This window comes from Oryctolagus cuniculus, chromosome 5 (assembly GCF_964237555.1).
Source record: "Oryctolagus cuniculus chromosome 5, mOryCun1.1, whole genome shotgun sequence".
Lineage (NCBI taxonomy): Eukaryota > Metazoa > Chordata > Mammalia > Lagomorpha > Leporidae > Oryctolagus > Oryctolagus cuniculus.
This window is the reverse complement of record NC_091436.1, coordinates 135,878,970-136,003,014: the sequence shown is the minus strand read 5'-3', so window position 1 is coordinate 136,003,014 and position 124,045 is coordinate 135,878,970. Positions and strand designations below refer to the sequence as shown.

Genomic DNA, 124,045 nt, shown 5'->3' with positions numbered 1-124,045 from the left:
CTGCCCACCCCACTGCCCCGGGGGCTGACGCATGGGGGCTGGGCCACCCTTGCCTCTGCCTTCTTGGCTAATGGGAGACCCTGAAGAATTTAGCTCAATTTAAAAAAAAAAAAAAAAAAAAAACTCAACATTGTCTATCCAAATTCTAACCAAATATCTGAAGGCCATTTGTCAAAGATGATGAGATCAATGACTTTCAGCCTGCAGGGGATCTGACAAATCACTTGGGTCTGTGGTTTCAAACTTGGCTACTCACGAGTGTCTCTCGGAAGGGTCCCTGCTGACCCGATCAGTGAACCTCTCCAGGGCGGAGCCAGTAACCCATGTTTTCAGCAGGCTGGGGCCGTGCTGGGGCATTCCTGGGAAGCCTCAGCCTACTCTCGGGTGGGAACTGCTCCAACACCCTTTCTCCCACGAATAAAGGATTCCTACCCTGGGTGAAGCAGAGCCCGGCTTCTGGCTGCGAATTAACCAAATTACAGCTGTTCACAGATTTGGGTGGCTCTGTCTATGGGGAGCCCTCACCTTTTTTCTTTTGAAAGATTTATTTATTTATTTATTTGAGAAGTAGAGTTACAGAGAGAGAGGGATATATATGTATTCATACACACACACACACACACACACACACACACACATATATATATATATAGAGAGAGAGAGAGAGAGAGAGAGAGAGAAACTTCCATCTGCTGATTCACTCCCCAAACGGCCAGAGCTGGGCCGATCCAAAGCCAGGAGCCAGGAGCCTCCTCCAGGCCTCTGGGTCTTCCACGTGGGTGCAGGGGTCCAAGCACTAGGGCCATCTTCCACTGCTTTCCCAGGCCATAACAGAGAGCTGGATTGGAAAAGGAGCAGCCGGGACTTGAACCAGCGCCCACATGGGATGCTGCCTCTGCAGGCAGAGACAGCCTCCTACACCACAGTGCTGGCCCCGAGAGCCCTCACTTTGGCTACTCTGTTTCCGAGCCCCAGTGTCTAGAATGATACCTAGTGCACAGTAGGTGCCCAGTAGACATTTGTGCAGGAATGAACCTTCTCCTCACTGCCCAGGTCCTGCCCTGCTCAGGTGCCTCACCATCTTGTCTCTTCCCAAGCAGGGCGGGAGCTGAAGCCATGTTTGAGTTCCCAAACTATACAGTACTTGGAATTATGTTGTTTATGGCTATAGTGTTGGTAAAGCATGAACATGTAGGAAATAAAAGAATAATACAGTGAAATAAGAGAAACAATTGGATATTGAGTGGTTTTTGTTTCAAAATATAGGGAGCATTTAAAAAATGTTTTGTTATTAACTTAAAACATAATCACAGCCGGCACCGCTGCTCAATAGGCTAACCCTCCGCCTGCAGCACCAGCACACCAAGTTCTAGTCCCGGTTGGGGCGCCGGATTCTGTCCCGGTTGCCCCTCTTCCAGGCCAGCTCTCTGCTGTGGCCAGGGAGTGCAGTAGAGGATGGCCCAAGTGCTTGGGCCCTGCACCCCATGGGAGACCAGGAGAAGCACCTGGCTCCTGCCTTCGGATCAGCGCAGTGCACCGACTGCAGCACGCCGGCCGCGGCAGCCATTGGAGGGTGAACCAACGGCAAAGGAAGACCTTTCTCTCTGTCTCTATCTCTCTCTTTCACTGTCCACTCTGCCTGTCCAAAAAAAAAAAAAATTTTTTTTCAAAGGACCTGTCATTCTGATACATTGTCTTTGAAGCTTATCAAGACTTGTTTTATCACTTGGGATGTACTCAATTTCTATAAATATTTCACAGTGCTCTAATTATTTGGACAAAGAATTTTTTTAAGATTTATTTATTTATGTGAAAGGCAAAATTACATATACATACAGAGAGAGAGAGAGAGACATCTTCCATCTGCTGGTTCACTCCTCAAATGGCCACAATAGCTAGACCTGTGCCTATTGGAAGCCAGGAGCCAAGAGACTCTTCCAGGTCTACCATGAGGGCACAGGGAACCAAGGACCTGAGCCATCTTCCACTGCTTTTCCAGGTGCATTAGCAGGGAGCTGGATCTGAAGTGGAGCAGCCAGGACTCAAGTCAGTTCCCATATGAGATGCCAGCACTGTGGACAGTGGCCTAAAGCACTAAGCCACAGCACCGGCCCAAAGCACTAAGCCACAGCACCGGCCCCTGCATGACAAATTTTATGCATGTGCATGTTCATTGGACCACAGGTGTTGAATTTGCCACTCTCGTTTATTATATATCTTTCCTTATTTGGGGACTGACCTATAACTAACTAAAAGTAGTATATTTAAATCTCTTTAGGTTTTTCAATACATTTCTATTTCCCTTTTGCATTTCAGTTAATTTGTTTATTTGAGAGGCAGACAGATGGAGAAAGGGAGCTCACATCTCCTGCTTCACTCCCCAAGCATCCTCAGTGACCAGGACTGGGGCTGGGGGAAGCCAAGAACTGGAAGCTCAATCCAGCTCTCCATGTGGGTGACAGGAATCTGGATCCGACTGCTTGAGCCATCACCACTGCCTCCCCAGGTCTCAGCAGCAGGAAGCTCAAGTCAGACGCTGGAGCTGGAACTCAAACCCAGGTACTGCTACATGTGATGGGGATCTCAACCAGCATCTCAACCAGCAGGATAAATGCCCGCCTCCTGTTTTACTTTGGTTTTTTGATCAATTTTTGTCTACTACATATGTAAGTTATTAAGAGCTTCCTGTTTGGAATTATTATCTTGGTGAATTTAGCCTTTTCCCAAATCCTTCTGACTATCTTCCTGGGTTTTTTTTTTAAGATTTTATTTTATTTTATTTTATTTTATTTTGAAAGGCAGAGTTACAGAGAGAGAGAGAGAGAGAGAGCGAGATCTTCCATCTGCTGGTTCGCTCCCCAGATGGCCACAACCACCGGATCTGGGCCCATCTGAAGCCAGAGCCAGGAGCTTCTTCCGGGTCTCCCACGCAGCTGCAGGCCCATCCTCCTGGCCCATCCTGGCCCATCCTCCGCTGCCTTCCCAGGTGTATTAGCAGGGAGCTGGATTGGAAGTGGAACAGCCAGGATGTGAACCAGCACCCATGTGGGATGCCGGTGCTGCAGGCGGCGGCTTTCCCTGCGACCCCACAGCGTCAGCGCCTACCTTTCCGTCCTAAAGTCAGTTTTGTCTGACAACGATATCCACAGCATCTCTTTGGGTTGGTATTTGTTTGGCATATCTTTTTCTATCCTTTTGTTTTCACTCTTTCTGTACACTTAGGCTGTAGATGTAGGTCTTGGAAATAAATGTCACAAGCGTGCTTCTGCAGCAAACACTGAAGTCGCGGTGGTTTAACAAAATACAGTTCAAAGCAGGCCGGACACTGCACAGCTGTCCCCCAGGCGCTGCCTCGCAGGCCCAGGCTAGCTCCGTCTTGCATCCGCTGTTGACAAGAACTTTGCTTTGAGCTGTGCTGGTAGGAGAGTGAGCCTGGGGAAAGCACACCTGCTGGTACGGCTTCAGACCAGACAGGACATGTCAGCCCTGCTCACATTCCACTGGCAAGCAGTAAATGATGACCCCAGATAGCAGCACGGGGGCTGGAAAAATGTCGTTTAGCTGTGTGCTCAGGAAAACAGAAAGACGCGGTGAGCACAAGACAATGGCTTTTCTCCATTCCTGCTTTATTTATTATGACTATTGGTGTATTTGGACTTGTTTGTAATGACTTACTTATTTCAATATTTCTGCCTTTAAGTTTCATTTCCCAGCCTTCATCATTCGTTTTTAAGTGTTACCCGTGCCTTCCCTGTCTTCCCTCTCCCTGGGGAAGAGCTTCAGCTTACAGAAACACCCACGTTCTCTCTCCCTCACCCAAGCACTTGGTCAACCTTATTCTGAGATTTTTTTTAAGATTTATTTATTTATTTACTTGAGAGGTAGAATTACAGACAGTGAGAGAGAGAGAGAGAAAGGTCTTCCTTCCATTGGTTCACTCCCCAAATGGCTGCAATGGCCGTAGCTGTGCCAATCCGAAGCCAGGAGCCAGGTGCTTCCTTTGGGTCTCCTACACTGATGCAGGGGCCCAAGGACTTGGGCCAGCTTCCACTGCTTTCCCAGGCCACAGCAGAGAGCTGGACTGGAAGTGGAGCAGCCGGGACTCGAACCGGCACCCATATGGGGTGCCAGCCCTGCAGACGGCAGCTTTACCCACTACACCACCGCGCCGGCCCCTCTTGCCACGTTTTCAGTGTGACTACTAGAAAATCTGAAGCTGAGTGTGTAGCTCCTGCTGTGTTTCTCTCGGGCAGTGCTGTCCAGGTTGCTCTTGGTTGGCTTTTCACTGGACACTCACTCCTCTGAAGTTCTTCATTTTTCTTTTTTTTAAGTAATCTAAAAATATTTAATTCTGATATAATTTATTAACATATTTTTCATCTTTTAAATAGTAATTAATTTTTAACAGATTCAATATGATTTGTAAATACAAGAACATAATGATCGTCCCTGCCTCCCACCCTCCTTCTTTCTATCTTTCTTTTTTTAGATAATATATTCAGATAATATGCTTTAAATTTATATTATAGTAAAAAGCCTTAATACTTTACCAAATAAGAAGTTTAACGAGTAAAAAGCAAAAAGACCCTAGTTTAGCGAGGCTCTTCGGTTTAACCAGCCTGTTTGCTAGTGACTTATCGTCCTTTCCTGTTACTACCTGTAGACTCCACCAGAGGGCAGCCTTATCTTTGGATTATTTCAATTTTTAATTTATTTACTTATTTGAAGGCAGAGTGGGAGAGAGAGAGGGGGATCTTTCATCCACTGGGTCATTCTCCCAAATACCCCAGGGTGGACCTGGCCGAAGCCAGGAGCCAGGAACTCCATTTGGGTCTCCCACATGGGGATAGGACCCCAACTGCTTGGGCCATCTGCTGCTGCTTTCCCAGGCACATTAGCAGGGAGCTGGACTGGAAGTGGAGCAGCTGGGACTCCAACCGGCACTCATGGGATGCCAGCACCAAGGCAGCAACTTAACCCCCTGTGCCACAACGCCAGCCCCAATATTTTAATTCTAGACTTTATTTTTTAAAGGTTTATTTATTTATTTATTTGAAAGGCAGAATTACAGAAAGGCAGAGAGAGAGAGAGAAAGGTCTTCCATCTGCTGGTTTACTCCCCAAATGGCCACAATGGCTGGAGCTGGGCCAATATGAAGCCAGGAGCCAGGAGCTTCTTCTGGGTCTCCCACATGAGTTCAGGGGCCCAAGCACTTGGGCCATCTTCCACTGCTTTTCCAGGCCATAGCAGAGAGTTGGATGGGAAATGGAGCAGCTAGGACCCAAACCAGCACCCATATGGGATGCTGGCAATGCAGGCAGAGGCTTAGCCCTCTACACCACAGTGCTGGCCCCTAAGTACCTACTTTTAATCTTTGTTGCTTCAACATTGTGTTAGGCTTGGACCACAGTTATGGTTCTTGCCATGAAGGATATTTCAGCTTATCTTGGAAATCTGTATATAGACCTAAACATGATGTTTAGAAAATCCATTATATTAACTTACTATGTAAATGCTTACTGGTCTTCAACTCCTGGGGTGATGTTTTCCTTAGTGGTGAATTAAGTGGTTTCAAGTGCCCAATTCATTTAACATCAGAATGTTAAGTGGCCCCGGTGCCTTCCCGAGAATCTCTGGGAATTCCAGGGCAGAGCAGTGAGGCCAGTGTGTGCTCACCTGTGCCGGGTGGCTGATGTCATCTCTTGCTCCAGCCTCCGACTCTGGACGCGCTGTTGTGGTCATCAGGGCTCTTACTGGCCGGCCGTGAGCTTCAGGCTCTGCACGTCTGCTGTTTCCTGGGGCTGCTCCCTCCCTTAGAACTTCCTCTGCCTGCCTCTTGACCTCTGACCCCCTGAACCCCAACCTCCACCTCCCAGGAGGAAATCAAAATTTCTAAGCTTAAAGTACTGCTCCTTTCTATCTGTAGATAGTCTCCAATTTACACATTAAAACTCATATGTGGGAGGGGGAGAGTAATTATTTGAAAATTTATAAGACAGCTTCAATAAGTTGTGAGAAAATGTAATTAAAATGTTTAATTTGAGGCCGGCTCCGCGGCTCACTAGGCTAATCCTCCGCCTTGCGGCGCCGGCACACGGGGTTCTAGTCCCGGTTGGGGCGCCGGATTCTGTCCCGGCTGCCCCTCTTCCAGGCCAGCTCTCTGCTGTGGCCCGGGAGTGCAGTGGAGGATGGCCCAGGTGCTTGGGCCCTGCACCCCATGGGAGACCAGGAAAAGCACCTGGCTCCTGGCTCCTGCCATCGGATCAGCGCGGTGCGCCGGCCACAGTGGGCCAGCAGCGGCGGCCATTGGAGGGTGAACCAACGGCAAAGGAAGACCTTTCTCTCTGTCTCTCTCTCTCACTGTCCACTCTGCCTGTCAAAAAAAAATGTTTAATTTGGTGCAAAAATTTTTGAAACACAAATGCGGAGAGTCTTCAAAAGGTCCTGGAAATGCATATCATGAAAAAAAAAACAACTATGCACAGGTTTCACAATTTTCTGCATAAAATACATGTACCTTTGAATTCCATTTCCTGCTTCCCTACAATCATGGGGTGACTTTTGATCCAAGGCTGTCTGTCGACCACTTTTTTTTAAAGTGTGACCTTCAGGGCAGGTGCTGTGGCATAGTGGGCTAAGCCTCTGCCTACCGCATCGGCGTCCCATATGGGCACCAGTTCACGTCCCAGCTGCTCCATTTCTGATACAGCTCCCTACTATGGCTTGGGAAAGCAGCGGAAGATGGCCCAAGTCCTTGGGTCCCTGCACCTGCATGGGAGACCCGGAAGAAGCTCCTGGCTTCAGATCGGCCCAGTTACAGCCGTTGCGGCCATTTGGGGAAGTGAACCGGCAGATGGAAGACCTTTCTCTGTCTTCCCCTCTCTGTCTGTAACTACCTCTCAGAGTAAAGCGTGTGTGTTCCTTTCACTTCTCATCCCCGTAGCCACAATCGCTGTCGCCAGCCAGCGGGAGGGGTCAACAGCACCACGTGCTCAGCCCGCGCTCTGATGCTGGCCCTGCACCCAGCAGCCTTGTCTCTGTTCTGCTTTCCTCGCATCAAGCAGTGATGCGTCAAGACCCTGACCACTTTTCTATCTCCATTTCCGTACCTACACACATCCAAATACATCCTTGATAATGTCACGAAACTCAGGCCCCTCCTTCAAAGCAGCCAGGTGCTGCCTAGATGTCATTGATCCATAGCAATAGGAGGCGCGAGGTCTCTGCTACTATTTCCATCTTGTAGTCCTTGTAGTCTCTGGAAAGTCACTTCCAGTCCACGCTCTGACCACAAATCACTCACAAATTTCAATGCCTAAAAGTAGCCCTTGTGTCCCTTTATTCACTCCAACTGAAAGCGTAACCTGAGATTCTCACTCCTGCAAACCCTCCCAGATAACATTTATATCAGCTCTAGGGTAGGCATCTGTCCTTTGGACGCCAAGGGTAGGGGGCTTTAAAACAGTCAAGGACTGTCTCTGTCTCAGTAACTCTGCCTTTCAAACAGACACATAAATCTTTTTTTTTTTCAAGATTTATTTATATATTTGAAAGTCAGAGTTACACAGAGAGAGGAGAGGCAGAGAGAGAGAAAGAGGTCTTCCATCTGCTGATTTACTCCCCAATTGGCTGCAAAGGCTGGAGCTCCCAAAGCCGGGACCGTGGAGCTTCCTCTGGGTCTCCCATGTGGGTGCAGGGGCCCAAGGACTTGGGCCATCTTCTACTGCTTTCCCAGGCCATAGCAGAGAGCTGGATCAGAAGAGGAGCGGCCGGGACTCAAACCAGAGTCCATATGGGATGCCAGCACATCAGGCCAGAGTGTTAACCCACTGCGCCACAGCACTGGCCCCCAGATACTTAAATCTTAAAACAAACAAATAATAACAATTAAAAAAAACCACGAAGGGGCTCAGGTGGCACAGGTGAGTTGGGGTGGGAATTCTGAGGAATGCCTGATGCAGACAGGCAACCTCTGCCTGTCCTCAAGGGCTGTTCACAATCCTCCGCTTCCTCAGAGTGGGGGTAGCAGAGCCGGCAGGCAGGGAAGAGAGCAGAGGCTGATCCAGGAGGAGGCAGTGAAAGGTGAGCCCCTGAGCACTTGTGCCGTAGCCTTTCACGTCCTGTGCGAGTGTTTTTATCTCTGGAAAGTCACTTCCAGTCCAGGCTCTCACCACACATCACTCACAAATTTCAATGCCTGAAATCATTCAAAGTGGCAAGCGAGATGGCCACAAATTAACTTGCATTCTCTCTCTCTCTCTCTCTCTCTCTCTCTCGCTCTCTCTCTCTCTCTCTCCTCCCCCTTCCCATACCCCCATCGCAACTGACAAAGAATGGATACAGAAATGCATAACACTCCCCTCCCTCCCACCCCCTGCTACCTGGACATTTAGAGGAGGGTGGGGGTTATGAGGTTAGCTTTCTTTTAAAAAAATTTTTTTTATTATTTATTGGAAAGGCAGAGAGGCACAGAGAGAGCGAGAAAGTGTTCCAACCACTGCTTCATTCCTCAAATGGCTGCAACAGCCGGAGCTGTGCCAATCAGAAACCAGGAACCAGAAGCTTCTTCCAGGTCTCCCACATGGGTGCAGGGTCCCAAGGACTTGGGCCAGCTTCCACTGCTTTCCCAGGCCACAGCAGAGAGCTGGAGCAGAAGTGGAGCAGCCGGGACTTGAATTGGCGTCCATATGGGATGCTGGCACTGCAGGTGGTGGCTTTACCCACTATGCCACAAGTTTAGCTTTTAATTGGAGAGAGAAAAATGGCCAGCAGAACTCCCCAGAACAGAGTTTCTTTAAATCTCCTCCACGGGGGCAGGGGCAGGCATTTGACGCAGCAGCTGGGATGCTGCTAAAGATGCCCACATCCCATATCACGGTTGCTTGGGTTTCAGCCCTGACATCCGATTCCAGCTTCCTGCTACTGTGCACCCTGGGAGGCAGTGAGCGATGGTGCAAGTGGTTGAGTCACTGCTACCCACATGGGAGATCTGAACTGAGAGAGAGAGAGAGAGAGAGAGAGAGAGGAGGAGGAGGAGGGAGAGGGAGAGGGAGAGGCTTCATGCACTGAAATAGATCCTTTCTCCCTCTGCCCCAGTCTCCGCAGCCCGAAGCCCTTCCCCACCTGTCCCTTCAGAGCAGTACAGCATGACAGGTGGAGTCTCCAATCCACGGGCAGACTCAGCTGAAGGTGACAAGGAAAGTGTACAGGAAGAGGGGAACGTGCACCCCACAGGCCTTTGAATCTGCCACAGCCGCAGTGAAAACCGGTCCCCTCGGTCAGGCCCTCCTTGGGCCCTAAAGTCTGCCCCTGCTCCTGCCACTCAGCCTTCAGCCTTCCGCTCTCCACTCCTCACCCCTGCTCTGGAGGTCCCTGCGGGCCTGTGGCTTCCTTCCATGCGCTGGTCACCCCCAGATCCGCCTCCACTCGCTCTTGGCCTCACCTCCAGCTGGCAATTGGGAACACACACCTGTCTATCTCAACATCGCCCCAAACTCCTAGTTTTTGCTTTTGTTTGTTTTTAATCTTTTCACAGGAAAATCTTTCCCCGAAATTGATTATGGTTGAGGTAATCTCTGTTACCTGCTTTCAGTATCATATATTTCTTTTTTTTTTTTAAGATTTATTTTAATTATTTGAAAGACACAAGTTACAGAGAGAGGTAGAGATAGAGAGAGAGAGAGAGAGAGAGAGAGAGATCTTCCATCTTCTGGCTCATTCCCGAAATGGCCGAAATGGCTGGAGCTGATCTGATCTCAAGCCAGGAGCCAGGAGCTTCTTCTGAGTCTCCCACGTGGGTGCAAGGACTTGGACCATACTCTGCTGCTTTCCCAGGCCATAGCAAGGAGCTGGATAGGAAGTAGAGCAGCCGAGACAAGAACCAGCATCCATATGGGATGCCAGTGCTGCAGGCCGGGACTTTAACAAACTGCCAGGCCCCATATATTTATTTTTTTTAAGATCTATTTATTTACTTGAAAGAGTTACACAGAGAGAGAAGGAGAGGCAAAGAGCGAGAGAGAGAACAAGAGAGAGAGGTCTTCCATCCACTGGTTCACTCCCCAACTGGCCACAACAGCTGGAGCAGGGCTGATCCAAGGAGCTTCTTCTAGGTCTCCCATATGGATGCAGGGGGCCCAAGGACTTGGCCATCTTCTGCTGCTTTCCCAGGCCATAGCAGAGAGCTGGATCGGAAGTGGAGTGGCCAAGACTCCAACCAGCACTCATATGGGATGCCGGCACTGCAGGCCAGGACTTCAACAGGCTACGCCACAGCTCCGGCCCCGTGTATTTCTTATCTCCTATCATCTTCTTCTAACACAATCTTCAGTTGTATTAAATGCATTGAAGACGCCTCCAGATTACCCGCCACCGGATGAGTTTCCAGGCACTCGCGTGAGCAGGTGAGGTGGGGGCAGGCATCCCTCTGCTCACCGGAGCATCCGTGGACTGTGGGTAACGGGCTCCTCCTTCCCCTCAAGGCGGAATGCAGCTTTTCCCGTGGTCAGAACCAGTGTCTCCTCTCAGCCCTCTGAAAGCTTAGCCATAAATTCGTGGTATGCTCCGTACACCCCATAGCACAAGATAACACTGCGCTTGCACTGCAAGAAGTGCAATACAGATACACAGAAGATAACTGACAAATGTCGCAAATTTTCTCCCTTCAAACAGCTTTCTTCCTTTCTAGCAGTTTTGGTGGGGGCAAAACATAAAGCGATTACAATACGATGCCTGACGTCTCCACTTATAGTGTAATGTGTAATTACTTGGACTACATATTCCAGAGTCTCCAATAAATGAGTGTTTAGTTTTTGTCCTGTAAAAATTAAAGCAGCAATGACCAGGGACACATTATGACTTTTGTAGGCCATAGGCAACTTTATTTTCTCTCTATGAAAATAAAACTTAGAGCCCGCTGTGGTGTAGCAGGTTAAGTCACTGCTTCTGATGCTGGCAACCCATATGGGTGCTGGTTTGTGTCCCAGCTGCTCCACTTCCGATCCAGCTCCCTGCTGATGTGCCTGGGAAAGCAGTGGAAGATGTCTCAGGTGCTTGGGCCCCTGCTACCCACATGGGAGACCCAGGTGAAGCTCCTGGCTCCTGGCTTCATCCTGGCCTAGCCTGACCGTTGCGGCCACCTGGGAAGTGAACCAGTAAATGGAAGATTTCTCTCTATATAACTCTTTTTTTTAAATAGTTATTTTATTTACTTGAAAGACAGAGTTACAGAGAAAGGTAGATACAGAGAGAGAGGTCTTCCATCCACTGATTCACTCTCCAGATGGCCGCAATGGCTGTAGCTGCGCCCATCTGAGGCCAGGAGCCAGGAGCCAGGAGCTTCCTCCGGGTCTCCCATGTGGATGCAGGGGCTCAAAGACTTGGGTCATCTTCCATTGCTATCCCAGGCAATAGCAGAGAGCTGGATCAGAAGAGGAGCAGCCGGGACTAGAACCAGCATCCATATGGGATGCCGGCACTTCAGGCCAGGGCTTTAACCCACTGCGCCACAGCGCCAGCCCCTCTCTACCTCTTTCAAGTAAATAAATAAATTTTTTTAAAATTATATTTTGTGGGGTAAGCATTTGGCACAGTAGTTGAAATACTGTTTGGAGAGCCGGCACTGTGATGTAGCGGGTTAAAGCTCTGGCCTGCAATGCTGGCATCCTATATGGACGCATGTTTGAGTCTCGGTTGCTCCACTTCCCATCCAGCTCTCTGCTATGGCCTGGGAAAGCAGTGGAAGATAGCCCAAGTGCTTGGGCCCCTGCAGCCACATGGGAGATCCAGAAGGAACTTCCGGCTCCTGGCTTCAGATGGGCCCAGCTCCGACTATTGTGACCATTTGGGAAGTGAACCAGCGTATGGAAGATCTGTCTCTACCTCTGTCTGTAACTCTGCCTTTAAAATAAATAAAATAAATCTTAAAAAAAAAAAAAGTTACAGCCAGAGCAAGTCCTTAATAAAGAGAAAAATAAACCTGAGACAGGCTAACTGCTGGAGTGCACACAGGGCGAACCCGTGGCAGAGAGCAAGGACTTAGCTACTGCTGGGTTTATATAGCAGAAGCCAGCTGAGGGCCACGACGGGGAGGCCATGGCTGAGCTGGCTTGTGCGGGCTTTTTTTCTTTATTTTTTTCCTTTTCTTTTGGAGGTCTACAGTCTAGGGGAAGCTGAGCTGGGTGAGGGGGAAGCTGGGGTGAGCTGAGTTTAGGGTATTTGGAAAGGAGAGCAGGACATCTCCGTGGGGCAGGGGGCTGGGGTCCGCTTCTTCAGTCGCGTGGGCTGTGTTTGCGGAAGATGGCAGAGAAGGGCTGTTCCTCCGGGGGCAGAGGTCTCTTCCGTCGCTAAGCTGGGGTACCCTGACTCAGCGGGCTGGGGGAGAGGGGAGGGACGGTGCCTCAGGAATGCAGGGGACGTAGCTGATTGAGCAAGATGACAGGGAAGCACCCGAGGAGCAGGGCCTGGGGTCACCTCGGCAGGGAGCTGAAATCAGCCTAAAACTTTTGTCCTTGCTCCATCAGCTACCATGCTAGTCAGGAGGACCAAGTTCTGGTGTTCTGTTGCACAATAAATTGGAGTTAACAAGAATGTATTGTGTATTTCAAATATCTAGAAGAGGGGCCGGCACTGTGGAGTAGAAGTAAAGCCATTGCCTGCAGTGCTGGCATCCCATATGGGCACTGGTTCAAGTCCCGGCTGCTCCACTTCCAATTCAGCTCTCTGCTACGGCCTGAGAAAATAGTAAAAGATGGCTTAAGTGCCTGGGTCCCTGCATCTGTGTGGGAGACCTAGAAAAAGCTCCAAGCTCCTAGCTTTGGATTTATTTAAATAAATAAATCTCTTTTAAAAATATTTAGAAGAGGGGCCGGCGCTGTGGCACAGCAGGTTGATGCCCTGGCCTGAAGCTCCGGCATCCCATATGAGTGCCGGTTCTAGTCCTGGCTGCTCCTCTTCCAATCCAGCTCTCTGCTATGGCCTGGGAAAGCAGTAGAAGATGGCCCAAGTCCTTGGGCCCCTGCACCTGCATGGGAAATCCAGAAGAAGCTCCTGGCTCCTGGCTTCGGATTAGCACAGCTCCAGCCATTGCGGCCGTCTGGGGAGTAAACCATTGGACAGAAGACCTCTCTCTCTCTCTGCCTCTCCTCTCTCTGTGTAACTCTGACTTTCAAATAAATAAATAAATCTTTAAAAATTTTTAGAAGAGAGGATTTTTAATGTTCTCATCACAAATGATAAATGTTCAAGGTGATAGATATGCTAATGACTATAATTTCATCATTACAAAATGTGTACATTTATCAAGTATCATGTAGTACCCACAAATATATTTAATTGTGTCTATTTTTTTTGACAGGCAGAGTTAGACAGTGAGAGAGAGGGAGAGACAGAGAGAAAGGTCTTCCTTCCATTGGCTCATCCCCAAATGACTGCATGACCCCCGTCATACCCGATTCCCCGCTTCTGCACTTAGGTCCCAGAGAGAAGGTGGGCCTCCGGGCACATGCCCTGGTCTCCTGGGAGCAGCAGTTAGGGGTCAAGCAGTACCCTGAAGTGGCCACACCCAGCTGACTTGAGGGGGTCCCACATGCATCAAGCCTCCCAGAGATCCTGAGCAAGGAGGGCCTCTTCCTGAGGCCAGAGAAGCCCGACTCTGGAATGGGGCAAGAGGGAAGCACAGTCGTGCAGCTGTTTCCAACTACTCTTTGAGAGTATCCACAACCAGTGTCTATCACACGAGCTCTGCTGACCGTCTGACCCTCCCCAGGGCTTCCTTCGTCCTGAAATCCTTTACTTCCTTGGCTTAGATAATAAGACTCCTCTAACTTTTCTCCCTCTCTAATTTTTCTCTATTTTCTTTGAGTATTTCTTTTTTGATAACTGGTTGGCCATGCAGCTCTGCCTTGCTTTTTTTTTTTTTTAATATATTTCATTTATTGTGATGACTGAGTTTTTTGGTTTTGCACCTAAGGCACGTGCACCCCTCACCTCATCCTAGCCCTGGCCCTGTTTACCACATTCCCTGCTCCCATCTGGAGTTCTTTTTTCTGTTCATTTGTTCTGTTTTTCTCACTGTCTTCCCTTAGGGCATCCCATTGTCTCCCCTGCCTTCCACATAGGTACGTATGGATTCCTGCCAAAGTTATCTCTTGTGTAGGTCTTTCCACTTCCAACTGTGGTCTCACAGAGACTTCTGACTCAGCATGTCAGGAAAGAGTCCTTCAGGTTCCCGTGACCTATCTCTGCTCTTCTATTTACTACCTCAGTAAATGACGCCATCCTCATCCAGTCTATGGCCCCAAAGAGAAGACTTTATCCAGTCCTTGAACAATTCTGCAGATTTCAAACTCTGATGGAACTCCTGAATCTGTGTTCTCCCTTATTTACAGTCTGTTGTTGGTGTGATCTGTCTCTTATTATTTTTTAAAGATTTATTTATTTAAAAGGCAGAGTTACAGAGAGAGGTAGAGCCAGAGAGAGAGGTCTTCCATCTGCTGGTTCACTCCCCAGATGACCACAACAGCCAGAGATGAGCTGATCTGAAGCCAGGAGCTTCTTCCAGGCCTCCCATGTGAGTGTAGGGGCCCAAGGACTTGGGCCATCTTCTACTGCTTTCCCAGGCCATAGCAGAGAGCTGGACCAGAAGTGGAGTAGCCAGGCCTCGAACTGGTACCCATATGGTATGCTGGCACTGCAGGCCAGGGCTTTAACCCACTGCACAACAGAGCTAGCCCCTTATGATTTTTCAGCCTGTTTTTGTTGGTAGTAATCATTTTACATGTAAATCCGATCATCTCTGATCAAAATAGCCAGTTATAAAGTAGATTGCCTGCCACACTATCAAAGCCACTAGATTTGTTATCTTATAGAAGTAATTTTTTTTAAGTTTATTTTTATTTATTTATTTTTTTTTATTTTATTTTTTTATTTTTTATTTTTTATTTTTTGACAGGCAGAGTGGACAGTGAGAGAGAGAGACAGAGAGAAAGGTCTTCCTTTTGCCGTTGGTTCACCCTCCAATGGCCGCCGCGGCCGGCACGCTGCGGCCGGCGCACCGCGCTGATCCGATGGCAGGAGCCAGGAGCCAGGTGCTTTTCCTGGTCTCCCATGGGGTGCAGGGCCCAAGCACCTGGGCCATCCTCCACTGCACTCCCGGGCCACAGCAGAGAGCTGGCCTGGAAGAGGGGCAACCGGGACAGAATCCGGCGCCCCAACCGGGACTAGAACCCGGTGTGCCGGCGCCGCTAGGCGGAGGATTAGCCTAGTGAGCCGCGGCGCCGGCTAGAAGTAATTTTTTTTAAAGATTTATTTGAAAGGCAGAGTTACAGAGGCAGAGAGAGAGAGAGAGAGGTCTTCCACCCAATAGTTCACTCCTCAAATGGCCTCAACAGCAGGAGCTGAGTTGATCCGAAGGCAGGAATGGTAATGTTTTAAAATGCCTATCCTTGGGACTGGCGCTGTGGCACAGTGGGTAAAGTTGCTGCCTGCAGTGCCAGTTCCATCAAAGACTTTTAAAAATTAACAAATATTGGCCGGCGCCATAGCTCAATAGGCTAATCCTCCGCCTTGCAGCGCCGGCACACCGGGTTCTAGTCCCGGTTGGGGTGCCGGATTCTGTCCCGGTTGCCCCTCTTCCAGGCCAGCTCTCTGCTGTGGCCAGGGAGTGCAGTGGAGGATGGCCCAGGTGCTTGGGCCCTGCACCCCATGGGAGACCAGGAAAAGCACCTGGCTCCTGGCTCCTGCCATCGGATCAGCGCGGTGCGCCAGCCGCGGCGGCCATTGGAGGGTGAACCAACGGCAAAAAGGAAGACCTTTCTCTCTGTCTCTCTCTCTCTCTCACTGTCCACTCTGCCTGTCAAAAAAAAAAAAAAAAGTCAAAAAAATAAATAAAGAAATATTTTTTTAAAGAATTTGAGACACTTGATCACCCTAGTTTAAATTTGTATGCAATTATACATATGTTTAAGCAAAGGAAATTTAAAAAAAGAGAGATGGAATTTGTCCTACGAGATATTAACACATAGGGCAGTGTCATAGTAATCAAAACACTAGGATACTGGAGCGAGAAGAGACAAATCAGGCAATGGAACAAAGCAGAGCACAGACACAGGCCTATTGTGCAAACTCTCAGTTTAATAAACTCAACCACAAACCACAGCTCCTGAAGAAAAGGTGGGTGCCTGGCCCACTAAATGGATGGAGAAAAATAAGGCCAGATCTCCTTCAAACAAAAAGCTATATCCTAGATGAACTAAAGAACTAAATGTAAAACTATAGAAAGGTTTAAGAGTGTCTTTGAGATCTCAGTATTGGGAGATTTCTTTTAAAAAGTTGAAAACAGGGCTGGCGCTCCACTTGCAGTGCTGGCATCTTGTATGGACTCCAGTTCAAGTCCCAGCTGCTCCTTTTCCAATCCAGCTCTCTGCTAATGGCCTGGGAAAACAACAGAAGATGGTCCAAGTGCTTGGGCCTCTGAACCCACATGACAGACCCAGAAGAAGCTCCTGGCTCCTGGCTTTGGATCAGCCCTGCCCTGGCCATTCCAGCCATCTGGGGAGTGAACCAGTGGATGGAAGACCTCTCTCTGTCTTTCTCTCCCTTAGGCTATAAACTGTACCTCTCAAATAAATAAATAAATAAATTTTTTATTAAAAAAGTCTAATGTAAGATACAAGAATGGAAAGCATTTAATTCAGGTATCTCATAAAATATAGATAGTTAGGTATATAGCATAGACTATTATCAAAAATTTGAAAACAACAAATTGCACAAAATTGAATCTTTGATGTTATTTTGGATAATTAAAAATATGCATATTGAAAAATATTATATTAACATACAGGATATACACAAATATCAAATCCATTAGGATGGTCACCTAGGTAGTGGGGAAAGAGGTTAGGTATGGGAGTAAGGACTGGGGAGGGAGGGAGCTTGGAGATGCCAGCGACACAGAGACTGAGTCGTGTGATTGACTCAACTCTGTGCACCGGAGGTACAACATGGAGAATACAAAGAATGAACTAGAAGTGGTCATCACCATGGAAGGAGAACTACAAAAACAGATAAATACTTAAAGCATGCTAGGTTTGACAGCTAGAAGCCCATGCAGCCCCAGAAAGGACATTTTTGTGTGAGCTCTGCCACTGGTGAGTACAACTAGAGAGAGCAGAGTGTTAGGCACCAACACACGGTGCTGCGATTACATGGAGAGTATGAGCCAGCTGCACTACTCAACTCTGGGCTCCTGGAGACTTTGGACTTGATCTTTGGTATATATATATTTAAATGTATTAGTACATAGGGAACAGATTTCATAAATTTCATAGATACAATTCCAAGGATAAAATACCAGCCCCTCTTTGAATTGTTTTGTGCTAACACACTTTCAATTTACTTCATAATCATGGGCTCAATGCTTGTCTAAACAAAGAGCTCTACAAGTAAAAGGTAGAGAGACCACTGTTCTGTAGGGGTAGAGACAAGGGTTATAGAGAAGAATCAAAGCAAAAGATGTCAGTTTAGCTCAATATGCATTGAGGGTTTGGTTTTTGGTTTTTTTTCTTTTCTTTTTTTTTTTTTTTTTTTTTTTTTTTGTACTCTATATTTTAGCTACAACCAATCAGAGAAAACATGATATTTGTGTTTTGGGGTCTGGCTTATTTTAATGGTCTCCAGATGTATCCATTGTGTTGAAAGTAGAGTTCTATTCCTTTTCTGGCTGAGTAGTGTTCCAATCTTTTTCTCCTTAAAACACAATTGCAGGACAGTGGGGACGCAAACAGTGTCGGATCCAGACTTCCTGTGCCTGAGTGCCGGCTGCACTGCTTCCTCGCTGCTTGCCCGACCAAGTTGTTACATATCTCTGTGTACGTAAGAAAACAGAGGAATTTCTCTTGAAAAAATGGTGACATTGGAGCCTCCCTCATGCAGTATTTGTGAGGATAAACGTAGCTGGGAAGTGTAAATGTTTAGGAGAGCTCCTGAGTATATTAAGCACTCCTAAGTCATCGATATTGTTAAACACGTTGCCAAATACGCTTAGCAAACTGAATGCTGGCTCCTTTCTGCTTATCCTACCGACCCCCGTTCTTTCCTCTTTCACCACGACTATATCCTATGATCCTCACCTCCACAGTAACTCACAGGGGCCCGCGGGCCCGGGGATCAGGACTGGAACGCAGAGCCTTTGTGATGAGGACGATGCCAACCACGACGCCCGCCAGGCCCACCACCAGGCCCAGGGCACAGACCACAGTCTCTGTTGTCTCGGGCATCTGGATCGGCTCCTGGGCCTCTGGGGGAAGAATGCAGGGATGAGGTCAGAGGTGCGGTGAGGGGCTAGGCTGGCCTGGGCCGTGTGCGGGAGCTGAAGGTGACGGACCGTTTGATGGCACGTTAGCAGAAGCAGAGGACAGGCCCAGCGCGTGGGGAAAGCCGGTATGGAGGGGAAGGGTGCCGGGAGGAGCGGGCTTCGGGGAGAACAGGCAGAGGGGCTCTGTACCCCAGTGCGTGAGGAGCGGCGCGTCCAGGCCCCAGTGCTCCACCCTGCAGTCGTAGACGTCGGCGGCGGAGGGCACGAAGGCCAGGTAGTGGAACTTGCGGAATCTGAATTCGGTGCTGGCCAGAAAGACGGTCTCAGAGACCCCCTCGGTGACCGGCTGCCCGTTACGCAGCCACGTGACATTGAGCACCGGCGGGAAGAACTTGTCGATGTGGCAGATGAGTGTGTTGGGCTGGCCCAGCTCCACTGGCTCCTTGGGAAACACGATCACCTCCGGGGGCTCTGGGGGCAGACAGCACCTGCTGAGTCCCCAGTCCTGGGGTAGATGACAAAGGTTCCACCTGCTCATCTACCTCAAACCCTGGGTTGCCTGTGGGCTCCCAGATCAGAGCCCTGAGCCCCATTCTGCTGATCCCTCTCACCTGGCATTGCTGGTGTCATGGACACTCTGCGGGAGGATGGCCCAGCCACGGGCACCTGGGCCTCCTCTAACCTGTGTGTGGCTGGGGGCCCTCCCATGCCTTCCCAGTTGGGCTATAGCAGAATCAAAGAGAAGCAGTACCGTTGGGGGCCTGGGTGTGGTTGGAGTGCTGGATACAGGCATTCAAGTTTGACTTGGCTGCAGCAATATTGGCCAGGCCGCCCTGAGCCTCCACGGAAAACATGCGATCAAACTCCGGCAGGTACCAGATCGCCTGTTTCTTGTCCAGATCCACATGGAACACTTCATCCTCATCGAATTCGAACATACACTCCCCTGATGGTTCGTGCGTCTGTGCAAATATGACAAAAACTGACACATGCTCTGCTGCATAAAGAAAGATGAGGAAAATGTGACAAAGCGTAAGTGATAGAGGCCAGAGAACAAACATTTCTAAAAATAATAAAGCAGAAAGGGAGCAGGTATTTTGCCCAGCAGTAAGAGGTGCACATTCCACATCAGATTCCATTGAAACAAAAATCAAAACATAAATTCAAAAAGAAAGTTTGGAACCAATGCCAAAATAACTGCACGATACTTTTGAATTTAAAATGACTAAAATGAAAAATGTTATGAACAACACTATACACACTGCAGCTTCATCCTCATAAGCTAAGACAGAACTGAAAAGGGGGTGTTTTCTTCTCTTAATTTTTCTATTTTTTGTCCTTTTCTGTAATAAAAAAATAATCCCTACTCAGCCTCCAAGGACTCTAAAAACAATTTTATATCTGTGGTCCTAGAAGAATTGAGGTCTTACACGGAGAGAAAAATCCCACTTAATTCACCAATAGCCGTGACTTTAAGTAACTTACTTAATCTTTCTGCATTTCCTCATGCATTTGCAGCACAGGGTGAGCCTGAGGATTGCATGAGCAGCTATGCCAGGTCTTCAGAGTGTCGCCTGGTTCATCGGAGGCTCAGCAGATGTCACCTGCCTCTGTATGAGTCGTTGTGCCGACTTCCACAGGCTGGGGAGCAGCCCAACTTCCTGGCCGGGCTCTCTTCACGTGCCCCTCCCTCCTTTCCTTTCATAGCTGCTCTGCTTACAGATCTTTTTATTTGTTTGTTTGTTTGTTTGAAAGGCAGAATTACAGAGAGAGGTAGCAACGGAGAGATAGAGAGGTCTTCCATCTGCTGGTTCACTCCCCAAATTGGCCGCAACAGCCAGAGCTGAGCCGATCCAAAGCTGGGAGCCAGGAGGTTCCTCCAGGTCCCCTATGTGGGTGCAGGGGCCCAAGGACTTAGGCCATCTTCTACTGCTTTCCCAGGCCATAGCAGAGAGCTGGATCAGGAGTGGAGCAGCCGGGACTCGAACCGGCACCCATATGGGATGCCAACGCTGCAAGAGGCAGATATTACACACTACACATGGTGCCAACCTGGAGGAAGGATTTTGATTGACAGGAAAGAGATTAGACTCTTCAGAAACTGGTGAGTGATGTGGGCAGCAAGGGAGGTGGAAAACTTTCTTAGGCTGGCCATGTAATCATCTAATTGGCAAGTCACTTTCTAAGTTGTTTTTAATTGACAGACATAAAATTACATGTTTTATTGTGTATAACATGCTGTTGTTTTGAAATACATATACATAGTGGAATGCCCAAACAGGGCTAATTACCAATGCATTGCATCACATGCTTCTCTTTTTTGTGGTGAAGAACATTTAAGATCCATTCTCCTAGCAATTTTCAAAGCTACAATACACTGTTATCAGCTACAGTCACCATGCTATGCAATTGAACTCTTGAAATTACTCCTCCGCGCTGGTGCTGTGGCACAGGTTAATCCTCCACCTGTGGTGCCAGCATCCCATGTGAGTGCTAGTTCATGTCCTGGATGCTCCTCTTCCAATCCAGCTCTCTGCTATGGCCTGGGAAAGCAGTAAAAGACGGCCCAAGTCCTGGGGCCCCTGCACCCGCACGAAAGACCCAGAAGAAGCTCCTGGCTCCTGGCTTCGGATCAGCCCAGCTCTGGTCCTTGTGGCCATTTGGGGAGTGAACCAGCGGATGGAAGACCTCTCTCTGTGTCTCTCCCTCTCTGTGTCTGTGAGTCTACCTCTCAAATAAATAAATAAAATGTGTTTTTTTGATCACTCCTCCTAACTGAAATTTTATATTCTTTGACCGACATCTCCCCAATCCAAAGCAATCATGTGTATTCCTTTCATTTAAAAGGTGAGGAAGGCAGACAGACTAATCAGGAGAAGATCCTGAGTTCAGTTGAATGCACATTGTCTTTATAGTAAGTAGAAGTGATACACAGACAGTTGTATCTAATGTTGGTCTTAGGACAGAGGTTTGGGCCAGAGAGCTGAAAGTCAGGCATCGGTGGTAGGTGAAGGCTAGAAGAGATTTTCCAGGAAGAGTGCATAAAATAAGAGCAACAGAGGCCGGTGCTGTGGCATAGCGGGTAAAGCTGCCACCTGCAGTGCAGGCATCCCATATTTGGCCCCAGTTTGAATCCCGGTTACTTCACTTTCGATCCAGCTCCCTGCTAATGCACCTGGGAAAGCAGTAGAAGATGGCCCATGTTCTTGGGCCCCTGCACTGACGTGGGAGACTCAGAAGAAGCTCCTGGCTCCTGGGTTTGGTCTGGCCCAGCTCTAGCCATTGCGGTCATTTGGGGAGCAAACCAGAGGATGGAAGACCTCTTCCTGTCTCTTTGTAACCCTGCCTTTCAAATAAAATAAATAAATCTCTAAAAAGAAGAAGAACTGCAGAGATCTGAGGGTACAGCTCTGGGGAACATGATAATTAGGAGGCAATTTCAAAAGAGGACCGAGAGAAATAGAAGAAAAACCAGGACAGGGAAATCTAAAGGGAGATCTTTCACAAGTTTCAATAAGAAATCAGAAAGAGGTGCTGTGGCGTAGCGGGTAAAGTGGTCGCCTGCAGTCCCGACATCCCATATGGGTGCTGATTGGAGCCCTGGCTGCTCCTATTCCAATCCAGCTCTCTGCTGTGGCCTGGGAAAGCAGTAGAAGATGGCCCAAGTCCCTGGGCCCCTGCACCTGCATGGGAGACCGGGAAGAAGCTCCTGGCTCCTGGCTTCGGATCGGCACAGCTCCATCCATTGTGGCCATTTGGGGAGTGAACCATCGGATGGAAGACCTCTCTCTCTCAATCTCTTTCTCTCTCTCTCTGCCTGTCTGTAATTCTGCCTTTCAAATAAATAAATAAATTTTTTTTTAAAAAAAGAAAAGAAGTCAGAAAGAAGTGGATTAGAGTGTAAATATTATCATGAACTCCAGTCAGAGACACTGAAAAGTGCCCCCTGGGTTTGATCTTACATCAGTGTCATTACTGGTTAATACAAGAATATTCTCAGGAGTCCATTGGAGTTAAAAGTCAGAAGCTGGTGCCAGCACTGTGGCACAGTGGGTTAATGCCTGGCCTGAGGCACCAACATCCCACATGGGTACTAGTTGGAGTCCCAGCTGTTCCACTTCCAATCCAGCTCTCTGCTATGGCCTGGGAAAGCAGTGGAGGATGGCCCAAGTCCTTGGGCCCCTGCACCCATGTGGGAGACCTGGAGGAAGCTCCTGGCTCCTGGCTTCGGATCAGCGCAGCTCCGGCCATTGCGGCCAGTTGGGGAGTGAACCATCGGATGGAGGACTTCTCTCTCTCTCTGCCTCTCTTCTCTCTGTGTAACTCTGACTTTCAAATAAATAAATAAATCTTTAAAAAAAAAAAAAAAAGTCAGAAGCTTAGGTATGGGAGCAAATACCTAGAGACAGTGTCCTAGGGTAGAGTGCTGATTGAAAGATAAGTTGGTTTGTATATGTGGGTTCTCATTTGTGTTTTTAAAGATTCATTCATTTATTTAAAAGACAGAATAATAGAGAGAAAGGGAGTGGGAGAGGGAGAGGGAGAGGGAGAGAGAGAGAGAGAGATCTTTCATCCACCGATTCACTTTCTACATGATTACAGCAGGCAAGTCTGGGCCAGGCCCTAGCCAGGAACCAGGGACTCCATCTCGGTCTACCGTCTGGGAGGCAGGGGCCCGGGGACTTGGGCCATCTTCTGCTACCTGCCCAGGTGCTTTAGCAGGAAGCTAGATCAGAAATAGAGTAGCCAGGTTTCCAATTGACACTCTGATATGGGATGCCAGTGTTGCAAGCAGTAGCTTAACCAGTTACACCATAAACGCCAGCCCCACATTCATATTTTTAAGATAAAGAACATATTTGTATGTTAAGGGAGAAGGAACCAATGGGGAGAGAAACACTAACATGGTATTATTATAACCCAACATTGGAAATAACGCAAGTAACCATCAACAGGGTGGTAGTATTCTATTCCCTCTCTCTGCCCCTGTCTTAAGTCACATTCTGGGGCTGGGCTCTACCTTTAGCCCTTGAGATCATTACATTTGGGTGAGAAGATAAGCATGGGCTTGGTGCTCACTGGGGGCAGCAGCAGGGAGGAAGCTCACCCACCCTAACTTACAGCTCTTGCCTGGGTCCTTGTAGTTCCCCACTGTGCAGGCCCCTCATGCAGCCAGAGTCCCCTGGGCCCCTCAGGACCTGAATCACAAGGTTAACAGAAACATGAAACTCTGCTGTCCAGAGAGGAGGCATGTGAGCCATGCACAGAGACCTTGGAAGGTCCCAGGGACCTGGGAGAGGGGACGGAATACAGCAACACTCTCACTTTCTCTACTGGCTCCCGACACACAGCGTCTATCCACATGGCAGCCACACAAAGAAGGGGCTGGGAACCAGGAGAAAGCCGGGGCACCAGGTCTCTGCAGCATTCCAGGACTGGACTCGGCCATTGTGTGCAGAAGTCTGGGGACTGCAGAGTATCATCACCCACTGGATCTGGGCTTAAACCCTGGCTCTTTGACTCGGAGTTTAACTTTGTAAAGTGTACTAACATTTCCAATTTTCTTAAAATGTATTTTCAGTTATTTGAAGGGAGAGAGAGAGACGGATAGAAATCTTATCATCTACTGGTTCATTTCCCAAGTTCCCACAAGAGCCAGGGCTGGGCCAGGCCAAAGCCAGGAGCCAGAAACTCCATCCAGTTCTCCCACTTGGATAGCAGGGACCCAAGAACCTGCTTGAACCTGCTCCCTCCCAGAACATGGATTAGCAGGAATCTGGGTCAGAAGGGAAGCCAGGACTTAAATCCAAGCACTCTGATATGGAATGTGTGAGTCCTAGGTGGCATGTAAAGTGCTAGGCCGAACGCCCACCCCAGAAAGTTCATTAATCTTTTTGAGCCTCAGATTTTCTTCCATTTCTTGATTGAAGGTTTCTGTGAGATATAAATGAGGAAAGAAACCAGACAGCGGCCTGGTATTCTGTGGCTGCCATTAGAGAGGCAAAGGTGGCCGTCCCCAGGGGAATGGAGCAGAGAAGTTAAGGAGGCCAGCACACCAGAGAGTCTGCAAAGTCTCCAGTTCCTACAGGGCCAAGTCGTAGAAGCCCGCCCCACCTCTCACCCCAGCCCTTGCACCCCTCTCCACCAAGCACTCACCTGTGATGGCCTCAGCTCCTTGGAGATTGAGCAGGAAAGCCAGGGTGAGGGCCATAAGGATGCCAGCTTTGTTCTGGAACATTCTCCTCGCAGGGATCTACAGTTGACAACTGGGAGCCCAGGAGCAGCGAGGAGGAGCTGAGGCAGGCTGGGGGCTCTGTCATGGAAATTGGCTGGGTGTGACCAATCACTGCACTGACAGCGCTGACACGCTCTGTTGCAGGGTAAAGAGAATTCTGGAAAGGGCATACAGAGAGCAGTTTTCAGGGAGCAGCCTGGCCAGGGAACTCCAGTTCCTGGTTCATTTCAGAGTTAGAGACACAGAGAAGTGGCATCTTCCACGCGGAGGTCTCACGCAGTTGTGTGACAGGAATCTTCCTAAATTCCCCACCCCCACCCCATCCCAGACATTCGCATTATCTTTGATGTTTTTGTCCACCACCTTTTTCTAAGTGATTTTTTTAAATTGCTGATCAAATTTACAAAAATATTCTGCTGGTATTTTAGAACAAATGCACTCATAATATATATAATTCAGGCCCATTTACCTTAGATCTTCTTTTTTATTTTTAAATTTATTTAATTATTTGAAAGGCAGAGAGAGAGAGAGGCAGAGAGAGAGAGAGAGAGAGGTCTTCCATCGGTGGTTCACTCCCTAGGTGGCTGCAACGGCCGCAGCTGTGCTGATCCGAAGCCAGGAGCCAGGAGCTTCTTCCAGGTCTCCTATGTGGGTGCAGGGGCCCAAGGACTTGAGCCATCTTCTACTGCTTTCTCAGTCCATAAAAGAGAGCTGGATTGGAAGTGGAGCAGCCTGGACTCGAACTGGCACCCATACGGGATACCGGCACTGCAGGCAGTGGCTTTACCTGCTACGCCACAGTGCCGGCCCAAATCTTTTTTTTTTTTTAATTGTTATAGAAGCTTTATAGCTTAAATTTAGAGGTTTTAATAAGCTTGAACAAAGTTGGTCTTTTTTTTTTTTTTTTTTTTTTGACAGGCAGAGTGGACAGTGAGAGAGAGAGAGACAGAGAGAAAGGTCTTCCTTTGCCGTTGGTTCACCCTCCAATGGCCGCCGCGGCCGGCACGCTGCGGCCGGCGCACCGCGCTGATCCGATGGCAGGAGCCAGGAGCCAGGTGCTTTTCCTGGTCTCCCATGGGGTGCAGGGCCCAAGCACCTGGGCCATCCTCCACTGCACTCCCTGGCCACAGCAGAGAGCTGGCCTGGAAGAGGGGCAACCGGGACAGAATCCGGCGCCCCGACCAGGACTAGAACCCGGTGTGCCGGCACCGCTAGGCGGAGGATTAGCCTAGTGAGCCGCGGCGCCGGCTAAAGTTGGTCTTTAAATACTTCTCTACTCCTGTTTATCTTTCTTAGGGAAATTTGTAGGTAAATCTAATTATCCATATTTATTATTATTTGAGTTTTCCTGAATATTTTCTGAAGGATTTATTTATTTATGTGAGAGGCAGAGTGACAGAGAGAAAAAGAGATCTTCCATCTGCTGGTTCACTCCCAAATAACTGCAACAGCCGGGACTGGGCCAGGCCAAAGCCAGGAGCCTAGACTTCATCTGGGTCTCCATATGGTGGCAAGGGTCCAAGCACCTGGGCTATCCTCTACCACTTTCCCAGGCCATAACCAAGTGCTGGATCTGAAGTGGAGCAGCCGGGACTCGAACCAGTGCCCACATGTGATGCTGGCACAGCAGACAGCAGCTTAACCTATTATACCACAGCACTGGCCTTCATTCTTTTTTTTTTTAACCTTTTATTTAATTAATATAAATTTAATGAGTACATCTTTAGGAATTTAGTGATTTTCCTACCATACCCGCCTTCCTCCCAACTCCCTCCCCACCTCCTCCTCCCTCTCCTATTCCCAGTCCCTTCTCCATTAAGATTTGTTTTCAACTAACTTTATACACAGACCAACTCAATACTAAGTAACTATCTGCACACCTGCACACACAAAGTATAAAAACTGTTTGAGAGCAAGTTTTACAGTTAAATCTCATAGTACAACTCATTTAAAACAGGTCCTGCAGTGGAAGTTAGTGCACAGTGACTCCTGCTGTTAATTTAACAATTAACACTCTTACGTATGATGTCAGTGATCACCCAAGGCTCTTGACATGAGCTGCCAAGGCTATGGGAGCCTCTTGTGTCCATGGTCTCTGTCAGTATTTAGACAAGGCCATAAGCAAAGGGGAAATTCTCTCCTCCCTTCAGAGAAAAGTACATCCTTCTTTGGCCCTCATTCTTAATAGACTTCATTCTTAAGCCGGTGCCGCGGCTCACTAGACTAATCCTCCGCCTAGCAGCGCCGGCACATCGGGTTCTAGTCCCGGTCGGGGCGCCGGATTCTGTCCCGGTTGCCCCTCTTCCAGGCCAGCTCTCTGCTGTGGCCAGGGAGTGCAGTGGAGGACGGCCCAAGTACTTGGGCCCTGCACCCCATGGGAGACCAGGAGAAGTACCTGGCTCCTGCCATCAGATCAGCGTGGTGCGCCGGCCGCAGCGCGCTGGCCGCGGCGGCCATTGGAGGGTGAACCGACGGCAAAGGAAGACCTTTCTCTCTGTCTCTCTCTCTCACTGTCCACTCTGCCTGTCAAAAAAAAAAAAAAATAGACTTCATTCTTAATAGACTCCTTATGCTATGTAATTTTTGTCTCTTGCATTTTAGATGCTAGCATTTTGTTTATGTTTTAATATCTTTTTAAGGAAATAATGCCTGTTTGACATTTTCTTGATTGGAATCTGTTGTCCAACAGGACCACATTTACAAGCTTGTAAAATAGACAATAATGTGATTTGAAAGTTTGGAAGAGATATTCACTATAAATACACCAGAATCAGATGTTTTGAAGGAGGTAAGATCTTTAGTTGAATTTTTCATTTTCTTTTTCATTTACTGATCTATTTTTATTTTTTGTGGACTTTATTTATCAAGGCTATTTCAGAGTTCTTTGTCTCATTTGACCTTAAAAGCAATACTATATAGGGGGCAGCACTGTAGTGTAGCGGGTAAAGCCACCGCCTTCAGGGCCGGCATCCCATATTGACGTTGGTTCTGTGCTGATCCAAAGTCCGGGATGCTCCACTTCTGATCCAGCTCTCTGCCATGGCCTGGGAAAGCAGCAGGAGACGGCCTAAGTGCTTGGGACCCTGCACCTGTGTGGGAGACCTGAAAGAAGCTCCTGGCTCCTGGCTTTGGATAGGTGCTGCTGCAGCCGTTGTGACCAGCTGGGGAGTGAACTAGCAGATGGAAGACCTCTGTCTCTGTCTCTCTCTCTCTCTCTGTCTCTCTCTCTCTGTAACTCTGCCTTTAAAATAAATAAATCTTTTTTTTTTTTTTTTTTTTGACAGGCAGAGTTAAACAGTGAGAGAGAGAAAGAAAGGTCTTCCTTTGCCGTTGGTTCACCCGCCAAGTGGCCACTATGGCTGGTGCGTTGCGGCCGACGCGCCGCGCTGATCCAATGGCAGGAGCCAGGAGCCAGGTGCTTCTCCTGGTCTCCCATGCGGGTGCAGGGCCCAAGGACCTGGGCCATCCTCCACTGCACTCCCGGGCCACAGCAGAGAGCTGGCCTGGAAGAGGGGCAACCGGGACAGAATCCAGCGCCCCAGCCGGGACTAGAACTTGGGGTGCCAGCACCGCAGGTGGAGGATTAGCCTAGTGATCAAATAAATAAATCTTAAGAAGAGAGAAAACCTGCTCTACCCCGACCTTGTCCTGTGGGTGTGTGAGGGGCGGCCCGGGTGGATGTATGATAATCCCCGTAGATGGGCCAACTGTATATCTGTAATGGAGAGCGCCTTCGCAGCAAAGCAAACCGCGAGTAGCCCGGTCTTCATGGTTCATCTCTAGGCCCAAGGTCTGCCCAGCGAGTGATGACTCACGTCAAGCTCGGTGCCCATTGGTTCTTTTGTCGGAGTCTGACCAATCCCGGATCGTGGGGAGGGACTTTGGTCCACGGTCTCCAAGGGGCACTCCGCTGAGTCCCTCCTTCCTTGACGGCTGCTTTCCGCACCTTGCCATCCTTTTGCAGCTCCATGAGGCCCTGCAGGTCCCTGAGGACAGCGGCGCTGGCGGTGGTACTGACGGTGCTGCTCCACCCTGTGGCCCTGGGCAGGGCCACTCCAGGTGAGAGCGAGCGTCTACTGTGCAGGGTCTGACGCAGGGAACAGTTCCTAGACGTCTTTCCTTCTAAGGAACCAGACTCTGAGGCAGGCTGTGGGAGCCTCCTGCCATAGCCCAAGTCCTTCTCTCCCCATTAGGGAATTGGGCTCCCCCTCTTATTCCTGTCCAGCAGTGAGCGAGCAGCCTTAGGCTTAGAGCTGCCCAGGGGAAAGCTTGATTGAGACAACCCCTAGCCAGCGAGCCAGCGAGACCTGAGGCTGGAGATGGGGCTCCGAGGGACCACGCTCTGGACGCTGCGTGTTTCTGGCTCCTTTTTTTTTTTTTTTTTTAAGATTTATTTATTCGGGAGGCAGAGTTACAGAGGAGACCCTCTGGGCCCTTGCAGAAGCTGTCTGGGCACCTGGGTCTTTGTGACTTTCTCTTCTTTTTCATACTCCAAGTAAAATCACTAAGGTAAAGCAGAGGTGGGAACACAGTCAGCCCGTAGGCATCAGAAGTGTTTCAGTCATGGAGGTCTGATCCACACAGCATCTCCCTTTAAGATTTCCCAGTAGCCCCTAGGCTGCAATGGTCCCGCCCTCCTGTGAGATTGTTCAGAATTTTGCAATTACTAAGACAAGCCACCCTGAAAAGCAGCGGGGACCAACATGTGTTAAGTAGAGCCAGATGCAATGTGGTAGAGTTCATGGATGTTAACTTACTCTTGTCACAGCAGTTCTTCAACCGATGTTTTTCACATTTTACCTTTCTTGAATGGAGACTTACAAGGCTATTTTTTACCCAGAATCACATAGTAATATGTTGTAGTGTGGGGATTTGAGCCCATACCTGTAACACCTTTTTTTATATATATACCATCTTGCCTCCATTATATCTTCTGGCAACTTTTTGTCTGCAGATATAGGGGTACAGTTAGATAATAGAAATAATTTCTAATATTAGGATAACTCTGGTTGACAACAATAACATTTCTTTTTATTTATTTTTCACATGAAAGGCAGAGTTACAGAGAAGCAGAGGGAGAGAGAGAGAAAAAAAAAAAAGTCTTCCATCTGCCGGTTCACTCCACAGATGGCCGCAAAGGCCAGAGCTGCCCCAGTCCGAAGCCAGGAACCAGGAGCTTTTTCCGGGTCTCCCACACAGGTTCAGGGGCCCAAGGACTTGGGCCATCTTCTACTGCTTTCCCAGGCCATAGCAGAGAGCTGGATCAGAAGTGGAACAGCCGGGGCTAGAACTGGCACCCACATGGGATGCTGGCACTGCAGGCAGCGGCTTTACCCAATCTGCCACAGCGCCGGCCCTGACGACAATAACATTTCAAAATAGCGAGTAAGATTTTGAACACTCCCGACACCAAGAAATGATCAGTGTTTGAGGTGATGACTATGCAGTTACCCTGATCTGATGATCCATGTATTGAAATGTCACACTGTAGCCAAAAGTTATTACACACTGTTATTAAATATTGTTCGGAATGAGAGATGAATTTACTTAGATTGGTCACCCTGCACGCGCTGGGTCCTCTCAGCTTCGCCAGTACATGCCGGGCAAGCAGCAGAGGCGGTCGGCGCCTGCGTGTGAGGGAGGGGTGGGGGGCTGCACAGCCCCAGGAGCGCACGCACGGTCCACAACGTAGCGCTGTGGCCGTTGGTGCCCGGGGCTTCAATCCCTGCGCCGGAGCTGAGTTCGCCCGGTGCGTGGTCGCTAGGGTGCGGGCGCCGGGCTCAGCCGCGCCGCGCCGCGCCCCCCGCAGAGAACTACCTGTGGCAGAGACGATATGAATGCTACGCCTCCAACGGGACGCAGCGCTTGCTGGACAGATGCGCCTACAACAGGGAGGAGTTCGTGCGCTTCGACAGCGACATCGGGGAGTTCCGCGCCGTCAGCGAGCTCGGCCGGCAGGTCGCCGAGTCCTGGAACCTGGAATACCTGCAGCAGGCGCGGGCCGAGGTGGACAGGGTGTGCAGACACAACTACGAGTTGTTCCAGGGTCTCCCCGTGCTGCTCCAAGGTGAGGCTGCGGCCCTGGGTCGGGGCGGGAAGGCCCCTTCGCGGTTGCGACTGGGCGGGGATGGGAGCCGGTGCGTGAGAGCGACGGCGAGAACCTGACCGAGGCTGTGCGGGGAATGCAGGAGGACGGCGCTGGCAGAGAAGCCGCAGCAGGACGCGTCCCGCCCTGCAGCGTACTGGGGGCGGTGACGGGGGCCGGACGCCCGGACCGCTCTCGGGCGGGAGGCGAGGCTCGTAGGGAAGCGGCTTTCCAGGGAAGAGTCGGGCTTGGATGCTGGGGGCACCAGGGACAGGTGCGATGGAGGGTGTGGAGCGGCCGGGCACCTGGGCTACACGAGCTCACCTAGGACCCAGGTCGGGGGTGCAGTGGGACGAGCACAAAGGAGGGATCCCGTGGAACGAGGCCGACTTCTGTAGCTCCAGGGGGAGGCCTAGAGATAAGAGCAGTGAGGAAGAACTGGCAAGAGGCCCAGAGAAGCTGAGCGGAGAGGGCGACCTGAACAGCAGGGAAACAGGACACGTCGGGAGTGCGGACTGGGAAACCCTGGGAAGCTTGGGAGAGGCGGAGGGCCAAAGGTGGAAGCAGAAGCCACACTGGTAGGCTGGGAAGAGGGGGTGGGATAGGGCTGAGTGAAGTTCTTGGTGCAGGGGCCGTTTGGTTTGGCTTGGGTGCCCCCTTGCTGGTAGGGAGAATAGGAGCTGAACGTACTGTTCTTTCAGGGAGCCTGAGTGGGAAGGGAAGAGATGGGGGGGCGTGTGCAGAGCCCAGAGGACTTCAGAGCCTCTCCCCATCAGCTGATACAGTGGAGTCCGTGGTCAGGGACCATCAAGGAGGAGCTCAGGGCAGCCCTCAGCACAGGCAGGAGCAGGGCCCAGGCTCCTGCCTCAGGAGCTGGGGTTGATCTTGCAGGCCAGAGGGGCCGGAGCTAGCTCTGCTAAGAATCCCAGGAAGACAGTCCTGGAAGACAGGGATCCCAGAGTCGCTGCCCAGAGATGCACTCTCAGTAGGCGGTGCACACTGGAATGCATGCTTGCCAGCAGCTCCCAGTGATCACCATAGCAACAGCGAAATGTCACCGCACCAGAAGGGTCGTGGTTCTTTGGTCTGGTTTGGTAGCAAATGACAAGGTCAGTGCTGTGATTGCAGAAGGCGTGAAATGTGAAAGGAAAGGGGCTGGACTCAGAGCCATGGAATGAGACAGGGCTGTGATGGCCCAGGGAATAGTGACTAGGGCCTGAGTTACAGAGGAGAGGGAGAGGAGAGCTGTGGGGAGTCCAGTGTGACTCCTCAGCAGATGCCAGCTTGTCTTGTGGGCGCTCAACAAGGCTGCCTCAGAATGCACAGAAGTCCTCTGCCCTTGTGCAGCCTGTTTTGAGCTGGGCCAGAAATGAGACCTCTGCGTCCCCAGGCGGCGCCAGCATCCCTTGGCTGTCCAACGTGTACTGCAGGAAGGTTCCTTACCATGGCACCTCTGGGGTCTTAAACAGACATCCCCTGGTTTGCTTGAGGCCCGGGAGCCATAAGGGAGAGAATTTTAACCTGATTCACAATGGACACTGAGAACTGCTGATGGGAGGTGGATTTATAGAAGTTGTTGAAGGATAAGGTGTGTCCCTAAAAGCAAATCACGTCAAGTGGAAGAGGCTGGCAGTACGGACAAGTCTGGGCTCGAGAGCAAGTCACTAAGGGAGACATCGCTGAGAAAGAAGCCTTTACCACACTCGGTTCCATCTCCGCGCTCTTGTATTCTCTGGGAACGAGAGGGCCAAGTTATTAAGGAGCGCCGGTGTGGGAAATTCCTCCAAATAGGCTTTTCTCTAGAAACACGTGAATCCTTTCTGGCCTCCCTGCTACTACTGCTGGCAGAGATGCAACGAGTTACTGCAGCAGGTGTGGGGAGGCCCCGGAAGTGGGCAGCAGGAGGGGAACTTGCTCAGAGAGGAAGGCGCAGCACGCAGAGGGGCAGGGCGCACCTGATTAAACAACCCTGGAAGACATATTGGGAAATGGACTGAAATCCCTACCAATCCAGCAGGTTTGGGGTTATTACTGTACACATGAAAATTGTGGATTTTTGTAGATGGGTGAGGCCATAACATAGGTAGATTGTTTTACAAAGAAGTCATTGTCAACCTTGCTGTATGTAATTTGTAGGATATAAAACCATTAGCTTGATAGACCAGGAAAATGCTATTGTTTGTATCTATTAAGGTAAAAATATTATTTGAGTGAATTCTGCATCCTTTTTACATCAAGATGGCAGAGAAGAGAGTTTCACAGGTGCAGGAAAAACTCTTGGTCAAAAAAATCATTGATGGCTTAGAGTGAGAATTTCCTCTACATCTGCCACAAAGTGCTGCCCTTGTCTCGCCCCCTCTGGGTTTTAGGATGGAACTCAGCCCATGTGTAGCCCATCTGAAGATCTAGTTCTGCTCTTCCACTTACCCCTTATCCACCTGCCTGATTGTGACACATTGTAAACACCTAGAAGACACCTCCTAGTGAGAAGATCTAAGAAGTAACACTCCGGACTGGCATTCCTTTTCTGTCCCCCACTCCCAGCCCAGCCCCGAGTGAGCGTCTCCCCCTCCAAGAAGGGGCCCCTGCAGCACCACAGCTTGCTCGTCTGCCACGTGACAGATTTCTATCCAGGCCACGTTCAAGTCCGTTGGTTCCTGAATGGACGGGAGGAAACAGCCGGGGTCGTGTCCACCCACCCGATCCATAATGGAGACTGGACCTTCCAGATCCTGGTGATGCTGGAAATGACCCCCCACCAGGGAGACGTCTACACCTGCCACGTGGAGCACCCCAGCCTGGACAGTCCCATCACTGTGGAGTGGAGTGAGTGACTTTCCATGACATTCTTGAGAGTGGGAGCCCACCCATCTTGGGATTTGTGCGTGTGCACTCGGGCTGTATCCAGCCCCATGGCTGCTTCTGAGCTGGGGACGATGGAGACCTGCCTGTCCCTGGCCTTGGGGGATCCTGCGGATTCGGATTCTTCCCCTTTGTCAGAAAATCCCAGGAATCGGGCGTTTCCTGCATTGCCCTCACACATGGGAACTCTTCTCTGTCTTCAGCTTTTAGCCTGTTCTGCATTTGTCCCTTTGTTACAGTCACCAACCTAAGCTCCAGAACTTGGAGATCCTTTTAATTTTTTTCCAAAAAGTCTTTTCTTTTATTATTATTATTAGTAGTAGTAGTATTATAATAATAAAAGAAGAGAGAGAGAAACCGAGATCTCCCATTCACTGGCTCACTCCCCCCAAATGCCTGAAAATGCCCCCGGGCCAGGCTGAAAATCCAGGAGCCAGGAACTCAGTCATTGTCTCCCATGTGGGTGGCAGGGACCCAAGCAGCTAAGCCATCTCTCACCACTCAGGATGTGTTTTTTCTTTTTTAAGATATATTTTATTTATTTGAAAGACAGTTACAGAGAGAGGTAGAGACAGAGAGAGAGAGGTCTTCCATCCACTGTTTCACTCCCCAAATGGCCGCCAACAGCCAGAGCTGAGCTGATCTGAAGCCAGGAGCCAGGAGCTTCTTCCGGGTCTCCCACACAGGTTCAGGGGCCCAAGGACTTGGGCCATCTTCTACTGCTTTCCCAGAGACCATAGCAGAGAGCTGGATCAGAAGTGGAGCAGCCAGGACTCAAACCAGTGCCCGTATGGGATGCCGGCACCACAGGCCAGGGCTTTAACCCACTGCGCCACAGCACCAGCCCCTGTGCATTCTTAATCACTGCACCACATGCCCGCCCCTGGAGGTCCTTTCTAAATGTGCACCCTCCCCAAGGCATGTCCCTCAGTGTCCATCGGCAGGACCTGAGCAGAGTGCAGGCGAAACTGACCCTGGAATCTGCTCCTGCAGAGGCACAGTCTGATTCCGCCCGGAGCAAGATGCTCGCTGGCGTCGGGGGGTTAGTGCTGGGGCTCGTCTCGCTGGCAGTGGGCGTCTTCATGCACAGGAGGAGCAAGAAAGGTGAGCACATGTGCCAGGGGACTGAGACTCGCCTGTCCCCTGGCCTCCCCGCCCGTCTTCCATAAGTCACACCAGTGCTGGAGGCCACTGGGGTCAGGCTGCGGGGAGCAATGGCGGCCTGTGGGGGGGGGTCCCCAGGCTGGGGTCTGAGCGGAACCCGATCTCAGGGTCTGCCCTCACCCAGAGTCGTGCAGGGCTGCCGGTGATGACAGGCAGTGGGAAATGGGTGGGATGGTGTCTGCCGGAGGCGGCTCTGATGGCTGCATACCTTCCTTTCCCCCTTTCTTTTCAGCTCAGCAAGGATGTCGGTAATCAGGTAACATTCCTGCCTTGCTTTCCATGAGGGGCTGAACTTGCATCCCCTTGTTGAGAGACCAAAGCAAATATGGAGAGCGCTCTGTCCAGCACAGGTCAAACACGTCCGACCTCGGGCCTCAGGTGTCTGCGGGGAAGGAGCACAGAGGAAGTCGAGAGAAACTGGCTTTGTTAAAGATTTATTTATTTATGAGACACAGTGACAGGGAGAGAGAGACAGACAGACAGACAAAGAGAGAGAGATCTTCCATCCAAGTGGCTGCAGTGGCCAGGGCTGAGCCAGGCTGAAGCCAGGAGCTAGAACTCCATCCTGGCCTCCCATGTGGACGGCAGGGCCCTTCCACTGCCTTCACAGGTGCATTAGCAGGTAGCTGCATTGGAAGCAGAGCACAGCAGCCGAGCCTCAAATTGGCACTCTGGTATGGGATGCCAGTGTAGCAGGCGGTGGCTTAACCACAGCACCGGCCCCTAGGTAAACCGTCTTATCAGGCGAAGGCTCAGCCTCTCACTTTGCTCTCTTGGGACCTAGAGAAAGAACAGTCGGCACCCTGAGATAACCTTCTCTTTACCCCCACAGGACCCTGATCTGACCTGAAGACTGTTTTGGGACAAGCTTTGTGCTCTTTCACTCCCAGTGGCTGACCTTCGCCCTCGCCCTCCCCTCCCCTCTCCCTCCAATCTGGGTTATAAGATGCCCATTCACATGGCACTGATTCGATGTTTAAATTAGTAAAAGCATGTCTTACCATCACCATAAGAAATTAATGAGGATCAAGGCCAGGGCTGTGGTGTAGCACATAAAGCCTCTGCCTGCAGTGCCGGCATCCCTTATGGGCGCTGGTTTGAGCCCCAGCTGCTGCACTTGCAATCCAGCTCTCCGCTGTGGCCTCGGAAAGCAGTAGAAGATGGCCCAAGTCCTTGGGCCCCTGCACCCACATGGGATACCTGGAAGAAGCTCCTGGTTCCTGGTTTCAGATTGGCGCAGCTCCAGCCATTGCGGCCATCAGGAGAGTGAATCAACGGAGGGAAGATTTCTCTTGCTGTCTCTGCCTCTGCCTCTCCTCTCTCTGTGTAACTCTGACTTTCAAATAAATAAATAAATCTTTTAAAAAGGAAAGAAATTAAATGAGGATCAGAATTAAACATTACAAATGTAATCTAATAAACTTTGAGCATTTTCTTTGCCTTCATAAATTCTCCTTAACCAAATGTGGGTTAGCCTGTTGAGTGCTTCAAATAGAAGACGCAGGCTCCTCCTTCCAATCTGTATTCATCGCCCATCCAGACCACCCGTCCTAGGGATTCATATGGTGGGGAATGCAGCCTCTTGTTGAGACACTGAGGCAAATACAGGTAGCACTCTGTCAACCCAAACTTGGCCTGGGAAAGCAGAAGAAGATGGCCCAAGCAGAAGAAGATGACCCAAGTCCTTGGGCCCCTGCACCCACCTGGGAGACCTGGAAAAAGCTTCTGGCTCCTGGCTTTGGATCAGCACAGCTCCAGCTGTTGCAGCCATCTGGAGAGTAAACCAGCGGATAGAAGACCTCTCTCTCTCTGTCTCTACCTCTCTGTAATTGTCTTTCAAATAAATTAATGTTTTTTTTTAAAAAAAGATCAGTTTGATTAGAATCCAGCCATTCACAGATGGAAAGGGCTCGTGAGAATTCTACAAAGGGTTAAAATCAAGAGGAAGTCCTCAGACCCAGAGCATTAGCAGGGAGCTGGATCAGAAGTGCAGCAGCAGGGACTCAAACCCGCTCCCATATGGGATGCTGGTGCTGCAGGCAGTGTTGCTGCCCTGGAGAAGGATCACTGAGAAGTCAAGGGTAGGTGGCTCTCCTCCCTCCCCAGCTCCCCATCCATTCTTGTGCTGCGAGCCTCCGGGAACACTGAGGCCCAGCGATGAGGCGCTGGAGGTTGCAGGAAGTAGGAGCCAGGCGCAGTGCACGAAGCTGCTCTTCAGAGGGGCTGCAAGAACTTCCCAGAAGATCAGCAACATGGGCACACTTGTCCTGGCCGGTGCCTTGTGAACATCTAGCACAATCGGCTAGCCCCTCCTTCTTGAAATTTCTTCTTTCTTAAAAGATTTATTGGGGCTGGCACTGTGGCATAGCAGGTAAAGCCGCCAGCTGCACTACTGGTATCCCATATGGGCACCAGTTCTAGTCCCGGCTGCTCCACTTCCGATCCACCTCTCTGCTATGGCCTGGGAAAGCAGTAGAAGGTGGTCCAAGTCCTTGGGCCCCTATACCCATGTGGAAGACCCAGAGGAAGCTCCTGGCTCCTGGCTTCAGATCAGCACAGCCCTGGCCATTGCAGCCATCCGGGAAATGAACCAGCAGATGGAAGATTCTCTCTCTCTCTCTCTCTCTCTCTCTCTCTCTCTCTCTGCCTCTGCCTTTCAAATAAAGAAATAAATCTTTTAAAAAAGAGATTTATTTATTTAAAAGAGAGAGAGAGAAAGGGAGAGAGGACTTCTATCCACTGGTCCACTTCCTAAATGGCTAAAATAGCTAAGGCCAGGCCAAGCCAAAGCCAGGAGCCAGGAATTCCATCCAGGTCTCCCATTAGTGTGGCAAAGTCCCAAGGACTTGGGCCATCTTCTGCTGCCTTCCAGGGTGCATTAGCAGGGAGGTGGATCGGAAGCAGAGCAGCATGGGACTTGAATCAACGCTCTGAAACGGGATGCCAGCATCACAGACAACAGCTTAAGCTGCTGCGCCACAATGCCGGCCCCTCTCTAAAGTCTGATCCCCGGGTTGATGTCATAACTCCTTGTTCTAACTCCCCTGCCTCTCTGCTTCTCTGTGCTGAAGTAACAGATACCCCAAGATCTAGCGTTTGCTCGTGCTGGATGTCCAGGGCAGGTCGGGGAGCCAGGCTGACAGATCTTCGCCTCCACATCTGTTCCCAGGCTCCCCAAGCTGAGAGAAGGGAGCTAGCAAACCATGGAGTGGCTCCAAACAGTCCCCCTGGGAGGAACGCAAGTCATTTCCCACGTTTTGTTATCCAAAGCAAGTCTGGCTTTAAATCTGTGAAAAGTTTTGAAGGTGGAAAATGTGCGGTAAGCATATATGGAATAAATAAAAGACATCTACAGGCCGGCACCGCAGCTCAGTAGGCTAATCCTCCGCCTTGCGGCACCGGCACACCGGGTTCTGGTCCCGGTCGGAGCGCCGGATTCTGTCCCGGTTGCCCCTCTTCCAGGCCAGCTCTCTGCTGTGGTCCGGGAGTGCAGTGGAGGATGGCCCAGGTCCTTGGGCTCTGCACCCCATGGGAGACCAGGAGAAGTACCTGGCTCCTGCCTTCAGATCAGCGCGGTGCGCCGGCTGCAGCGCGTCGGCCGCGGCGGCCATTGGAGGGTGAACCAACGGCAAAGGAAGACCTTTCTCTCTCTCTCTCTCACTGTCCACTCTGCCTGTCAGGAAAAAAAAAAAAAAAGGACATCTACAAGGGACATTTGCTGGGGACCTACTATGTACCAGGAACTATGCTAGACATTACGGATTTAAAAAAAAAAAAAAAGGCATGTAACTCCTGCAAAGTTTACAGACCAGCTGCTGGCCACAAAATAGCTGAAAAAAATAATAGATTACTAATCTTTTAAAAATATGAAGTAATTTAGTGCAAAATGGTACAAAGAATGACAAATAGTTTTTTTTTTTTTAGTTTCTGTTGTTTATTTATTTTTTTTAATTTGAGAAGCAGATGAAGAGAGACAGAGCTCCCATCCACTGGTTCACCCCCCAGATGCCCACAGCTGGGAGCCAGGAACTCAACCACTTGAGCCATCACCTCTGCCTCCAAGGATCTGCAGCGGCAGAATCAGGAGCCCAGCCAAGCATCAAATCCAGATACTCTGACGTGGGGATGCAGGCTCCGAAACGGTGTGTTAATTGCTAGCCTAAATGCCTGCCCTGAAAAACGAATTTTTAAAACCACATACCTAACAACACATCTAGACATATTATAAATAAATTGTTAAGGGGGCTGGCATTGTGGCACAGCGGGTTAAGACACTGCCTATGACATCAGCATCCCATCTGAGCGCTGGTTCCAGTCCTTGCTGTTCTACTTCTGACCCAGTCCCCTGCAAATACGCCTGGGAAGGCAGCAGATGATGGCCCAAGTGCTTGGGGCCCTGCACCCACGTAAGAGACCTGGATGGAGTTCCTGGCTCTTGGCTTGTTTGGCCTATCCCCAGCTGTTGCAGTCATCTGGGGAGTAAACCAGTAGATGGAAGATTCTCTCTCTCTCTCTCCCCTCGCCCCCTGTAACTTTTGCTTTCAAATAAAATAAATAAGGCTTAAAATAAATAAATGAATGGATAAACTGCAAGAATTTTGCGACAAAGAGAAGATTCTGAGCTTCTGCACACAGCGCCGCCGCTCCTCTAAAGGACGAGGAGGAAGCCGTTCTGTGAGAGAGCGCGGATGGACACCTTGTTCCTGCGGACAGCAGCACTTCGGCCAGACAGAAGCGGGAGCTGCTTCCATAGGACTCAACAAAGCAACTTTCAGTCTTGAAATGTACACCTAACAAATCCAGCTTCCTGCTGATGTGCTCCCTGGGAGGCAGCGGTGATGGCTCTGGTAGCTGGGTCCCTGCCACCATGTGGGAGACCCGGATGGAGTTCTGGGCTCCTGGCTTTGGCCTGGCCCAGCCCTGACTGTTATGGTCATTTGAGAAGTAAAATCGGTGGCTGGAAGATCTCTCTCTGTCTCTCCATCTCTCTGCCTCCCTGTCTCTCTGCCTTTCAAATTAATTAATTAATAAACAAATAAATTTTAATACTCTAAATCAGTTCTTAAAAAAACAAGTAAATGAATTTCACATACATAAAATGTGCACTTAAGTAACCACGGGATTGAAAGCATAAGCGACAGAAGACTTAGCACCCAGTGAAAACTTTTTGTTGTTACTGTTCTTAATGTTTTTTGTTTGTTTGTTTGTTTTAAAGATTTATTTATTTATTTGAAAGGCAAAGTTACAGAGAGGCAGAGGCAGATATCACTCCCCAGATAGCCGCAATGGCTGGAGCTGCGTTGATCTGAAGCCGGAAGCCAGGAGCTTCCTCTGGGTCTCCTACGAGGGTGCAGGGGCCCAAGGACTTGGGCCATCTCCTACTGCTCTCCCAGGCCACAGCAGAGAGCGGTACTAGAACCAGTGCCCATATGGGATGCTGGCCCTGCAGGCAGCGGCTTTACACGCTATGCCACAGCACCAGCACACACACACATACACACACATACACACACACACACACACACCCCGCTGCCCCCAGTGAAAACTTATGCACCAAAAGCAGGCCTGGAGGAAGGCGGAGAGTTTGCAAGCAAATACATCAGGAAAGGGGAACCTGAACACAAAGGAACTGATCATTTCAATGAAAACAAAAGAAAACAAGAAAAACAACACCACCCAAAGAAAGTAAACAAATAAAAACAATGACAGAACTCAGTGAAGTAGAAAAGACAAAAATAGAGAAGATAAACAAATATAATTTTGTTTGAGTCAATAAAAAGTGTGATGAGGCTCATGGCCCTCTGGCAAGACTGCTAAGCCAGATACAGGACACTCGGACTAAAAGGGGAGGTGACTACAAGCACAGACACTTTAAGATGAAAAAGCTTAGGACCAATTCTCTGTCTAGAAATTGTGGGTTTTAGATACGATGAAGGCAGGTGTTTGGTGCAATGGCTTAAATCGCCACTTGGTACTCCACATCCCGTAGCTGAGTGCCTGGTTCCAGTCCTGGCCCTTCTGCTTCTGATCCAGCTTCCTACTAATTCACACCCTGGGAGGCAGCAGACAATGGCTCAAGTACCTGGGCTGCTGCCACCCCCGTGGGAGGCCTGGATGGAATTCCTGGTTTCTGGCTTAAGCCTGGCCCAGTCCTAGCTGTTATTGGCATTTGGGGGAGTGAACCAGTAGATGAAAGATCTGTCTCTATCTTTCAAATAAAATGAAAATTTAGATAAGATGGGTACATTTCTAAAAAGGTATAATGGTTACAACTACAGGAAAAAAATAGAAAAATAAAAAAGGAGTCATTAACATCAAACAAGTTGGAACAAGAAGCAAAACAAAGCTTTTCCTGTCCTGACAGCCCCACAGCTGGGCGAGTCCTCCCACAGGACAGCTCACCTCCCTCGTGTGCCTACTTCTAGAACAGAACACAGAAAAGAGGAAAAGCCTTCCCGATGGCTCTATGAAGACTGGTGCATCTTTATTTCCAGAACAATCTAAGGATAGTACGAGAACAGGAAATTAAACACTAATCTCATCTGTTTCTCCTAATCCTCAGCGTGTTACCAAAATAATTCATTTTGTCCAAATACACTTTCTCCTGAGAATACAATAACTCAGTGTCAGAAAGTCTACAATTAGATTAACACACCACCTAAGCAAGAAAATTCATATTAATGTCAAGTAAATTTGACCCATGCCATAAACAGAATTTGATCCATTTTATCTCACTGGTAAAGATAGTAAGCCAAGGGGCTGGTGTTGGGGAATAGCAGGTAAAGCCGCCACCTGCAGTGCCGGCATCCCATTTGGATGCTTGTTCGTGTCCCTGCTGCTCCATTCTGATGCCACTCCCTGCTATTGGCCTGAGAGGGCAGTAGCAGATGGCCCAAGTCCTTGGGCCCCTGCACCCATGTGGGAGACCCAGAAGAAGCTCCTGGCTCCTGGCTCCTGATTGTTTCAGCTCTGGCTGTTGTGGCCATTTGGGGAGCAAACCAATAGGTGGAAGACCTCTCTCTCTCTGTCTCTCTCTCTCTCTCTCTCTCTCTCCTCTCTCACTCACTCTGCCTTTCAAATAAATAAATAAATATTTTTTTTTGCATTTGCTTTAATGGCGTTACCTGGGCACCTGATTAAACTAGGTGCAAAAATATGGAACGCTTCACGAATTTGTGTGTCATCCTTGCGCAGGGGCCATGCTAATCTTCTCTGTATCGTTCCAGTTTTAGTATATGTGCTGCCGAAGGGAGCACATAAATAAATCATTTTTTAAAAAAGATAGAAAGCCAAAAAGCTGTAAGTTATAGTTCTAGAAAAGTTAGGTACATTCCCTTTGAAACTGTGCAACAGGAACGATGCCCTTAGTAGCTGTAGATGTTTAACTTAGTACTGGAGGTCCTGGACATCACTGTGAGGACAGGAGAAAGTCAAGGCCACGAAGTCCATGACGGGGACAGCCACTGGCAGCAGATAAGATAACCCAACCCTGGGCAAGGCGGCAGCGTCTGCAGCCCCATGCCTGGGTTCAGATCCGAGTTCTGCTCTGCGAAGCTGTGTGACCTTCACCTCTCCTGTGCCTGCGTCCCCCTTGGTAATGAGGGGAAATAACAGATACCAACCTCCAGACATAGACATGTGACCACATAGAACAGCGCTGGAATATAGTGAGCAGCTCAGCCAAGTGAACCTTTGGGTAGCAAAGATGCCTTCACCAAGCTCAGGGCCTCCAAAATAAAAAGCTCTCAAGGATCCCTGTTGGGGGGTTTCTCCTTCCCGAGCACTGCCCTTTCCAAGTGACCTCCCTGTTCCCTGTCCCCCTCACACAAGTACCTCCAGACCCCTGGGACGCCTCAGATCACTTGGTCTTCAGGATGACGGTGCCGATGAGGACAGCTGCCAGGCCCACCACCAGGCCCAGGGCACAGACCACACTCTCCCTGGTCTCAAGCAGGCAGATGGGCTCCGGGTGGTGTCCCTGGTGATACTGTGCTCCCTCTCTGCCTCTCTCCCCCTCCCTCTCTGTAACTCTGCCTTCCAAATAAATAAATCTTTAAAAAAGAAAAGAGGCTGAAAAGAAGATCAAGAAGCGAGAGGAGTGCACCGAGGAAGTGTGCTCATGCGAGACAAAGGGCAAGAGAAGGAGGAAGGAGGAAGTGGGCGCATCCCAAACATTGCTAATGACACGGATCAACTACAGATGGAGAAGTGACTGCTCTGGGTTGTACAACAGTCGTTGTTTGCCACCCAGAAGGCAGCCCCAGAGACAGGGGAGGCAAAGGGAGGCGCATGGGCTGAGGACTGGATGACGTGAGAGCAAGGGAAAACAGGTGCTGTGGGCCTGTTCCCAGGGTTCACCTCCAAGGTGTGAGAGGCAGACAGAGTCTCCAGAGGAGTGCTGTCACATGGGGGTAGTGAGATGTTCCTGAATCGCCTTGGGTCACAGTCTTCCCACTTCTAAAATTGGGTTGACACACACCTTCCTGCGGCAGGCAGACGTGGTGGCACAGGGGGTTAAGCCACACTTGCAACACTGGCATCCCATGTTGCAGTTTGAGTCCCAGCTGCTCTGCTTCCAATCCAGCTTCCCGTTATTGTGTCTGGGATGATGACCCAAGTACTTGGATCCCTGCTACCCATGAGGGAGATTCAGATGGAGTTCCTGTCTCCTGGTTTCAGCCTGCAACAGCCCCAGCCATCGTGGCCAACTGGAGAGTGAATCAGTGGATGGAAGATCTCTCTCCCTCTCTCCATCTCTAAATTTTTTAACTTTGCCTTTCAAATAAATAAAATAGATTTTTGTTTTTTAAAAAATGCATGCCTTCCTGTCGCTCCCCCATTCACGGAGGAATGACACTAGACCCTGCGCTGTTCTTTTGTCTGCTCGGCCCTTCCCGGGTTAGCTGCCGGCCCCTCACTCGCGGAGGAACGACACCGTCCCAGGTTAGCTGCCGGCCCCTCCACCTCCGTGGAGGGGCGGCACCCCCCGCCGCTTTCCCCACTTCCGTGGAGGAGCGGCACACCGCCGGCCGGCTCTCTCAGGGGCTGCTCAGATGTTCCTGGTGCATGTTGTCTCTCTCCTCCTTTATAGTCCTCTTCCACCAATCCCAACTCTGCTACCCACACGCTGAGCACGCTGCTCTCCTCCAATCAGGAGCAGGATCAGCTCCTGCAGCTTGTCAATCAAATTGGCAGGAGGCAGCTGCGTAGAGGTTGTTTGCTCCTCCCCAGCGCCATATTGTGGGAGAGCAGATGCATAGAATAAGTCTTAATTCCAGTAACTTAGTCTAGTCTCAGTTGCTCCCCACACCTTCCTGTGTGTGATGAGTGTGCAATGAATGGCATGAGGCTTGGCTCTCAACAGGAGTTCAATAAACAGTCGTTGTCATTGCTGTCATTAGAATGAGAGGAAGCAAAAGAGAACCTCACACAAGAGAATAAAGGAGAGAAGAGGAACAGCAGAAAAAACAGCACCTGTGGGCTCCAGACTTGCCCAGAGCCCCTACCCTCTATCACCCCGATGGCTCCAGTTCCACGGGGGCTCAGCAGGGCAGCCAGGGCAATGGCCCACAGGATCATGGCTCTGGTCTGGCCCCTTAAGTCTCCAAGGTGCATTAGCAATGGCCACTGTGAGCCCGCGAGCCTGAGGGTGAGGAGAGAAGGAGGCGGGGCAGGCAGGGAGGAGCTCTGAATCCAGGATTTGTTTCCCTACCCCTGGCCCAGGAGGACAGGTGGAGCTGGAACAGCTTGACGGGGCTCAGCCAACCACAAGACACCTGCAGAGGCACCTCCATGGTTGGCTGAAGAAGATTCTAGAATCGCTGAAGGAAGGCGGGAAAATCGTCAGGGACTGACATGGCCCAGAAAGCCATGACTACTGTGGGGCTTGGGAATAAATCAAAGAAAACTAAATGTGTGTGGTAAGATTTTTTTTTTTTTTTTTGTAAGATTTTATTTATCTATTTGAGAGGTAAAGTTACAGAGAAAAAGGTTTTCCATCTGCTGGTTTACTCCCAAATGGCCACAACAGCCAGAGGTGAGCCGATCCAAAGCCAGGAGCCAGGAGCTTCTTCCAGGTCTCCCACATGCAGGCAGGGGCCCAAGTACTTGGGCCGTCCTCTACTGCTTTCCTAGGTGCGTTAGCAGAGAGAGCTGGGTCAGAAGCAGAGCAGCCGGGTCTTGAACGGATGCCCATATGGGATGCTGGTGCTGCAGGCGGTGGCTTAACCACCTATGCCACACCGCCAGCCCTGGTTCTCTTTTTCTAAATTAGATGTTGGGCCATTAGGCGGCAGGGATTGTATTGACTGGGTACACAAGACCACTCGGCGGGATTGCGCAGCCTTCTGAACAAGATGGGGAAATGTGGAGTCATAGCTTTGCAGCCGTGAGATCATTTCTGCAGGAGGATGCTAGTTAGTAGCATACATATCGGTGAAAGGGCTATAAAGGGCTGATTTGGACGCCTCCTGTTTGTCCAGACTTTCCTCACCACGTACGACAAACCATCCTCTTCTTCCAAATGGCATAAAAGATAGTATAAACGCTTTACCTCCGGAAATCCACTTGCTGGGCAGTAGCTAAGTACACAGCCTTGGCTGTCCCGGCTGTCATAACAAGCTTGTGTCCCCCACTCCCAGCCCAGCCCCGAGTGAGCGTCTCCCCCTCCAAGAAGGAGTCCCTGCAGCACCACAACCTGCTTGTCTGCCACGTGATAGATTTCTATCCCGGCCACGTTCAAGTCTGTTGGTTCCTGGATGGACGGGAGGAAACAGCCGGGGTCGTGTCCACCCACTCGATCCATAATGGAGTCTGGACCTTGAAGATCCTGGTGATGCTGGAAATGGCCCCCCACCATGGAGACGTCCACCCTGCCACGTGGAGCACCCCAGCCTGGACAGTCCCGTCACTGTGGAGTGGAGGGAGTGACACCCCGATGATCCTCCAAACTCCAGGCTCCGGGGTCCGCACATTCTGTCCGATCGCTGGCCCCTGGGATCACACCACCCTGGGTAAACATTTCCTGATCAACACCCCTGCTGCAGCCTGAGCTGGGAGCAGGGCAGATCCGGTGATTCTGTCTCAGGCACGTGTCTCTGTCCTGGGGGATCCTAAAGAATCTCTCCTCATCAGAAACTCTAAGAAAGGCAATCAGGTTCCCCAGCGACCGTAGGACATGGGAACTGGCCTCTCTGTTCAGCCCGAGTTTGGGAGACTGATGAGGCCCAGGCCCTCGCCTACTTCCCACACCCTCTTACTTCCGCTAGGTCAGGGCCTGGGGCTGTGGTGGGCAGAGGTGACTGAGCCTGAGTCTGTGCATTTCAGAGGCACACGCAGAGTCTGCTCAGAGCAAGGTGCTGGCTGCAGTCCAGGGCTTTGTGATAGGGCTCTCTGCAGAAGCCAGAAAGGTAAGAAAACCATCTTTCTCTCTTGTTCTTCTGTGATGAAAGCAGGACAGGAAAACTGAAACCACAGAGCCCAGCAGGCCCCTGAAGTCCGGTACTGATAAGCCTGACACAGCCCAGCAGGGGAGAGGTGCCTGAGCGAGCACCTGGCCCAGCGGGATTCCTGTGCGTTCTGTGCGATGTGCTTTCAAGCCTGGGGGCAGGGAGGCTTTACTACTAGATTGCACCCTGCCTCATTCCTGGTGACGCAGAGGGGGATTCCAGGCAAATGTTTCTACAGGCTACGCGAACCCAACCCGAAAACACGAACTCCAGAATGCTCCAGAATCTGAAAACCTTTTGAGCAGGGGCAGGACTGACACAAGCGGAAAATTCCACATCTGAGACTTCGTTTCCTGCACAAAAGTATTGAAAACATTGTATAACATTACCTTCAAGCTCCATAGGCAAGGTATAAATGAATTTTGTGTCTAGATTTGGGTCCCCTCCCCAGAACATCTCATTATGGGTACGCAAGCATTCCACATGCCTTAAAAATCCTAAATCCTAACCATTTTGGATAAATGATATTCAACCCATATAACTTGCTAGGATCCTATTGTCCTTGCTTTTTCAATGACGGAATACACCTTGCCTTTTGCTTTTGTTACACGTTGAGGACTTCAGCCAACAGGTGATACTTGTTTCTTTCTTTCTTTGTCCTCCTCCTCCTTCTTCTTTTTCTTTTTCTTTTTAATTTGAAAGAGAAAGAGAGCGCTCCCAGCCCTTGGTTCACTCCCTCAAAGGTACACAGTGACTCTGAGCCAGGCTGAGTCCAAAGCCAGGAGCCAGGAGCTCAATCACTTGGGTGGCAGGAACCCGATTACCTGAGCCAGCGCCGCTGCCTCCTGGGGTGAACATGAGCAGGAAGTTCAAGGCAAGAGCTGGAGGCAGCGATGAACCCAGGGACTCCAAGACAGGACGCGGCTATCTGAACCAGCATCTTACCCGTTAGCCAACACCTGCCCCAAGGAGGTACTGCTGCTTCCACAGCAACAGGACTCAGGGGGCCTGTAGCGAATGTCCTGTTCTTGGGGTATTATGGGATGCACCTGAGGACCGGAGAAGCTCTGGGAGGCCGCCCCTTTGTTTCCAGTTGAGCAGAACTGCCCCCTCGCTGGAGCTGTCCTAGGGCGGAGGGAAACCCCGGAGAGACCAGCCCAGCGTCCAGGGCCAGCAGGCTCCTTTCTTCTTTCCTGGGAATCCCGAGGGACGGAGAGACAGCCTCCGAGGCTCGGCTGGTTTTGGTTTGGCTTTTCCATCCTCCTTTTCCCCCTCTTCCTTCACAGGGCCCTCAGTGAGCCTCAGACGCCACGTTGTTTGTCAGCCTGAGTCTGGGTCTCCTGGTGCCCAGCGGGGACGCCACAACCGGACAGCGTCCCCGACACCAGCGTCTCTGGATTCAGTGTCGTCTGCTTTTCTCCTGCAGAGGAAGGAGGTGGCCATGTTGATGCTTAGAGTGTGGTGATCGCTGGGTCCCGTGAAGAGCCTGCGTGAAATCGTTACTGTCTCACCCAGGTGTGGAGCAATGAACTTCCTGACGGTGACCAATTCTCCTTCCTGAGTGGGATGGCAGCTGATAGAGGACTCCTAAGACTGGCTCAGTTGCACTGTAGATGCCCGAAGCCGTGCTGTGCCCTCACCAGCAAGGAAGAGGGAGGCCACTGCTACTGATAGCCCCAGGTGGAGCAAACCCTGAGCCTGTCCTTGGCCACTGAAGTCACAAGGGGCTGAGGGAGCCTGTCGGTTTTTTAAGAATGTGCTTGCCCAGTGCAAAAACCAGGGCCGGCACTGTGGCATAGCAGGTAAAGCTGCCACCTGCAGTGCTGGCATCCCATATGGGCGCCGGTTCGAGTCCCGGCTGTTCTACTTCCATCCAGCTCTCTGGTATGGCTTGGAAAAGCAGTAGAAGATGGCTCAAGTCCTTGGGCCCCTGCAGCCACGTGGGAGACCCAGAAGAAGTTCCTGGCTCCTGGCTTCGGATCGGCTCAGCTCCGGCTGTTGCAGCCATCTGGAGAGAGAACCGGCGGATGGAAGACCTCTTTCTCTGCTTCTTCTCTCTCTGTGTAGTTCCGACTTTCAAATAAATAAATAAATATTTTTTTAAAAATCAGGTTTCAATTTTAAATAACAGATATAATACATATACACATGACATACACATACACTATACATACACACGACACTGTTCTTTTTACCCAGTTGTGTGAATCAAGTTTAGGGACAGACTTATCCACGACTGTGTTGGCCACTCCAGTTCCCATCTGTGTGTGTCAGACGGTGGGAAGTACACACACTAAAGCAAAGATATGTGTACACTAGATACGGGCATGATTTTAGAATAGCTTTTGTGATTTTTTTTTGAGAGACAGAAAAAGACATATAGATAAGGAGAGAATCTTCCCTCCACTAGGTCACCCCCCAAATGCCTACAACAGTCAGGGCTGGGCCAGGCCAAAGCCAGGAGCCAGAAACCCAACCCAGGTCTCCCAGTGAGCAACAGGAACCAAAGGACTTGAGCCAGCATTGCTTCCTGCCAAAGTCTGCATTAGCAGTAATGCTGAGCCAGGACCCGGAGCCAGGAGCTGAACCCTAGGACTCCAATGCGGGATGCTGGAGTCTTTTTTTTTTTTTTTGGACAGGCAGAGTTAGAGAGAGAGAGAGAAAGGTCTTCCTTTTTCCGTTGGTTCACCCCCCCAAATGGCCAGCGCGCTGTGCCAATCCGAAGCCAGGAGCCAGGTGCTTCCTCCTGGTCTCCCATGCGGGTGCAGGGCCCAAGCACTTGGGCCATCCTCCACTGCACTCCTGGGCCACAGTAGAGAGCTGAACTGGAAGAGGAGCAACCAGGACAGAATCCAGTGCCCCAACCAGGACTAGAACCCGGGGTGCCGGCGCTGCAGGCAGGGGATTAGCCCAGTGAGCCGCGGCGCCGGCCAATGCTGGAGTCTTAACCAGCATCTTCACTATTAGGCTAAACATTTGCCCCCATTACAATTTCTATTTTTATTTTTTAAAGGGTAGAAATAGTACTTTACTGGAGAAACTTACATCCAAATTGCTATCATGTTTTTTTAAAAAAAGTCCTGAAGAGCATTCAGAAAGAAAGTACGTACAGTTTCCACAGGAGCTACACAGATCTTAAATAAGATTTGCTTACTTTACATGGGAGAACTGAGATCTTTTTAATGCATGTTAAATGCATGAGGAAAAAAATCGCTCAACTTTCACTTCCCATGCAATGAAGCCCAGAGGTCTGCTGAATGCGCCTTTCCGGTCCGTGTTCTGCCTGTGCCTCCTCCCTGAGACCCGACGATGACCGCCACACCTGCAGAACCTCCACCGTCTCCCTTTGCTGAATGGAAGCTCGCCAGCCCCGCCGACGCCATCACCTCTCCCTCCGGGCGGCGCTCGTCACCTGGCCTTCTTTGCTTTGTTTCCTTCTTTTCCTCACCTCTTCTTTCTTTCAGCCACGAAGGGGAAGGAGATGTGGGTCTGTGTCTTGGAGATCTGGAGCGACTTCCGTGCTGCGATTGGCGGTGACTGTGTGACCGCCTAACCGCGACCGGGACTTTCCCAGGGCCTGCTCGCTCTCGCACGGGATGTGGCCGGGGCCGACTACGTCCCCTCGTGGGCAGCGGCTGCGGCCGCCACCCACTGGCAATGCGGCTCCTCCTCACACGTCTATTTTTTAAAAAATCACGTTGACTGGTGTTTGAGACCAAGACAGAAGTCATGTTTGCTCTGATCACTTCACGGTGTGGAATGCTGCTTAACTCCAAATTTTGTATAAGAGTATTTAGGGAAACTGCTATAATATTCATTAATTAATACCAGTTTTAAAAAAAACAGCAGGGCCTCGGAGCCACTGTTTTGGTGTAGCAGGTAAAGCCGCCACCTGCAGCGCCGGCATCCCATATGGGCACTGGTTCTAGTCCTGGCTGTTCCTCTTCCAATCCAGCTCTCTGCTATGGCCTGGGAAAGCAGTGGAGGATGGCCCAAGTCCTTGGGACCCTGTACCGTGTGGGAGACCCGGAAGAAGCTCCTGACTCCTGGCTTCGGATCAGTGCAACTCCAGCCATTGTGGCCAACTGAGGAGTGAACCAGCAGAACTCTCTGCCTCTCTATAACTCTGCCTTTCAAATAAATTAATTAAAAAACAATAGGAAAAAAAAAAAAAACAGGGCCTCAAACAATTTTAGGTTTTTTTCCTTCCTTATTTAACACTCGTGGATTTGACTACAGAAAATCATTTTTGATAAAATATCTTTATAAATTATGATGGCAGTTTTTGATAGTTTAATTTTTTTAATTTATAAAAATGTATTCATTTTCATTTTATTAAAAGGCAGAAAGAGAGATTCCCCCATCCACTGGCTCACTCCTCAAATACCCACAAACATCCAGGGATGGGCCAGGCTGAAGCCATGAGCCTGGAATTCAATTCAATCCCACATGGGTGGCAGTCCTGGAACCGTCACCTGCCACCTCTGAGAGTGTACATCAGTGCAAAACGGGATCAGAAAAGAGGATCTAGGACATGAACCCAGGCTGAACCTGCTGCTCCTCACCACCTGCCCCTGAGGACGCCTAGTCACGCTCAGGGCAGCGTTTATTACAGTAAAAGGGTACAAGGCAAAGCCAGCAAAGGGAGGAACACATGGGACAGGGTCCAAGTGCAGGCTTCTGCGGATCCTGTCCCCTCGGAATCGCGCGATACACACGGAATTGCTCCAGCAGCAAGCTGTGAAGAGAGATGCGAAGTAGGATCTACCTGCAAAACGCAGGCGCAACCGGCCCCAGGAGCTGGGGGCTCATGGTAGGATTCCCCAGGGAAAGGAAAGCAGTAGCGGCAGGGCAGGTTGTATTGTGCGGATCTGCTCGCTCAGCTGCACCGGATGAAAGATCCCGATGTAACACCTGCACACGGGGCAGCACAGCTCAGGCCGGGTCCGCGAGTCGGGGAGAGCAAAGATCTGAGAATCTGGTGCAGGTAGCAGAGGACCTGGCATTCTGGCGTCCAGGAGCGGGAGAAGGGGAGCCCCAGCGCCAGGGGAGAGAGCACCTCTCCTGCGCCTCTTTGCTCCGTCTGTGTCCTCGCGGATTGGGGAGCGCCTGCTCACACTGGCGCAGGGCAGAGCTTCCTTGCTCAGCCCCTCATTCAAATCCCAGTCCTCTCTGGAATGAACCCAGAGACGATGCTTTACCAGCTATCGGGTATCACTTAAGCCAGCCAAAGTGACACCGAAGATTAACCCTCCCAGGGCTCATGCCGGGGGCATCCTCTGCAGAGAACGGGTCAGTTACGGATGCCCAAAGGGAAAGCGGGTGTTCAGCATAAACCACGTCGTTTGGACAAACAGCTCAGACGTGGTGAGCCGTTCCTGGCAGCTCTGGGAGGGGTGAGAGACCTCCACCCCAACGCCGGTTAGGGCCCATGCCATAAGCAGACCCTACAAAGGACAGCGTCAGGCCCGTGCACTCTCTCCTGCACTGGGCCAAGCTGTCCATCACCGGGAGAATTTTTAAATAACACAGTGCTGGGGCCAACCCTGTGGTGCAGTGGGCTAAGCCTCCACCTGCAGTGCCGGCATCCCATATGGGCGCTGGTTCAAGTCCCAGCTGTTCCACTTCTGCTCCAGCTCTCTGCTATGGCCTGGGAAAGCAGTAGAAGATGGCTCAAGTTCTTGCACCATGTGGGAGGCCCAGAATAAGCTCCTGGCTTCGGATCAGCCCAGCTCTGGCAGTTGCAGCCATCTGGGGAGTGAACCGGCAGGTAGAAGACTTCTCTCTCTCTGCCTCTGCCTCTCTGTAACTCTGCCTTTCAAATAAATAAATATATAAATAAATCTTTTTTAAAAAAGATAACACAGTGCCCATCTTTATCAAAGAAAGCCTATATTGGTGCAGAAGACACTCTTAAATCTTACTTTTCTGGAAACACTGGTTATCATATGGGGCTCAATTGATAGAATTATCTTCAGTTCTAAAATTAATTATGATAAATGTTTTGTGAAGCCTATTAGCAATTAAGCAAAATTTTCAAAACCAAGTTACAAGCCTCAGATGCAAACAAGAGTGTTCTGGGAACTTTCTGAGTTTTGCCCAGTGCCATGAGACATTACCCAAGCTTTCTAATCTATGATATTTGTTGTTGTAATAGGGGCAGCCCATCCCTCAGTGCCCCAAATGAGAGACCCAAGTGGAGTCCCTGGCTCCTGTTGCAACCTGGTCCAGGCCTGGCTGTTGCAGGCATTTGGGGAGTGAACCCCTCCCCACCGCTCGTTGTGCCTTTGAAGTAGATGAGAAGACATAAATGAACCCTGTGAACATATATTATCTTGAGTCCTAATTTAAAGTGATCTCATTTTAAAACCATTTTGACTGATACCCTGCTCAGAGTCCCTCGGTTTTGTGGGAAGAACCCATGGATCTATGGATTAACAAGAGTTGTAGAGTTTGACAAGAAGGACGTCTCCCTTAACTTTCTGTTTGATTGAGAGCTCCTAACATGGAGTCGTCAGAGCCCAGGCATGGAGCTGGGAATTCTCACCACTGGCGTCTGTACTGTGGCATAGCAGGTAAAGCAATGCCAGCATCCCACATGGGTGCCAGTTCGAGTCCCGGCTGCTCCACTTCCCACCGAGCTCTCTGCTGTGGCCTGGAAAAGCAGCAGAAGATGGCCCAAGTGCTTGGGACCCTGCACCCATGTGGGAGACCTGGAAGAAGCTTCTGGCTCCTGGCTTTGGATCAGCACAGCTCCAGCCATTGCAGCCATGTGGGGAGTGAACCATCGGATGGAAGATCTCTCTATCCCTGTCTCTTTCTTTCCCTTTCTCTCTCTCTCTCTCTCTCTCTCTCTCTCTCTCTCTCTCTCTCTGCTTCTGCATCTGTAATTCTGCCTTTCAAATAAAAATAAATATTTTTTTAAAAACTCTCGCCATTAGGTGTGGCTGTGAAGCTTACCCTTTGTGGGGCTGGCGGATTCTCCTGTGAAACAAGGTGAGTAAAGCGTTTGGTACGTTTTCCCCCTCCATTCCCATTGGACAGCTTCAGAGAATTAAAACGATGGGTTGTTTTTAATTCTCATGAGAAATATTCTAAAGTTTTTGAGGAAAAGGCCAGATTATCCATCCCAAAGAATCAAAATGTAAAATGTTGTTAGAGAGTATTAAATAAGAGTCTGACTCCACCTAGTGGCCAAAAATGAAATCTAGACTTGGAACAAGAAGAAGGGAATTCGTCAACAATTTGGGACTCCTCCAACAGTCTGTAAAGAAGTTAGGCAGGCAAACCAGCATGAGTCGAAGTAAGTATGACCACATTGATAGGCTTTGAAGCACCAGGGCTTCTGTGGTCTTGCTGCTCTTTTAACAGGGCTGTGAAAACATGCTACGCATTGTTCTGTTGCCAAAAAACTGACACATAGATCCATGGAACAGAATAGAGTGCCCAGAAATTAACCCCTGCTTTACAGCAAACTGATTTTTTTTTTTTTTTGACAGGCAGAGTGGATAGTGAGAGAGAGAGACAGAGAGAAAGGTCTTCCTTTGCCGTTGGTTCACCCTCCAATGGCCGCCGCGGCCGGCACGCTGCGGCCGGCGCACCGCGCTGATCCGATGGCAGGAGCCAGGAGCCAGGTGCTTTTCCTGGTCTCCCATGGGGTGCAGGGCCCAAGCACCTGGGCCATCCTCCACTGCACTCCCTGGCCACAGCAGAGGGCTGGCCTGGAAGAGGGGCAACCGGGACAGAATCCGGCGCCCCGACCGGGACTAGAACCTGGTGTGCCGGCGCCGCTAGGCGGAGGATTAGCCTAGTGAGCCGCGGCGCCGGCTAGCAAACTGATTTTTGACACGGGTATCAAGAGCACACACTGGAGAAAGGACAGTCTCAATGTACGGCCATGGAAAACTGGGCACACAGTGTACAAGAATGATAGTGTCTGCCTCTCACCAGATACAGAAGTCAGCTCAGGATGGACCAAAGGCCTGAATATAGACCTGAAGCTGCAAAATTCCTAGGGGGAAACACTTCATGACATTGGGGTAGGAAATGATTTTTTGGATAAGATCACAAAAGTGCAGGCAACAAAAGCAAAACTAGACGAATGGGACTGTATCAATCTCAAAAGCTCTCCACAGCAAAGAAACAGTGCTAGAGTTAGGGGCATCTGACAGTGGGAGAAGGTATTTGCAAGTTCCTTATCCACAATGAAGGATTTAAAAAAAGATTTATTTATTTTATTTGAAAGACAGAGCTACAGAGAGGGAGATCTTCCATCTGCTAGTTCACTTCCCAAATGGCCACAATGGCTGGAGCTGGGCTGATCTTAAGCCAGGAGCCAGGAGCTTCTTCCAGGTCTCCCACGTGGGTGCAGGGGCCCAAAAACTCGGGTCATCCTCCGCTACTTCCCCAGGCCATTAGCAGGAAGCTGGATTGGAAGTGGAGCAACAGGGACTCAAGCCAGCACCCATGTGGGATATCACCTCCCCCTGTGAGAATGGCTTTCATCAACAAGACAGAAAGTAATAAATGCTGACCAGGATGTGGAGAGAAGAGAACTCTTTTGCATTGTTAGTCAGAATGTAAATTAGTGCAGCCCTTGTGGGAAGCAGTGTGGAGATTCTTTAGAAAACCAGAAACAGGACTGCATATGATCCAGCAATGGGCATAAATCCAAAAGACAGGAAGTCATCGGATCAGAGATACGCCCCCACCGTATTCATCCCAGCACTCGTCTTCACAATAGCAAAGATGTGGAGGGCCGGCACTGTGGTGCAGCAGGTAAAGTCGCTGCCTGCATCAACGCCACCCCAGTTCAGGTCCCAGCTGCTCCAGTTCCAATCCAGCTCCCTGCTAATGGGCCTGGGAAAGCAGTGAAAGATGGTGCAAGTGTTTGGGCCCCTGCACCCACATGGGAGACCCAGGTGAAGCCCCTGGCTCCTGGCTTCAGCCTGGCTCAGCACTGAGGTTACAGCTTATAAGGAGAGAACCAGCAGATGGAAGATCTCTCTCTCTCTCTCTCTCTCTCTCTCTCTCTCTCTGTATGTGTGTGTGTCCCTATCTCTCTGTACACTGCCTTTCAAAATAAATAAACAAATCTTTTTTAATGCTAGTGGGAAAAATGCTAGTGGCTGATGCAAATGAGGAGCTGGCATATTTATTTAATTTTAAATTATTTATATATTTTTAAAGATTTATTTATTTATTTATTTGAAATTCAGACTTACAGGGAGAGAGAAAACTATCTTCCATCTGCTGGTTCTCTCCCCAGATGGCTGCAATGGCTGGAGCTGGGCAGATCTGAAGCCAGGAGCTTCTTCCGGGTCTCCCACGCAGGTGCAGGGCCCAAGGACTTGGGCCATCCTCTACTGCTTTTCAGGCCACAGCAGAGAGCTGGACGGGAAGTGGTGCAGCTGGAACTCGCACTCGTGCCCACATGGGATGCCGGCACTGCAGGCGGCAGCTTTACCTGCTATGACACAACGCCAGCCCCCCCCCTTTTTTTAAATATATTTATATTCAAATTGTAGCCACAAGTGACCTACCATAATAGACAAGCAGAGGAGTGTATACTCTTTTTCTTTTTCTCTCTTTTTTTAAGATTTTATTCATTTATTTGAGAGGTAGAGCTACAGAGACAGAGAGAACGGTCTTCCCTCTGTTGGTTCACTCTCCAAATGACCGCAATGGCCAGAGTTGTGCTGATCTAAAGCCAGGAGCCAGGAGCTTCTTCCTGGTCTCCCACGCGGGTACAGGAGCCCAAGGACCTGGGCCATCTTCTACTGCTCTCCCAGGCCACAGCAGAGAGCTGGATCGGAAGAGGAGCAGCCAGGACTAGAACCAATGCCCATATGGGATGCTGGCACTGCAAGCAGAGGATTAACCTACTGCACCATGGCGCCGGCCCTGTATACTCTTTTTCTTTAAAAAAAAAAAAAAAAAAAAAAAAAGGAAAAAGAAGGAAGTGCCCTCTGAGTAGCTTTTCGTGGAGGGGAGACCTTCTGTGAGAGAAAGTGCTAGAGAATGGGGAAATGGAAACACATTTGAGAAGCCGGGGAGGGTGGAAATCGGGGCTCCGCAGCTTCGGGGATGTCAGAGTCCTGCGAGCACAACAGGCCACTGGCCAGAAAATGCAACAAACGAGGTTAAAGAAGCCAGAAGAGTTCAGCTCTAGACAATACAGAAGCCGCAGCCAGAAAAGTGACCTCGGCCAAGACCCAACTCATCGTGCACTGTGCGAGCACCAGGAACCAGGACAAAGGGGGCAGCAAGGCCAGAAGCTCAGGACCATCAGGCACAGATTTCTCTCCACACAGACAGGGCACTGCAACGCCTCCCTTGGCCACCTCTGAGTTTGAAGAACTTTGCCTGGGGAGAGGGCATTTGACCTAGGGGTCACAGCACTGGTTGAGACGCCCACAGCCCACAGGGGAGCACATGGGTTTGTGTTACCTGGTTTGACTCCGGCTCCAGACTCCAGCTTCCTGTTAATGTAGACCCTGGGAGATGGGGTCATGGGGTCCCTGCTGCCCACGTGGGAGAGCTAGCTTGAGGTTCCCAGCTCCCAGCCCCAGCCAGACATTGCCAGTATTTGAGAAGCAAACGACCAGATAGAGTGCTCTCTCTCACACACACTCACTCGCTCTCTCCCTCATAAACAATCAATTAATTTAAAAAAACTTTATCCTCTTTGTTTGGGTCATGATTCAAACACACACACCAAAATCAGAAAACGAACAAAAACCACCCAAAAAAATCTGGGAAATCTGAGTGCTGACCGGACAGTTGGAGATAAAAGGAATAGCTGAATTTTCAACTGTGATAATAGAATTATGTTCATATTTTTAAGAGTTTCCACCTTTCCATGATACACATTGAAAAGCTTACACATGAAATCACATGATATTTGGGACTGCTTCAAAGTAATCCAGATGATGGGGCAGGAGGAGGTAAGGTAGACAGAGAACAAGATTGGCAGAGCTACAGAGGGGGAGATCTTCCACCTGCTGGTTCACTCCCCAAATGGCCACAATGGCTGCAGCAAGGCTGATTTTAAGCCAGGAGCTTCTTCCAGGTCTCCCACGTGGGTGCAGGGGCCCAAAAACTCGGGTCATCCTCCGCTACTTCCCCAGGCCATTAGCAGGAAGCTGGATTGGAAGTGGAGCAACAGGGACTCAAGCCAGCACCCATGTGGGATATCACCTCCCCCTGTGAGAATGGCTTTCATCAACAAGACAGAAAGTTGAGAATTTTTTTAAAACATGTATTTATTTAATTGAAAGGCAGAGTGACAAATAAAGAGGGAGAGACAGTGACAGGCAGAGAGAATCTCCCATCCACTGATTCATTCCCCAAATGTCCTCAACAGCCAAAGAGCCAAGAACTCCATCCGGGTCTCCTACATGAGTGGCCGGAGTCCAAACACTCGGATCATCTTCCGCTGCCTTCCAAGGCATGTCAGCAGGGAGCTGCATCAGAAGCAGTGCATCTGGGCCTGCAATGGGCACTCCAACGTGGGGTGCTGGTGCTGCAAGCGGTGGCTTATCCTGCTGCAACACAGCACCAGCCCTGAGTTGAAGAGCTTTAACAACTCATGGCTAAAGGATACTGGAAGAGTCATTTTTACTTTTAACTCTACTTTTGTATGTTTGAGATTTTCCTTAACAAAAGGTTCTAAAGTAAATAAATAGACATAGATGAACCAGATAAAGGAAACGAGAAAAGCATTTTTTTGTAAGGAACATTAAACAAAATAGCTGAATCAAAATTCATTAAACAGCAAAGGGGACCTTTTTTATTAATAAAAGGTAAAATATTTAATGAAGACACAATGAATTTCCACTTATTCATTATACACAGTGGACAAGAGCCCACCATATGTTGCGGGACCCCTGAAAATGTTTACATTTTTTTCTAAACAGAAAAACAAGTAGCTTTTAGGCTGAAGAAAATATCTTAATAGATATTTATGTATGACGAGTCTTCAAAAGTCTATGGACAAGTATATTATGAAAAAACCAGGCATGGATTTCAAAATATTTTGCACTAAGATAAATTTATATTTACTTCCATTTTTCCAAGAGGTATTTGGGAGGTTTTGAGTTTTTTTTTTTTTTTTAAGGTTTATTTAGTTATTTTAAAAGCAGAGTGACTGGGAGAGGGAGAGACAGCAACAAATCTTCCATTTGCTCATTCACTCCCCAAATACCCACAACAGCCAGGGCTGATGTGACCACGTTTGGCTTGCAGGTGTTGGTATACCAGCAAATACCAGGGCACCTCAAAAGTTCATGGTGGGTGGGTTAGCCGCTCAGTGGATAAGCCGCCCCGTGGTTCAGTGGGTATCCTAGCGGCTCAGTGGGTAAGCTACCCCGTGGGATGCCTGCGTCTCGTATCAGAGAGCAGGTAGGAGCTCTGGCTCCTCTGCTTCCAACCCAGCTCCTGCTAATGCACACCCTGGGAGGCAGCGGGTGATGGCCTTCATACTTGGGCTCCTGCCATGCACATGGAAAACCTGGATGGAGTTCCTGGCTCCTGGCTTTGGCCTAGCCCAGCCCTGGTTGTTATGGCATTTAGGGAGTGAATCAACAAATGTAAGACCTTTGTGTCTCTGGCTCTGCATTTCAAATAAATAAATCTTAAAAACAAACAAACAAAAACACTGTATCACCACGAGCTGAAGTCGCAGTCCTCTAGCAGTGAGGCTGTGAGACCTGGAGCAGGAGGTGTCACAACGGCCGATGCAGCCTTTCTATTAAATTCTGGAAAACCGTCTATCTGTGTCATAGGAATCAAATGACCTTTGGCCTAGAAGGACGACATCCCTGATGGAAAATGAGGCCAGAGCTCTGTGAACAAAATGTGTGGATGCGCTCCCAGTGGGTGTGCTGGCTTACACCGAAGCTGAACACTGCCTCCATCCTACTGTCCCGGCTGCTTGGGGGTGGCCCTGCCACAGGTGCCCCTGTGGGTGTCTCTGGTCTTCATTCTGGCACAGAGGGACAGGTCCTCTCTTCCGAGTGGGCAGTCTGCGGCCCAGGCCAAGCCCCAGGAAACTAGCCCGAAGCTGAGAAGACAGGGATCAGGAGGCGGCCTGCAGGCGCCCAGGACTGCTGCTCACCTCTGAGCCACGCAGAGTCCCGACAGCACGTGGGCTGTGAAACAGGACCATGAAACGTGCTCAGAACCTCTCCGTAGAGGGCACCACTGGCTGGGAAGATGCTGAGATGCAGATGTGGCGGCCACTCCCAGCACCAAACCTGCCACCAAACTGGCCGACCAGCGCCTTCAGCTCGTGGTTGTGGTGATACAGTGTTTTGTTTCTTTGTTTGTTTTTTTTTTTTTTTTAAGATTTATTTATTTGAAACGCAGAGCCAGAGACATAAAGATCTTACATTTGTTGATTCACTCCCTAAATGCCATAACAACCAGGGCTGGGCTAGGCCAAAGCCAGGAGCCAGGAACTCCATCCAGGTTTTCCATGGGCATGGCAGGAGCCCAAGTACGAAGGCCATCACCCGCTGCCTCCCAGGGTGTGCATTAGCAGGAGCTGGGCTGGAAGCAGAGGAGAGAGCTCCTACCTGCTCTCTGATAGGAGACGCAGCGCCTGCTGCACCGCAACCTCTTGGCGGCTGCTAGAGGCAAGTTTTGACCCATTTACGTCCCTAGCTCTTCTCCACCCCGCCCCTGCCCTGGCCCATTCAAAACTACAAACCCCAGGATGCAACACAGCCAAGAGAGGGCGAGAACACAGATATGTAGCTCTTGGCCCTCTGGGATTTGTAGTGCCCCCAGGTACTGTGCTTTAAGTGGTTCCTCTTTTACCAGTAGTTGTTTTTTACTATGTGTCACAGGTGCCAAAAATAAAAGCCCAAAGCTGGGAGGCCACTTCAAGGGTGTGACAGGCCCAAGTACCCTCCCATCCCCTCGTGCTCCCCCGCCATAATGTCACAGCCCTCTTACTCAGCCGGCTGGGAGGCTGTGGCCCACCCCCGCACACCCCACCCCACCCGCCCTGGGGTCTAGCCAGCGCACAATTCCATCCTGCAGTTCCTTTCCAAACGCCACCCAAGGCACCCTTTCGCTTTCGGGTTCAACAGGAGCTCCTTTGAGAAGCAGTCAGAACTTCTCAGAATCCCTTCCCGCCTACATTCTGCCCCCAAAGCCGCTACCTCGCTCTCCTTTCTCTCCTCCCACCCCGTCCGGGAGGCACTGCCAGCACCCACGTGCCCAGAAGCCGGGGCAGCTGCACCCCCACACCCAGCCCCACCCCTCCCCCCAGCCCTGGAGCTCTGCCCTGAAGCCCCTCCCGTGGTTCCTTAGAGCCAGGGCAGCTGTGGGGAGGGAGGGAGACGGCGGCTGCCAGGAGCGGGCGGTGTGCCTGGCATCCTGAGCGGCAGCTTGGCACAGACTCACTCATCCAACACCGAGTTCCAGGGGGTGGCTGTTGTGGATTGGCCCGGGGGCCTGGCCGCGCCTCCAATGTTATTCGAGTGACTGTATGGTGTTTCCACGCGGAGTGCGGAGCATCCGACCGCAGTGACCTTGGCAGAGCTGTCTTTGTGCTCCAGGGGCCAGCTCTGTGGGGTTGGCACCAACTGCAGAGCCAGCGCAGGGAAATCTCAGCTCCGGCCCGGCTTGGCGGAGAGTGGGTCTGATTGGGTCTGATCTCTTGATCCGAGGCCCCGGGAGGGCGGGAAGGAGGGCGCCTGGAGGGACACCCTGTCTCCTGGGTGACCCCGGACAGGAGAGAAGAGAGGGGGAGGCCCTCTGCCGGTTTGCAGAGGTCGAGGGCTGGGCGGGCGGCCGTGCGGGACAGAGGTGTAGGGACAGGGATTAACCTGCCGGCCGCGTAGCTGGTCGAGGGCGAGGTGTGGGCGCCCGCACCAGGGGGCAGCAGAGGCGGAGGGCCGCCCGCGGCGCCGGCCCCTGCCAGGGGTCTTCCTGCCCACCCCTGGAGGCGAGGCTGGGTTTCCAGACGCCCTCAGGAGGTCGGCCTGGGTCCCGTGGAAGGATCCAGGCGGTGGGGGAGAAAGAAGAGATACGAAGCGTTTGGGCACCACCTCTGGCGGCCCCGCCCCCTGGGCCAGGCCCCGGAGCTGTAGACCCACGGGTGCTCAGCCCTGCGTCAGCGGGGAAGGGCACGCCGGCGGGGAGGAGCCTTGGAAGGAATCCATCTACTGCGGGCGCAGGCGGGAGCCCGGCAGCGCTGGGTGTGTCCAGGAAGCCCCGGGAGGGGCGGGAGGCCAGCCCTGGACAGAGGGGCTGACCCGGACACCGGACCCGGAGCTGCTGTGTGAGGCCCAGGAAGGGCAGCAGGGACAACGGGGGTGGGGACAGCCCAGAGTGGGACCAGGCATCTCCGTTGTAGATCTTTCTCTTAGTAAGCCCCTCAGAGTTTTTCCCCTTAGGCTTAGGTGAAAAGGGCAATGAACAAGATTCTGGTTAAGTGCTTGTGCACCAATGACCGTTGCAAACCCAGGGAGGGGCTACACGGGCAGGTATGCAGGGCTGGCAGGTCAGGCAGGACATCGGGAGCTCGCCGAGGGAGGAAGCGGTGCCCACAGAGCAGGTGCGGCTGTAGCGGACCGTGTCTGGGGAGCCGGCCTCAGTCTCCTCATTTGCAGAGTTTAGGCTGGGCTGTGAAGTCCCTGAAGATCCGAGTGGGGAGGGCGTTAGGGAGGAGAGGCACACCCAGAACAATCCCCCGTCCCGGCCCAGCCCCTTGACAAAGTCCTGGGCCGGGGCCTCTGCGCCCCCATAGGACGTCAGGGGCATCTGTCTGTGTTTTGTTCATCTCCACCCTGGCAGTCCAGCTGGACAGGGCCCTGGGGGAGTAGGGATCGAGCCTTCCATTCCTCATGGGCTCGGGGGAGACAGAAATAAACACAGGCACCGACACACTCCCGGGAGGAGACAATCACATTATTTCACCATCAGTCAGAAGGGACGCAGGGCTGGACAGGCGGAGCCCCTTCCATCCCTGCCAGACAGGAACCCTTCAGTCGCGGGATCTGAGCAGGGGAGGGGCGGGGTGGCCAGGATGGCAAGGAGGGCTCCAGGGCCAAGAGGGGGGAGAATTTCCATATTTCAACCACCTGCTGAGCACAGGCCCTGCGTTGTCCCTCACTGCCTCCTGCCCTGGCCGAGTGGCCTGGCCAAACAGCAGGCTGCCACACCAGAGCAAGCCAAAGGCAGTGGCAGGTGCATGGGCCAGGGAGCCCCTCCCCGGGGAGAGAGAGGCAGAGCCCTGAGGCAGAGGAGACCATCTGCTCCGGTGCTCACAGTGGGTGCAGCAGGTGGAGGGGGGGGTGGAGTCATCAAGGAAAGCCCTGAGGCAAGGAGGGGGTGCAGGGCCCACCCCTGGACGCCCCACCTCCAATGTGTGCTGGTTTTTGTTGGTGTTTCTCACTTTATCTTTTTTGTTATTTTGCTTTCCACTCTTTAAATAATTAATATAATTACTTTTAAATACAAAATACACAATGTCCTTTCTCTTCTCTTCCACTTGTTTGGGGTGATTGGGAGGTCAGTTTTAAATAAGGGCCTCAGCTCTCTAACAGGTCACAGGCTCCAGGCGGGAGGGCCGAGAGCCCCGGTGCCAGCCCTCCCTGGCGCGCCCCGGCGCAGACTTCACTCCTCCCGGGACGGGCCCTGGAGGGGGCTCCCAGGACCCAGGCCCAGGATCCCAGGAAAGGAAGAGCCTTCTCGGGAGATGGCGCAGAGCTGCTGCTGCGGGATTCCAGGTGGGCCTGGTTCCGACGACAGAAGTCCTAGCCCATGAAGCACACAGGCCCCAGCAGCACCCCTCCCCGTCTCGGGGGGGCCCCCAGGTCTGAGAAGGAGGCATCCAGCACCGGCAGCTGCTCCAGCACAGGCGTCCGCACCTCCACCACCGTGCGGCCTTGCTGTGTCTTGAGGGAGAAAGCGGAGAATGAGCAGTGGGCCCGGAGGAGGTCCCCCAACTTCAGGCCCGTGCGCTATGACGCTGGTGCGAGCGCCAGGTGAGTCTCGGCTCACAGAGGTGGGCTTCCACCTCTCCCACCCTCCTCGTCCTGTCCGAGCTCCCTCCGGTCTCTAGGACACCGGCACGCCCTCCTAACCGGTCCCTCCACCCGCTTCTCCCAGCCTGAGTCTGGGATCTGTCTCCCACCAGCTCTTCCTGGTTCCCACCTGACAGCCGTCTCTGAATTCCTTGACGTAAGGGCTGGTCTCCGGGCTCAGCTCGTCCTCGTTGGCCCCTCGGAGTCTCAGGGGACCCTCACGGGCTGCTCCAGAGCATGGGTAGGAGACATCCTGGTGAGCTGAGACGCTGAGCAGTCGCAGGAAGGTGAGCTGGACCACGCCTACCGGGGAGCCCTCGGAGTCCACGTAGGAGAACTGCAGGAGACAGGTGCGGGGTCAGGGCAGGTAGAGACGAGCCACGGAGCGTCTACAGAACCAGGGGAGCTGGGCCAGGAGCGTGAGCGGGCAGTGGGCTCCAGCAAAGGGCCAGGAGAGGAGTGAGGGCGTGGCCTGGGAGCCAGGGGCCGGGAAGAAACAGAAGGCAAGCTTTGTCTTGGGTCATCAAGAGAAGAAGACAGCAAAGTGAGCATCAGAGGCCTGGGGGGAGTGACAGGAAGGGGAGGGCCTGCAGGCTCTGGGGCGGCAACGGCCAGGGAGCTCAGCACAAAAACACAGAATCCATGAGACACCGAATGGATGCACGGGTGGCAGGGGAGGGGCGGTCGGTCGTGGGCCAGCTGTCACCTGTGTGATGTCATCCCTGGGCGTCACACACGTTTCCCCTCCTGCCGTGAAGTTGCAGAAAACTCGGAAGGCGTCCCGAGCACAGCCCTGGTTGGGATCGACCCAGTACTCTCCTGTGGGGCAAGGGGGCAGGGCGGTCAGGGCCAAGGTCCTGAGCTCCAAGATGCCCTCTGCCCCTACATCCCCTCTTCCCTCCCACGGCTCAACGCCCCTAACCCTCCACAGCGCTCTCCCCCGGCCCCTCCCCCTGCTTCCCGCCCAGAGCCCCTAATACATCCATCCTCCTGCAGTGGCCTTCCATGCTCCCTCTCCCTGCCCCCGGCACTGTCCCAGGCTCCCTGAGCAGGTGCCCCGTGTGGAGGTGGCTACTCAGACACAACCACTGGTATACACGCAAGCCCATGTGTGTATCTGCAGACGCAGGCAGAGGATGAGCCGGTCCACACCAGTGTCAGGCAGGACCCTCTCAGTGGCTGACAACTGACACTCTGAAATGCATCTGCCCTGGTCGGTGAAAAGCCACCACTCCAAGCCCCTCCCCTCGGCTCCCCACACCCACGCTGCTCATTCAACACCCCCTCCCACCACCCTGTTCACGTCTGTATTCCCTGAGTGACGCTGACCGTCTGGCAGCTCCGGGTGGCACAGCTTCAGGTCCTGGCAGGTGCGAGCGGGGCTGTCCTGGGTCCCCGTCGGCCGCCTCATCTGCTCGATCTCCTCGCGCAGGGAGTCGAGTGAGCCGAAGATCTCCTCCAGCCCCCCAGGGCTGCCCGGGGCCCCGCCGGTGGGCGCAGCCTCGTCTTCCTGCATCAGGCGGCTCCCGTCCACCGAGCGGCGCGTCTTCTTGGGCATCTGGATGGGCAGTGGCTGGATCACCTCACCCGGGGGGCCCTAGGGAAAGGACAGTGGAGAGGGTGAGAGGCAAGGTGGCTGTGAGTGTGAGGCTGGGACAGAGGGATGCTCAGAGAAGCGGGCCTGGGCTCTAACTCACCGGGTGTCCCGGAGGGCCCTGGACGCCCTTCTCTCCCTTGGGTCCAGCGGGGCCCTGACAAAAGGAGTAATTGAGGTCAGGGGGCGGCCAGGAGGTCAAGGGTAGGATCAAGGTCACAGAAGGGTCAAATCCCTCTCCCCGTGGGGGGTTATGTCTGCCTGGGAGACAGGCTCAAGTCTAGCAGCGGGGGGCAGTGATCAGAGCAGACAGGAGTCACTCACTGTGGCTCCTTTGGCTCCTTTGGGGCCAGCAGGTCCCTGTGAAATGAGGAACAAAGAAAGGACAGTCACCGCAGGGCAAGGGTGGGACTCAGAGGAATGGAGACGCCCGGGCATGAGTCCACGGGATCCTTGGTTGCTTCAGGAGGGGAAGGCCTGAGGGAAAGGGGGAATGGGGGGAGGCAGCTCCGGGGCTATGAGGACAGATGGGGGCCCCTGAGGCCCAAGTTAGGCTGGCAGTGGCCAGAAGTCATCGGGAGGTCATGGGAGGAAGCGCTGGGGTTTAGGGGACCCAGCAGAGGGACACATTGGGTACTCACAGGGAGGCCGGGGGGTCCTCCAGGACCAATGGGGCCAGATGCTCCTGGGATGCCCTAGGAAGGGAGGGGTCTGTTCAAGTGGGCCCTCATCCCCAGCCCCGCCCCATCGCTCCCCTTCCCAAGTGTCCCCGCCAGCCCAGGATTGCACCCACTACTCACCGTCTCTCCTTTCTGTCCCGGGGAGCCCTGAGGCCCAGGGAGCCCCCGATCACCCTTCTCTCCTTGCTCCCCAGGGGGCCCAATCAGTCCAATGAGACCTGGGTGACCCTGGAGAAGGGGACAGGAGGTGAGGGGGGTACGGGGAGGACTCACGATGGGGGAGAAGGGCAGAACGGCACGGGGCACTGGTGCAGCGGCAGCACGCGGGGTGCCCTGGGCTTGGGGGGTGAAGGTGACGGCTGTGTGTCTGTCACTCACCTTCTCTCCTTTGGCTCCAGCATCGCCCCGGAGGCCAGGAAGCCCTGGGGGTCCCTGTGGGGAGACAGGAAGTCGTGGTCTCCAGGAAAAGGGGGGGACTGTTCCGCACCACCACCGCCTCCCTCTTCCTCCACTGGCCCTCACCTCACCCCCACCAGCCCCAGCCCCGTCACTCACCACAGGGCCTGGAGGTCCAGCCTGGCCTGTGGCTCCAGGACGGCCTTGCTGGCCCTGCAGATTCCAGGGGGGCAGCGGGGTCAGGAGGAGCACCCCCACATGGCACCCATCCCTCGGCCTGCCATGCCCATCACACTCACCACTGAGCCCGGGAGCCCCCTCAGGCCATCAGGGCCAGGCTTTCCTGCTGGGCCTGCAGGACCCACAGGGCCCGTCTTCCCTGGGGCACCCACGGCCCCGGGATCCCCCTGAAACACAAACAAGGGCAGAGGAGGGTGTGGGGGCAGCAGGGGGTCCAAGGAGGCAGGGGTGAGACAGGGAGGAGGCACCAAATGACAGCAGCCCCTGGGGCAAGAGCAAGTCCAGGGAAGCCCTGGCCCCGAAGCATTCAGCATGGGAGAGGTGGGCGCGGGCAGGCATCTGCAGACAGGACTCTGACTATAGGAACACGGCAGGAATCTTCTAGCGCATGGCGGCCCTGCCCTCACCTTAGCGCCCTTCTCTCCTTGGCGCCCCTCTGGACCGGGCGTGCCAGCAGGACCCTGCAGGAGGAGAGGAGGCAGGCAGGTCAGTGCAGAGCCAGGCCTGGCCTTCGCCACTGCTGTCCTCCTGGGCACACACGCAGTGGGCCAATTCCCGGATGGTGAGAACAGTCATGGCTAAACCCGCAGGCACAGGCACCATGCCTTGGTGAAGATCCACCTGCCCACAGCCCACGTGGGGCCCGCCTCCTGCCCCAGCTACTACAAGAGGAAGCCTAGCCCAGCAGGGGCCCTCCAGAAAAACCAGCCCCCTCCTCAGCAAACACCACCGGCCCTGGCAAGAACTCAGTACCAAAACCCAGCAGCAAGCATGCCCAGGGCACACGGGACACACAGAAGCCCACGTGCTGGTACACACACACACACACACCCACACACGAGCATCTCCCTGCCGCCCCTACCACTGCTCCATCCTGCATCCACCCACCCAAGGACAGCTGTCCAGGGTCCTGGGTGTCTGCCTTGCTTACCCGCTTTCCAAGTGGTCCAGGGGGTCCGTTCTCCCCAGTGGGACCAGGGGATCCCTAGGGAGGGAGGAATTGAGGTGGGTGAGTGTGAGTGGGCTTTAGAAGAGGGGTAGGGGTCTGAAGCTTGGTGGGGAGGCGGGAGCACTGGTCACTCACAGGCTGTCCTGGCTCGCCGTCCTCCCCGCGGTCACCCTTAGCACCATCCTGGCCCTGCAAAGAAGCAGCCAGGTCAGAGGTGGGCCCCTGACCTGGCAGTCATCACCCCTCCTCCTGCCCTGCCTCCCCCCGGCTTCCCAACGCCCAGGCCCATCAGCCACGGCAGGCCCTCCAAGGAAGTCCCACCCTCCTCACCCCTTCCCCGCCCTGGCTAAGACTCACCCGAGGGCCAACTTCTCCAGGGGGGCCGGGGTCACCAGGAAAACCGACAGGCCCCTAATGCAGAGGGAGAATGAAGGTCAGGGTTACAGCACCCAGCAGCACATGCCACTCCCTCCCTCTCCACAGGATGCGCTGTACGAAGAGGGTCTCCATGTCCCCTCCGACCCAGCTGAGCACTGCAGGCCACCTAACACTTTCAGAGGACAACCTAGAGGGCGCCTCCCATGCATCCCCCCAGGAGACCCCATTCCCAGAGCCTCCTCCCAAGCACCACCCCCACTCCGCATCTCTCATGCACACAGCCCTCCTCTCAGCACCTCCCCAGACTCACAGGGTTCCCTTTGGGGCCATCGTCGCCTGTGGGGCCCTTAGGCCCCGGTGGTCCCGCCTCTCCTGGCTGCCCCGATTCTCCTTTCTCACCACGCTCCCCACGTGGACCCTGGAGAAGCAGCAGAGGGCACCGAAGGTTGTGAGGGCGTCCTGAGAATCAGGGGTGCAGCCCCAGCTTCCAAGACACCCTCAGGGTCTCCCCACCCCCTCGTCCATTCAAGGCAAGGGCAGGAGGGCTCACTCGGGCCCAGCGGTCAGGCCTCATGGAGCATGGTAGGAAACCGGGATGGGGGGGTGGGCTAAGCAGTTCCAGCCCAAGGAGGAGTGGCGAGGAGCTGGCACAGAGTGGGTAAAGGGCACTGAGGGGCTCAGCTCAGGGCTAGCACTCACCTTGACACCTGGTTCACCCTGGACCCCTGGAGATCCTGACTCTCCCGGTTCCCCCTGCAAAAAAACTGGGGTCAGAAACCTCCTTCCCCCCAAAAAATCCCAATATTCCTACATCTCATTCTCGCTCATCTCTCCCAGCCCATCCAAAATGCGCAGAAAATGGGCTCAGCTCCCACCCAAGCCTGCCCCATTTATCCCCTTGCCAGTTACCTTCTCTCCAGGGGGACCCAGGTTCCCAACACCTCCTGGGGGGCCTTGCGGGCCCTGTAAGACAAACAGAAAGAGAGGCTGATGCTTAGCGGGGTGGGCAGAGGCTTGGAAGAGGGTCCCAGGTCACCGCAGTGGACAGCAGCAGGCCTCCCAGGCACCGGAGCAGAGACCGGAGTCTCAGTCTGGGGAGAGGGAGGCAGGGGACGGCCACACTGATCCCGAGAGACTCACGTCAGCACCGTTGGGTCCGGCTGGGCCTCGAGGTCCTGGGGGGCCAGGTGGTCCCTGGGGTGAAACAGATATGCCGAAGGGGAGTGAGAGACAGGGCAGTGGATGGGCACGAAGGGTGGAGACTGGGCAGAGGCGGACTCAGGGCCGTCAGGCTGGGGCACTGATGCAGGGGGCAGGGCTGGCAGTGGGGAACTGGGTGGGGGATGGCTGAGCAGGGGGTGCCTAGTTGGTGGGGCTGGAGTCAGTAGGGGTCACACTTACCATAGGACCCACGTCTCCTGTTTCTCCCTTCTCTCCAGAGGGACCTGGCAAACCCTGTGCAGGTGTACAAAGCACACACCCAAGTGACCACCCCAGCCACGGCTCTGCCCTCTTGGACCTCACATGCCCATCAGGCCTCTGACCCCACCTCCCTGCTGCTGGCGAGGGTCTGGGGCAGACAACCCCATTCTTAACCCATCTCTCAGCCACCCCCCCAACTCACCTGCAAGCCAATGGGTCCTGGGGGCCCATTGAATCCTCTTGTTCCTTCATCGCCTTTGGCTCCAAAGTGTCCTTGGGGTCCCCGCGCTCCAGGCTCCCCGTCTGCTCCCTGGGGGGAGGGGGCAGGGACAAAGACACAAAGATGGGGCGTGAGTCAGGCGTTCTGTATTCACAAGCCCACACACAGCTGGGCCCCAGACCCCAAGCCCCCCACTCCCTCCTCCAACCCCAGGGATCACTCACCGCGGCTCCAGGCTGCCCCACAGGACCAATGGGCCCAGGAGGTCCAGGGGGACCCTGGAGGGGAAAAGAGAGTCAGAGACACCAGGACAGGAAGAGAGGCCAGGAGGGACTGGGGTTAAAGGCCAGCAGGCAGTGATCCAGGTCAGGGACACTTACATGTTCGCCCTTGTTCCCTTTGCTGCCTTTCTGTCCAGGATCTCCCACCTCACCCTGGGAGGGGAAGGCAGAGGGGAGGTTAGAGAGAGCAGGTGGGCGGAGTAGGGAGATGCAGTTCAGGGGGCAGGGAGGCCACCGCGCTCCCCACCTTGTCTCCATCCTCGCCAGCCACACCAGGGGGTCCAGCAGGACCCGGAAGCCCCACAGGGCCCTGCACCCCGTCGCGGCCAGTCGGGCCAATTGGCCCCTTCTCACCCTGCAAGAAATGAAGAAGAGAGTCATTGCCTGGAGGCGGCCCTCACCCTTAAAGCCACCCCCCACCCCGGAACCCCCCGTGTTCACAGAACCTGCCCCTGGGCCCCCACACGCACCGGGACGCCTTTCTCGCCTGCTGCTCCAGGGGGACCCTGTGGGCCTGGGCGCCCTGGGGGGCCGATGGGTCCCCCAGATCCAGCTGCACCTCGCTCCCCAGGAGAGCCCTGAGGGAGGAAATGGAGTCAGACCCCAAGAAGACCCCATGGCTGACCCTTGATGCCCTCTGCCCAGACCCACAGCCCCCACCAGGGGCTGCTCCTCATGCTTCCCCACCACCCTCGCCCACTTCCTTCCCCTTCCCACCCCCCACCCCGGAACCCAGACTCACCGCAGGGCCAGGGGGACCAGCGGGACCCTCATTCCCCTTCAAACCAGGACCGCCCTATAAACCAGAGATTTCCAGTGAGATGGGAAGATGGAAGCTCGCAGGAACGGGGTTCCATGCAGGGAGAGGGGGGAGGCCGGGAGTGACATGGAGAGATCAGGATGCAGTGACTTTGGGGTCACACTCACAGCAGTGCCCGGGAGGCCTCGCTCCCCTGGGAAGCCCCTCAGGCCAGCAGGACCATCCTTCCCTGGGGCCCCAGGAGGACCAGGGTCGCCCTAGAAGAAAAGGAGGGGTGATGAGCCACAGCCAGGCCCCCCGTCGGCAGAGTGCTCTGCCCCCCAGGGTCCCACTCCATGTCCCTTCAGCCCGAGCCCCCACTGACCTTTGTGCCTTCTTTTCCAGCTGTCCCCGTCAGTCCCTGCTCTCCAGGAGGTCCTGGGGGGCCTGGGTGACCCCTCTCCCCCATTGGGCCACTTTCTCCTGCTGCTCCCTAGGGAAAGGCAGAAGGTCCCCATTCTCAGGCACTTTTCCCCCCACTGTCCAGAGAGTCCACCCTGAAAATGTCCCTGGTCAGGCACCAAAGCCACTGGGAAACCCCCCTGGCCTGGGGGCTCGCTCTTTTCCAGCATGGAGCAACTGCACCACCTTGTGTCCCTGCTGGGGAACTGCCTCCTCTTTGAGGGGGTGAGAGGGCCCAGGGACACGAGGGCGTTCAGAGCCCTTGCCCCCCAACCCCAGCCCCCACCATTGGTCCTAGCCCCAGGGGTTCAGCTCAGGCAAACAAGGGCCAGGGAGGGGTGATGGAGGAACGGGGTAGATGGACCCATTCCAGGGTCTCGGGCCCACTCTTCCCTGGGGACCAACCCACCTGAGGTCCCACCACTCCGGGGGGTCCAGGGGGGCCCGTCTTTCCTTGGAAGCCCTGTGAGAGGAAGAGAGGACCGCATGGTCACAGCAGGCATGGACCTTGTGGGGCAGAGCTCCAGGCACTCACAGGCAGGGGCACGCCCACACCGAGCCTTGGGCCATGGGTCTGAGTCATGCCAGCATGTGCTCGGTGAGACCAGGCCCTTCTACACAGCCCTGGGGCAGGGGCAACCGGGGGTATCACTTACCACTTCTCCTCTCGGGCCAGGGTGTCCCGGCAGCCCGTCCTTCCCTGGGGGACCCTGGAAGGGGTTCAGGTGTCAGGTGTACCCTAGGCTGGGAGGGGGGATGGAGAAGAAGGACTCAGAGGCCCCAAGTGGGTCAGAGGTCAGTGGCCATCTTACCGGGGGTCCTTTGGGACCAGGAAATCCATTGGGGCCCTGAGGTCCAGGGAGACCCTAGAGACAGAGAGGGGTTGAGTCAGGGGAGTGGAGGAGGATGCTGGGCAGGAAACGGCTTCCCCGCTGCAGAGCACTGGGGGCGAGAGATGGAGCCACACTCACCCTCTCTCCGGGGGGCCCGTGGGGGCCATCGCCGCCCGATGTCCCCTGCGGGGGAGACACAGAGTGGGGCAGCTGCTTCCCAGCGATCCCCAAGCACAGAGGGCTCGAGGGAGCGCTGGGCCTCAGCTGCAGGGGGCAGACAGAGCCTGCAGAGAGCACGCACCTTAGCTCCAGACTTCCCAGTGGCACCCCGGGGTCCCCGCTGGCCCCGCGGACCCTAGAGAGAGGGGAGGGGAGGAGAGCAGTCAGAGACGCCGGTTGCATCCTGTGCCACCTTGAGCAAGCCGGGTCTCTCCCCGCTGCACTCACCGTGGGGCCCCGCTCTCCTCGAGGCCCGGACTTTCCTGACAGGCCCTGGTGGGAAGGAAGCAGAGAGACCATCACCGGGGGCAGGACTCTCGAAGACCCCTCCCATCCTCCTCACCCCTCCCTCAGCACCCCCCTTCCCCCTGCTTACCCGGGCTCCCTTCTCTCCACTGGCTCCAGGAAAACCAGGAAATCCCAGGGAACCCTGTGCAGGACAGAGATGGGGGAGTTAAGTCACAGGGAACGTGGGGAGCATGGGGAAGTTTCAGGAAGGGCAAAGGGGCCAGAAGAGGCCACGGTGTGGGAGATCTGGGCCCCGCCATTAACTAGGTGGCCTTGGACCACTGCTGCCGCCGCCTGGGCCTCTGTGTCCTGCAGAACAAGCATTGGCTACATTCTCTCTAGGGTCCCCCCACTCTGCTCTGCTAGTCTCTGCTTCTTAAAATCGGGGGTCAGGACAAGCAGCCAGGGACTTCACATCACCTTGGGGCCCTGGCGTCCAGGGTAGCCAGGCAAACCAGGAACACCCAGCTTGCCCTGTGGAGAGAGAGACAGGAAGCAATTAGGGGAGGAGCCCGGCCACTGCTCCAGCCCGGGGACCCCAGCCCTCCAAGAGCAGAGCCCACATCACTCCCCAAATCCCTGCTTCATTGGCTGTCTGACTTTTGCAACCTCTCCTTCCTGAGAGTGGATTTTCCTCAACTCCAGAGCCCAGCCCTTGCCTGCCCTGTGTCTGTGATGCTGCCCCCGGCCACCGTCAGCCTCTGCTCCATCTTCCCCAGCACCTGCTCCGGCTCCACCAAGGCCACGCCTCCTGAAGGCCCCGCCCCTTTGCTCACATGGTGCACACACCCCCCACCCCCACCTTCTTTCCACTGAGGCTCCCAGGCTAGTGCCCCAGAGGCAGCTGCAGGGCCGTGGGTGGGAGCAGGCACTGATTCTGCAGCCAGACGGCCTGGGTTCAACCCTGGCTCTGCCCTGGCCATGTGATCAGCAAGCACTTAACATCCTCGTGCCTCTGCCACACCTCACCTGCAAAACAGGGCTGGCATCTGCTTACCTCCCAGGACTGCCAGGACAGGTTAACACGGGGCCTGGCACACACTAGGTGCACAGCAGGAGCTGCCCTCCCCTGGGCCCCTCTCGCACCTGCCTCAGCCTCACTCCCTCACCCTGGCAGGTGCTCTCTATGCCTCGCTCGCAAACTCGCCATGACGGGCTTTTCCTTCACTCACACACTCCCCCTCAATCCATCAGGTGCTGGGCATAATTAATGCACGGCCATCTCCGACTGACTCACTGACCTGAGCTGCTGGCACCCCCTGCCCATGTCACCAACCCCCCCACCACTGGAGCACCCAGGCACAGGTCCTTCGTCCCCATCACCTTCTCGCCCATGAGTCCAGGAGGCCCGGGGTCTCCGGTGGGTCCAGTGCGTCCCTTCGGCCCCTCGGGACCATCCTCTCCCCTGGAACCAGGGACTCCAACCTCGCCCTGTGTGACAGCGTTGGGAGGGGTGTGTCAGGGGCTGGAGGCAGGGTCTGGCCCCCCCCAAAAGGAGAGGTGAACACCAGCGAAGGAGGCTGACTGGGTCTGGCCGAGGTCCCAGCTATACCGCAGGACAGGGAGCCCACAGGGCAGGGGGGTGGGGCTGGAGGGCCTGTGTGGCCCAGACCATGGCACTGCCACTGCACGGGGCTCAGGCTCAGAGGGAGCGCAGCCCAGAGCTGGTGGGGGAGGGTCCCCAGGACACGCAGGGGAGGGGCACTGCAGGCAGGGCTTCTACTCACCCTGTCACCTTTCACTCCTATGTCACCTTTGAACCCAGGAAAGCCGTCCTCGCCCTGAGAAAGGGAGGGGGGGCTTAAAGTGGAGGATTTCAGGGAACACGGGGTGGGGATGGATTTCAGGGCAGGCTGCGGGGGAGGGGTGGAGAAAGGAGATGGGCAGCAGGGGTGTGGGGGGCAGAACCGAGCGTTGGGAACTGTGCTCACCTTTTCGCCCTTATGACCCTTCAGACCCCGAATTCCATCCACACCCTGGAATTAGAAGGGGAGAGAGACAGAGAACAGGCGTGAGGCTGGGTTGGAAGAACCGAGTTCCCAAGACCGCATGTCACTGCCCTGACCACAGTCCTCTACGTCCCAGCCTGGGGGCCCGTTACCTTGACACCTCGAGGTCCTGGGTATCCGAGAGGACCCTGAGGCCCAGAGGGACCCTGGAAGAAGCAGGAGAAGCCTTTACCCAGGGGCCTGGGTGTGCTGTGGGTGCCTCAGGGGTGGGAGAAATGGGGTCTGGGCAGGGGTGCCGAGCACGGGGACTGAGGGTAGAGTGAGAGGCACGGGACCAAGACAAGCAAGTCCCAAGGACTCTGAGGCCTCAGAGTCTGGGGGAGAGGCCTCTGGAGGGGGGAGAGCAGAAATGGGAGATCTTACCTGGTTTCCTTTGGTTCCAGGGGGACCTTCCTTCCCGGGGTGACCCTGGGGAACAGGAGATAGGGAATGTGACAGCTGACCCCTGTCACTTCCCTACACCCCTCCCTACTGTTCTAACCCAAATGCCCGCCGTGACCATGGGCAGGCACCAGCAGAGCATGTGACACAGTGCACAGGTGCAGGACCAAGAGGTGGGGCCCACTCACCGGGGGTCCGTCGGAGCCAGGCATGCCAGGGAGCCCTGGTTTCCCTCGAGGACCCTGCAGGAAGAGAGGTGGCTCAGGGGCGTTAGAGGGGCAGGTGTGAACCCAGCCAGAGGCTCAACAGGCGTGGAGGGCTCCCCGTCCTCCCTTGGAAGCCCTATCCCCCCCCCCCAGATCACTTGTCACTCACCTTCTCTCCATGAGGGCCGATGGCACCCTGGGGCCCGGGGAGACCCTGCACGCAGGGAGAGAGGGGTCAGGGGGCTGCTGGAGTGGCCACACTCCTCCGGCAGCCCTCCACTCAGAGCGTGGGCCACAAAACAGAGGCCTGGGACCCTGAGTTTCCTGTCTTCATCCAGGTCTGACCAGGGGATGCCCAGGGCTAAAGTGGCTAAAGAGGCAGAGGGATGAGCAGAACCACTCACCTGGGTCCCTGGAGTGCCCTGCTGTCCAGGAGGTCCTGGCTCTCCCTGGGGTCCCTAGAAACAGGCGACCAGGCAGGAGTGAGAAGGAGACGGTGAGGAGGAACAGGGCACACAGCCAAGTTCCGGCAGCGACAGCTGCCCAGGCAGGAGAGGGAAGCAGGCCAGGGGCTAACAGGACCCCAGCAGGGACTCTGGGGGTAGGCTGAGGTCGCCATGCCCATCACTCACCAAGCTCCCTTTGGGGCCGTGGGGACCGTCCATGCCCCGGACTCCCTGCAATGAGAGAGGGCGTGACCAGGCTGGAGGGCAGGAGGCAGGGAGGGCCCTGCGGTTTCTGAGGGGCCACACAGAGGACGCTCAGATTCCAGGTCTTCCCCAAACCTCAGCAAGGACATGCGGGCCCAGACCACAGGGTGGAGGTCCGTGGGGTTTTGTCTTGTTTTTCCTGAGGCTTTTTCTTTTTTTTTTTTTTTTTTTTTTTTTGGCTCTTTTTTTGGCTCTGCTCTGCTTAGAGCCCTTGGTGCCCTGCCCCATATCGCCCTCCAAATGCCTCATGGGTAAAGGCTAAAGCAGGGCTGGGCCAAGGAGCAGGGGAGGCAGGGCGGGGGGAGGAGGGGGAGGCAGTTAGGAAGGGTGGGGAGGTCGAGAGGTCAAGGGGCAAGGTCAAAAGCCAGGGAGTCACTCACCGGGGGTCCAGGAATACCAGGTGGGCCTTTGGGGCCAAGGAGACCACGGGGCCCCTACATTCAGGGTTAGGAAACAAGACAGTATAAACCAGAGGAAAATGTGTCCCCTCCATGCCCGTGCACCTCCCCTGGCCTCTCTGGAGCCCGGCCCGGCCCAGTGCACACTCACCGACTCTCCAGGCAGTCCCCGAGGCCCAATCTCGCCATCATCTCCCTACAGGAAGGGATACAGTGAGGGTACCCTCGCCTTCTGGACTCCCACCCCCGCACCCAGTCCTGCCCTTGCCACACACTCACCCGCTCTCCATCTTCACCAGGGGGCCCAGGAAGGCCCTGAGCACCAGTATCACCCTGGAAAACAGGGCAGCAGGTCAGAGGGTCCTGAGTGCCCCCAGCCCAGGCAGACACCAACCCACCCCAGTGAGCCCCCCCAGGCCTGTGTTCTTCCCTGTCTCTACTCCCCTATCAAAACACCCTCTCCCCAGTACACTCACCCTGTGCCCCTTCTCCCCAGGTAGCCCTGGGAGTCCATCAAAACCTCGATCACCCTAGGAGAAAGAGAAGCAGCCACAGTGAGGACCAGCCCCTTTGCCAGCCCATCCCTCCCTGCTGTATCCCGAGTTGGGAGGGGCTACATCCTGGGGAAACCTGGGAAAGTAAGTCATATCCAGAAAACAATGAGCCCAGGTGGGGCTGGGAGCTACAGCTGGCAGAGGGGGACCCTGGGCTGCTACCTTCACTCCAGGTTCTCCAGGCATCCCTCGGGCTCCGTCGGCACCTGCTCTGCCCTGGAGATGCAGAGGGAGTGTCAGAGCAAGCCAGGGAGGGTACCGCTCCCAGGCTCCAAGCCCTGCCTCCCACCAACACTTCTCTCACCCCCCGTGGGGCACTCACCCTTCGCCCAGCCTTGCCAGGAGGACCAGTAAGGCCCTGCGGTCCTCTGGGGCCCTGGGGTGGGGAAAGATGGGGGTAGGGTTATTGACCTGAGGCAGAGGGGGCGGCCCTGGGTTGGGGATCAGATGCAGGGGGGTCACCTGAGGTCCCAGGTCTCCAGATTCTCCTTTCAGGCCAGGGCTCCCAGGCTGTCCCTGCGAGTGACAACAGGGGATGGCCATGTTGAAGGACACACAGTGGTCCCGAAAGAAGCCAAACAACTTCCAACGTGCTTTCTCTCCAGAACTATCCAAACCCCCCACACACAAATAAAGGGTCCTCTACCCCAACCCCCAACTCACTCACCAGGGGTCCAGGGCGGCCAGTGTATCCCATGGGGCCAGGAGGTCCACGGAGTGCCAGCTAGGGGAGTAGGGGAGACAGAAGGACTGTGGGGGTGGCAATGGAGAACCCCCAACCCAAGCATGTGCTCCAAACTCCCCATGCCACACCCTCATCCCCCGCCCCACCCCCACCCCGTGTGCTCCCCAAGCTCCCTTCCAGGCCCAGACCAGCCCAGACTCTTCCAAGACCTCCACTCACTCCCACCTCTTCTTCCAGCCCTCTCCGGGAGTCTTCCCTTCCCCATCACACCCCTCTCCCCACCAAGACCCCCTCCTCACCCGTGCCTGCTGCAGAATCGCCTGGGCCTGAGCCTCCTGGGCTGCCACCACAGGGCCCTTGTCACCCCCACCACTGCCAAACCGGAACTGAGGGGCAAGGAAAAAGGGTCCAAGTTCTCCCCCAAGAAATTCATGAAAACCTCCCTCTGGGGCAGAGGCTTCATCCAGCATTACTGCCCATGCTGAGACACTCCCCACGCTCTCCCCCACCCCTCCACATCTCCCATGGGTCCCAGATAACCACTCAGGTTTTCAGAAACTCAGCGGCCTCCCCTCCTCCCTCTCCTCTAGTCTCTTCTTCCTCAGAGACTCTCATTGGGCTCTAGACCTGTGGAATGCAGGATTTTCTGCCTGGTTCTAGATTACCCAAGTTTGGTTCTAGATAACCCAACTTTGGTTCTAGATGACCCAACTTTTGGTCGTCTGATGAGGCTCTGATACCTCTACCCTAAAGACCAACACCCACAGGTTGAGGGTGGTTAGAGCCTCCACCACAGCCTTCCTGGCCCTTTGTTTCTTGGGGACACAACACAACTCCCCTGCCTTCCCCACCAACCCATTCCACACCCAGAAGGCAACTCACTGGGAGCATGAGAGATGTACCGGGAGGGCCAGGGGCCCCATCTGATCCAGGGAGCCCAGCTCGGCCAGGGGGACCCTGGAGAGGGGAGATAAACAGGAAAATAGGGGGAGAACAGACAGGAGGCACTAGTGTCTTGGCATCGATTTGAAACTCTTGTAGACAGAATCATTGCAGACTTCCCTCTAGCTTTCCTGAACCCCACCACCCCACAGAGGGAAATGAATATGAAGCACCAATTCCTCCCCTTGCTATCAGAGTCTGCACTCCTTTCCGGGTGCTGGGGAGAGCACAGGCCCCTCACTTGGGAATCAGCCAACTGAATTACTGAGCATGGCTACCATCACCGGGTACAACTGTGTTCTCTGCAACCCCCTACACACACACACACACACACACACTCCCTTACCCGCTCGCCAGGATCTCCAACTGGGCCTGGGTTCCCCTGGATGCCACGGGGACCAGTCAGTCCCTGAGGGGCACAAGGGGAGGGGGGCAGGTGAGGGCATCAGACAGAAGAGCAGCAGGTGACCGAGGGGTGGGTTCTACAGAAGAGATCTGGAGTCCCCGGCTGCAGGGACTCTGGGAGGCCTCTGAGAGGGAGGAATTTGCAGGGAAAGCACAGAAGGGTGCCCAGGGAGGGTCACAACTAAACTCACCGCGGGGCCTTCTGGGCCAGGAGGCCCCTCCACAAGCATACCCTGTAGGGCCAAAGGGTAAAAGTCAGAGGCTACAAGGCTAGCACTCCCACCTCTGCTTCCTGCTCTCCTCTCCACCACGCTCGGCTCCGACAGCAGTGTGACTTACGGGTTCCAGCACTGCAGGCTCTCCCTTCTCCCCCTTCAGGCCCCGGGGTCCATGGGCAGTCTGAGGGAGACACACATGTAACCCCCAGTGGGGTCTGTGAGCAGCCAAGACACAGAACGTCCCCCTCCCAACTACAGCTTCATGCTCAGTGCCTGCAGACTCTCGTGACCCCACCCCCAAATCCCCCACCCCATCCCAAGACACCCTCTTCACAGACCTCCCAGGCTCCCCGGCCCCCAGGGCCCCAGCCCCACCTCGGCGAACACAACCTCCCCGTGTCCCAGAGATCCAACCCCAGCCTTCCCGAACCTTCTTCTGGAGGACCCCATCCTGCCCTCCAAACTCCCTCAGGCCCCAGAAATCCCTGGAGCCTTAAGAAATCATCCACTGCCTCCTCTCCCTTACCCCTGTCCATCAAACAAAAATCTAAGACTGAGATTTTTATTTGAGGGTAGGAGGAGGGCATGGACCCATGTGAGAATCTGAGGAAAGCTATGAGTCTTTCTGTAGAAAAGAAAAAAGAAACACCTTTATCCATGAAAATCTGCTTAGAATATCAAGGGGTTCGTGGAGCACAGTCTCCACTGATATTCCAAACTCAAACCTGGTGACTGGCCTTTGGGAAAATACAGCTCTTGGTCTCGGTTACTCAAGCTCCAGTTATACAACCTCTTCCTCCGGCCCCCACCTGTACTCCAAGCCCACCAGTTCCCTCCCTCCCACACTTCCACTCTGTTGCCTGTCCTCAGTTCTAGGGTCAGAACCAGGATCAGCACAGGGAATGGAAGACAGCCTCCCCAACCCCCCAACAAAGATCCCCAGAATCCCCCCACCTCCATCCTGACCAAATCCCACATCAAACCCAAATATGACAATGCAGCCTCAGGGGAAGGCAGCCAAGGGTCAAGGGCGGGGATATTAGAGAAGGGAGGCGTGGGGTGAGGCAGCAGGGGTGAGGCGGCAGCCATTAATCGCACGGCAGGCAAAAGATGAGGTGGAACAGACAGGAAATATTCCAGCTGCCAGGGAGTGTCTGAAGGCATGGTAAACAATTAAGGGAGACAACCAAGGGACAAACATTTGGAAGCAAGAATGGTATCAGGGCCAAGAAAAATCAAACACGGCCAAGACAACTAGAAAACAAAGTGGACAAACAGGAAGTGGTCGGACAGACAGGAAGCAGCCAAGAAATGAGGATCCAGGAAGTGGGTCTTCAACTCCAAAATGGCTGCCCTGACTGAGAGGAAATTCACAGAACAGACAGAAAGTAGCTCTTCCAAAGGGCATTATAACAACACAACATCAAGTCTAGACACACAGAAACTGGCTATGATAAACATCTAGGCCCACAATAGAAACTCTGTGATTTAGATGATCTAAGACACACAGGAAGTGGGTTACTGTCCAAGGAAACTGTCACAAAATAGCATGAAAAACAACAGCCAGAACACAAATAAAAACTCCTTTCAGTCCAATCTGACACAGTGACCAAGATGAACACCATGGCTGGAGAAAGCCGGGGGCAGACAAGAAGCCGCCTGTAGGTTAGAGATGGTAACACAGGAAGTTAGATCCCTCGGCAGCAACACGGACAAGAAATGTTTCGACCACAAAGAAATGATGGAAACAGATGTTACGAGTTAAGGCTTACTGATGAAAAGCTTTATAAAATCCAGCTCCATTTAGGCAGGAAGTGACCAAGAAGGACAGGAAGTAGCCAGAGGAGTAAAGAAAAAATATCCCACTTGCCCTGGGTAGAAGGCTCCATGACACTCAGCAAGGAGAGGCAGGGAGTAATCTTTTCAAGCAACATATGCATCTCAAACCGGATGGGAAGTAGCTCACAGCCAACAGGCGAGGATCAAAACAACAGAAGCAGTTCTCATAGCTCACGCTGGGGGTCAAGACAAAGAGGAGTTCCGTGCACTTACGGCTCCCGAGTGGGCTGTCTCCGCAGAGAGCGCAGGGCCGAGCTCGGTCTCCTCGCGGTAATCGTCCCCATAGCCATAGGAGTAATCGTAGGGCCCTGCCGGGGCGTCCGTGCCACCCTCCCCATATTCCTCTGCCTGGAACCTGTATGCTGTGGGGGGGACCTGGAGATCTGTCTGCTCCTTCCCGGGGATGGGGAGGGAGAGGGGTAGACGGGGGCATTAGGGCTGAGAGGAGGTTTTCCCTGGGCCCCCAGACTGTGACAACTTTTAGCCCAAAGGATTCTGAGGGTAAACGGGACTGGAGTTTTCCTCCCAAGAGGAGCACGGGGCGTGGGAATACAGAGAGCGGCTGGTCATCAAAGGCCAACCACAGGGTGAAACGTCCAGAAGATCATCCCATAAGAAGGGCGGCCGGAGGGCTGAACGCAGTGGACGATCAGTGAACACAATGACAGACACAGGAATTCAAGGAATGACCCAAAGTGATGGAGAGCGAGAAGGGGAAAGAAAAAGGGTGATAGCGATGGACTGAAAACATGGCTCCTGGACGGAAATATGACACAACAAGTAAGACCGTTCAACACCAACGCAGAGAGACGATTACTCTGGACTCACAGAAAAACGGAAGGAGGCAAGGACTCAGAAGACAATGGCTCAACTCAGAGTGACCAGGGGACAGAGACCACAAGTACACAGGACAAAGCCCTCCGGCCAGAGGCGCTGGTTCACCAAGAAGACACAGGGCAAGGGGAGGGGGTCCTAGGGGGTTCCCCACCCCTGCCAGGCTGGGGCAGGGGCAGGGTGTGGAGTTACCTCCTCAGGGGGTGGCAAGGGGCTGGATTCCAGGATTCCTTCCTCTTCTCCTGGGGTGGGGTCCTAACCCGCGGGGGGGGGGGGGGGGGGGAGCACGAGGTGGGAGGAAGGAGAGGGGCGGTTAGTGAGGGGGAAGCAAAGCCGTGTCTGTGCTGGGGGGTGGGGGCAATCTCAGATCTTGCAGCCCCTTTGCAGGGGGAGTTCAGAGAGAGCAAATCTCCGAAGGCACAGAGGTTTGGGGGCACAGATCTGGATGCCCCGGCTCTACCTGCCGGTAGCCGCTGCCTCTGGTCCTGGGGGGGGCTCGGGCAGTGGGGGGAGCTGCCTGCCGAGCTGGGCGTCGGGAGAGGGGGGGCTTGCTGTGTGCAGGGCCAGAGCCTCTGGTTGGAAAAGGCCCCCGGCCAGGTGAGGAGGACGCCTGCCGGGCCGCTGACCGCTTGGCAGGTTGGGCAGGCTTTCGGGAAGGGGTCCGACGCCCCCTAGGGGAAGGGGGAGCCCGCTGCACAGAGAGACATGGGAGAGGGAAGGGAGTAAGGAAACCCTGGTCATCTAAACAGACTGGGGAGGAAGGGGTCATGGTACATGTGTGCAAGGGGGGCTGGAGGAAGGGGAGAGAGAAGGGGTCCCTCAAGTTTACCTTATAATCAGGGGTGGTCCCCGCAGTCATCACATCATAATAGAGGGGCTCGTAGTCATAGTAGAGAGACTCAGGGGACTGGGATTGAGGAGGAGGCGATGGGAAGAGGTAGGGAAGTGATTAGGTCATGGCGGGGGTGGGGAGCGATGCGGAGAGGGGATAAGGAGATGGTGTGGGGGGTTGGAAACAGGAGGCATGGTATTGAGAAATAGAGAGATGAGGAGAGGGTCGGGGGAGAGGTGAAGGGGGGAAGAGAGGGGAGATGGTCCCCCCGTGTGGGACAGAAGCAGACATGATTAAGAGATTGGCCCTCCAATCTTCAGACCCCAGATCATATGTATCACCCTAACCACGCAGCCCCCACCCAATCCAACCTCCCTTCTGCCCCCACAGCCCCTAACCCTGTACCTTCATGTGCAGGGGGCCAGGGACTGGGCTCCCCACCCCCCCCAGACCACCACTCCTCAGTTTCCCCTCTACTCCTCCTCCTTCCCACTGCTCCTCTTTGGGCCTACCCTCTCCATCTTCCTCCCTGCTTCTGTCTCCCCTACTCTGCTCTCCTCCCTCCTACTCCCTCTGCCTCCCAATCTCTTAATTCAAGGACGCCCAAGGACAAAGTTCCAGGAAGACTGGCAGAGGAGGAGACACAAGCAGGGAACACAGCTCCCAGCCACGGAGTCCTCATAATGACTCTTTTTATTTTCAAATGAAAATAAAAAGGTTGATGAATGAGGACTGGGAGGAAGGGCGTGATGGGAATAGGCAGGCGTGGTTGGGGATGGGAACTAAGGAGGGGCTAGGACAGGAGGCCCAGATGGGATGCGGGCTCTGGGGTATGGAGGGCAGTCCTGGGGGTGTGGCTGAGTCGTTCCCTTCCTGGGGTGCTCTGCAGTTGGGACTTCGCCCAGCCCCTCACCTGTCGCTGGGGTTCCTGGTTTTGGGGCCTCTGCAGTCTTGAAGGCTGCTGCTTTGGGGATCTCTGGGCCCTGTGAGATGGTTGGTGGGGAGGTCTCTCCCTCTCACATTCCAGTTCCTTCTGTTCACAGGACTCATACGCAGCTTGCACACCAGGAACAATGGCGAGCTCCTGGACATCACCCTGCAGAGACAGGAAGAAAGAAGGTCAAGGGAGGGAGGCCTGGAGATACGCAGAGGGGCAGAGGGTGCAGACCCCAGGCAGGAGGCCGATCCCAGGTAAACCTAGACAGCTGGAGGAGACCGTTATCAGTCCCACCCCGGGCATGGCCCCGTTCTCTTTCCAACAGATCTCTGGAAAAGTCAGCAGGACAACCACCTTAATGCCCATTTCGCAAAACTACTCCATTCAGAAAAGCTCAGCAAGGCAGTAACTGGCCAAAGGTACTCAGAACAGCAGAATCGACACTGGTACTCGAGCCTTCCAACTCCAAGTCCAGCTCACTCTGCCGAATCCCTGCCCTGCGGTAGTGCTGGAGCCTGCTCAGGTGGCTTCTGGAGAGACGAGTTCAGCTCTGGGTGCTGTGGCCCTCTTCTCAGGACCCCTAGGAATGGGGGCGGGGAGTCCCCTTCTGCACGGCAGTGGCATTCATGTGTGTGCACATGTGCTGCTCAGCACACCCTGCCTGGCACTATGGTTTAGGGACATTAACTGATGTCCAGGACCAAACTGGGAACTCCTTGGGATGACAGAAACTTTATCTGAGGGTAGTTCAAAACGCATGTGGAAGAACGGAGTCAAACGATAATGGAAGGGCAGGTGTCTGACATAGCAGTTGATCTGCCAAGTAGGATGCCAGTATCCCATATCATAGTGCCTGGGTTCGAATCCCAACTCTACTAATTCCACTTTCCTGCTAATGCAGACCCTGGGAGGTATTCCCAAGTAGTTGGGTCCCCAGATTGAATTCCTGGCTCCCAACTTCAGCCTGGCCCAGTTCTTGTTGCAAGCATTTGGGATGTAAACCAATAGAGTGGGTTCTCTCTCTCTCCCCCCCCCTCCATCGCTCCACCTCAAATAAATAAAAATAAGCACATAATTTTTTGTTCAGAAAGGGGGGGACATTTGGTACAGCACTTAAGCTATTGCAAAGCCCCTATCAGAGAGACTGGGTTTGAGTCTTGTACTCTCCATTCTAGGTTCCTGCTAATGTGCTACCTGTGGGAGACCTGGATAGAGTTCTGGGCTCCTAGCTTCAGCCTGGCCTAGCCTGGCTGTTGTGGGCATTTGGGGAGTAAATTAGCAGGTAGGAGACATCTCTGTGTCTGTCTGTCTCCCTGCCTTTCAGATAAATAGAAGAAGTTTTAAAAGATAAGGGCATTTTCAATGAATTTGTTGAAGGACTCTTATTATTATTCTGTGTCTCCTTTGATCCCCATGTATTCAGAAAATGTTGACTGGCTGAGTGAGTGGATGGATGGACAGATGAGTGAATGGGGCTCAGAAGTGTGACTTCATGGAATGTTAATGAATGAGTGTACATGGGTTTGTGGTGGATGGAACTGAATACATGGGTGAATAAATGGATGGACAGTGTGAGTGAAGGAGAGCGTGTGTGAGTGTACTGAAGGAGGGGATGGTTGAGGTGAAGGAAGAATAGGGAGGGAGGGAAGGAGGGAGGTGGAAGAACAGATGGCTGCATGGGCAGATGGGGTGAGAGGGTGGCTGAGGGGATGGGTGGGAGGGTGAGTGATGGCAGGAAGGAGGGAGTGACTGAGCTGGGGTGAGGACAGGCTGGAGTGTGGACAACGCATGAGCAGGTGCGTAAGTGAATGGACGGGTGAGTGAATGGTAAATACATCCATGTTTGCATCGAGAGGTCGGGGGGCTAAGAGAGTGGGTGGGCAGATCAATGGACTGGTTGAAGGGATGGACAGATGAGTGCTGGTGAAGACTAAATGTCAGAATAAGTGGTGTGGACAGCCCCGCCACAGAAGAGGGCAGCTAGTTCTACAGAGAAAATTAGTTCTGGGAACATGGATCCAGGAGAGGGAAACCAAGGCCTAGGGACAGGAAGGTGGAGCCCTGGGGCCAGAAGGGGAATCGGCACAGACAAGGGACAGAGTTCACTCCTTTCTCTGATTACTGTGGTTACCTCAAAGACTTCTTCATCCAGGATACGGGCACCAAAGATTACTACTCCACGGGTGTCCAGCACTGGCCGAGCGCTGCGGGGGAGGGGCCGGGTAACTCGCTTCTTGCAGTCGACAATGAGGGTGACAGACTGGCCTTTCACTGCCACAGCCACACGATGCCACCTGGTCGCGAAAGGAGAGGCTCAAGTGACTGATGGGCGGTGGGCGGGAAATCAAGTGGGCCAAGGATGCGAATGGAAAGGTAAACCAGCGACAGCAGTCATCAGGGCAGTAGCTGCCATTTACCAAGCACTTACAAGGCGCCGGGCACCACCACGTCCTCGCTCTCTCATTAGACTGTGACGATTCTATTGTCTTTACTTTACAGACATAGAAACTGAGGCTCAGGGTGTATGTTGTATCACAGCAGGCTAAGCCTCTGCCTGGGATAACCACAGCCCATATCAGAGTGCCTGGTTCGAGTCCCAGCTACTCCATTGCTTCTGGTCCAGCTTCCTGCTAATGGAGCTGAAAGGCAGGTGGTGGTAGTCCAAGTGCTTGGGTCCCTGCCACCCCGTGGGAGACCTGGATGGAGCTCCTAGCTCCTGACTCTGGCCTGGCCTGGCCCTGGCTATTAAAGGCATTTGGAGAGTGAACCAGTGAATCTCTCTCCCTTCATCTCTCCCTCCTGCCATTCTGCCCTTCAAGTAAATAAATCTTTAAAAAAAAAAAAAAGAAAAAAAGAAAGAAAAGAAGAGAAAGAGATAAGTTCAAAAAATGTAAGTGATTTTTCCAGGGTACAGGCTAGGATTACATGAACAGCTGGGATGCAACTCTAAAGCGCAAACCGTGCGTGGGCTGGAAGGGATCGAATTGGGGTAGGGGCTAGGCGCGGTGTCGCCAGAAGGATGGGCAGGGTTTAAGCAGTGGGGTTCTGGGGCGCTCTCTCCTGAGGTGTGGGCCAGGCAGGCCAGAGACCAAGCAAGCTGACTTACTTGCCATCTGCTAGGCTGAGGCCTCTGAAGACCGGCTGAGCTGGCGGTTGCGGCCGTCCAGTCTGGTCCTCATAGAGAAAGCGGACGGGTCGGCCCAGCTCCAGGCCCAGCTGTCGGGTGCCCTGGGCACTATAGAGAGTGAGCAGGGCAGCCTGGAGACCAGGGCGGGTCCGGACAACAGTCAGCAGAGAGAAATCTTTGGGAAAGCCTCCTGGTACCCGAGAAAGACACACAAAAGTGGAGTTAGAGGCCAGAAGAGCCACACGCCCTTCCCTTCTGGAGTCTGATCCTGGACCCACAGCCCCCTCCCCCACCTCATCACCCAAACCTGGGAAGAGCTGGCGGGTGGGCGCGCTGAGCTGGGCAGGCCGGGACACTCGGTAGGCCACATCCGCCGGACAGATGCCTCTTGTCCTCCGGACACCATCAGGGAGTGAGGGGAACCTCAGGGCTCGGAGCACGTCCACAGGCGGTGCACCTGGGAGAGACCATGAGCTGCAGGGGAGGGATAAGCCCTGCGCAGGAGACCTACACAGGGAACTCAGCTCTCTAGGGCTCCTGACTGGTTGGGAGACGCAAAGTCACCCGCAGGGAAGGGCAGCACCAGCCTGGTGCCCAACTGCACGCCCACTCCTGCCCCTCTCCCGCTCCCCCTGCACCTCTGCCTTGCAGCCTGTGAACCTGTCTCTTTCTATCATGTCTCTGAATCTCTCTCTCAGCTCTCCTCCCCTCTCACTCTCTGTCTCTGTACATGTTGGTCTTTCTGTCTTTCCCGTCTTTCTTCTTCCACGGCCCTCACATTCTATCCATCATCTTCTTTGTCTGTTTCCCTCTCCCTCGCTCCCTTTTCTGTATCTCCCAGTCTCTGGCATCTGTCCCGTCTCCAGCACAAACAACATCTGGGCAATAGATCACCCTGGGCACGGCAGGGGCAGGGAGCCACCAGGAAGAGAGCAGAAAGCAGGCTCCTTGGGAGGGGGCTTCAAAGCTGCTACGGATGCCAGGCTCTGTGGGGAGAGGGGGCAGGGAGGGAGGACAGAGTCCAGCAAGTGCTGAGGAAGGAGATACAAGAAAGAGCCGGCCCGGGAGCCTGTGGCCCCTGACTTAGGAGAGGGGCTGAGCAGTGGGAGTGGGGGGGGCTGAAGCTGCCACGCAGAGCCAGAGCAGGTCCAGGGCCCCGAGCCACACATCTGTGGATCACATCAGAGTCCTCACCCAAAGCCCGGGCAAGCTCCCCACACCTGGAACCTTGACCCTGCCCCGACACCCCCACCACGCAGCATCCAGAGAGCGCAGACCTGGCCACCAGCCCTGTCTACCTCGAGGTCAGCTTCTCAGGCCCCAAATGCCCTCACTCACTCCCCAACATACTCCTCACCCCCTCAGCTCCAGGCTGGAAAAATCCCAAGGAGGACTCCAGCAAAACTTTCAGAGAAGCGTGGGGCAGGGCGATCAGGAGAGCAGAGCTGGGTGGGGTGGGTGAGGTGGGGCGGGCAGGCAGAGAAAAGGCCCTTTGAGTCCAGGAGCCGGGAAACCACGGCCTTGCCCCCTCCCACACCTCCCGCCCAAGCCTGGCCCCGGCGCGGGTGGCAGCTCCGCAAACACCGTCACACAAGGGCCGCTTTGAGAGATGGAGGGTGAGTGAGACAGAGACACAGAGACTCACAGAGACCCCAGGCCAAAGAGACCTCAGAGCTGCCCCCCCACCCGTCAACCACCAAAACCCAGGACAGCACAGCTGGATCCTAAGGACAACCTACCCATAGGCCTGCCCGCCATCTCCAAGCCTCGGCCCCGTCCCTGTCCCGGGGCCTGGGCCTCACCTGCCCTTCACCACTTGACCTCTGCCCCCCACGCACACACATCGCCTTATTCTGTGATGTTAGGAATTCCACAGGAACCTGTTTCCTCAACCCATTCACCCTGAAATAACAGATGGTCATCTTGGCCATCCCCCAGCCTCCACACCAGGGGGTTCTCAGACCTCATACACTTTAGCTCCCTGTCCCTGAGGCTCGCACTTGTCACATCTTGGAAGATCTTCCTTCTCTAGTTTAATCTAAATCATTTATGCAGCCATTCAGACCATTGTCTCTGCAGAGCAAAGCAGAAATGAATAGTCAAATCACCCCCCCCCCAACTGTTTCCAGGAGTTGGGGTGGGAGGCTTGCTCCAGCTGGCCAGGGACCCAGTGCTCTCAGTCCCTCCTCTCTGACATCAAATCCCCTTGCCTAGAAGTCAGGACTTCACAGCCCTGGGAAAGAGAAGGAAAAGATTGAGGTTATGGACACCAGGGTCCCGGGGGAGCCAGGCTGGCCAGAGGGGGAGGGGAGGGGCAGGAATGCAAAGCCCTGGCTCTGGCCTCAGACACCTGATCCCAGCCTGTCCGGCCGCCGTCCTGTTGGCAGCCGGCCCCAGTGCTCCCCAGAGCCAGCCGCGTGGCAGCATCGAGGGCACAGGAAGGGGGGCCCTGTCCGGGAAACCAATGGGACAGACAGTTGAGGCATCCCGGTGCTCCGCTCTGACCCACCGATGCTCCCTGGCATCCCGTAGCTGGAAAGCTCCCTGGGGAGCACTTCATCACCCATCAACACAACACAATCCCTGGACAGCAGCAACGCCTGGACCAGACTGGCCCTGGCCATCTCAGCTCCTCCCCAGGACCCAGGACAGGCGTGCGGCCCACCCACCCTGCAGGGTGGACCTCCACCTTTCCGCCTTACCTGCCCTCTGCCAGATACTTCAATCCCTGCCCTGGCTCTAAGGAACCAAAACATCTTGCCCTCCAGCCCACACCTCTGATGTCCAAACCCCATTTCTAGGCTGCCAAGCTCCTGATGCAGGCAGGCATCAGCAGACCACTCTCCCGGAACCCTCGGGGCCCCAGCCTGACTCCCACCACCCAGGCTGTGACTCCTCTTACCTGCCCAGGCTGGGAGGGCGCTCAGCCCCAGCACCAGAGGTAGGAGCAAGAAGAAGTGATGGCAGCGGTTGCACGGCTCCATGGTCCGGCCACCCGAAGGCCAGGTCCCAGGGACCCGGGGCCGGCCGGAGGCGCTGGACGCCCAGTGGCTGACAGCGGACAGTGAGCCCGCTGTTAGCCTCTACCCAGGCGTCCTAGGGAGGTCAGAGACTGTCCGGAGGCGACAGCTTTCAGGGGACCAGCTCCATGCAGCCAGGTGCCGTCGGGGCTCGGGCGCTGCTCCCTCCTCGGTGGCCGCCGCTCCTGTGTGTCCCCGGCCACCCCTACGGCCCAGAGCCCCCACTCCGCCCCCGCCCCCGCCCGGCCCCTGCCGCAGCTGCCCGCCCACAGCCAGAGGGGAAACCCCACCCCCGCGCTACACCTGGGGTGCGCGGGCAGGAACACTCTCCCTCCTTCCCTCCCTTTTTCTCGGCGACCCTTGGACCGCTCTGCCCTGCTCCTGAGTACCCTAAATTTCCCTCTTCGGTAATCCCAAATAGGACTAGCTACCCCTAGCCCCTTGCCTTTCACAGACCCAAACGTCCAGTCACACCCCTTCCCCAGCCCCCTCGCCCCGACAGCCCAGAGCCCCCTTCTCAGCGGAAGCCTGGGCGGAACCTAGGGTACGGTGGGAGGGGAGAGGCGGGCCTGGGGGTCGACACCCCACCCCCCACGCGACCCGTAATCAGGTCTCCGTAATTACCTCCCTCGGCCCGCCCCGTGTAATTACAGAGAAGGCCTGGGGCGGGGTATTTATAGACCAGGCTATAGATAGCAACTAACTGGTTTTGGGGGCTGCCGGTCGGGGGCGGGGCGGGGGGGTGCCGGCTGGAGGCAGAGAGAGGCCAGAGACTGGGACAAACAGGCTGGTCAGCTCCGAGGGAATGGAGATTGGGCAACGAGGTAAGGGGAGTGCGAGCCCCAGGTAGAGAGGGGGTCGTCAGCTCTGCCGGGGGATCTGGGCAACGGGGTCACCCGGGGACGCAGGCCCGTCTTCAGGCAAGCTGCGACGGCCGCGTTCGGCGCCCAGCGCGCCCCCACGAACGGGCACGGCGCCGGGTCTGCCCGGAGCCCGCGGCGCGGCCGGAGGGAAGGCCTGGGCGAGCCTCGGCGCCGCCGCCCGCTGGCGCTGGGAGGGCACCGGCGAACAAGGCGCCTTTGAGAACCGGCCGCCCCCCTCCCTCCTCCGGGCGGCCCCGCCCCCAGCCTGGCACACCTTCTCCCCCCTCCCCGACAAAGCGCGCCTTGTGTCCCCCACCCTGCGCTTGCCTCTCGGGCCCCAGGGAACCTGGGGCGGCAAGGGAAAAGGAGCCCGTCCTGCACTCCCAACTGGGCACCCCCACTACACACCGAGGCCCACCCCCAGTCACCTCAGTCCAAGAAAACAGCATTTTTAATTTGAAAGCGATTTTATGTGTGAGTGAAAGAGGGGAAAGAAACCCCAAAGAGATGAAATGCAGGGCAAAGCGTCATGCAGCCCCAGCACCCCCTCTCTGCAGGCTGCCCACCTCCCCTCAAGGAGCCTGGGAGCTCAGCCTGTGCCGTGTCGCCCCAGGCCGGACAGCTGCAGAGAAGGGCCCAGGCACCACACTCAAACCATCCCCGCTGGCCCAGGCCGCTTCCCCAAGTTAGCCTGAAAGACGTGGAGCAGGGGAGTCAAGGACACAGACCCCAACACCCACCGCCACCACTGGCATTTCTTAGTCAACCTGGGCAAGTACAGTACTTCTTTGAATCTGACTACAAGTCTCTGTCCTCAGAGGAAATTAAAAATAGACCGGTTTCTGCATCTCCACCAACCCCTTAACCACCACCACCTTTTTGATTTTTCAGTCTGACTTCAGGAGCTGAAGTGTGAAAGGGGCTCTTGGCAGAACTGGGACAGGCCCTCGTCCTCTTCCAGAGAGGCCCCCACCTGCAGCTCCAGGAAGAGGAAGGCCTGACGCAGCCCTACTCTCATGCCCTTCAGCTTGGGGGGCCTGCCCCCCAACCCCCATTTCCACTCTTCACACGGGGAACAAAGTGAGGCAAGGGGACAAGGAGACAGTCCCAGGAGCAGGGCCAGTGCTTTGTGCTGGGGAACATGGAGGTGAGAAATCACCCCAAATCATGGCAGACCATAACAACTTCGAAGACTCAAGGCCATTGAAGGGAGACGTCCAGTCCCCACAGGAAGCTGGGGTCCCCTCCGACGGGACACCAAGGAAACCCTCGCAGGGTTTATGGATCCTGTCGCAGGTCTCGGTTCTGCTCAGCACCCCTCACCCCTCCGAGGTTCCATCTGGGAACATGGCCCCACCCCCGGCGCACGCCGCAGGCGAGGAGTGCTGGGTCTGGGTCCGGGCTCAGGCCAGCTGGTGGGGAGCTTCGAGCATCTCCATGAGGAAGGTGTCGATGGGGGTGTCGCCAATGAGCTTGAAGAAAAACAGATGTTCTAGACACTTAAGGCCGATGGAGCGGAGAGCAGGAAGACGAAGCAGCAGCTTGGCAAACCTGAGGTGGAGGTGAGAGGAGGGGAGTGAGGGCTAGAAGCACCAGGCCTCGCGTCAGCCCTCGTGGCTGTCAGCCCCACCACCACGGCTCACCGTCCCTGCTGCTCGGGGTACTTCTGTTTGCAGTAGGTCTCCAAGGAGGCGTACACCTTCTCCCGTAGGACCTCCACCTCGCTGGGGTTGGAGAGGCCCTTGGCATCTGGAACAGCAGGGCAGGGAGAAAGAGGAAGGAAGACAACTCCAATCAGGACAGACATGGAGCCGTGGCCACAGGATGCCCCTTCAGGGGCCCCGCCCCCTCCTGGCCTCTATCAGACAGCAGAGGCAGGGCCCGTGTGGTCAGTGGGATGGGGGTCACAATAGCCCATATCCCCGGGCTTTCCCTGGGTCAGCAGAGAGGTTTCCAGGCTGAGTCTTACTGAGGGGGCTGGCTGGGTAATTTAGGAGTCCCCGCAGAAGAGGAGGCTCCAAGGTTGCCTTGGTCTCGGAAGACGGGGCATGCTCCTCTTACCTGGATTAAACAGAATGATTGCCCTCAGGCAGCCAAGCTCTGTCTTGTCCATCCTCATGTCACGCATTTTGGACACTAGCTCTGTCAGCACCCTGGAGAGGGACCTGCAGGTCACTCAAAGGTCACAGCTCAGCCAGCCTTGGACACGGACCAGCCTATAGCCCCACCCCCTCTTCCTGAAGGTCAGCCCAGTCGAAGGCCACTGACCGATCAAAGATGGCTCCCACGCCTGCGGAATGGGCTGAGTTGCGATGCACGTGAAGACCCGTGGCGAGGAGGATGCCGTCTCGGACGTCAATGGACCGGTGGGAGAAAGAAGCAATGAGGAGCTCGTTCCAGCCTGGGTGAGGGTGGCAAAGGTCGGAGGCAGAGGTCAGGCCGTGGGACTCCAGGCCCAGAGCAGAATGCAGAGGGTGGGGAGGTCGGCAAGCTGGGCTCCCTGAGTATGGGAAGTGAGGCCACTGGGGTCACTGAAGGTCAGCGGATCAGATGTCAAGAGGTCAGGGGTCCAAGGTCACTGACCTGCCCGCAGCAGTATGACCTGGTCATCCAGAGGCAAGGAGGAAAAGTGTGGGATCCTCTTCGCCCATTCAACCAGCGTGAACAGCTGTTTGTCAGCTGCCTGGCAGATGTTAGTCACGGGGTCATTTGGCTACAAGGGACAGGGAAGGAAGAGTCATGGGAGGTTTAACAGTGCACTGGGAACCCCCTCTCCTGGATGGTCTTCCTTTAGCCTCTCTAAACCAGTCAGGCTTCTCGACCGGCACTGGTGTGAACAGCCATCTGTCTGGGACTTGCCTGTGGTCCTGCCACTGGGTTGTGTGGGGAGTGGGGAAGGCGGGAGCTGGCACAGCCACCTCAGATGTCTGAGCCACCTTGTTTAGCAGTTAGGAGGGTTGTCGGGGAAGGGAGGGGGAAGGGCGGGGACCAGGCCTAGACCCCCCACCCCCTGCCCCCAACACGAAGACAGGTGAATTGACCCCATCACTCACACTGCTGCCGCTCCCCCCGGTTCCCCCAGGGCCCTCAACGCCCTGGTCACTCTTCTGCTCCACAGCAAGCTCTGCCTCCAGGATCCTGTCCACGGGCATCTCCTCGGGGGCTCCCCCAGCCCCCTCCCCATCCCCATCCTTGTCCTTGCCCCGCTGGCGCTCCTCTTGTACTGCTGTGGAGGGGGAGGGGGAGGAAGGAAAATGGAAGTCAGCATCCAGCCAAGAAGGGATCCCAAAATACCACAGGGCCTTAGCAGGGTCTCCTGTCCCGGGGCACACAGTCATAGGAAGTGCTGGGCTGGGGACAGTCTGGAAGCAGAAGTTGTGAAAGGACAGAGAAATAAGAGGAAGTAAAGAAGATGAGAGGACTGGGGAGGAAGCCTGTACTTAAAGTGGGCCTACTACGTAAGAAACACGGTAAGCACGTTTAACACTCACTCGTGTATCCAAACAACCCTGTGAGTGCTTGTTTCTCTTCTCAAAGATGAAGAACTGAGGGCTCAAAAACGTTACAGAGCTTCCCTAAGCTGACACACTACCTGGCAGGCCACACGTTTGAATTCAAGTGCGACTCACTGACTTCTGTGTTCTTCTGACCCAATAAACAGCCAGTAAAAAGAGCACTGGCCTGGGTCTTCGGAGTTGTGGGTTCTGAGCCTGGCCCCACCACTCTTTCCTGATGTGTGTGACCTTGGGAAAGCCAGGCCGCTGGTCCGTCTTCTCTAAAATGAGAGACTGGGCCAAGTCCCTCTCAAAATTCTAGGAATCAGAAAATGAGAGAGGAGAGGGGAGGCAGGCCCTGAGGTCTGAGGAAAGTCTGCAGCCTGGGAGGACAGAGAGCCAGGGCTCAGAGGAAGGACCACAGGGGACAAGGAAACAGCAGGGCAGGAGCGCGAGATGGAAGGAGGGCGGGCAGAGAGGCCCACCACGAGCAAAGCTGTCCTACCCTAGGGCACTGGGTGTCGACAGGTCACAGAGGCCGAAGCACTAAGGAAACTCAAGAGACAGAGCAGGGTGCTGGGGGAAGAGCTGAGAGGGGCGAGAGAAGTCCAATATCGCCCTCTGGAGGAGACAGCGAGCAGTCCCACTCCCGCCAGGTCCACAGGCTGAGGCCGCCCTCCCCTCCCAGAGTCCTTACCCTCCCTCTTCATGCCCGTGGCCAGGCATTTCTGGTAGCGGCAGTACTGACAGCGGTTCCGCTGGCGCTTGTCCACCGTGCAGTCCTTGTTGTCGCGGCACGAGTAGGTGAGGTCCTTGCGGATGGTGCGCTTGAAGAAGCCCTTGCAGCCCTCACAGCTGTAGACCCCGTAGTGTTTGCCTGCAGGGGCGGGGGCACAGCAATCAGGAGGCTGCGTGGAGACCTCACCGGGAAGTCTCTTGCCAGTCTCCGGCAAAACTCAGCTGTAAGTCTTCCCTGTGTTTGCCAAATCCTCACACGGAGATGCGGAGCCAGGAAGTGAGGGGCTATCCAGCGCCCCCCCTTCAGCAGTGCCCCTTCCCCTCTGAGCACCCCACATCCGAGCTCTCATCAGGCCTCCACCCCAGTCCGAGACCCGCCCGAGAGGAGGGTGCAGGTGCAGCCGCTCTTCCTCCTGCAGGCCATACCTGAACTTCTGTCCCCGCAGATTGCACACAGCCGTTTGCCAGCTCCAGGGCCACCTGGAGGGGGTGGACAGTGCAGGCCCCGGACCCCTAAGACGGGTGGCTTCACATCTTCAGGGGGGCCAGCCCCACCCCCAGGGAGCGACACTGTTGAGTTAATCTGGGATGGGGGGAGACAGGGAAGTCACAGGGAGACTTACTGGGAAGGAAATCGCTCCCCACCACCTGGCAGGGCCCGCACTGCACATTCCGGGAGACTATTTACACTGCAGCTCGCCAGAAGGGCCAGCCCCAGCGCCCAACCCCAAAGAGGTAGGGACAGCAACCCCCCTCCCCACACCGAGATGGTGCAGCACAGCAGCCCTGAAGGGCATTTGGGACGAAGGGGCATGGGGAACGTCAGGGTTCTCTGACAGGGGTGGGGCGCAAACGTGCTGAAAGATCAGTCACCTCGCAAGGGCAAGGGGGCTCCCAAGGACCACAGGCCTGCCAGCGTTAGAGGACTGGGAGGTCAGTGCCCACAGGGAACTCCACCCAAGGATCTGGGATTCCAAGGAAATGCAAGTGGAGAGGCAGTAGGTGGGTCACAACCTCTCACCTGGGGGCTGCTGACAGGCCCGGAGAATCCTGGGGGAGCTGGAGGGGGCAGGCCAGGGGACCCCATGGAAGAACTGATGACGGGGAAGGGGGAGCCCAGTGGAGGGGGTGGCATCGGGGGTGGGGGTGGGGCCCCAGAGCCTCCAAGGGATGGGGCCGCTGAAGCGGGGAGGGGTGGCCCAGGTGGAGAAGGGGGGGAGAGCCCCTGTGTAAGGGGGGCTGGGGAGGAGCTGTCTGGGCTTCGGGAGTCTGAGGGAGGGGCACAGACAGAGACACACAGACAGGAGAGATAAAAAAAGAGAGAGAGAGAGAGAATGAGTGTTCCATCATCCAACTGAAGACTTTAATTCTCTAATCCCGCATCGCACCCAACCCACCCCATCCCGCTCCACACGCCCTAAATGTGATGAGCAGAGAGGGGGAAAATCCAATCAATGCATCTGAATGAAAACCAGGTCACCCAAGCCAGACCTGTCTCGCGGGTGGGGGCAGCACGTGGAGCGGCCACAGCGAGCGGGGGAAAGACACAGGCGGAAGAGACCCTTCCGAGGACGCAGGATGCGCCTTTAAACGTTTGCCCAGGGTTCTCAAGCCCAGGGGGAAGCGCGTTCTTCCCGCGCCCGGGCCCGCCCGCGTGCTGGGCCTCGAGCGGCCGCGGCCAGAAGGGCGGAAGCTCCCCCTCCCCGCCCCGCCCCGGGGGGAGGGCGCTGAGGCCCTCGGCGGGGAGAGGACGCGTGTTTACAAACAAGGGGGCGGGAGCGCCAGGGAACGAGCGCCGGAGGAGGGGGTGGGGTGGGGTTGCAGATAACGCGGTCACTGGCTCGCCCGCCCGTCCGCTAGGACACTCACCCCGCCCGCTGTCGCCCATCCCGTCCCGTCCAGCCTCCCCCGGCTCCGGCTCCGGGGTTTGTTGTTCTCCGGCTGCTACTGCCGCCGCCGCCGCCGCCGCCGCCGCCGGATCCAGCCAGGGCCGTCGCCGCCGCCACCGGGACGCGACCCCACAATGCATTTCTTTTCGCACCCCCACCGGCCCACACTGCCCTGCGGCATGCCGCTCGGGGAGGAAGGGCGGGCGAGCGGCCCAAGACATGGTCCCCGGCTGAGTGTAGGGATGAAGAGGAGGTGCCAGGGGCTCCCCAGGTGTGGTCGAGGGACTAACTGAGCACGAGTAAGTCCCAGAGGAAAAAGACTCTGGCCTGAACTGGATCGGATTAGGCGCTTCCCTCTTCTGTGTACCAAAATGACAGCGCCGATGTGGCAGCCATCTTTGTGCAAACGGGAAGTCTCGTCGCTAGTTCCCGCCCCCTCGTCTAGTTGGAAACGGAGGAGGCGGGCTCCTCTGGCGGGTTAGCACTCCTCGCCCGCCCTCCCCGCGAATAACCTCCACTCGTGCGCGTGCGCGTCAGGCCTGGGCGGCTTCGCGGCTGCCGGGGTGCTGGGTGCCGCCATATTGGTAAAGGTACCGGGGGAGCTTCCCTCTTCTCGCGGGAGCTGGAGGCGTGACTGCCACGTCCGAGCAAACCGCGAAAGGAGAGGACTCCGCAGCCGGTGAGAATTCCTGCCTTTCTCTGTGTCCCTTTCAGGCCTTTTCCCCATCTAGTGAGTCAGGGAGGAAGGGCCCAGAGAGACTGTAACGTGACACATGAAAGCCTAGAGCGGTGTCCTGGGGGGCCCTCCATCCGGGAGTGGTGTCGGAATAAAGAAGAACGAGCCTTGGGAACACTGTGGGGTGGGGGCAGAATGGAGTGGGGGAGCGGCCCATAGAGGTGGACGGAGGGCGCGAGCGGAATAAAACGGACCCCAGTAGGTCGAGTGAAGTCACTGTCTCTGTCCCTCTGGTCAGCGTGATGGCCAGAGGCCTGGGGGCCCCCCACTGGGTGGCCATGGGGCTGCTGACCTGGGCAGCCTTGGGTCTGCTGGTGGCTGGACACGGGGGTCATGGCGACCAGCACGAGGACCTGCAAGAGGACTTCCATGGCCACAGCCACAGGCATTCACATGAGGATTTCCACCATGGACACAGCCATGCCCATGGCCATGGCCACGGCCACGGCCACACTCACGAAAGCATCTGGCATGGGCATACCCACGGTCACGACCATGGACATTCACATGAGGATTTGCACCATGGCCATAGCCATTCCCATGGCCACTCCCATGAGAGCCTCTACCACAGAGGACATGGACATGACCATGAGCATAGCCGTGGAGGCTATGGGGAGTCTGGGGCTCCAGGCATCAAGCAGGACCTGGACACTGTCACTCTCTGGGCCTATGTGAGTCCCCAGGGGCCGGGGGAGAGAGGGGCTGGTTCTTGCTTGTTGGGAAACCACCCAGCGCTTGACCACCTGATTCTTCCCCACCAGGCACTGGGGGCCACAGTGCTGATATCTGCAGCGCCGTTTTTCTTCCTCTTCCTTATCCCTGTGGAGTCAAACTCCCCCCGCCATAGTTCTCTGCTGCAAATCTTGTTAAGCTTTGCTTCTGGCGGACTCCTGGGAGATGCTTTCCTGCACCTCATCCCTCATGCCTTGGGTAAGTTACCTCTGATTTTACCTTAAATATTAACCTATTCCATTCTTTGGGGAAAAGAGTGACCTTCCAGTATTCCCCCTTTGAGTCAGGTACCCCCTCATCTGTTGTTTTTTTTTTTGCTCCCCTCGTCCCCCGGCTTCCTCCAGAACCTCACTCTCACCACACGGTGGAGCAGCGCGGACATGGACACTCACACAGTGGTGAGGAAGAGACGGCCGAGACCTGGGTCGGAGTGCTGGGGAAGGTCTCCCTCCTCTGCACCTGCACTCGAGGAGGAGATGTCTGGAATCTGCGGCTCCCTTCATGTCCCAATGCTTCCTTCCCAGGCCAAGGCCCCATCCTGTCTGTGGGACTGTGGGTTCTCAGCGGAATTGTCGCTTTCCTTGTGGTGGAGAAGTTCGTGAGGCATGTGAAAGGAGGACATGGACACAGCCATGGGCACGGACACACTCACGGTCACGGTCACGGGAGTCACGGACGTGCGAGGCAGGGTGAGCCCTGGGCCAGCTTTCCTTAAAGCTACCCTGCCTGCCTCAGCGTCCTCACACCTTATGGCTGTCAGGCGGGAGGACGCGCCAGGAGACCCTGACCAACTCCCTTCTCCCTCAGAGTGCCCTCCAAAGGAGAAGCAGAGCTCAGAGGAAGAAGAAAAGGAAGGAGGGGTGTTGCGGAAGAGGAAAGGAGGAAGCACGGGGCCCAAAGATGGGTCAGTGGGAGCTCAGAACCCTGAGGAAGAAAAAACAGGCTCAGGTGAGGGTCGGGGTCGGGGAGAAGCCTGGGCAGGGGGACCATCGTGGCTCACACAGAATGTGTGTGTGGGTGATGACAGGCGTCAGGGAAACACCAAGGGGCTGGCAGTGGGTCACACAGAATACACGTGCAGGTGGTGACAGGTGTTGGGGAAACCCCAAGGGGTGAAGTGGTCTCTGAGCCGTGGTGTGAGAAGTCTGACTGGGATAGGGGCGATGGATGTTCTGGTCATTTTGTCTGCCTCTCCCGTACAGATCTGCGTGTGTCCGGGTACTTGAATCTGGCTGCTGACTTGGCACACAACTTCACAGATGGCCTGGCCATTGGTGCTTCCTTTCGAGGGGGCCAGGGGCTGGGGATTCTGACCACAATGACCGTCCTGCTGCATGAAGTGCCCCATGAGGTCGGGGATTTTGCCATCTTGGTCCAGTCTGGCTGCAGCAAAAAGCAGGTTGGTGGTGATGTCCATCAAAGACAGTGGTCTCAAATCCTTTATCACTGCTCGTTTACTCCCGACCCAGACTCCTTCTCATTAGTTCCAAACGAGTTGTACTGTCATCAACAGATCCGCTAGAGTTGAGGGGAGAAAAGCTCTGTTTTCTTTGTCCTATGCCTCAGTATTTCTTGAACTGTCAGATGATTTATGGGGACCTAACAAACACACACACATACACACTCATTGCTGCTGAATCAGACCTTAGAAAGTCTGTGGAAAGAACCTCTTTGAACCTTTAAGATTTTTGAAGAAATATTTATTCTAGACAAACCACACACCCCCTTTTTTCTTTGACTTTTGGTTTTCTACCCCTGTAGTTCAACAGCCATATATTGAAACTGCTATAACCTTTAGTTATTGATAAGTGCCTCTCTCTGCTTTCCACCAGGCGATGCGTCTACAACTACTGACAGCAGTGGGGGCACTGGCAGGCACAGCCTGTGCCCTTCTAACCGAAGGAGGGGCAGTGGGCAGTGATGGTGCGGGAGGCGCAGGTCCTGGCTGGATTCTGCCGTTCACCGCAGGCGGTTTTATCTATGTAGCAACAGTGTCCGTGTTGCCTGAGCTGTTGAGGGAGGCGTCACCATTACAGTCACTTCTGGAGGTGCTGGGGCTGCTGGGTGGTGTTGTCATGATGGTGCTGATTGCCCACCTCGAGTGAGAGGTGAGATGAACTGCCCCCACCCCCTGCTCTAAACCTCTTCCCCTAACTCCAGGTCAGAGCTCTGGAGACTGGGGGTCTGGCCAGGGGCATCTGCCAGAGGAAGGCATTGCAGTCTCAGAGAATGGAGACTTCGGCATTTGGGCCTTTAACATTTGGCTGGGGGCTCTAGAGGTCAGAAAGCTCGGCCAGAGGGACCATTGTGTTGGGTACTGAATGGGGCCATGAAGAAGGCTGGCAGGGAGGCGGTGATGGCAGCCGACGCAGTGTCCCCTACCCCACTTGTTCTCAGAGGACCAAGCTGCCACACGTAGGGTTTCTCCAAGGTCCATCTCCCTCTCCCACCGGTTTCTGGAGGCTTCAAGGGAAGACCAGAACCCTGGACAGAGGGAGGAACCAGAGGAGCGAGGGGATAAACGTCAATCGTGTCCTGATTTGGGAGTGATTGGGGGCTGGGGTGGGGAGAGGGTCAGTTGGTAATCTCGCCTGATTTTTTTGTTGGCTTGTTTGTATTCATTTTGTATCACTGTGTTTGAATCGAGGGGGAGGGGTGGTGACCTGAAATAAAGTCTTTGGATATTCCGCCTCACATGCAGTCTTTGTCTTTTCTTTGGGGGGGAGAAGGCCCCTAGTCTTCCCCGCACCCCAAGTACCCCAGCGATGCTGTGTGGCCACGCCTGCGCGGTGGGAGGTCAGCCCGCGCTGGCTGCCGCAGATGGCCGGAGTCGATTGGCCTCGCCTTTGCACTCGCCACGCCCTCTCTGTGCTCGGATTGGCTCAGCGCTCTGGTGACCGCCCACCCGCCACCCGCCATGGCGTCTCAGCTCCGGCTCCGCTCCGCGCTGGCCCTGGTCACAGGTCGGGGGTGGGGGGTGCTCTCCCTGGGCGGGTAGGGGTGCCGGAGTGATATCAGGGTGCGTTCTCAACTCCGCGACCCCTGTGACCTCTGGTCCCTGGTCGAAATCTTACTAACAGCGCCCTGTGACCTCTGACCCTTGCCCCTCCCCCACGTGTTCCATCCCACCTCAGGTGCAGGTAGTGGCATCGGCCGTGCGGTCTGTGAGCGCCTGGCCTGTGAGGGGGCCAGTGTGGCCGCCTGTGACTTGGACGCGGCCGCGGCACGGGAGACGGTGCGGCTGCTAGGCAGCCCGGAGAGTGAGGAAGGGGCACCCGGCGGGAAGCACGCTGTCTTCCAGGCTGACGTGTCAGAGGCCAGGGCCGTCGGGCGCCTGCTGGAGCAAGTGCAGGTGAACACCAGGCCACCTCGCCCCGTTAAAGCTCTACAGTTGGCTGCACTGCGCCCAGCTTTGGGTGGGCTTTTGGTGTGTGACCACCCTCTCCCATAGGCCCGCTTTTCTCGCCCGCCATCTGTCGTGGTGTCCTGCGCCGGCATCACCAGGGATGAGTTTCTGCTCCACATGTCTGAGGAGGACTGGGACAGAGTCGTGGCCGTCAACCTCAAGGTGGTGACCCCTGCGCCTGTGACCTCTCACCCCTCTCGCATGGGGAGGGAGCTGGAGGAGGGCTCTCACTGCTGCTGATCTCTCCTGCCAGGGCATCTTCCTAGTCACGCAGGCTGCCGCCCAAGCCCTGGTGGCCAGTGGTCGTCACGGCTCCATCATCAACATCAGTAGCATCATTGGAAAGGTCAGGCTGAGTTAGGGTAAGGTCAGCCAGCCAAGGGGGTGTACAGAGAAGAGTCCCCTCCTCGGGATGCCCAACTCATCCCTCGCCTGTGATTCACTTGTAGGTGGGGAACTTGGGGCAGACAAACTATGCTGCATCCAAGGCTGGAGTGATTGGGCTGACCCAGACAGTAGCCAAAGAGCTTGGACGGTGGGTCAGATACCTGGTGGTCCTGGGGGATTTGCTGAGGTCATGAGTGGGCCTGCGGGAGGGGTCAGTGTGCTGGCCTCTGCAGAGTTAATGGCCACCCTGCCTTCCACAGACACGGGATCCGCTGTAACTCTGTCCTCCCAGGGTTCATTGCAACACCCATGACACAGAAAGTGCCGCAGAAAGTGATAGACAAGGTAGGAGGCTGGGGGGGAGGGGGTGGACAGAAGCATCCACACAATCTGTTTGGGCCTCAGAGAGAGAGAGAATGTTAGACACAGTGCCTGGCAAACAATATTCAATAAACGCATGAGAAATCACGCAAAGGGGTACAGACTCAGTCTTCCAAAAATTCCATAAAAGAGACTTTCACTCAACATATGAGTGTTTCCCTACAGGTGACCGGAATGATCCCGATGGGACACATGGGGAGCCCCGAGGGTGAGCACTGAGTGGGGAGCAGGCCTGGAAGGACCCCACGTTTTATGGTATTTTTAGAGGGTCCCACTCAGATTACTGGTCGATGTGTGTCTGGGGGAGGGGTGTATTTGGTGGAGATGCTGGCTAATTTGCCTATGTGGGCCTGAGTAGGATCTGCCCTCTCCCTCCCTCTCCCATAGATGTAGCCAATGTGGTCGCGTTCCTGGCGTCGGAAGACAGTGGATACATCACAGGGGCCTCAGTGGAAGTCACTGGTACGAGGCCGACATGGGGAGGGAGAGGGCAGAGAAGTGGAACCAGATTCTATCAAAAGCGTGGAGAGTGTGGAGCCTCTGTGGGAAGGGCAGAGGCTCCTGGGGCCAGGGACAGAAGTGGGCACCCCCCAGCCCATTTGTCTCTCCACCCATGCTCTGTCCAAATGTTTCTGCTCCTCCCAGGAGGTCTTTTCATGTAGCTGCCTCAAGGACCCTGGGCTCTGCTGGCGCCCCCACCACTCCGCCCGGCCTCCTGCTGATGAGGACTCCAGTTCCCAGGCTACAAAAGGGGTGGCAGTGTCTGGCTCAGGAATGCTGAATATGGGAGGCAGGGGTGCTTGTGACCCTAATAAATTCCAAATCCTCTTCCCTGCCACCTCCGGTTCTTCTTGTGCCCAAGCCCTCAGACCCTTCCCCACCTCCCCCTCTTTCCCTTTCCCTAAGGATTGTTCCCTTTCACTGCCTGGTCTCCCAGGGCAACCCCCGCCGCCGGGTGTGAGAGGAAGGAGTGTGTGTCACTGTGTCTGTGTGACACTCCGGGTCTTTTTGGAGGGAGGGGTTTCCACCCCACCCCCTGCCACTGGTTCTGCAGCACCAGGCCCTCCCCCCAACACCCTGGGTCCTTATGGTCCCCAGGGGTGATCTGTTCACGGCCCCTTCCTGGTGTCCAGTCCGGCTGTGGGAGAGGGTCTTGGAACAGGTGGCCCTCCCCCACCCTTCTTCTTTCTCTGAAGCCCCCCCTCCCCTTTCTCTCCACCTTACAATAGCTGCAGCCGGCCTGGGGTCGGATGGGGGGGATTAGGGGAGGGGGCCAGGATTAGGGGAATGGACCAGACGATGAAAGGGGCTGGAGGAGAGCAGAAGGGAGGGGGCTGGGAGAAGGAGGAGGAAGGGGAGGGGGTCTGCGCTAATCGACTCTGGCGCCCACATAAGGACTGGCCACGGACAGAAGGAGAGGACAGGGAAGTAGGGGGAACTGGGGTGGGGGGCAAGGGGACCCACTGCTGCCTTGTCCCAGAGACAGGCCACCCCCTGGCAGCCACAGCCCCCAGTCTGGGAGCCCCAGCTTAGGCTGGAGGGGTTAGGACCCCGGCCAGGGTCTCTTGGTCTCTCTCTGGTATCCCTTATTACCCTGCCCTCAATGGGGATCGCGCTGCCGCTTCCTCTTCTCTTCCTCGCCGACCCCCTTCCTTGACTAGGATGCTAGCAAAGTCCTCTGCCCACTTCCCCCGCACTCCAGATATAAAGGCCCTTGTGCCCCTGCCCCGCGCGCACTCGCCCTCCCCAGTGGGAGCCCCATCTGTGCGTCCCTGCTTCCGCGTGGTGTCTCCATTCCCCCCCCCCACCTCCCCGTTCCTCCCGTGCGCTCCCTCCCGCCGCGGGCCGCGGCTCCTGATTGTCCAAACGCAATTCTCGAGTCTATGGCTCCGGCCGAGAGTTGGGTTTGGACGTCCCGAGCCGCTGCCCCCAGACCTCGAGGGGGAGAGCGGGTCGGAGGGCCCAGGGGGAGCCAGGGCGGAGGCTGGAGCAAGTCCCCAGGGTGGTCAGGGGAGTCCCGAGCTCCTCGGACCTACAACACTTGGCTAAGGCGGCAGCTTTTTTCCCCAGGACCCCCGGGCGAGGGGTGACGAAGAAGTGGGGCGTGTGTCGGGGCCGGGGACACCCCCAGGGCCGCAGGGGAACGCGGAGTGGGGGAGGTGGCCCCTTTCCCGAGTCCCCGGTCCCCTCCTGGGGTCCAAGCGAACCCAGGCCCCGCCCCCCGGGGCGGAGGCCCCGAGTGGGGACAGCGGGAAGGGAACGGTGTGGCTCGGGTCGGCCGCGCGGGAGGCGGAGGCCGTGGTCCCCACGTGGCGTGGGACTCCTGGGACGCCGGCTCCTCCTGCGGGGCTGGCGCGTGGCGCGGGTAGGGGAACCCCGGCGTCCACGTCGCGTCCCACTCGCGACCTGAGTGGCGGGTGACGTCTCCGCGGGCGGGGGGGGGTGGAGTGAAGCGCAGGGACAGGCGGAAGTGACGTAGGGCCCAGCGCCCGGGCCATGGCGGCGGCGGCGGCGGGAGCTGCTGTCTGAGAGGCGGCTGCGGGCCGAGCGAATTCGACCCACGAGCCCGGACCTCCGGAGCGGCGCGGCGGCGGTGGGAGCGCGGACGGCCGAAGCCGGGTGAGGGACCGCGCCGGCGCGGGGCGGGGGCGAAGAGGGGCGCCTCTGGAGGGGCGGGGTCTGCGCGAGGGGCGGCCCCCCCAACACCGCCTCCCCTTCCCCCTCCCCAGCCTTCTTCTCCTCGGCTGCCGGGTCCTGGTGGGGGGTCTGCGCCCGGTCACCATGACGACGCCGGCGAATGCCCAGAATGCCAGCAAGACGTGGGAACTCAGTCTGTATGAGCTGCACCGGACCCCGCAGGTGACAGAGATCCCCCCTCCCCAGTTTACCCGCTCCCTCAACCCCCTCAGTCCACAGACCCCCCTTTTCCGTGCTATGCCTGTTCTGCCGACTCCGCCCGGTTCCACAGACTGCCTTACCCTACCTGTGAATCACCGTGATCTTTTCAGAGGCTTTGCGCGTTTATCTCATGGAAGCCTCCAAACAGGCGAGGCAGGGCAAGTGTGACTGCCTTCATCTGAGAGGGAGTGAAGCCACACAGAAATTACCTTCCCGGTCCCCCAGGTCACTGTCATAGGGTAGCGCATGTAAGACCCACCTTGGGAGATTAACCCTGGAGCTTCATGAAGCCCACCCAGCCCCCGATTCTGATTCCGTAGTGCCATCGGCCTCAGAATCTGCATGTCCAACAGGCGCGTGGGAGTTTCTGAGGTAGATAGTGCCAGGATCACACTTTCTGAAATTCTGCCAAGTAAGCTTTCTCTGAACCAGAGATGTGTCTTGTGCCACTCCCACCCCTAAGCCTCTCACCGAACCTCAACTCCAAAACTACTTTTTTTTTTTTTAAGATTTATTTATTTATTTATTTGAAAGTCAGAGTTACACAGAGAAAGAGGGGCAGAGAGAGAGAGAGAGGTCTTCCATCTGCTGGTTCACTCCCTAATTGGCTGCAATGGCTGAAGCTGCGCTGATCTGAAGCCAGGAGCCAGGAGCTTCTTCTGGGTCTCCCACATGGTGCAGGGCCCAGGGACTTGGGCCATCTTCTACTGCTTTCCCAGGCCATAGCAGAAAGCTGGATCGGAAGTAGAGCAGCTGGGACTCGCACCAGTGCCCATATGGGACGCGGGCACTGCAGGTGGCGGCTTTACCCGCTACTCCGCAGCGCCGGCCCCCCAAAGCTACTCTTAATCAGTGGGCCCTAGCCCTTTCTGTTCCCACTCTGTTGCAGTCGGTAGCCTCCCTGTCTCAGAGTTCCCATCATCCTCCAGTGGCAGTGGGAACCACACCATCGTACTGTGCTTCTCAAGACTCCTGTTCCTTGAATTGCTTGTTCCTAAAATCCCTCATTCCCCCCCCCCCCACCTTTCCTCGCACTGGTGCCTCCAGGAAGCCATCATGGACGGCACGGAGATTGCTGTTTCCCCTCGCTCGCTGCATTCGGAACTCATGTGCCCCATCTGCCTGGACATGCTGAAGAACACCATGACCACCAAGGAGTGCCTCCACCGATTCTGCTCCGACTGCATCGTCACAGCCCTGCGGAGCGGGTAAGGGGAGAGGGAGAGGGGGCGGAGAGTTAGGCCCCCTCGCTGGTCCTGGCTCAGCGCCCTCAAGGCTTCCCTTCCCCCATCCCAGGAACAAGGAGTGCCCGACCTGCCGCAAGAAGCTGGTATCCAAGCGATCTCTGCGGCCAGACCCCAACTTTGATGCCCTGATCTCTAAGATCTACCCCAGCCGCGAGGAGTACGAGGCCCACCAAGACCGAGTGCTCATCCGCCTCAGCCGCCTGCACAATCAGCAGGCGCTGAGCTCCAGCATCGAGGAGGGGCTGCGCATGCAGGCCATGCACAGGTGGGGGAGGAAAGAGAGAGGGGCTGCGCATGTAGGCCATGCACAGGTGTGGGAGGAGGGGGAGGGCTGCACATGCAGGCTATGCACAGGTGTGGGAGGAGGGGGAGGGCTGCACATGCAGGCCATGCACAGGTGGGGGAGGAGGGGGAGGGGGCTGCGCATGCAGGCCTTGCACTGGTGTGGGAAGGGGAGAGAGGGGCTGCACATGCAAGCCATGCACAGGTGAGGGGGGAGAGAGGGGCCACACATGCAGGCCATACACAGTTGGGGGGAGGGAGAGGGAGAGGGGCTGCGCATGCAGGCCGTACACAGGTGAGGGAGAGGGAGAGAGAGGGGCTACGCATTCAGGCCATGTACAGTTGGGGGAAGGGAGAGGGAGAGGGGTTGTGCATGCAGGCCTTGCACAGGTGGGGGGGAGGGAGAGGGAGAGGGGCTGTGCATGTAGCCATGCACAGGTATGGGAGGAGGGGGGCTGCGCATGTAGGCCATGCGCAGGTATGTGGGGTGAGAGAGGGGCTGCCATGCAGGCCATGCACAGGTGGGGGGAGGGGAGGGAGAGAGAGGGTGAGAGAGGGGCTGCAGCAGGGCCCGTGGGGTGGATGCCCAGGTCAGACTCCTGATGCTGTCTTTGCTGCCTGCCAGCTTCTAAACTTGGCATGCTGAGAGCTGACCGCAGCCTGGGAGGCCTAGAAATCATGGGTTACATTGCAGTTTCCTACTCTACAGCTGGAACTGCTGTTCGTTAGAAAGCGGGTTTCCCAGACACTAGGACAGTAGGGCGACCTCGAGCACAGCTTCAGATTCAAGCTTCAGGGATGGAATTCCCACCTGCGCCGGAGCTCGCCTCAGCCTTCGATGTGGACGCAGATGACTTGCGTGTTGTTAAAAATGCAGAACTCCGGGTCAGTAGGTCTAGAGTTGGACCTGAGTCTGCGTCCTGTGAGCTCCCAGGTGATGCTGAGCTACTGATTCTTGGACCGCAGAGAGGAGCCGGCCTGTGGTGATCTCTAACAGGCTGCTAAACCGCTCTAAGCCTGTTTGTTTCCCCAAGCATAAGAGCAAGACGAATGCTTGGTAGGGGGCTTGGCTCACAGCATTTCGCACACATTAGGCGTCAGCAGTAAGAGTTCCCTACCCTCTTAGTTCTCTGAAGTGTACACTCTAAGCCCTCTATCCCCAGTGCTTTCTAACCCCAGCCACTTGCTTCCACAGGGCCCAGCGTGTGAGGCGGCCGATGCCGGGGTCAGACCAGACCACAACGATGAGTGGGGGGGAAGGAGAGCCTGGGGAGGGGGAAGGGGACGGAGAGGACGTGAGCTCAGACTCCGCTCCTGACTCTGCCCCAGGCCCTGCTCCCAAGCGACCCCGTGGAGGGGGCGCAGGGGGGAGCAGTGTGGGGACAGGGGGAGGCGGAACTGGTGGGGTAGGTGGGGGTGCCGGTTCTGAGGACTCTGGTGACCGGGGAGGCACCTTGGGAGGGGGGACTCTGGGGCCCCCAAGCCCTCCCGGGGCCCCCAGCCCGCCAGAGCCAGGTGGAGAAATTGAACTCGTGTTCCGGCCCCACCCCCTGCTCGTGGAGAAGGGAGAATACTGCCAGACTAGGTGAGGAGCCCTGTCTTTCCCCAGACCACTGGAAATCCTGCAGATTTCCATCAGAAGTGGCCTCTGCCCAACCCAAAAAAGAAACCCTAACCCGGAGGCCCTCTGGAAAGACCCCTCCCTCCCTTCCACAGTTGGGTCTTCGAGGGCCCTAAACCCACACTCTTTCCCGCTCCAGGTATGTGAAGACGACTGGGAATGCCACAGTGGACCACCTCTCCAAGTACTTGGCCCTGCGCATTGCCCTTGAACGGAGGCAGCAGCAAGAGGCTGGGGAGCCAGGAGGGCCCGGAGGGGGTTCATCTGACACTGGGGGACCTGATGGGGGTGGTGGGGAGGGTGGGGGTGCCGGAGGAGGTGACAGTCCTGAGGAGCCTGCCTTGCCCAGCCTGGAGGGTGTCAGTGAAAAGCAGTACACCATCTACATTGCGCCCGGAGGTGGAGCATTCACGGTGAGAGCCCCCGAGGGCGGCGGTCCAGGGGAGTGGAGGGGAGCAGGGCCTGGAGCCACATGGAGCCCCGGGCCTGACCTCCCAACCCACGGCCCTCTCCTCTCCCCTCCTCCTGTCACTGCCTGTGCTGCTGCTCCCCTCATCCCTGTCCTCCTCCTCCTGCTCTCTCTCCTGCTCCCGGCTCACCTGTCACCGCTCACTCATCTCCTTGTCCCTCCTCTCCCACTCTCTCCCTCTTCTCCCTGCCTCTCTCTGCTACCCCTCCCTAGACGCTGAATGGTTCGCTGACCCTGGAGCTGGTCAATGAGAAGTTCTGGAAGGTGTCCCGGCCGCTAGAGCTCTGCTACGCCCCCACCAAGGATCCAAAGTGACCCTACGGGGTAGCCAGGGAGAGCCCCTGTGTTGTGGCCCACCACCCTAGCTTCTTTGCTCCCAATGCCGCACAGCCAGCAAGAGGACACAAATGAGGACAAGTGGCTTTTATACAAAGTATCTATATCAGATTCTCTATTGTTCAGAGTGGGGCATGCGCCCCCATCTACTGCCTTTTCTATGCCTTCCCACTTCCCATTAGTCAAGATGATGGGGCAGGTGAAGAACCCTCCCCTTCATACCCTCTGACCCACAACAAATTTGCTTTTTTTCTCTTTGAAACCTGCAGTGGTGTGTCTTTCTCGGTGTCTGGGGAGGGATGCCTAGACATGTCCGTTCAGCCTCCGAAATGGAAAAGGCTCATCAGAGCTGCTTCCGGGTGTAATTCCCCTTCTCCTAAACCTCCCAGTCGGCAAATATGTGGGAAACAGGGAAGAGCTGTGATGCGGATGAGGCCTGAGCTCAGACCCCAGGCTTGCCCCCTGAAACCTGACTCGCCCAGGCGGGAAGCACAGAGGGAAAGCCGGGCGGCGGCTCGGGCAGAGCGGGATGGTTTAGAAGGGAAACAAGTCTTCAGAGTTCCGAGCAGCTGGTTTCTCTCGCTGGAAAGAAAGCGGGGAGGGCTGCCAGAAGTTCCTCGCTCCATATCCCGAAAGGGCGGGCAGAGCTGGGGACTACAGTTCCCAAGAGCTTGCAGTGCAGCCCGGCCAGCCACGCGGCGGCGCTGAGCCGAGGGAGGGCCTCCGGCCCCGCAGGGAGCAGATGGGTAGGGGCGTGAAGGGAGTTGCGCGGGCGGGGCCCCAAGCCTGAGGCGGAGGAACCGAGGTGCACGAGCACGCGCCAGGTCCAGGGCAGACCGGGTCCGTGTGTGACCAGCTGCCTCTCGAGGGACCAATGCTCCCTCCACCGCAAGCCCCCCCTCCCCGCCCCCGCCTCTTGGCCCCTCACTTCCCGTTTCCTCTGTCCCGGGCACGCCCACTCACTCAGGTCTGTCGCTGGCAGAGGAGCCAAGCACGTGGTAAAGCCTGCTTTGCCTTCCCGGTTCCGCAGATGCAGCCTGCGCACCGGCCCGATGGCATCCTACTCCGCCTCGGCCCTGCACACGCAGGTGGGCATCCTCCAGCCCCGGCGAGAACCGCAGACTGGTGGCCTGTGCTCCCCACTCCCCACCCTGGGGAGCCCTCGCCTACAAAACAGGCAACACCCGCTTCTCCCTCGTCGGGCCCCTTGGGACACCTGCCTTCCTGGAACCCGAGATCCGGAGGACCCGGGGTTGGAGGTGGGGGAGTGGCTCCCAGATGTGGGGGCGGGAGGCAGGTGGGCTTTGCTCCTGGAACGTCCAGGTGGAGAATCAGGGAGAAGCCGACTGAGACACCGAGGTGGAACGGAAACCCGGCTTCTCTTCTGGTTCCAGACGCTGCCCTCACCCTCCTCAGTCCCCGCAGCCGTCCCTCTCCACTTCCCTGGCACAGCCGGCCGCCCCCCGCCCCCCGCTCGCCCCTTCTCGAATTTCCCCTTGTGCAGTGTCGCACTCATCCTCCACGTCCCTGTGACATGTGGGAAACACAGGAGAACGCGGTGCCCCGGGAAAGTGTCCATGCCAGTCCCCAAGGATAAAATCCCCCTGCCTGGCTGGCAGCCCCCTTGGCCAGGGCCAGAGGAGACCTGCGCGTGGGTTCCCCTGGGGAACCTCCTGGGGGTGCTTCAGCCCCTCAGGCCTGCCGCACTGGGCACTGGGTCAGGCAAGGTGAGAAATACAGAGTTTACTAAAGAGAGCTTGAGGGTTTTGTTGAGGATTAAGATCCTCCTGCGGAATAGCTTAACCACACAAAGGAGAGACTGGAGATGGATGCACGCCCCGGTTCGCGCCTTCCTGCTGCCCCTTACAAACTGAGCAGCCACTTCTGTGCAGAGTAACAGGTTGCTGTGAGGACTTAGCAGGTGCCGCAGAGACAGGGGGCCATCTGCATGGATCCTGCACCCGCAGCCAGAGTTACCCGGGAGCTGGTTAAAAAGTTTAACGCAAATCTTCCTTTCTTGCGAGGGAGAAACCAACCGTATTCGTTTATCACACGGGGAACCCCCAGAAGCCCTTCCCCCATGAACTCTAGGGGTCTGTGGGGACAAGGGGCACCAGGAGCTCATGGAGAAGGCCACGTTGGGAAGTGAGGTGATGCATTCCCTCCCAGGCACACGCAGGAAGTGTGCGGCAGATGCCCCATCCAGGGATGGGGATGGGGCTCCCCAAGCAGGCACAATGGCACGGGAGGCTTGGCAGAGTGTCGAGGTGGACAAGGGACACCAGGATGTAGAGTGCCCACCCCAGACCCGCTGTTTTGGAAACTCTGGGGCCGGCCCTGCTCCCTGGGGCTCCGATGTGCACGCAAGACCATGACAGCGAAGGCACAGGGAGATGCCCAATGCAATGCAGCTGGCAAATGTTCTGTGAGGGAGGGGCTCTACTCTGGAGCAGGGTGATTACTCGGGGCTGCGGGGTGGTCAGGAAGGACCTCATGGAGGAGGTCCCGGGGGACTGGACTTGGGAGAGGAACAGAACACAGCAAGCTTTCTGTGAGGGGCCTCCCTTACCCACCACCCCCTACCCCAACATCTTACCTCTCTCAGTTCCCACAGCCGGGCAGAGCTAAAGTGCTCTCTGGGAGACCCAGGTGAGTCCAGCTCTGAGGCCCTGGCCCTGCCTGGCAGCCAGCAAACCCTGGTGAGCTGCTTGCTGTGGCCTTGAGCTCTGGGAGAAGGGCAGAGTCACCAAAGCCCCAGCCCCGTCTGTCTTCCATTGAGGGGAGAGCGGCACTTAGCTTCTGTCCACCCACACAGCACCCTCCCCGTGCTGTGTCCCCTCTGCCACAGGAGGAGAAGGCAGAGCAGGCTGCCTACCCCTGCCTACTGCAGCAGCCCACAACTCCTCAGCCATTGCCCTGCCCTCCCCCCTCTTCCTACCAGGCTCCCATCTACCCAGCAAGCCCATTTTCTGCCTGGCATGGGGAAGCTCCTCCCACTGCTCCCACCTCTCCCAGCACAGCCTGGGGACAGCCCTCCTCCTGAAGCGAGCATGCCACTGCACATGCCTGCCCGAGTCGTGTTCACGGCAGCCAGCGTGGCAAGGGCTTCTCCCATGAGCTCCAGCCTGCTGCAGTGCCACCGCACACACTGGTGAGCAGCCTTACACCTGTGTCACCTGTGGGTGGGGTTGTAGGTGCCACTCTGGCCTCATTCACCACAGAAAGGACCACTCAGCACCCCCACTTTACCCAGAATGCCAACATGGCCTGGCCCCTATGCGTTCCCATAGGAGGGGTGCCCCGCCTGTGTGGTGACAGGCTCAGGATCCACCAGGGTGTCCACCCTGCTGCTTCCTGGCGATCCCCATCAGCCACATGTGCTACGACTCTGGTCTGTTCTGCCTCCAGTTGCTGGCACTGGCTCCCTGCTGTGTAGCCTGGCACACAGTGAGAAGCCTTTCCTGCACCCCGTGTGTGGTGACAGCCTCACCACCACTCCAAGCAAGACCACCATGGCCCATGCAGAGGGGGATGCCGCAGCGCCGTGAGCCAGCAGGGGTGCAACTGCGAGCATGAGGTTCATACAGCACCCCAAGGGCCATGCTGGGAACAGGCTCTGCTGCTCTGTTCTCTGGGCTGTGGCTTCACCCTGAGCACCCAGGCCACACAGAGTGAGGAGGGACGGGCCAGGGCCCCTGTGGCAGTGCCATCCCCTCAATGCTGCTACACTCAGGGAGGGCAGAGGCCTTGGTGACCCGTGGGACCAGCACAGCTCCCACTCCACCTTCAGTCATCACGGTGGTGGGCAGAGTTGAAGCTGGAATGGTGAGGTCCACGGGGAGATCTCTGAGGGAGCCCAAGCCTGCGCGAGAGCGCTCCCTGTCTCATAGAGAGGAATCTTCACCTTACAGTTAAAATAACTACATGCATAGATGATGCCCGGGCACTGCTCCCTCTCTGGTCCCTCACCCAGGAAATTTAACCAGGCCGTTAAATTGCTGTTGCCACGGATGGATTGGAGTCCTAAGACTCTCCTGCTGGGATCATTTTAAAGAGATAACTGGGTCCCCAGACAGCCCCCACCATCCAATCCCAGCCCCTCCCCCATGAATCCCACCCAACTCCAGCAATTCCCCAGGAGGCTGCTGGGCCCCTCTTGCCGCAGGTGCTAGAGCCACACCCAGCACCACTTCCTGGCGCCCACTCCTGGCCTCACCGGGCCCTGTTCCCAGGACCCTAGGACTCTATTAACCTTTGTGGTGCCTAACACTAAGAATAGTTCCCAGCTGCAGACTGCCTTTTCCAACTGCGTAGATGGCCTCTTATTGACAGTGAACACAGACAAAAGCACGACCATCCAAGGAAAGAAGGCAGGGAAGTGGCGGGAGAGCAAACAGAGGAAGGAGCTGAGAGAGATTGGGGGACAGAGGGAGAAGAGAAGACAAGGCTGTGTGCAACAGAAAACATCTCACAAAGACTTAGGAACACCTTTCTCCATCCAACCATCCTCCTCTTTACTGTCCATCTTTCCCCCAGCACCACCAAGACAGCTACTGCACAAACACCATGGACCCTGTCATTTGTACTTCTACAAACTTCTCTTCATGTGCTAGGCAACTGGTTCTGGACAAGGCCTCAGCCAGGGGTCCCAGTGACCCCTCCAGAGCGACACGGACAGCCCTCCACCAGCCCAGTGCTGAGCTGCCTTTACCCTTATGGAAGGTTCCTTCGGGGGAGTTACTGTCTTAGGCCACGCTTGGAGCAAGCATACAGTCCCAGCATAGGTGAGGTCTTGATTCTTGTACTAATTGCCCCAAGTCTACTTTTTGGACTTGGCAACATTTCTCCCTATGATGTATGGGAGAAGTTGATTGACAGATGGAAGAAGGAAACACAGGGAAACACATTCCCCTACAGATAAAAGGATCACTTGGCAGACTGCTAAAAGCAGTTCCACCCTTTCAGGAAACGTGCATGGACTGTACCAAATGTGAGGGACCGTGGGGGGACCTGGAAATCACAGACCGGCACAGGAGGTAGCCCCCTTCCTTCAGAAGTTTTAACCTAGGGGCTGTGGGGTGAACATCTCAGTGCTGAACCCCCCATCTGGTCCTGGCAGCTCCATCAGTGGTACTATGTCTGAGTCTGCCCAGGCCTCCATCCCTCCACCTCCCCAGTCCTGCCGCTGTCTAGACCGTTGAGCTCCGCTCAGAGTCACGGCGGTACGAAGTACATCAAAAAGTTTGTGGAAAATGTGTATTATGAAAACATTGCATGGATGTCAATTTTTTTGCACCAAAATAAACTTAGCTATTTTCAATGCTTTTTTTTTTTTTTTTTTTTTTTGAAGGGGAGAGAGAGAGAGAGAGAGATCCCATCTTACTGGTTCACTCCCCAAATACCCACAATGGCCAGAGTGGGTGGGGGTGGGGAGTCTAAAGCCAGAAGCTGGTCTCTCTTGTGGTGGCAGGAACCCAATCACTTGACTGTCACTGCTGCCTCCCAGGGTCTGTGTTAGTTGGAAGCTGGAGCAGGAGTCAGAGGTGGCATCACATCCTGGCAGCCTAACCCGGGTTTTAACCTCTGAGCCAAACAGACCTTTTATTTCCATTTTCCCTGAGTGCTTTGGTGTAGCCTCAGAGCCACAGGGGGGACTGGCAGGAACTTGTTCAAATGCAAATTTGATTGTTTGGGTGACCCAGCTTCAGCTCTTTCAATGGTTTTCCATTAATCTTAGGTTAAAGACCCGAGTTCTTAACCCGACCTCTGAGGCCCGGACAGGTGCAGTCCCGCCTCTCCAGCCTCATCTCCCACCCCTCACTCTCCGCCTCCCTTCGTCTGTGCCAATTTCTGACTGCATCTTGCTTCCTCCTGCTGAGAACCTTTGGGTGGGCGAGACCCTCTGCCTCAAACGCTCCTCCCTCCTTCCTCTCTGTATCCCCAGGGAAGTTCCCCGCACCTTCCCCTCAGGTCCCTTCTGAGTGCTCACACCTTCCCTGGGAGATGCTCGGCACTGTTGGAGTCCTGCTGTGTTGGTGATTATCTGATTGATCTCAATCCCCGGGAATGTGAGCTCTGTGAGGGCAGGGACCCGGGCTGCAGAGGCTCATGCTGCTGGCTCTTCCCTGCACCCAGCAGTCAACGCCCTGCATTGGTTGAATTGTTTGCCTGTGCGGGCAGGAGCTGGAGCAAGGGGCTGGGTACTTGAGGACTCCAGGAGCCATCGCTTTCCCTCCAGCAGCTGCAGCCCAGGGGTGCCACACACCTGCCATTTCCTTAACACCGTCACTTCCATGCTGTGCCGCATCACCTGGTTCCACAGCCCTGTCTTCATCCCGGTCCTCTTGCATCTTGCCCTTGAGGCCCCCTTCCACTTGAACTTTTGGTGCCTTTTCTGGTTCTGCCACATGAGCTAAGGTGGTCACAGTACAGGATTCAGAACCAGAAAATCTGGCTCAGTAATTATGTTAGAGGTATTAATGATGGTCCAGCAGGGTATTAAACCGATCTGGACCCTGACTTTCCTGTCTGAAAATGGGAAGAAGTTCAGAATCAAAAACGATGGGATCATTAGAACATCTCCAAGCACTCCTCCCCCATCACATGGAAATACTGAACAAAATAAGACAAAACAAGCATATGCTCAGTTCTCAGCAGGAAAGGAAAACCCCAGATACTAGCAACAGAGTGAAAACCAAAAGCGCTGGGCTGAGCTGGATGGGGGGACGGGTTCTGGGAACCAAGGGCTTGATTGTTGCTGGCTGCCCACGTGCAGGGGAGGAGGGTCTGGTCCAGGAGCAGTGAAGAAACCAGAGCACAGCTGGCCAGAGCTGATGCAGAGAAACAGCAGGGGGCATTTGGCGCAGTGGTGATGCCCCCGCCTGGGACATGTGCACCCATATCTGAGGGCTTGAGTTCAAGTCCTGGCTCCACTCTCCATCCCAGTTTCCTGCTAATGCAGGTGATGGCTCTGGTATTTGGGTCTCTGCCACCCCTGTGGGAGACCTGGATGCAGTTCTGGCTCCTGGCTTCAGTCTGGCCCAGCCCTAGCTGTTGCACGTATTTGTGGAGTGAACCAATGAGTGGAAGATCTCTCTCTCTCTCTCTCTCTTTCTCCCCCCCCCCTTCAAATAAACAAATAAACTTTAAAAAAAAAGCCACATCATCAGTATTCAGGTAGTTCTACGTATGTATTCTCAAACAGTTTTTTTTTTTTTTTAATGGGGCTGGTGCTGTGGTGCAGCAGGTTAAAGCCCCAGCCTGCAGCACCAGCATCCCATATTGGCTCTGGTTCAAGTCCCGGATGCTCCACTTCCAATCCAGCTCTCTGCAATGTCCTGGGAAAGCTGTGGAAGATGGCCCAATTCCTTGGGCCTCTGCAACTGCCTAGGGCACCCAGAGGAAGCTCCTGGCTCCTGGCTTTGGCTCAGCTCTGGCCATTGCAGTCATTTGGAGAGTGAAAGAGTGGAATGAAGGACTTCTCTCTCTCTCTGTGGCTCTACCACTCTCTGTAACTCTTTCAAATAAATAAAATAATTCTAAAAAAAAAAAAAACCCATGTTATTTATTTATATAAACTGTTTCAGACAACAGGCAGGAAAAAAAAGGCAACAAAATAAGGTTAAAGATCCTGAATAAAATGATAACAAATTGAATCCAGGGGAGTTTATACAATATGTTTATGTATGTCTATATTTAGTGAATGACCAAGCAGAGTTTATTCTTTTTTTTTTTTTTTTTTTTTTTTTGTTAGGCAGAGTGGACAGTGAGAGAGACAGAGAGAAAGGTCTTCCTTTTTCCATGGGTTCACCCTCCAATGGCCGCTGCTGCCAGCGCACTGCGGCCCATGCGCTGTGCCAATCCAAAGCCAGGAACCAGGTGCTTCCTCCTGGTCTCCCATGCAGGTGCAGGGCCCAAGGACCTGGGCCATCCTCCACTGCCTTCCCGGGCCACAGCAGAGAGCTGGACTGGAAGAGGAGCAACCAGGACAGAATCCAGCACTCCGACCAGGACTAGAACCTGGGGTGCTGGCACTGCAGGCAGAGGATTAGCCTATTGAGCCACGGTGCTGGCCAGAGTTTATTCTAAGAGCACAAGGATATCCTACTTTAAAATCTATTAATAATATTTACATTTACATTGTGGGGAGCAACTGAGACTATACTAAATTACTGGAACTAAGACTAATTCTGTGCATCTGATCTCCCACAATATGGCGCTGAGCGACAGCAAACAACTTCTACACAGCTGCCTTGCCAATTTGACTGATAAGCTGCAGGAGCTGATCCTGCTCCTGATTGGAGGAGAGCAGCGTGCTCAGCGTGTGGGCAGCAGAGCATGGATTGGTGGAAGAGGACTATAAAGGAAGAGAGAGACAATATGCACCAGGAACATCTGAAGAACATCCGTGGAGGTGGGGGGCCGGCAGCTAACCCAGGAAGGGCCAGGCAAAGAGAACAGCGCAGGGTCCAGTGTTGTTCCTCTGCGAATGGGGGAGTGACATACATGTTAAAAGGAAAAAAAGATAGGGCCGCCACTGTGGTATAGCAGGTTAAGCTGCTGTCTGCAACGCTAGCATCTTATATGGGCACCGGTTCAAGTTTTGGCTGCTCCACTTCTGATCTAGTTCCCTGCTAATGTGTCTGGGAAAGCAGAGGAGGATGTCCCAAGTATTTGGGCCCCTGCACCCATGTGGGAGACCTAGAAGAAGCTACTGGCTTCTGGCTTTGGCCTGGCCCAGCCCTGGTCACCGCGGCCATTTGGGGAGTGAACCAGTGGATGAAAGATCTCCTTCTCCTCCCCTCCCCTCCCCTTCCCCTTCCCTCCCCTTCCCCTCCTCTTCCCTCCCCTCCCCTCCCCTTCCCCTCCCCCTTCTCCTCCCCTCCTCTCTCCTCCCCTCCTCTCTCCTCCCCTCCCCTTCCCCTCCCCTCCCCTTCCCCTCCTCTTCCCTCTGCTTTCCTCCCCTCCCTCCCTCTTCTTTCCCTTCCCTTTCCCTTCCTTTCCCTCCCCTTCTCTCTCTCTCTCTCTCTCTCTCTCTGTCTCTCTCCCCTCCCCCCTGTAAATTTGCCTTTCAAATAAATAACTTTTTAAAAAGAAACAAGGAGGGGACAGCTCTGTGGTGCAGTGCATTAAAGCTCAGGCTACAGCACCAGCATCCAGAATGGACACTGGTTCAAGGCTGGGCTGCTCCACTTCCGACTCAGCGCCCTGCTAATGCAACTGGGAAAGCAGTAGAAAATGGCTCAAGTCCTTGGGCCTCTGTACCCACAGGGGAGACCTGGAAGAAGCTCCTGGTTCCTGACTTTGGATAGGCTCAGCTCAGGCCTCTGGCTCAGCTCTACCTCTCTCTGTAATTCTGTCTTTCAAATAAATAAATTAAATCTTAAAAAAAAGAAAAAGGAGGGCCGGCGCCGTGGCTCAATAGGCTAATCCTCCACCTTGCGGCGCCGGCACACCGGGTTCTAGTCCCGGTTGGGGCGCCGGATTCTGTCCCGGTTGCCCCTCTTCCAGGCCAGCTCTCTGCTATGGCCAGGGAGTGCAGTGGAGGATGGCCCAGGTGCTTGGGCCCTGCACCCCATGGGAGACCAGGAAAAGCACCTGGCTCCTGGCTCCTGCCATCGATCAGCGCGGTGCGCCGGCTGCAGCGGCGGCCATTGGAGGGTGAACCAACGGCAAAGGAAGACCTTTCTCTCTCTGTCTCTCTCTCTCACTGTCCACTCTGCCTGTCAAAAAAAAAAAAAAAAAAGAAAAAGAAAAAGGAGGCCGGCACCATGGCTCAATAGGCTAATCCTCCGCCTAGTGGCGCCGGCACACCGGGTTCTAGTCCTGGTCGGGGCACCAGATTCTGTCCCAGTTTCCCCTCTTCCAGGCCAGCTCTCTGCTGTGGCCTAGGAGTGCAGTGGAGGATGGCCCAAGTACTTGGGCCCTGCACCCCATGGGAGACCAGGATAAGTACCTGGCTCCTGCCTTCGGATCAGTGCGGTGGGCTGGCCGTGGTGCGCTGGCCGCGGCAGCCATTGGAGGGTGAACCAACGGCAAAGGAAGACCTTTCTCTCTGTCTCTCTCTCTCACTGTCACTCTGCCTGTCAAAAAAGAAAGGAAGGAAGGAAGGAAGGAAGGAAGGAAGGAAGGAAGGAAGGAAGGAAGGAAGGAAGGAAGAAAGGAAGGAAGGAAGAAAGAAAGAAAGAAAGAAAGAAAGAAAGAAAGAAAGAAAGAAAGAAAGAAAGAAAGAAAGAAAAGGAAAGAAAAAGGAAAAAGACATGAATGTATCAGTAGGTATGGAGAACCCATTGGATAAAGGTTACCACTAATAAATTAATTTTTAAATAAAAGATTTATTTATTTATTTGAAAGGCAGAGTTACAAAAAGAGAGGTAGGTAAAGAGACAGAGACAGAGAGAGATCTTCCATCCACTGGTTCACTCCACAAATGGCCACAATGGCCAGGGCTGGACTGATCAGAAGCTAGGAGCCAGGAGACTTGAAGTATGATAAAAACGACATAAATCAATGGAACAAATTTCAAATAGCTTACCTATGAGAAAAGTAAGACTTAAAACTGTTCAAAGAAAATATAAGGTTTCTGATGATATCAGAGTAGGGAAGAATTTCTTAAACAAGTTACAAAATAAGAATAAACTATTCAGGGCTGGCGCTGTGTTGTAGGGGGTAAGGCCACAGCCTGTGGTGCCAACATCCCATATGGGTACCAGTTCGAGTCCTGGCTGCTCCACTTCTGATCCAGCTCTCTGCTATGGCCTGGGAAAGCAGTAGAAGATGGTCCAAGTGCTTGGGCCCCTGCACCTGTGTGGGAGACCAGGAAGAAGCTCCTGGCTCCTGGCTTTGGATTGGCTCAGCTCCGGCCGTTGTGGCCATCTAGGGAATGAACCAGGGGATGGATGGAAGACCTCTCTCTCTGTTTCTGCCCCTGCCTCTCTCTAACTCTGCCTTTCAAGCAAATAAATAAATCTTAAATAAATAAATAAAACAATTCACAAATAAAAGGACACAAACCATATGACTATCAATAGAGGCACAAAAAAACAAAATTCTGCATCTTCCATGATAAAAGTTCTCAGCAAGCGAGATGTGGAAAGACTATGTATGTACGCCTCAGCACAATGTGAGCCATCCACAAGCTCATGGAGAAAGCGGGAAGCTCTTGCTCCAGGATTAGAAATGGGACAAGGACATGCTCGCTCCCCGTTTCTTTTCAACAAAGTCCCAGAAGCCCTAATCAGAGGAAGTAAGAAAAAGGAAGAAAAAGCATCCAAATTGGAAACGAAGAAATTGTCGCTGTTTGTAGCCAACACGGTCTTAAAAATACAAAACCCCAAAGCCCCACCAAGAAGCCAGCTTGTGATGCAGGGAGCTAAGCTGCTGTTTGTAAGGCCAGCGTCGTACATTGGACTGCCAGCTGCACTCCTTCTGACCCAGCTCCCTGCTAATGCACCTGGGAAAGCACTGGAAGATGGACCCCAAGAACCTGGGCCACAAGGATGGAGTTCCTGGCTCCTGGCACCTGGCTTCAGCCTGGCTCAGACCTGGCTGTTGCAGCCATTTGTGAAGTGAAGCAGCAGATGGAAGAGCTCCTCTCCTTTGTCTGAAAGACAGAGTTATCGAGAGAGAGAAAGAGAGACACACAGGGCTCTTCCTTCTGCTGGTTCACACCCAAAAGGCTGCAACAGCTGGGGCTGGGTCAGGCTGGAACCAGGAACAGGAGCTTCTTCCAGGTCTTCCACATGGGTGCAGGGGCCCAAGACCTTGGGCCATCTTCCTGCTGCTTTCCCAGGTGCATTAGCAAAGCGCCCATTTGGGTTGCCAATACTGCAGGTGGCAGCTTAACCTGCTGTGCCACAACGCCAGTCCATATCCTGTCATTCGTGACAACGTGGATGAATCTGGAGGACATTATGCCGAATGACATGAGCTAGGCACAGAAACACTAATGCTGCATGATATCATTTACATGTAGAATCTAAGAAGTGGACCTCATACAGGCAAAAGAGTGTTTGTTACCAGGGGCTGGGGGAGGCAGCTGGAGAGACTTAGTCACAGGAAACAAAATTTCATTTAGACAAGTAGAAAAACTCAGGAGCTCTATTGTGTAACACAGTGGCCAGAGTTAACAACAATGTATTAACTCCGATCCTGAAAATTGTGAAGGGCAGGTTGTGGCCCAGCAGCTGAAACTGCCCTTTGCAGCACCAGCATCCCCTGCGAGCGCTGGTTAGAGTCCCGGCTGCTGCACTTGTCATCTCACTCCTGGCTACGAGATGGGGAAAGCAGCAGTGCTTGGGCCCCTGCACCCACAAGGGAGACTCAGATGGAGTTCCAGGCTCCCACCTTCAGCCCGGCCCAGCCTCCACCAGTATGGCTAATTGGGGAGAGCAAATATCTATCTATCTATCTATCTATCTATCTATCTATCTATCTATCCCTCTCTCTGTTACTCTGCCTTTCAAATAAATAAACTTTTTTTTTAAGAAGGTGCCAGCGTTGTGCCATAGCAGGAGCCATGTCCTAAGCGGCTGCTCCACTTCCAATCCAGCTCCCTGCTAATAGTCTGGGAAAACAGCAGATGACCCAAGTGTTTGGGCCCCTACCACCCACACTGGAGACTTGACGAAGGTGCTGGCTTCAGCCTGACCCAGTACTGGCTGTTTCAGCTATCTGAGGAGTGAACCAGTGAATGGAGGATATATATCTCTCTTTCTCTCCCTCCCTCCCTCCCTCCCTCCCTCCCTCCCTCCTTCCCTCTCTCCCTCTCCTCTCTGTAATTCTTTCAAAGGAAATAAATAAATCCTTTAAAAAATGAAAATAATAAAAAGAGAAAATTGTGGAGGCCATATATTTTATATGCTGTCACACTTAGAGTTTTAAGTATGTGAAGTAATGGATATGCAAATTAGTTTATCATTCCAAATATATACATTAATCTAAATATTATGTTGTATGCCACAAACATATATAACTCTTATTTGTCAGTTATAAACAAATAAATAAAAATACAAGGGCCAATGTGGGAGACCTGGATGGAATCCCAGGCTCCTGGCCCAGCCCTGGTCACTGCAGCCATTTAGGAACTGAACAAGCAAATGGAACGTCTCTCTCTCTCTCTCTCTCTCTCTCTCTCTCTCTCCCCCCTTTCTCTGTAACTCTGTTTTTCAAATAAATGAAAATAAAAATAGTTTTTTAGAAAAGTATAAACAATAGTGGCCGGCACTGTGGCATAGTGGGTAAAGCCATTCCCTGCAGTGCTGACATCCCATATGGGCACCAGTTTGAGTCCCAGCTGCTCCACTTCTGAGCCAGCTCTCTGCTGTGGCCTGGGAAAGCAGTAGAGGACGGACCAAGTGCCTAGGCCCCTGAACTCATGTGGGAGACCCGGAAAAAGCTCCTGGCTTCAGATCAGCCCATCTCTGGCCATTGCTGCCATTTGGGGCATGAACCAGCAGATAGGAGACCTCTCTCTGCTTCTGCCTCTGCCTCTCTGTAACTCTGCCTTTCAAATAAATAAATCTTAAAAAGTATTAACACTAGAATAAAGATTTAACACTATGTCCACATTAAAAATTTTGGTATCTTGGATAAGCCCAGGGACATATTAATAAGGTAAAAAGATAAGCCACAGACTTGGAGAACATTTACAGAATAACCAACCAAGGATTTATAAAGGACTCTAGCAGATCAATAAGCAAAAGAAAAAGCAAGAGAAAATGAGCAAAAGCCAGGAACAGGCAAGTCATAAAACAGGAAACCCAAAAGGCCAATAAACATATGAAAAGAACCTCAACCTTATTAATAATATAGAAATTAAATCAGGGCTGGCATTTTGGTATAACAGGTAAAGCCACTGCCAATGATACTGGCATCCCATATGGGTGTCCCAGCTGCTCCACTTCCAATACAGTTTCCTGCTAATGTGCCTGGAAAAGCAGCAGAGGGTAGCTCAAGTCCTCAGGCCCCTGCCTCCACGTGGGAGACCCGGAAGATGCTCCTTGCTCCTGGCTTCAGCCTGGCCCAGCCCTGGCTGTTGTGGCCATTTGGGGAGTGACTCAGTGGATGGAAGATACCTCTCTCTCTCTCTGTCTCTCTCTGTCTCTCTCTTTTCCCCTTCCCACTTTAAAATAAAATTGTACAAAAAAAAAAAAAAAAAGATCATTCAGGGAGAGTGAGATGAGAGACAGAGAGCAAAGCTTCACAGGTTCAAGACCAGGTTGAAAGCAGCCGGTGATGGGAGTGAGGGTCACCTCACTGAAGTGATGCTGGCCACCTCCTTAGTGGTGATGACTGCGGTTGAGGACCAGTGACCATTTCCTGGCTGTGGGGTTTCTCTCAGCACTGTTTAACTACCAGCATCAAGTCCTGACAGAAACAGAGGATTCATCCAGGACCAGGCTCTTTCCAGGTTGGTGCGAAGCATGGAAACATAGAGGGTCGAGGGAATTGAGGCTGTCACTGAGAGTTGTTGGAATGAAGGGCGCTGGAGCTGACGCTGGGAAGTCGGACGAAGGGAGTCACCCTTGACCTGGAAGGTCCAGGACGCTGGGAACTGGTCGAGACGGGACGAAAGCCGACGAAAGGAAGGGTGGGCACTGGGGCCGAAAGCAGGCAGCTGGAGTGACTCCCAGCGAGGGGCTGCTTCCGGTGACAAGGTCCAGGGGGTGATGGTGAGAATGAGTGGCTCTGTGGAGTAGAGAAGGTCCTTTGGCCCTTCCCTGTGGACGATGAAGTCCCCCAGGAGGAAGACTCAATGGGAAGACACAGCATTCCGGGGTGGGGGTGGGGCAGGTAGAGGGGTCCGCCAAGTGGCAGAGGGCAGATTAGCACACTGGCTGAGCCTCAGAGGCAGCCGTTATTTTAAACTAGAACTGGAGGCTGGAGGAGGAGTGGTGTGGGTAGCCTGGAGGCAGCTCGCGGAGCAGGGAAAGCACCCTCACCCTCGAGAAATAAACAGCTCTCCTTTCAGAAGCCGGCCCAGGAGGCAGTGATCTCAAGGGAGAGTGAAATTTCAGCTACAGCCAGGAAGCGCAGGGAACGCCCTGAGACGTGAAGCGTACGGAAGGGCTGCAGTACCCTAGCGAGAAGGGCAGGTTAGGGAGGGGGCAAGCGGAGCCAGGCTGCAGCCAGAAGGTGCAGAGAGAGAGAGCGCAGTAGAGAGAACGGTGCAGACAGCCGTGCAATGGAGAGGGCTGGGGAGCTCACGTGTTCGATATCCAGTGCTAAAAACAAGGATGGGAGGCAGGCGGGACGCCACCCGGTGGTCTCTCGGAGAAAGTGGCAGTTAAGGCTGTGGCGGCTAAAGCAGCCCTACCCAGATCTAAATCGCAGCCTTGCTGAGGCTTAGGCGCTTAGACAAGTCTTGAGACCTCAGTGTCCCCTTTTGTAAAGTGGGGATAACAATAGTATCCGCCTCCTAGGGGCGCTGTGACAATTCAAAGACCTGAATGTTAAATACCCCCAGTAGGAGGTGAGGGGAGGTGCATCCAGGTCTGGCAGCGCAGTCTCTTTGTTTACCTGGCACCTACCTTTGACAAGGTAAGAAACAGGAGCAGCAACCATTTGAACAGGAACAAGAAACTTGACGAGCAGGTGTGAATTCAAGATTTACAGTCCTGGGA

General features: G+C 54.7%; 7 protein-coding genes and 2 non-coding genes across 25 annotated transcripts; 5 read left to right on the top strand and 4 right to left on the bottom strand.

Moving 5' to 3' along the window:
• Positions 1-16,116: 16,116 nt before the first annotated feature.
• On the bottom strand, positions 16,117-24,631 carry LOC100352927 (RLA class II histocompatibility antigen, DP alpha-1 chain). Of its 2 annotated transcripts, none has more exons than XM_002714614.5 (5): positions 24,470-24,631; positions 19,065-19,310; positions 18,503-18,784; positions 18,129-18,295; positions 16,117-17,863 (listed from the first exon to the last, which is right to left on the bottom strand). In XM_002714614.5, the coding sequence occupies exons 1-4, from the start codon at positions 24,549-24,551 to the stop codon at positions 18,141-18,143; spliced, it is 765 nt and encodes a 254-aa protein (XP_002714660.3). In that variant the 5' UTR covers positions 24,552-24,631; the 3' UTR covers positions 16,117-17,863; positions 18,129-18,140. The 2 variants fall into 2 exon arrangements, with proteins under 2 accessions (XP_002714660.3, XP_069930291.1); XM_070074190.1 differs by having other exon boundaries at positions 16,117-16,431; positions 24,470-24,608.
• Positions 18,316-36,108, top strand: LOC100341358 (RLA class II histocompatibility antigen, DP beta chain). 4 transcript variants are annotated; one of them, XM_051854863.2, is made up of 8 exons: positions 18,316-18,438; positions 27,238-27,336; positions 28,513-28,607; positions 30,358-30,615; positions 33,178-33,459; positions 34,489-34,599; positions 34,892-34,915; positions 35,492-36,108. In XM_051854863.2, the coding sequence occupies exons 3-7, from the start codon at positions 28,517-28,519 to the stop codon at positions 34,909-34,911; spliced, it is 762 nt and encodes a 253-aa protein (XP_051710823.1). In that variant the 5' UTR covers positions 18,316-18,438; positions 27,238-27,336; positions 28,513-28,516; the 3' UTR covers positions 34,912-34,915; positions 35,492-36,108. The 4 variants fall into 4 exon arrangements, with proteins under 4 accessions (XP_051710823.1, XP_008260991.1, XP_008260992.1 ...); XM_008262769.4 differs by lacking the exons at positions 18,316-18,438; positions 27,238-27,336 and having other exon boundaries at positions 28,471-28,607; XM_008262770.4 differs by lacking the exons at positions 18,316-18,438; positions 27,238-27,336; positions 34,892-34,915 and having other exon boundaries at positions 28,471-28,607.
• Positions 36,109-41,808: 5,700 nt separating this feature from the next.
• LOC127493311 (U6 spliceosomal RNA) lies at positions 41,809-41,915 on the bottom strand. Its single transcript, XR_007923370.2, has one exon. It is a non-coding gene; the product is annotated as a U6 spliceosomal RNA (small nuclear RNA).
• Positions 41,916-62,006: 20,091 nt separating this feature from the next.
• COL11A2 (collagen type XI alpha 2 chain) lies at positions 62,007-89,978 on the bottom strand. 10 transcript variants are annotated; one of them, XM_051854830.2, is made up of 66 exons: positions 88,826-89,154; positions 86,231-86,380; positions 85,903-86,113; positions 84,928-85,090; positions 82,773-82,955; positions 81,857-81,934; positions 81,220-81,282; positions 80,407-80,586; positions 78,476-78,535; positions 78,328-78,369; positions 78,078-78,140; positions 77,672-77,746; positions 77,089-77,175; positions 76,772-76,828; positions 76,567-76,620; positions 76,427-76,480; positions 76,267-76,320; positions 76,027-76,080; positions 75,830-75,883; positions 75,702-75,746; positions 75,533-75,586; positions 75,075-75,119; positions 74,847-74,900; positions 74,612-74,656; positions 74,425-74,478; positions 74,219-74,263; positions 73,948-74,001; positions 73,778-73,822; positions 73,574-73,627; positions 73,170-73,277; positions 72,267-72,320; positions 71,935-71,988; positions 71,787-71,831; positions 71,641-71,694; positions 71,478-71,522; positions 71,319-71,372; positions 71,163-71,216; positions 70,916-70,969; positions 70,430-70,537; positions 70,233-70,322; positions 70,048-70,101; positions 69,776-69,883; positions 69,553-69,660; positions 69,405-69,458; positions 69,249-69,302; positions 69,007-69,114; positions 68,784-68,837; positions 68,523-68,576; positions 68,292-68,345; positions 68,082-68,135; positions 67,693-67,800; positions 67,362-67,415; positions 67,140-67,193; positions 66,987-67,040; positions 66,463-66,516; positions 66,115-66,222; positions 65,975-66,028; positions 65,798-65,851; positions 65,540-65,647; positions 65,381-65,434; positions 65,064-65,099; positions 64,843-64,896; positions 64,475-64,742; positions 63,852-63,964; positions 63,276-63,482; positions 62,007-63,016 (listed from the first exon to the last, which is right to left on the bottom strand). In XM_051854830.2, the coding sequence occupies exons 1-66, from the start codon at positions 88,905-88,907 to the stop codon at positions 62,876-62,878; spliced, it is 5,202 nt and encodes a 1,733-aa protein (XP_051710790.1). In that variant the 5' UTR covers positions 88,908-89,154; the 3' UTR covers positions 62,007-62,875. The 10 variants fall into 10 exon arrangements, 8 of the variants coding, with proteins under 8 accessions (XP_051710790.1, XP_051710791.1, XP_051710792.1 ...); XM_051854831.2 differs by lacking the exon at positions 81,857-81,934; XM_051854832.2 differs by lacking the exon at positions 80,407-80,586 and having other exon boundaries at positions 88,826-89,153.
• Positions 89,979-90,254: 276 nt separating this feature from the next.
• On the bottom strand, positions 90,255-96,339 carry RXRB (retinoid X receptor beta). 4 transcript variants are annotated; one of them, XM_002714483.5, is made up of 10 exons: positions 95,908-96,339; positions 95,060-95,307; positions 94,465-94,621; positions 93,998-94,177; positions 92,860-93,032; positions 92,390-92,519; positions 92,075-92,207; positions 91,868-91,959; positions 91,450-91,555; positions 90,255-91,357 (listed from the first exon to the last, which is right to left on the bottom strand). In XM_002714483.5, the coding sequence occupies exons 1-10, from the start codon at positions 96,146-96,148 to the stop codon at positions 91,210-91,212; spliced, it is 1,608 nt and encodes a 535-aa protein (XP_002714529.2). In that variant the 5' UTR covers positions 96,149-96,339; the 3' UTR covers positions 90,255-91,209. The 4 variants fall into 4 exon arrangements, with proteins under 4 accessions (XP_002714529.2, XP_008260995.2, XP_008260996.1 ...); XM_008262773.4 differs by having other exon boundaries at positions 91,868-91,971; positions 95,908-96,243; XM_008262774.4 differs by lacking the exon at positions 95,908-96,339 and adding an exon at positions 95,530-95,725 and having other exon boundaries at positions 91,868-91,971.
• A 99-nt stretch (positions 96,340-96,438) lies between these two features.
• On the top strand, positions 96,439-100,089 carry SLC39A7 (solute carrier family 39 member 7). Its single transcript, XM_002714569.5, has 8 exons — positions 96,439-96,606; positions 96,902-97,334; positions 97,425-97,593; positions 97,740-97,793; positions 97,920-98,084; positions 98,203-98,343; positions 98,598-98,794; positions 99,228-100,089. Exons 2-8 carry the CDS (start codon positions 96,906-96,908, stop codon positions 99,498-99,500), a joined length of 1,428 nt encoding a protein of 475 aa, XP_002714615.1. The 5' UTR covers positions 96,439-96,606; positions 96,902-96,905; the 3' UTR covers positions 99,501-100,089.
• A 113-nt stretch (positions 100,090-100,202) lies between these two features.
• HSD17B8 (hydroxysteroid 17-beta dehydrogenase 8) lies at positions 100,203-102,407 on the top strand. The gene is made up of 9 exons (XM_008262776.4): positions 100,203-100,358; positions 100,530-100,747; positions 100,847-100,963; positions 101,055-101,147; positions 101,251-101,336; positions 101,449-101,533; positions 101,735-101,777; positions 101,957-102,031; positions 102,215-102,407. Exons 1-9 carry the CDS (start codon positions 100,313-100,315, stop codon positions 102,229-102,231), a joined length of 780 nt encoding a protein of 259 aa, XP_008260998.1. The 5' UTR covers positions 100,203-100,312; the 3' UTR covers positions 102,232-102,407.
• A 1,017-nt stretch (positions 102,408-103,424) lies between these two features.
• MIR219A (microRNA mir-219a) lies at positions 103,425-103,487 on the top strand. Its single transcript, NR_162591.1, has one exon. It is a non-coding gene; the product is annotated as a microRNA mir-219a (primary transcript).
• A 548-nt stretch (positions 103,488-104,035) lies between these two features.
• RING1 (ring finger protein 1) lies at positions 104,036-108,684 on the top strand. Its single transcript, XM_051854859.2, has 7 exons — positions 104,036-104,188; positions 104,299-104,428; positions 105,515-105,675; positions 105,764-105,979; positions 107,192-107,581; positions 107,757-108,030; positions 108,300-108,684. Exons 2-7 carry the CDS (start codon positions 104,351-104,353, stop codon positions 108,399-108,401), a joined length of 1,221 nt encoding a protein of 406 aa, XP_051710819.1. The 5' UTR covers positions 104,036-104,188; positions 104,299-104,350; the 3' UTR covers positions 108,402-108,684.
• The last annotated feature ends 15,361 nt before the right edge of the window (positions 108,685-124,045 follow it).

Excerpts from the sequence above, each read along its gene's own strand:
- RING1 (XM_051854859.2), top strand. The coding sequence starts at position 104,351 with ATGACGACGCCGGCGAATGCCCAGAATGCCAGCAAGACGTGGGAACTC. Across the intron at positions 104,429-105,514 it reads AGCTGCACCGGACCCCGCAG|GAAGCCATCATGGACGGCAC; the intron begins GTGACAGAGATC and ends TGGTGCCTCCAG. Across the intron at positions 107,582-107,756 it reads GGAGAATACTGCCAGACTAG|GTATGTGAAGACGACTGGGA; the intron begins GTGAGGAGCCCT and ends TTCCCGCTCCAG.
- LOC100341358 (XM_051854863.2), top strand. The coding sequence starts at position 28,517 with ATGAGGCCCTGCAGGTCCCTGAGGACAGCGGCGCTGGCGGTGGTACTG. Across the intron at positions 28,608-30,357 it reads CCTGGGCAGGGCCACTCCAG|AGAACTACCTGTGGCAGAGA; the intron begins GTGAGAGCGAGC and ends CGCCCCCCGCAG. Across the intron at positions 30,616-33,177 it reads TCTCCCCGTGCTGCTCCAAG|CCCAGCCCCGAGTGAGCGTC; the intron begins GTGAGGCTGCGG and ends CCCCACTCCCAG.
- SLC39A7 (XM_002714569.5), top strand. The coding sequence starts at position 96,906 with ATGGCCAGAGGCCTGGGGGCCCCCCACTGGGTGGCCATGGGGCTGCTG. Across the intron at positions 98,085-98,202 it reads TCACGGACGTGCGAGGCAGG|AGTGCCCTCCAAAGGAGAAG; the intron begins GTGAGCCCTGGG and ends CTTCTCCCTCAG. Across the intron at positions 98,344-98,597 it reads GGAAGAAAAAACAGGCTCAG|ATCTGCGTGTGTCCGGGTAC; the intron begins GTGAGGGTCGGG and ends TCTCCCGTACAG.
- RXRB (XM_008262773.4), bottom strand. The coding sequence starts at position 96,148 with ATGTCTTGGGCCGCTCGCCCGCCCTTCCTCCCCGAGCGGCATGCCGCA. Across the intron at positions 91,972-92,074 it reads GTGGGAGCCATCTTTGATCG|GTCCCTCTCCAGGGTGCTGA; the intron begins GTCAGTGGCCTT and ends AGTGACCTGCAG. Across the intron at positions 91,358-91,449 it reads TACCCCGAGCAGCAGGGACG|GTTTGCCAAGCTGCTGCTTC; the intron begins GTGAGCCGTGGT and ends CCTCCACCTCAG.
- HSD17B8 (XM_008262776.4), top strand. The coding sequence starts at position 100,313 with ATGGCGTCTCAGCTCCGGCTCCGCTCCGCGCTGGCCCTGGTCACAG. Across the intron at positions 100,748-100,846 it reads GCCTGCTGGAGCAAGTGCAG|GCCCGCTTTTCTCGCCCGCC; the intron begins GTGAACACCAGG and ends CCTCTCCCATAG. Across the intron at positions 101,778-101,956 it reads ACACATGGGGAGCCCCGAGG|ATGTAGCCAATGTGGTCGCG; the intron begins GTGAGCACTGAG and ends CCTCTCCCATAG.
- LOC100352927 (XM_002714614.5), bottom strand. The coding sequence starts at position 24,551 with ATGTTCCAGAACAAAGCTGGCATCCTTATGGCCCTCACCCTGGCTTTC. Across the intron at positions 19,311-24,469 it reads AGGAGCTGAGGCCATCACAG|CAGAGCATGTGTCAGTTTTT; the intron begins GTGAGTGCTTGG and ends TTCTTTATGCAG. Across the intron at positions 18,296-18,502 it reads GCCGCTCCTCACGCACTGGG|AGGCCCAGGAGCCGATCCAG; the intron begins GTACAGAGCCCC and ends TTCTTCCCCCAG.
- COL11A2 (XM_051854830.2), bottom strand. The coding sequence starts at position 88,907 with ATGGAGCCGTGCAACCGCTGCCATCACTTCTTCTTGCTCCTACCTCTG. Across the intron at positions 78,536-80,406 it reads AGACAGCCCACTCGGGAGCC|ACTGCCCATGGACCCCGGGG; the intron begins GTAAGTGCACGG and ends TGTCTCCCTCAG. Across the intron at positions 75,587-75,701 it reads GGGGACTGCCTGGAGAGTCG|GGGCCCCGTGGTCTCCTTGG; the intron begins GTGAGTGTGCAC and ends CCCTGAATGTAG.